The 128,420-nt window shown below is 46.2% G+C and overlaps 1 protein-coding gene across 1 annotated transcript; it reads left to right on the top strand.

The window, feature by feature from the left end:
• Positions 1-21,987: 21,987 nt before the first annotated feature.
• On the top strand, positions 21,988-117,519 carry dok7b (docking protein 7b). Its single transcript, XM_041185358.1, has 15 exons — positions 21,988-22,041; positions 22,227-22,272; positions 26,765-26,995; positions 33,786-33,986; positions 47,372-47,491; positions 58,436-58,543; positions 59,404-60,263; positions 74,596-74,644; positions 89,978-90,940; positions 98,352-98,446; positions 100,213-100,282; positions 104,451-104,524; positions 106,811-106,868; positions 108,458-108,613; positions 117,380-117,519. The coding sequence occupies exons 1-15, from the start codon at positions 21,988-21,990 to the stop codon at positions 117,517-117,519; spliced, it is 3,225 nt and encodes a 1,074-aa protein (XP_041041292.1).
• The last annotated feature ends 10,901 nt before the right edge of the window (positions 117,520-128,420 follow it).

The following is a 128,420-nucleotide window of genomic DNA, read 5'->3' as shown; positions in this document are numbered from 1 at the left end:
TGGCAACCCTGCGATGGAGGTACATGGTGTGGTAGTGGTAGTGGTGGTGGTGGTGGTCGGGGGGGAAGAGTGGGGGTGCAGATTAACAAATGGTCCTGAAAGGAGTGTGTCCTGAGGGGTCCCAGCCAAATATGAGGCCTTTGTCAGTGTTAGAGGCTTAATGCAGATGTACAATCACAGTATAAAATCATAGAAAAGTACAACATGAAAGAAAGCCAGATGGTCCATTTTGAAAAACAATCCAATTATATTTCACCCCCCTTTCCCATTTCTACTTAGTTCTGTTGAAGGGTCATGAGAACTCGAAAAGTCAACTTTGCTCTTCTCCGCCGATGCTGCCAGACCTGCTGAGTTTTTCCAGGTATTTCTGTTTCTGTTTTGGATTTCCAGCATCCGCAGTTTTTTTGTTTTTAATCCAATTAGTAACACTTTCTGCTCTTTCCTCGTGTCACTGCAATTTTTTCGAAAGCGACTTTGAATATATCTCCACCACCCTATCAGGCAGTGCATTCCAAATCCTAACCACTTATTGCGCAAAATGTTTTTTCCTCACATCACCTCCTTACCAACCACCTTAAGTCTATTCTACTCTGGTTATCAGCCATTGGTAACTGTTTTGAGAAGTGGCTTTGTAATGTGGCTTGCCATTGGCTCACTTTAGTCATGTGACCTGTGGCAGGTTATCCTTGGTGCATAAAGGCTTGAGGAACCTGGCGTTAAGAGTGTGCAGCTGGAAGCGAGTGGATTTTGATAACTGTGAGAAACAGCAGAGAATAATTAAAACTTCAGTCTGCATCTTTGTACAGGACCGTGGCTGCTGGGTGAGTCAGTATGGCTTTGATTATTCAAGAACCTGCTGCTATGGCGATGAAGGCGGATTTGAAAATAAATTGGAGATTCTTCAAGTCTCAATGGCAAAACTGTGAAATTACCACAGAGTTAAACAAGAAACTTGAACAAATAAGAGTAGCAACTCTGTAATCAGTGCTGGGAAAAGAGTGCTACACGCTCTATTGACCCCACTAAGGAGCAGAAAAGCCAGTCCTGTGAAATTTTGGAGGCCTTAAGGATTCACTTTGAGCTGTCTCCTAATGTTAATTATGAATGATATGTGTTCAACACCAGGGGCAGGATTTCCCCCTCATCGGGTGGGTGGGCCTGGGAGTGGCTGCAAAACACTAGTTGGCCAATGAACGGGCGCTGAGAGCCTCAGCATTGCTGGGGTGGGGGACAGGAGGGGTGTGAGCACAGAGCTGCCTCAGGAAGCGGAAGGATTTAAAAATGGAAAAATGAAGATTTGAAAAATAGGGAAACACTTCCCCACTCAGTCACACGAAGAGGGATGTGTTAGAAATGAGCTTAAATTTTTTGTTTTGTTTTTCTTATTCGCTGCTGGAAACCTCACCCCACCCGTGGATGAGGTTTGGCAAAAATGCAGAGGCCGCGTTGGCCTGTTTGCCCGCCCGCCAATCGTAAGTTTGGACAGACAGTGAAAATTTCAACTTAATTACCTGCTTAAGGGCTTTACTAGGCCTTTTAATTGTTGGCAGGCTCACTGCCGACTCTAGTGCGCGCCTGCCGCCCAAATATCATGGGAGTGCGTGATGATGTTGGGATGCTCGTCCGACGTTATCGCGCGCTATTTCACGCGCAGGTGCGTCGGACGTGCGCCCCCACGCCAAGCTGAAAATCCTGCCCCAGGTCTCAGGAAGAAGGGGAGAATATTGATCTGCACTGAGACATCTAGCTGAACCTTTTGAGTTTGAGCAACCGCAGGATGATCTGATCAGAGATACAATTGTCTTAGGGACAAGAGATCACTCAGTGAGAGCAAGGCTGCTGCGAGAAGAGAACCTCACACTCAAGAAAGCTATGGACATGCGCAGAAGATCTGAAGTGGTGAATCATCAGCTGCAGAGTATTGATGGGAGAACTGACGAGGCTTTGCACTATACATTCTGAGGGGGCAGTTCACCAAACAATGCAGAGTAGGAAGGACTATTTGCAGAAGGGCCAGCAGAAAGATTAAGGCCGGAGTACTGGATGTAAATATTGCGGAAGGCACCACACAAAGGAAAGGAAGCATGACTGGCATGGGGAAAGCAGTGCTCTAACTGCAGGAGCCTGGGTCACTTTGCACACGAGTGTTTATCTGGGAAGAAGAAAAGCAAGTCGATGAAGATGGTTGTTGGAGAGCTGTCAGTTGACGATCCTGACGAATTACTCTACACCCTAGAACAGGTGAGCACCCACATGTCTGAAGGAAAGAAAAATCATTTGTGATGTTGGAATGATGACAGCAGAAGGAGAGCATCAAGTTAATGTGAAGTGTCAGGTAGATAGCGGCGCCACATGCAACATCATGAGCTTCGCAGACCTGTGTGAAGTTGCTCAAGGTGGTGACCCAAAAATGGAGCCATTGAAAGTAGAGTTGAAGGCAATCTGATGGAACAATTCTCACCCCAAGAGGACAAACCAAGCTGAGAGCCCAATGCAATAAAAAGAGATAGGAAGATCTGCAGTTCCAAATAGTAGACACTAAACAAAATCCACTCATCTCAGCTGAAACAAGTCAAAGTCTTGGACTGATAACCCTCAGTGTATCAGAAGAGGTTTGCAGTGTATCACACGGCACAAAGCCATTAACGGCTGAACAGATCCACAAAACTTACATAGACATTTTCATGGGTCTTGGATGTTTTCCTATCATCTTTAAGCAGATGAGAGTGTGAGACTTCCAGCTGCCCTCAAGTCCAGCATGAACGACAAGATGGAGGAGCTTGAAAAGAGCGGAGTAGTCAAGGGAGTGGCACCTCCTACAGGCTGGATTAGCAGCTTGGTAGCAAAGAAACAACCTGGAAAGCTGAGAGTATGCTTAGATTCAAAGGACCTTAATAAAGCTTTGAAGAGCTCTCACTACTCCATGCCCACCACTCAAGAAACTTGCCAAGGCAAAGATCTTTACCACCCGAGATGCAAAGGATGGATACTGGCAAGTGAAGTTGGATGAAAGCAGCATTTTTCTGATTATATTCTGGACACTGTTTGGAGGTTCAGATGGTTATGCATTTCTACTGTTCCAGGAGATTATCACCGTATTCAACATGTGATGGTCAACAATCTTCTAGGAGGGGAAGTGAATGTGAATGATCTGCTAGTCTACGGATATGGAGATAAGATGGAAGAAGATATCACAGACCATGATCAGAATCAAGGGAGAGAGCTCGCAAGATGTACCTGAAGCTGAATAAGAAGAAACTGCAATGAAAGGTGAGTTTAACACAGAGAGGAGAAAGCAGAGAGTTTCAGTACTTAAAACAGCGAGGAGAGAGCTGTGAGTTTCAGTGTTTATAACAGTGAGGAGAGAGCCGGGAGTTTCAGTATTTAAAACAGTGAGGAGAGAGCTGGGAGTTCAGTTTAAAACAGCGAGGAGAGAGCCGGGACATTCAGTGTTTAAAACAGTGAGGAGAGAGCTTGGAGTTTCAGTATTTAAAACAGTGAGGAGAGACCTTGGAGTTTCAGTATTTAAAACAGCGAGCAGAGAGCTGGGAATTCAGTTTAAAACAGCGAGGAGAGAGCCAGGAGTTCAGTTTAAAACAGCGAGGAGAGAGCCGGGACATTCAGTGTTTAAAACAGCGAGGAGAGAGCTTGGAGTTTCAGTATTCAAAACAGTGAGGAGAGAGCTGGGAGTTTCAGTGTTTAAAACAGAGAGGAGAGTTCTGGGAGTTTCAGTGTTTAAAACAGAGAGGAGAGAGCCGGGACATTCAGTGTTTAAAACAGTGAGGAGAGAGCTTGGAGTTTCAGTATTTAACACAATGAGGAGAGAGCGGGAGTTTCAGTGTTTAAAACAGCGAGGAGAGTGCTGGGAGTTTCAGTATTTAAAACAGTGAGGAGAGAGCTGGGAGTTTCAGTATTTAAAACAGCGAGCAGAGAGCTGGGAATTCAGTTTAAAACAGCGAGGAGAGAGCCAGGAGTTCAGTTTAAAACAGCGAGGAGAGAGCCGGGACATTCAGTGTTTAAAACAGTGAGGAGAGAGCTTGGAGTTTCAGTATTCAAAACAGTGAGGAGAGAGCTGGGAGTTTCAGTATTTTAGACATTGAGGAGAGAGCTGGGAGTTTCAGTATTTAAAACAGTGAGGAGAGAGCCGGAACATTCGGTGTTTAAAACAGTGAGGAGAGAGCTTGGAGTTTCAGTATTTAAAACAGCGAGGAGAGAGCTTAGAGTTTCAGTATTTAACACAATGAGGAGACAGCGGGAGTTTCAGTGTTTAAAACAGCGAGGAGAGTGCTGGGAGTTCAGTTTAAAACAGCGAGGAGAAAGCCAGGACATTCAGTGTTTAAAACAGTGAGGAGAGAGCTTGGAGTTTCAGTATTTAAAACAGTGAGGAGAGACCTTGGAGTTTCAGTATTTAAAACAGTGAGCAGAGAGCTGGGAATTCAGTTTAAAACAGTGAGGAGAGAGCCAGGAGTTCAGTTTAAAACAGCGAGGAGAGAGCCGGGACATTCAGTGTTTAAAACAGTGAGGAGAGAGCTTGGAGTTTCAGTATTCAAAACAGTGAGGAGAGAGCTGGGAGTTTCAGTATTTTAGACATTGAGGAGAGAGCTGGGAGTTTCAGTATTTAAAACAGTGAGGAGAGAGCCGGAACATTCGGTGTTTAAAACAGTGAGGAGAGAGCTTGGAGTTTCAGTATTTAAAACAGCGAGGAGAGAGCTTAGAGTTTCAGTATTTAACACAATGAGGAGACAGCGGGAGTTTCAGTGTTTAAAACAGCGAGGAGAGTGCTGGGAGTTCAGTTTAAAACAGCGAGGAGAAAGCCAGGACATTCAGTGTTTAAAACAGTGAGGAGAGAGCTTGGAGTTTCAGTATTTAAAACAGTGAGGAGAGAGCTGGGAGTTCAGTTTAAAACAGCGAGGAGAGAGCCGGGACATTCAGTGTTTAAAACAGTGAGGAGAGAGCTTGGAGTTTCAGTATTTAAAACAGTGAGGAGAGACCTTGGAGTTTCAGTATTTAAAACAGCGAGCAGAGAGCTGGGAATTCAGTTTAAAACAGCGAGGAGAGAGCCAGGAGTTCAGTTTAAAACAGAGAGGAGAGAGCTGGGACATTCAGTATTTAAAACAACGAGGAGAGAGCGGGAGTTTCAGTATTTAAAACAGCGAGGAAAGAGCGGGAGTTTCAGTATTTAAAACAGTGAGGAGAGAGCTGGGAGTTTCAGTATTTTAGACAGTGAGGAGAGAGCTTGGAGTTTCAATATTTAAGACAGTGAGGAGAGAGCTTGGAGTTTCAATATTTAAAACATTGAGGAGAGAGCTGGGAGTTTCAGTATTTAAAACAGCGAGGAGAGAGCTGGGAGATTCAGTGTTTAAAACAGAGAGGAGAGTTCTGGGAGTTTCAGTGTTTAAAACAGAGAGGAGAGAGCCGGGACATTCAGTGTTTAAAACAGCGAGGAGAGTGCTGGGAGTTTCAGTATTTAAAACAGTGAGGAGAGAGCTGGGAGTTTCAGTATTTAAAACAGAGAGGAGAGAGCTTGGAGCTTCATTATTTAAAGCAGCGAGGAGAGAGCTTGGAGTTTCAGTATTTAAAACAGCAAGGAGAGTGCTGGGAGTTTCAGTATTTAAAACAGCGAGGAGAGAGCTTGGAGTTTCAGTATTTAAAACAGCGAGGAGAGAGCTTGGAGTTTCAGTATTTAAAACAGCGAGGAGAGAGCTTGGAGTTTCAGTATTTAAAACAGCGAGGAGAGTTCTGGGAGTTTGAGCATTTAAAATAGTGAGGAGACAGCTGGGGGTTCAGTTTAAAACAATGAGGAGAGAGCCGGGAGTTTCAGCATTTATAACCTTGAGGAGAGAGCCAGGACATTCAGTGTTTAAAACAGCAATGAGAGAGCTGGGACTTTGAGCGTTTAAAACAGTGAGTGGGGAGCTGGGAGTTCAGTTTAAAACAGTGAGGAGAGAACCACAAGTTTGAGCATTTAAAACAGCGAGGAGAGAGCCGGGTGTTTCAGTGTTTAAAATAGCAAGGAAAGAGCCAGAAGTTCCAATGTAAAACAGTGAGGAGAGAGCCCGGAGTTTCAGTGCAAAACAGCAAGGAGAGTGCTGGGAGTTTCAGTGCAAAACAGTGATGAGAGAGCCGGGAGTTTCAGTGTTTAAAACATTGAGGAGAGAGCTAGGAGCTTCAGTGTTTAAAACAGCGAGGAGAGAGCCAAAAGTTTCAGTGTTTAAAACAGTGAGGAGAGAGCCGGGAGTTTCAGTGTTTAAAACAGTGAGGAGAGAGCCGGGAGTTTCAGTGTTTAAAACAGCGAGGAGAAAGCCGGGAGTTTCAGTGTTTAAAACAGTGAGGAGAGAGCCGGGAGTTTCAGTGTTTATAACAGTGATGAGAGAGCTGGGAGTTTCAATGTTTATAACAGTGAGGAGAGAGCTGAAAGTTTCAGTGTTTAAAAGAGCGAGGAGAGTGCCAGAAGTTTCAATGTAAAAGAGTGAGGAGAGAGCCCGGAGTTTCAGTGCAAAACAGGGAGGAGAGAGCTGGAAATTTGTGTTTAAAACAGCGAGGAGAGACCCAGGTGTTCAGCTTTTAATACAATGAGGAGAGAGCCGGGAGTTTCAGTGTTTATAACTGTGATGAGAGAGCTGGGAGTTTCATTGTTTATAACAGTGAGGAGAGAGCTGAAAGTTTCAGTGTTTAAAACAGCGAGGAGAGACCCAGGAGTTCAGCTTTTAATACAATGTGGAGAGAGCTGGGAGTTTCAGTGTTTAAAACAATGAGGAGAAAGCCAAGAGTTTCAGTGTTTATAACAGTGATGAGAAAGCCGGTAGTTTCAGTGTTTTAAACAATGAGGAGAGAGCTGTGAGTTTGAGCGATTAAAACAGTGAGTAGAGAGCTGAGAGTTCAGTTTAAAACAGCGAGGAGAGAGCTGGGAGTTCAGTTTGAAACAGTGAAGAGATGGCCGGGAGTTTCAGTGTTTACAACAGCGAGGAGAGAGCTGGGAATTTCTGCGTTTAAAACAGTGAGGAGAGAACGGGAGTTTCAGTGTTTAAAACAGTGAGGAGAGAGCCAGGAGTTTCAGTGTTTAACACAACAAAGAGAGAGCGGGAGTTTCAGTGTTTTAAACAGCGAGAAGAGAGCTGTTTGGACCATAGTCAGGGCAGAAGGGTGTGTCTGTGAGTGAGGCAGGTATGGGGATCCAGAATTTAGCTCTGGAGGAGCCTCAGCCAGTCCCCTTGTCCAATAGGTACAAGGTGAGAATGAGAGCACAGAGTGCAGGGAGGATGAGTGAACTGACCATAGCACCGTGGTACAGAGAGCCATTGAAGTGGGGGGAGAATAGAGAAATGTAGTAGTAATAGGGATAGCATAGTTAGAGGAATAGATACTGTTCAATGCAGCAAAGACAGAGAGTCCCGAAGGCTCTGTTTCCCACCTGGTACCGAGGTTAATGACATCTCTTTTGGGCTGGAGAGTGGGAGTGGAAGGATCCAGTTGTTGTGGTCTACGTAGGTACCAATGACATAGATAGGACTAGGAAAGATGTTCTGCCGAGGGACTACAAGCAGCTAAATTAAAAAGCAGAACCACAAAGGTAATAATCTCTGGATTACTACCTGAGCTACGTGCAAATTGGCATAGGGTAAATAAGATTAGAGAGGTAAATGCGTGGCTCAAAGTTTGGTGCGGGAGAATGTGGGACAATTCATGGGTCACTGGCACCAGTACTGGGGAAGGACAGAGCTGTACTGTTGGGACAAGCTCCACTTGAACCATGCTAGGACCAGTGTCTTGGCGAATTGTATAATTAGGGTTGTAGATAGGACTTTAAACTAATTAGTGGGGGGAGGGTTCAATTGAAGAGAAGTTTAAAAAATCAAAAAGAAACGAGAGAGCAGAGGTGCAGGGTAGTGAAGAGGTGAATGATAATCAAAGTGTGACAGGAAGGGGCAGAAAATATAAGCAGAAGAGTGCAGCAGAAATTAGAACCAGAATGAATAATAATGGTAAAAAATCAAAGCTTAAGGCTCTTTATCTGAATACACATAGCATTTGTAACAAGATAGATGAGGCATAAACAGAAATACATGGATATGACTTGATAGCTATTAGAGAGACGTGGTTACAGGGTGACCAAGACTGGGAACTCAATATTCAAGGGTATTCAACGTTCCGGAAAAATAGGCAAAAAAGGAAAAGGAGGTGGGGTAGCTTTGTTAATAAAGGAAGGTATCAGTCCAGCGGTGAGTAGCTGCATAGGTGCAATAGATAGAGATGTGGAATCAGTTTGGGCGGAATTAAGGAATAGCAAGGGAAAGAAGTCATGGGTGGGAGTTGTTTGTAGGCCCCTGAAGAGTTACCACACTGTAAGGCAAAGTATAAATCGGCAAATAATGGAGGTGTGTAAGAAGGGTGCTACAATTGTCATGAGTGATTTTAATCTGCATATTGACTTGTCAAATCAGATTGGCAGGGATAATATGGAAAAGAAATTTGTAGAGTGCATCAGGGATTGTTTCTTAGAGCAATACATGGCAGAACCTACCTGGGAACAGGCTATTTTAGATCTAGTAATGTGTAATGAGGTGGGATTAATAAGACTTTTTGTAATTAAGGATCTTCTAGGGGGGTAGCAATCACAACATGGTAGAATTTCAAATTCAGTTTGGGGGTGAGCAACTCGGGTCTCAAACCAGTGTCCTCAACTTAAATAGGGCAATTACAGAAGTATGAAGAAAGAGTTTGCTAAAGCGGGCTGGGAAAACAGACTAGGGGGAAGGTCAATGGATCAGCAGCGGCAGACATATATTTCATGACACTCAGCAAAAATTTATCCCGGTCAAAAAGAAGGAGTCGAGGAGAAGGATGAACCACCCGTGGTTAACAAAGGTGGCCAACGAGAGTATCCGATCAAAAACTAAGGCATACAAAGCAGCGAAAACTAATGGTAGGCCAGAGGATTGGGAATGTTTTAGGAACCAGCAGGGGATGACGAAGAAGCTAATAATAACGAGGGAGAAAATTGATTGTGAAAGAAAATTGGCAAGAAATATAAAAACAAACAGCAAGAGCTTCTACGGGAATATAAAAAGAGAATGGTTAAAGTGAGCATGGGACCCTTGGAGGATGTGATAGCGGGGAACAGGGAAATGGAAGATAATTTAAACCAATATTTTGCATCAGTTTTCATGGTGGTGGACACTATAAACATCCCAAAGATATCAGATAAGCAAGGAGCTAATGGGAGGAAAGATCATGTGACAGTCTCCATTAGGTGGGAAAAGTATTTGATAAACTAATGGGTCTAAAGGCATCCAAGTCGCCAGGACCTGATGGCCTGCATCCAAGGGTTTTAAAGGAAGTGGCTGCAGAGATAATGGATGCATTGATCGAAATATCCCAGAACTCACTGGATTCCGGGAGGGTCCCAGTGGATTAGAAAACTACTAATGTGACACCCCTTTTCAAGAAGGAGCAGGAAACTATAGGCCAGTCAGCTTAACATCTGTCATTGGGAAAATTCTAGAGTCCATTATTAAGGAAGAAATAGCAGGACATTTAGAAAAGCTTAACACAATCAAACTGAGTCAACATGGTTTTGTGAAAGGGAAATCATGTTTGACAAATTTGCTAGAGTTCTTTGAGGATACAACAAGCAGAGTTGATAAAGGTAGATGTAGTGTATTTGGATTTCCAGCAGGCATTTGAAAAGGTACCACATAAAAGGTTATTGCGCAAGATAGGAGCTCACAGTATTGGGGGTAATGTATTAGCATGGATTGAGGATTGGTTAACACACAGAAGACTAGAGAGTTGGGATTAATAGGTCTTTTTCAGGTTGGAAAGATGTAACTAGTGGAGTGCTACAAGGATCAATCCTAGGGCCTCAATCATTTACTATCTATATTAATGACTTGGAGGAGGGGGTAGAGTGTAATAATTGCTAATTTTTGACAATACAAAAAGAGATGGGACACATGTTGTGATGAGGACATAAGGAATCTGCAGGAGGATATAGACAGGTTGAGTGAGTGAGCAAAAACTTGGCAGATAGAGTTTAATGTAGGAAAGTGTGAGGTCATGCACTTTGGTAGGAAGAATCAAAAGGCAGACTATTACTTAAATGGAGAGAGACTCCAAAAAAGTGCAGCGCAGTGCAATCTGTGTGTTCTTGTGCATGAAACACAAAACATTAGCATGCAGGTGCAGCAAGTAGTTAAGAAGTCAAATGGAATTTTGGCCTGTGTTGCTAGGGGGTTGGAGTTTAAAAATAGGAAAGTCTTGTTATAACTGTACAGGGTGTTGGTGAGGACGCATCTGGAGTACTGTGTACAGTTTTGGTTCCCGTATTTAAGAAAGGATATACTGGCATTGGAGGCAGTTCAAAAGAGATTCACTAGGCTGATTCCTGGGATAAAGGGGTTGACTTATCAAGAATGGCTAAACAGGTTACACCTTTATTCATTAGAGTTTAGAAGAATGAGGGGTGATCTTATTGAAGTGTACAAGATTCTGAGGGGGCTTGACAGGGCAGATGTTGAGAAGATGTTTCCACCAGTGGGGGAATCTCAAACTAAGGGACACAGTTACAGAATAAAGGGACGCTCATTTAAAACTGAGATGTGAAGGAATTTCTTCTCTCAGAGGGTAGTGAATGTCTGGAATTCTCTACCTCAGAGACTTGTGGAGGCTAGATCACTGAAAGTATTTAAAGAGGAGGTAGAAAGATTTTTGAAACATCGGGGAGTTGAGGATTATGAGGGGCTGGCACGAAAAGAGGAGTTGAGGTCTGGGGCAGATCAGCCAAGATCTTATTGATTGGCAGAGCAGGCTTGAGGGGCCGAGTGGCCTACTCCTGCTCCTATTTCTTATGTTCTTTTGATTGAAGTCAAGTACAGAGGTCATGTGCTGCTGGTGAAAAGAGTTCACCCTGATCCTGCTAAGGTGTGAGCTCTAGCACAAATGCAGCACCAATAGATGTGAAGGCGGTGCAATGATTTGCTGGACTTGTGAACAGCAAAGTTCTTTCCCAATTTGTCATCAGAGTGTGAGCCTCTATGCAAGCTCATGAGAAAGGATATTCAGCGGTGTTAGGGCACAGAGCATGAATCAGCTTTCACTCACATCAAACAACTAGTGACAACTACGCCAGTACTGAGGTACTACGATGTTAACCGATGAGGTCACCCTGCAGTCTGATGCCAATGAGTCAGGACTTAGAGCAACCCTCACACAGCAAGCACAACCAGTTGTGTTTACATCCAGAGCATTTACACAAACCAAATAATGCTACGCACAGATTGAGAAAGAGTGTCTGACTATTTCCTATGTTTGTGAGCATTTTAATCAGGATCTGTTTAGGAGAGACAAAGTAACAGTAGAGTCTGACCACGAGGCACTTCAAAGCATCTTTCTCAAACCGCTTCCATCTGCTCCAAAGGATGTTACTTTGTTTGCAGAGATATCGTTTGGAAGTGAAGTACAAGCAGGGGGAGTGGATGTACATGGCTGACATGCTGTGGGGGACTGCATTCCCTTTGAAGAAAGTTGATGATACTAGTACAGAGTGTGAAACCTTCCAGATTCAATGAGAAACAACAGCACCTCATGCGCTGGAAGTCATCCAACCAGCAGAAACTTTGTATCTGACAGACAAGTGCCTTACTCAGATCAAGCAAACTATGCAATGAGATGCAGTTCTCCAAATGCTACAGGAAATAGTGATGAAAGGATGGTTGGAAACCGTTAAGGACACATATTGCTATAAGAAAGTATTGGGCAAACAGGGATGAAGTCATAGCCCAAGGTTGCATCTTGTACAAAGGAACCGGTGTCATCATCCCTAAGGACATGAGGAAAGAGATGCTGAAACACCTCTGTACAAGCCATCAAGGAATCGAGTCTAGTCTAAGGAGGCAAGAGAGGTGCTCTACCAACCAAACATGAGCAATGAGATCAAGGATCATATCAGTAAGTGCAGTGCTTGTAATGAACATCAAGCTAAGGATCATGACATCCCAGACAGAACATGGTTAGAGTTTGGAGCAGACCTCTTTACACTCACTGGAACTGAGTCACTGTTGATCACTATTGAGACTAATGGGAGTTAGGAAAACTGACATCAATGACTGCTAGTGAGATTATAGAATGCCTGAAAGCACACTTCAGTCAAAATGGCATTCCTGACATTGTTATGAGTGATCATGGCCTCTCAGTTCAAGAGTGAAGAATTCAGGCACTTCATGAATGATTGGGAAATTCAGCACTACATATTGTCCCCACACTATTCCCCGTCAAATGGGAAGGCTGAGGCAGCAGTGAAAATTGCCAAAGGGGTCATCAAAAAATTGAGTAGATCCAGTACAGCTGGCCACAAGGCAATCCCAGAGTAGAGAAACACATCTATTGAAAGTATGGACAGTAGTCTGGTTCAGCAACGTAATACCCAAGCTATCCTTCCAATGGCCAAGAACTTACTGAAGCCAGAAGTACTAACAAGAGTGAGTGACAACAGGAGTGAGTGACAACAGGAGTGAGTGACAAAACTGAAGTGAAATAACAAAGCCAAACTAAATCAGAATTTAAGCCATTCATAGGCATGTTTTTTCATGTATTTTACTACATGTTTATAAATAAATGGGTCAAGGTAGAGGTTTGGGTTATGAGGTCGGGGAGGAGGTCTGGTGGAAATCGATTCTTCTGAAAAAAAAGACATGTCCAAGCTTTTGATCTTGCACTCATCAGGACACTCACAAGACTACCAAGGAAAACAACAATTTATACTGTATGTGAAAATAGTGCTGATTGGTTGGTAAGTGGCATCGCCATGGAGAATGCACCACTGAAGGTGACTGACAGTTAACTGCTAAGCATTGTTTAAAATTTAAACCAGGCAACTTGACCCTGATTGGTCAAGGCATTGCCCTGAGGAATGAGTCAGCGAATGGCAGTCACTTATTTTGTTTAGCTGAAACAGGTGCAACGTATGTACATGTTCTGTCTGCAAAAAACAGGGGCCTGTGTATTAACATATGTAGCTTCCAATATGCACAAGCACAGTACACTGACAGCCTGACTGACAATCTTAAATTGGTTGTCCGTGTAATTATGAGCACACTGAGGATTATTTAGCCAATGTTGTCCAATCATGGATTCACATCTAATGTTGGAGACTATGTTTTGAGTTTTGAAAGCACGGGCTGGTTGGGTACAGTCTGTACCCTGCCCATTGCGAACAGCGGAAAGGACATGCGGTTTGATATGATCCGCCAGTCTTTGGGACTTACAGCCTACATACCTAGCATCACACTGGCACTGAAATTCACATACCACATTATTCAATTGTGTGATAGGCAAAACATTTTTTTGGCTTGATGGCAGCATCCTGTTAGTGGTGAATACCACTCGTGTTGCTCCTGCTCAGTAACAGCGTGAAACAGCTAGCTTCACCTGTTGCTCAAATTTTTGAGATACCTTGCCCTTCCAGGGTAATCTGAGGTAGACTGGGCACTTTTCAGGGCTGAGTGTGACGGCCTTAGGCCCATTCATGAGTTTGCATGATTAACAGGGCGAAGTGATCTGGTCAGCGTAACCACTATGCCGCAGGACGCCACCATCAATATCCTTCCATCCAAAAAAACAGCTGGAAGGTGTTCGAAAGGCTTTGACAATCCCTCCAATCTACATAAACGTCGACTTCAGCATCAAGCTTGCATGGTGAGCAAATGGCTTGGGCCCTATTTATGAGGTTGCTGGTAAGACCAATCTTACAGCATATGGAACTAAAAGAATCCCAACACGTATATTGACCAGCCAAAAAGTTGTTCTGCCTATCACACAAATGAGTAATGTGGCGTTTGAATTTCAGTGCCAGTGTGATGTGAGGTATGTTTTTTTTAATCATTCATGAGTTATGGGCTTTGCTGGTTGGATCAACATTTATTGTCCATCCCAAATTGTCCTTGAGAAGGTGGTGGTGAGCTGCCTTCTTGAACTGCTGCAGTCCATGTGGTGTAGATACACCCACAGTGCTGTTAGGGAGGGAGTTCCAGGGTTTTGACCCAGCCACACTAAAGGAACAGCGATATATTTCCAAACCAGGATGGTGAGTGACTTGGAGAGGAACTTCCAGGTGGTGGTGTTCCCATCTATCTCCTGCCCTTGTCGTTCTAAGTGGCAGTGGTTGTGGGTTTGGAAGGTACTGTCTAAGGAGCCTTGGTGAATTCCTGCAGTGCATCTTGTAGACACACTGCTGCTACTGTGCATCGGTGGTAGAGGGATTGAATGTTTGTGGATGGGGTGCCAATCAAGCGGGCTGCTTTGTCCTGGACAGTGTCAAGCTCCTTGAGTGTTGTGGGAGCTGCACACATCCAGACAAGTGGAGAGTATTCCATCACACTCCTGACTTGTGCCTTGTAGACGGTGGACAGACTTTGGGGAATCAAGAGGTGAATTACTTGTCAAAGGATTCCTAGCCCCTGACCTGCTCTTGTAGCCACAGTATTTGTATGGCTAGTCTAGATCAGTTTATTGTCAATAGTAACTCCCAGGATGTTGATAGTGGGGGATTCAGTGATGGTAATGCCATTAAACATCAAGGGGCGATGGTTGGATTTTCTCTTGTTGGAGATGGTCATTGCTTGACACTTGTGTGGTGCGAATGTTACTTGCCACTTGTCAGTCCAAGCCTGGATATTGTCCAGGTCTTGCATTTGGAGATGGACTGCTTCAGTATCTGAGGAGTCACGAATCATTGTTCAATCATCAGTGAACATCCCCACTTCTGACCCAATGTTGGAAGGAAGGTCATTTATGAAGCAGTTGAACATGGTTGGGCCGAGGACACTACCCTGAGGAACTCCTGCAGTGATGTCCTGGAGCTGAGATGACTGACCTCCAACAACTATAATCATCTTCCTTTGTGCTGGGTATGATTCTAACCAGTGGAGAGTTTTCCCCTGATTCCCACTGACTTCAGTTTTGCTCGGGCTCCTTGATGCCCCACTCGGTCAAATTCTGCATTGACGTCAAGGACAGTCACTCTCACTTTTAATTGGCCGGGTTGGATTGTCCTGCTTTTTATGTATGTTACATACTAATGCAATCTTCCACATAGCCGGGTAGATGCCAATGTTGTAGCTGTACTGGTACAGGTTAACTAGGAACGTGGCAAGTTTTGGAGCACAAATCTTCAGTACTATTGCTGGAATATTTTCAAGGCCCATAGCCTTTGCAGTATCCAGTGCCTTCAGCCATTTCTTGATATCATGTGGAGTGAATCGAATTGGCTGGAGACTGGCATCACTGATGCTGAGAGCCTCAGGAGGAGGCCGAGATGGGTCACCCACTTGGCATTTCTGGCTGAAGATTGTAACAATGCTTCAGCCTTATCTTTTGCACTGATGTGCTGGGCTCCCCCATCATTGAGGATGTGGATATTTGTGGAGACTCCTCCTCCAGTGAGTTGTTTAATTGTCCGCCACCATTCATGACTGGGTGTGGCAAGACTGCAGAGCTTGGATCTGATCTGTTGGTTGTGGAATTGCTTATCTCTGACTATCACTTGCTGCTTATGCTGTTTGGCATGCATGGTGTTTTAGTTTCACCAGGTTGACACCTCATTTTTAGGTATGCCTGGTGCTGCTCTTGACATGCCCTCCTGCACTCTTCATTGAAGCAGGATTGATCCTGTGGCTTGATGGTAATGGTAGAGTGGGGGACATGCTGGGCCATGAGGTGACAGATTGTGTTTGAGTACAATTCTGCTGCTGCTGATGGCCCACAGTGCCTCATGGATGCCCAGTCTTGAGTTGTTGGATCTGGTCAAAATCCATCCCATTTAGCACGGTGATAGTGCCACACAGCACGATGGCGGGTATCCTCAATGTGAAGGCAGGACTTCATCTCTGCAATGACTGTGCGGTGGTCACTCCTACCAATACCGTCATGGACAGATGCATCTGTGGCAGCCAGGTTGGTGAGGATGAGGTCAAGTATGGTTTCCTTCTTGTTGGTTCCGTCGCCACCTGCCACAGACCCAGTCTAGCAGCTGTGTCCTTTAGGACTCGGCCAGCTTGGTCAGTAGTGGTGCTAACGAGCCACTCTTGGTGATGGACGTTGAAGTCCCCCACCCAGAGTACATTCTGTACCCTTGCTGCCCTCAGTGCTTCCTCCAAGTGGTTTTCAACATGGAGGAGCACTAATTCATCAGCTGAGGGAGGGCGGTACTTGATAATCAGCAGGAGGTTTCCTTGTCCATGTTTGACCTGGTTCCATGAGACTTCTTGGGGTCCAGAGTTGATGTTGAGGACTCCCTCCCTCCCAATTGTACACAACTGTGCAGCTACCCCTGCTGGGTCTGTCCTGCTGGTGAGGCAGGATATACCCAGGGATAGTGAGGGTGGAGTCTGGGACACTATCTGTAAGATATGATTCCATGAGGATGACTATGTTAGGCTGTTGCTTGACTAGTCTGTGAGACAGCTCTCCCAATTTTGGCACTAGCCCCCAGATGTTGGTAAGGAGGACTTTGCAGGGATGATAGTGCTGAGATTGCCGTTGTCATTTCTGGTGTCTAGGTCGATGCCGGTTTCATTCCTTTTTTGTGACTTTGTAGCTGTTTGATACAAATGAATGGTTTGCTAGGCCATTCAAGAGGGTATTTAAGAGTCAAAGGCATTGCATTGTGGGTCTGGAGTCACATGTCAGCCGGACCAGGTAAGGATGACAGATTTCCTTCCCTAAAGGGCATTAGTGAACCAGATGAGTTTTTACAACAATCAACAATGGCTTCACGGTCATCATTAGACTTTTAATTCCAGGTTTTTATTGAATTCAAATACCACCATCACCCTGGGACTCTGGATTACTAGTCCAGCAACAATACCAGTACACCATCACCTCCCGTATCTCTCAAAGACTGGGGGTTGTATCAGATAGCATGTTCCAGCTGCTGTTCACAATGGGCAGGGTACAGACCGTACCCAACCAGCTGGTGCTTGCAAAACTCAAAACACGGTGTCCAACATTAGATGTGATACCATGATTGGACAACATTTGCTAAATAATCCTCAATGTGCTAAAAATTATGCTGCCAACCAATTTAAGATAGTCAGTCAACTCGCAGTCTGGCACATTTGTGTGTACTGGAAGCTACATATATTAATACATGGGGCCCTGTTCTTTGCAGGCAGAAAGAACATGTACACACATTGCACCTGTTTCAGCTAAACAAAAATAAGTGACAGCCATTCGCTGACTCATTCCTCAGAGCAATATCTTGACCAATAAGGGGCAAACTTCCTGGTTTAAATTTCAAACAATTCTTGGCAGTTAACTGTCAGTCACCATCAGTGGTGCATTCCCCATGGCAATGTCACTTACCAACCAATCAGCACTCTCTTCATATAAAGTATAAATTGGTGTTCCCCCCTTATATTGGTATTCTTGTGAATGTCCTGATGAGTTCAAAATGAAAAGCTTAGATATGTCTCTTTTTCAGCAATACTCAAGTTTCTTGGAATCCAGGATCTAAAAATTCTTGGAACATAGGACTTAGGAGCAGGAGTAGGCCATTCAGCCTACTCAAGCCTGCTCCACCATTCAATAAGATCATAGCTGACCTGGTTGTGCTCTCAACTCCACTTTCCTGCCTCCCATTACCCATGACACTCTTGACTATCAAAAGTCTAACTCTGCCTTATAAATAAACTCAATGACCCAGCCTCCACTGCTTTCTGGGGAAGAGAATTCCACAGACTAACAACCCCCTGAGAGAAAAAAATTCTCTTCATCTCCATCCTTTTTTCTTAAACTGTGTCCCTAGTTCTTGTCTTTCCCACAAGTGGAAACATCGTCCTGGTATCTACCCCATCAAGTCCCTTCTGAATCTTATATGTTTCTATTTCATCACCTCTCATTCTTCTAAACTCCAATGGGTATGGGCCCAACCTGCTCAACATTTCATCATAAGATAAGCCTTTCATCCCAGAATCAGTCTAGTGAACCTTCTCTGAACTGCTTCTAACACAATTATGTCCTTTTTCAAATAAGGAGGCTGTTTTGATGCAGCAGATAATGTATGCCAGGCAGAACAAATCCACGACCGAAACTTGATCACGCTATCACAACAGTTTTGCAATTTGTATTTATTTTGAGATGTGTGCGCTGAAGTCAGAAATAATAAGTCGACCAAGATTTTTTTTAGAGATTTTTAAAAAGCTAAATTAAAGCATTTATTAACAAAAGAAAAAATTCAAACACATACATAAAACTACAAATTACTACCATAATAACTCCTAAAATTCCTAATTACCATGACTCCTTGTTACACTCCCTTTAAGGCAATGGTCCAAAAATAGATTTTAGATTTTAAACAGATCCAACAAATTAACATAATACCCTGGACAATGGATTTTCAAAAGACTTTTCTCCAGCTTCAGTTTCGGTAGACAGTAGACTTATGCACCAACACTGGGGACTTCATTAAAGCTATTTCACACACTTCTATTAGATCTCATGATGCCTTCTCCTGACACATAGCCTCATTTTCCTTTATATATGTTTTTCTCTTTTTTAATATGTAACTTCTATTGTTTCATATGTCTTTGAAACTGTATCTTCCTCACAATATAAAAACTTTCACATTGCTATTATTTATTATCAGTAACCTTTGGGAAAAAATAAACACATTCCTTAGCCTTGCTTATCTGGCCAATTGTAAACAGACTGAGATCCCTTTGAAATCAAAATCTCCCTTCATCTGTCTGACAATGCAAATTCCCTTCACACCTTACACAGTATTCCAGATGTGGTCTCACCAAGGTCCTGTACAGCTACAGTAAAACTTCCTGACTTTTATATTCTATTCCCCTTACAATAAACACCTACGAAACATTTGCCTCCCTAATCACTTGCTTTACCTGCATAGTAACTTTTTGTGATTCATGTACCTGGACACCCAGATCCCTCTGTACCACCGAGTTCTTCAACCTCTCTCCATTTACATAGTATACTGCTTTTCTATTCTTCCTGCAAAGTGGATACGTTCACATTTTCCAACATTATACTCCATCTGCCAAATTTTTGCCCACTCACTTAACCTGCCTATATCCCTCTGCAGACTCTCCACTTCTTCCTCTTGACAATTTACTTTTCTACCTATCCTGGTGTCATCAGCAAATTTAGCTACCATAAATTCAAATCCTTCATCCAAGTCATTGATGTAGATTGTAAATAGTTGAGCACTGATCCCTGTGGCAATCCACTCATGACAACTTGCCAACCTGAAAATGATCCATTTATCCCTACTCTTTGTTTTCTGTTAGCTACCCAATCCTTTATCCATGCCAATATGTTATCCCCTGCACCATGAGCTCTTATTTTGTGTAGTAGCATTATCAAATTCTGGAGAAACTTTTCTAATGGGCACGAAAACTACCGACCAGTATTGGTAAAGAGCTGTTTGACTGGTTTGTGTGTGAAGATCCTTTGGCTAGTTTAACAGGAGCACACATCTCATTAATATCAAGGACAGAGGTACCTTTCTGCAGGGATCCAATTTCAGTCTACTCATACACCCTAAATTAAGCAGGCGCTGTCTGTCTCCATGACAGAGCCAGGGGAGTGGGTGGTGGTGGGCATTAGATTTAGGCCAATAGTGCTGGTAGCCAGTTTTACACCTCTCCCCAGACTTTTATTTTCCATTGAAATCAAGATCTACGTCAGAGGGTTGGGAAAGACTTGATTGTAAACACAGGACGCCTTGATGTGATCCGCTTTGAAGCCCATCTCGCCATCACTTTCAGGTTCTGTCAATGTGACAAGATTGAGAGAAAGCCATCTTGACCCCTTTTTCTGGAACAGGAGAAGAAGAGTTTGCCAAAGGCCTCTTTGGCAGGGGTGGGTGGGGGGTTTGCGTGGGGGGCCCTGGGGGTGGGAGGGGGAAGGGGAGGGGGGAGGTGGGGGGGACGATGCAATCAGCTTCACTGTCCTTGTAGTGATATCTGGCTGCTGTTCACTGGCTTCTGTTGGAAGTGCACGTGTGGTCTTAAGGTGTTGACAGCACCAGGCTGAGATTCACTAACCACCCCATTCCCACCCACCACCCACCCCCGACCCTCCCTGCCCCCTCCCCCTCCCCCTCCCAGTTATCGAGGCTGTCAATACTCGCTGACCGATTCACCCATGAAAACTCTCCTGAGTATCGGGTGAATCCTGAATGGTCAGAGCACATGGGTAAGAACTGAAGTAAAAACCATTGTAATAGCAGCAATTCTCTCTCTACAGGACATTGCAGACCTCCCGACCCCACCACCCCCCTCCCGCCCATAACCCTACCAGCAGCACACAACCCGGGAACCAGTGGCTGGGAGCAGGAGGAGCTCAGGGCTCAGTCAATCTCTCCATCTGAGAGCCGAACAGAAACGCGACATCTCAGAGAATCAGCTCATGAGCAACTTACAGAAATTATTCACCTCCTGTGGAGTTGCCAAGCTCCAGAAATAGACCTCTGTTTATGTGTGTGTGTGTTTTTTACATATGTGTGAGAGTACATTTCTGTTAAGTGCATGTTTGTATGTGGATACATGCAAATCTGTGTGTATGTGTTGGGGTGAGAGTATGTTCCTCACGAGGGGTGAGTGTGGGTGGGGGTGAGACTGCCTGGGTGGGGGGATGGGTGTGTTCCTCACGAGGGGTGGGTGAGTGTGGGTGGGGTGAGAGTGCCTGGGTGGGGGGATGGGTGTGTTCCTCAGAAGGGGTGGGTGAGTGTGGGTGGGGTGAGAGTGGGTGGAGGTGGGTGTGTTTCTCAGTAGGGGTGTGTCTAGGTGGGTGTGGGGGTGAGACTGCCTGGGTGGGGTTGGGTGTGTTCCTCACGAGGGGTGGGTGAGTGTGGGTGGGGTGAGAGTGCCTGGGTGGGGGTGGGTGTGTTCCTCAGAAGGGGTGGGTGAGTGTGGGTGGGGTGAGAGTGGGTGGAGGTGGGTGTGTTTCTCACTAGGGGTGTGTCTAGGTGGGTGTGGGGGTGAGACTGCCTGGGTGGGGGGTGGGTGTGTTCCTCACGAGGGGTGGGTGAGTGTGGGTGGGGTGAGAGTGCCTGGGTGGGGGTGGGTGTGTTCCTCACGAGGGGTGTGTGGGTGGGGGTGGGTGTGTGTGTGGGGGGGGGGTGGGGGGGGTGGGGGTGGGGGTGTTTCCCACGAGGGGTGGGTGAGTGTGGGTGGGGTGAGAGTGCCTGGGTGAGGTTGGGGGTGGGTGAGTGTGGGAGTGGGGGTGAGTGTGTGGGTGGGGTGGGTGTGGGTGTATTTCTCACGAGGGGTGCGTGAGTGTGGGTGGGGGGGTGAGAGTTTGATTGCACTTGTGCTTCAGTCGAGTTTTTATTCATTCAGGGGATGTGGGTGTCGCTGGCTAGACCAGCACTTGCTGCCCATCCCTAATTGCCCTTGGGAAGGCGGTGGTGAGCTGCAGGTACGCAGTTCAACAGTGAAGGAACCCCCTCCCTAACAGCTCTGTGGGTGTACCTACCCCACAGGGACTGCAGCGGTCCAAGAAGGCAGCTCACCACCACCTTCTCAAGGGGAATTAGGGATGGGCAATACATGCTGGTCTAACCAGCGAATGCCCACATCCAGTGAATGAATGAAATAAAAGCAGGGAAGATGGCAGCCAATCTGCCCCACACCAAAATCCCACAAGCTGCAACCTCCTGGCGTAATTCCACAATAGACACCCCCCACCACCCCCCATGCCCAAATTAAAGCGGGTGGCAGAGGGAGGAGCGTTTTACATTGTGTGTGTGTGTGTGTGTGTCCGGGGGAGAGGCCCTGTCCCTTTAAAAAGGAGCGGTTCTGTTGCCACACTTCGTGGGGGGGGGGGTCTGGTGGGAGGTGTCAGTGAGCACTCGCTCCTGCCTCCCTCCCTTTGCCCGAGGCGCTGGGATCGCTCGGCTCGGCTCACGCTCACCAAGTTATTTTGAAAGTGACCCTGAGAGTTTGCAGCTGTTTAGAACCATGACTGAAGATGACGGATTCGGTTGTCGCGGAAGGGCAAGTAAAACTGAGAGACGGGAAAAAGGTCTCTGCTTCTGCGGGGGAGGGAGGAGGGGAGGAGGAGGAGGAGTGGGGTAAATGTTCGAGACGAGCGGTTTGTGGGTTTAAACTTGTCTGTGTGTGTGTGTGTCTGTGTGTCTGTGCCCGGGGCCGGTTTGTTAACTGTTGTTTCTTTTTGTTTTGACACACACGCACATGTACCCCGTCCAGTGGAAAAGTAGGTGGCTGGTACTTCGGAAGCCCTCTCCTGTAGCAGGTACTTCTTTACTCACTTGTCTATCTATATTTGACTGGGTTAGGGTGGAGGGTGGGGGCTGGGGGCTGGAATCAGCCGAGAGGGGAATGTAAGAGGTCGAGCAGCAGCAGCGCTCCCTGAACATGTAGTTTGTGGCTATATCTCGGCTCTGTTCCTCTGACCTGCAGCTCACCCCAGTGCCCCCCCCCCCCCCCTGTTCTGGTTAACTTCTTTTGTTGGTGGGGGAGTCAATTTCTCACTTTTATTTTTTTTTTCCCCTGAGCGTAGATGAATTTTCAGAGAGAAGGTGGGTGGTTTTTGTGAAATGAGCTGAAACGTCTTGGCTTTCATTGAAATAGCACTGAGAGCACACAGTCAGGCGCTTGGTATTTGAGGGGTGATAATGGGTTGGGGGTGGTGTGTGTGTGTGTGTGTGGGTGGGTGAGCTCTCGCTTCCTCACACCTCTCAGTACTGTGGGCTCGATCTTCAGTATTTCTTTCAGTCGAAACTTCTACCAGATTCTGACCAGTGTGTTTTCACTATAACCCAGAGAGTGGGTTAAAGTCTGGAACTGTCTTTTACCGTATGAAGCAGTTGAGGTCAATAGCACAGATTCATTTAAATGGGAGTCTCGATGGACACGTGAGTGGGAAAGGAATGGCGGGGTATTTCGGTTGGGCGAGGTGAGGTGAAGAGGGGTGGGATGAGGCTCATGCGGAGGTAGGTGGTGGCATAGTGGTCTTGTTGCTGCACTGGTAATCCAGAGGCCCAGGGTAATGCTCTGCAGATATGGGTTTGAATCCCACCACGGCAGAATCCAATTTAAAAAAAAAATCAGGAATTAAAAGTCTAATGATGACCATGAATCACTTGGTTCACTAACCTGCTTTTGGGAAGGAAATCTGCCATTCTTGCCTGGTCTGGCCTACATGTCAAAAACAAAAACAGAATTACCTGGAAAAACTCAGCAGGTCTGGCAGCATCGGCGGAGAAGAAAAGAGTTGACGTTTCGAGTCCTCATGACCCTTCGACAGAACTTGAGTTCGAGTCCAAGAAAGAGCCTACATGTGACTGGTTGACCATAACATAAAATGTAGGACTTTCCAAACCCACGACCACTACCGTCTAGAAGGGCAAGGGCAGCAGATAGATGGGAATGCCACCACCTGGAAGTTCCCTTCCAAGCCACTCACCATCCTGACTTTGGAAATATATCGCTGTTCCTTCTCAATTGGTGGGTCAAAACCCTGGAGTGCCTTTCCTAACCTACACCACATGGGCTGCAGCGGTTCAAGAAGGCAGCTCACCACCACCTTCTCAAAATAAGTACTGGCCCAGCCAGCGAAGCCCACATCCCATGAATGAACAATACATTTTTTAAAAAAAGGACAAAAGCCATTCGGCCCATCGAGTCTGCTCTGCCATTCGGTGAGATCGTGGCTGATCTGATAATCCTCAGCTCCAGTTTCCTGCCTTTTCCCCACGACCCTTGATTCCCTTGCTGACTCTTAACTGCCCTCTGAACAAGGGTAATTTGGGCAATAAATGCTGTCCTAGCCAGTATCACCCATATCCTATGGGTGAGTAAAAAAAGAAAGTAAGCGCCAGCGTGAAGCAGTTGGGCTGATTGTTCTGTGTCGATGGGCTGCAGCGGTTCAAGAAGGCGGCTCACCACCAATCCCGCGAACGAATGGAAAAAAAAAAGATGCGATTTTTGTTTGATTTATTTCCCATGGCCATATTTTTACCAGTATTTTAAAGGCTACACCTGCCCCTAAAGTTTTGCTTTGTGTGGCCGGAGTTGTGAATTGCTACGTGGTTTCTTTTTAAAAGCCTGTGAAAGAGAATGAGGCACGGCTAATGCTGTTGAAGGGGCTGGGAGGGTGCATTTTGATGGGTGACAGCCAGTGCCCCAAATAGCGAACAAGACTCAGCACAAATGCCCCTTTAAGGGCGGCACTGATCAAATTAGTGAATACGCGTCTCAACCCTGTCAACCGTGGCTCACTCTGAGGCCCAAGGCTGTGGGTTAAAATCCCACCACAAGAGACTTGAGCCCAAAATCTAGGCTGACGATTCCAGTGCAATAAAATGGGAGGGAATGGTGAACCCTTCGTCTCCCATTTGCCCTCTCAGGCTGATGTAAGAGATCGTGAGGGCAGTATTCCAAGGGGGCTTTCCTGGTGTCCCTGCCAATACCAACTCGCATCACTTAAGAAACATTTAATGCTGGGATCTTGCTGTGCGCAAATTGGTGACACTTTCCTGCCATGCAGCAGTGACTACATTTCAAAAGGTACTTAATTGACCATAAGGCATTTTGTAACGTCCTGAGGTTGTGCAAGTTGCTTATATAAATGCAAGCTCTTTCTGTGGTGGCATAGTGGTAATGCCACTGGACTGGTAATCCTAGAGGTCCTGCTCCCCTCTGGGGATGTGGGTTCGAATCCCACCACGGCAGCTGGTGGAATTTAAATTCAATGAATAAATCCAGAATAGAAAGCTAGTCTCAGTAACGGTGACCATGACAACTATCATCGATTGTTGTAAAGACCCATCTGGTTCACTAATGCCCTTTAGGGAAGGAAATCTGCCATCCTTACCCGGTCTGGCCTACATGTGACTCCAGACCCACAGCAACGTGGTTGACTCTTAACTTGCTTCTGCAATGTTCAGTTCGAGGGCAATTGGGGAATGGGCAACAATTGCTAGCTGTCAGCGAAGTCCATAAAAGAAATAGGTGGCTAAAATGAGCAAAAAAGGCCCCAACCGGACCAAAATGAGCCTTGCCAACTAAGTAATATTCCCCATGTCTGGCAGACTCTTCATTCCCTGCGGGGAGACCTTGATTGCAGTGGTAGACGGTGCACAGACGGCGGGGTGGGTGGGGGGTGGTTTAATCTCTTACCTTGGACGGATTTATTTATTCCAAGCCTTGCGAGGGAGCAGGTGAAATCAAGTGGCAGAGTGAGTGAATCTTGTGAATGGATTAGGAATCTTTGAAGTTGTTGGTTTTGCAGCTGTTTGTGCTGGCAGCTGTTGGGCTCGCTCGTCAACTGACAGGAAAATACAACTGCTCTCACGCAGCCAGGAGCATATAGATAGGCGAGCCAGTGAGAAGAAGGCTTTGATTGAGCTGGGGGGGGGGAGGGGGGCGGTGACTATGTGGGAGCTGGGTGGGCTGGAGAGGGGAGGGGAAATGGGCAGGGAGCTTTCCCAATGTGGGGGGCACTGGGCAGAGTGTGGCGGAGGCAGGTTCGATTGTGACTTTCCAAAGAGAATTGGACCATTATCCGAAGAGGAAAATTTTGCAGGGCTAGGGGAGGGGAAAAGGCAGGGGAGTGGGATTGGTGAATCACTCTTGCAGAGAGCCGGCACAGACGCAACAGGCTGAATGGCCTCCTTTTGTGCTGTAACCATTCTGTGGTTCAGTGACAGAAAAAACAGATGTGGATAAATCTCTCAGAGCCTGGTGGCATGTATGTGGGGAGGGTGGATATTGAGACAAAGGAGGGTGCACTGGCGAGCGTTGTGAGACAGATGAGGGTGTGTGTGTGTGCCCGTGTTTGTGCGTGCGATGGTGAGATATCCCAAGATTGGAAGTAGACAAATATAATTCCAATATATTTTAAGCTCCTGCCTATTACATGCACGTTCTATAAGTGTTGTACTCCCTGTAAGAGGTGCACAACCTCCCCATCACACTTTGATATTGTCAACTTAATCAGAGGAAGACCATGGGAGATCTGCTAGGGTTCATAAAATACGAGGTGAAACTGGATCCATGTTTCTACAACAGTTGTGCACTGAGGTGGTGCTCGCATACCTCGTTGGTTTGAGATATTAATTCAGAAAAAGTAATTTTATCTTCGCCTTTAGTTGCACTCTTTCTGAGCCAAAAGGTCATGTGGGTTCAAGAACTGTTCCTGGGATTTGAGCACCTGATTGAAGCTGACGCTCCCAGGGCAGTGCTAGGGAGTGCTGCGCTGTCGGAAGTGTTGTTTTTTTGGATGAGATGTTAAACTGAGGCTTTGGCTGCTCTCCCAGGTGGACATAAAAGATCTCATGGCACGATTATTTTACATAGAGCAGCAGGAGTTCATGTCTGTGCCAAATCTCTGCTGGAGTAATTCACCAGTCCTACTCCCCTGCCTCTTCCCCTAGCAAATTTTCCCCTTCAGACAATGATCCAATTCTCATTTGCAAGTCACGTTTGAATCTGCTTCCACTAATATTTATCCCTCGAGCATCATGACGAAAATGCTGTTTGAGAGCTTCCTGTGTGCAAATTAGCTGCTGTGTTTTCTATGTTACAGCCATGACAGCACTTCAAAAGTATTTTGTTGACTGTATAACACTTTGGGCATCCTGAAGTCATGAACGGCAGCTATATAAATGGAAGTCTGTCTTTCTAGGATTTTGCTTGTGTGTGCTGCACAAGAGTCAGCAGTGTTGCGATGGAGAGTTTATACGAAAGCTTTTAATTCCATTGATTTTGATTCCTGTTTTCAGACTGTTTGCTAATGCTGGTGTTTAAAGACAAGTCTGAGAAGAGCAAAGGCCACAAGGAGAGGAGCAGTGTGACTCTGGAGGACATATGTGGCTTGGAACCTGGCCTGTCATTGGAGGGTGTGAATCACATCCTTGCAATAATCTGCCTGGGACAGACTGTGCTGCTGGCTTTCGAGAACAAGGAAACCATGTCTGTGTGGGATATGAGGACCCGCTACAGCCTCGGTGAAGGTAACTGAGACTGCCCAAAATTCCTGGGGTGATCTAACTGAGGTGCTTAAGGTGATGAAAGGATTCAATAGGATAGATAGGAAGAAACGATTTCCTCTGGTTGGGGGAGATGGGGGGAAGGTGTGGTGGAGTCCACGGTAGGAGGTCTGAACGTTAAAATTGGAGCTACGCTATCCAGGGGTGAACACTAGAAACAATAAGGGTATTAGAAATCTGGAACACCCTCTGGCCAAAATACTCTTGCGCTCCCCCAGTTTCGAATTGAAAATTTTAATACTAGGATTTGCCAAATTTTCATTAGGGCGAGGGTATTGAAGGTTGTGGAGCCAAGGCGGGTGTCTGGACTTAACAGATCATCTGTGCTCTAACTGAAAGGCTTAAAGGGCTCAGTGGTCTGTTCCAGTTCCTATGTGCCACCTTTGGTATTTCCACTGAGAGTTTGATAACTCCAAACCTTTTTCACATTCTGGTTTTCAGCTCTCTCTTGCTAATGTTGCAATGGATGCTGATTAATGCTAGGGTTAGGGGTGTGCAATCTGGATACCTAACTGGTTATCCCAGCAAATAATCAGAACACACGGCAGGCCCCTCGGCCCCTTGAGCCTGCTCTGCCATTCAATAAGATCGTGGCTGATCGGGTTGTAACCTCAGCCCCACATTCCTGCCTTCACCTGATAACCTTTCACCTCCTTGTTAATCAAGAGCCTATCTGGCTGTGCCTTGAAAATATTCAAAGACCTTGCTTCCACTGCCTTTTGAGGAAGAGAAATCCAAAGACTCATGACCCTCAGAAAAAAATTCCCCTCATCTGTCTTAAATGAGTGACCCCTTAGTTTTAAACAGTGACCCCTAGTTCTAGATTCTCCCACAAGAGGAAACATCCTCTCTACATCCACCCTGTCGAGACCCCTCAGGATCTTATATGTTTCAATCAAGTCACCTCTTACTCCTCTAAACTCCAGTGGATACAAGCCCAACCTGTCCAAACTTTATCATAAGACAAATCGCCTATTCCTGGTATTAATCTAGTAAACCTTCTCTGAACTGCTTCTAATGCATTTACATCTTTCTTTAAATAAGGGAGACCAATGCTGTACTCCAGATATAGTCGTCTATAGTGAAGACTGAAGCAAAACACCTGTTTAATTCATCCGTCGTCTCCCTACTTTCTGTTAACAATCCCCCAGATGCAATTTCTATCGGACCAGTGTTGTTATGAATAAAAACAGAAAATGCTGGAAAAACTCAGCAGTTCTGGCAGCATCTATGGAGAGAAACAGAGTTAACGTTTTGAGTCCATATGACTTCAGAGCACTTTAATAACTCTTTTTTCTTATTTAAACATATGTAAAAACTCTTACTATCTGTCTTTATGTTACTGACTAGCTTTCCCTCATACTCTAATTTTTCTCTCATCAGTCTTTTGTCATTCTTAGCTGTTAATATTCTTTCCAATCTTCTGACCTGCCACCCGTCGTTGCGTAATTATATGCTTTTTCTTTGTTTGATACTGCCTTTAACTTTTTTAGTTAGCCACGGATGGTGGGCCTCCCCTTGGAATTTTTCTTTCTCTTTGGAATGTATATATTCTGTGTACTCTGAAATATCCCTTTAAATGTCTGCCACTGAACCTCTATTGACCTACCCCTTAACCTCATTTGCCAGCTCCGCTTTCATGTCCTCATAACTGTCCTTATTTAAATTTAAAATATTAGTCTTGGATCCACTCGTCTCTCCCTCAATATGAATGTAAAATTCAGTCATAATATGATCGCTGCTACCTAGGAGTTCCTTCACTGAGGTTGCCAATTAATCCTATCTCGTTGCACAATACCAGGGCTAGTATTGCCTGCTGAGTGGCTGTCCCATGAGCCAGAACTCCAGAGAGCAGTGGAGGCTGGGTCATTGAATGTATCCGAGGCTGAGTTAGAGGGCTATGAGGGATAGGTAGAGCCACACCAGTCATTGAGCCAGGCATTCATTTTGCTAATCTTATTTGTCCTATGCCAATTTGCATGTAGGTCAGGTAATAATCCAGAAATATATTACCTTTTTGAGGTTCAGCTGCTTAGTTTGGTGCCTAGCTCCTCATACCGACTATGCAGAACTTCCTCCCTCCTCCTGCCTATGTCTTTGGTACCTACTTGGACCACAACCACTTGGATCCACCCCCTCCCACTGCCAGTTCCTCTCCAGCCCTGAGAAAATGTCCCGATCACTGGCACCGGGCAGGCAACAGCCGTCTGGACTCTCACTCCTTGCTACGGTCCCCCCTACGACAACTACATTGTTTTGCGCTCCACCCACCTGGTTGGCATCCTGTATCACGGTGCCATTGTCAATTTGCTGATCCATTCTGCAGCCCCCACTCTCATCAAAACAAGCTGAGAGAGCCTCAAACCTGTTGGACAATTGCAGAGGCTCAACACTCCTGCCCTCTGGGCCCGCTGACCGGCCTCAGCTGCAGTCACGCCCTCCTGTCCCTGACCACCTTCCAAATCAGAAGGCCCTATCCTAAGGGCTGCGAGTGCCTCCCCGGTACAAAGCGTTCAGATAACTCTCGCCCTAACCTGATGTGTCGTAGTGTCCGCAGCTCAGCTGCCAGCTCAATGACCCTGAGCCGAAGCTCCTCAAGCCTGTAGACACTTACTGCAGACATGTTTGCCCTGGATCACACTGGCATCCAGGAGCCCCCACATGCTGCAGCTGTGACACATCACCTGTCCTGCCATACCTATGTGCTTTAATTAATTACTTAATTATTTTATTCAATTATATATTTTCTTTTATAAATTTATTAATCATCACAAATTCATGTACTATTTTAAACCTTAGGAATAGAATAGACCTTGACCACTTACCAGATGCTCACCAAAAAGCTATCTTCTTCCCCTGTAGTGGACAAGAACCGGTTACTACAGGATGAAAAAGTAAAGGAGCACCTCTATCCCCTCCTCACTGAACTTCCTCAGCTCACCAAACTCTCACTCCGTTGAGATCACACCCCAACAAAAACCTCTGCCCACACCACATCCCAGGCCATGGGTTTAAAAATAATATTTATGAGTATGGGAATAAGGCCAGGCTATTCAGCCGCTTGTACCTGTTCCACCATTATTACTATCCCTGTAGAGACCGATATCTTTTTAAAAGGAAAGAAATCCCCATGAAGCCAAAGAAAAGAGAGCTGCTGGACAAGATTTCACCTTCTAAAATTCTTTACTGAAAAAACAAACTCAAATCAACATCGTTCAAACACTAACAGGCGAGGGATGTTTCAAATAAAAAGTAAGTCAGTAAGAAAGTACAGGCTCTTCCTAGCACATGGATGATCACACCATTTAATTTGATCATAGTTGATCTGAATCTTAATTCCATCTACCTGCTTTGTTTTCATAACCCTTAATACCCTGACCTAACAATCTCTCAAATTTAGTTTTGAAATATTCAATTGATGCCCCCAATGTTTTTTTTTGCGAAGGAGATTTCCAGATATCATCCCTGAAAACTATTGCTTGGGCTTGTTAGATACCTGGAGACATGATGGGCTGCAACTATTCTTTTTCAATTAAATAAGAAGCACTGCCTTTTGATCGCTGGAACTGGCCTCCTTTGGAGTTGGGTTGACTCCAAGATAATGTGGCTGGTGATCCGCGATTGGAGCTGAGCCAATCCTCCATGGCAAATCCAGTATCTGACCCAGGCGAGGTCTACATCATTCCAGGTTTCAGGAACAGGCCATTCAGCCCCTTGAGTTTGCTCTGTCATTCGATGCACGTGGACATGCATTTGTGCCTCAACTCCTCAAAAAGCACTAAAATCCGGACCCTGAAACCTGGGATGCAAGGCTAAGTTTATTTTATACCCATTAGGTGCCGTTTAGCACTTAACCCCATCTCCACACTAGTTCAGCATCACGTTTTAATATTCATTAAGGAAATTGTGATATTACAAGTAGCAGTTTAAGACCCGGACCTGATGGACAAACAGAGCCAGTGAACTTGAGTTATTTGATTCATATCCATTGCTTCTCTTACCAACAGGATTTAATTGACTTCTGTTGCCGAATGAGTGACTTACCTGAGGGTACCTGTAGGGTCTGATCTGATTGCTGGGATTTCCATCACTAAACACCTGAAAAAGGCTTGCAGGGTTAAAAACATTGTTGGGGAAGGGTGACAGAATTTTGCCAGACCCTGGGTGGTGAGCTAGGGGGGTGGGGGGCTGGTAAGATGCTGGGGAACCATGTCGGGTTGGCTTCCAGATGCAGTCCTACTGCTGGAGAAACTTCCCAGTGATGGGAACGATGGAGATTCGGCAGACGGCTGACTGGAGGCGAGCGGCCAGTCTAGACAATTGGAGGCCCAATTTAGGGCCATTTTTCTCAGAGGCTCAGCTAAACCCCCCACCCTGCGCCGCATACGGAGGCTATTGGTTGTAAGGAGGCGGCCTCCCTCTAGCTTCTTGGGGTGGGGGCAGCCAATGGAGCTGGAGGTTCCATTGCCCACAGAGAAGGCAGCCATGGGCACTAAGGCCACCCCCACCGTCCCAACTCAGCCTGCTCCACAGATGGACAACATCCCTCCGACCCTGGCTCTTGCCGAATTACGTTCAAAGTACCCATTACTTTGATTTTGATGCTAGTCATTTCAAGTTCAGCCCCAACCCTGCCACTCTGTACAATGAATGGCTCCTTGAGGGACTTTGACTTCCATGAATCGCTTTTCATTAGCCAGCCACAGAGCAGTGATGGTCACAATGTAGAATTTAACTTTACTTTGGCCCTCCTTAGGCCGTGCTTTCAGCTGGCCAGGCTCTAAGCTCTGGAATTCCATCACCCCCCACCCCCTACCCCCCAAAAACACTCCACCTTGCCATCTCTTTAAGATGCTCCTTTAAAACCTATCTCTTTGACCAAGCGTTTGCTTACCTGCCCTAATTACTTGTGTCTAGGTGTCAAATTTTGCCTGAGACTCTCCTGTGAGGAGCCTTGAGACATTTTACTAGGTTAAAGGTGCTATATAAATGCAATTTGTTGTTGACTTCCACAGACCTCCTATTTTTCCATTTTTTTCTTTCTGGCCTCTTGTTTTCTTTTCTCTTCTTGCTTGGCCTTGCGTTCCTTTCAATGATCTTCTCTCCCCCCTTCCTGTCCTTCCTTCCCTCCTTCCTTACATTTGCGAGTCGAGGAATCTGCAAGGTGTAGGGCGGCATTGAATGTTGGATAGACTGCATGTGAATACAGGGGCACAGCGCTTTGCCAACGAATGCCTCAGTTTCTGCAAAGCCCCTGTTGTGCCCACTAAATCCAGAAAGCCACTCGGTGATGACAGAAAGCTGGTTGCCAGTTGATTGTTTCACAAGCGATGCCCTTCATCAATCAGTACAACTTCATTTCATCAGAATGCGTGGCACTTGGATTCGATTCCAGCAACAAGAGACTAACTGGTTACAATAGGCATTCAGTTTTGCTGCGCTGTGAGACCTTCTTTCAGTTGTTAGTTCTGCTTCTCCTCCCTTGCTTTAGTTTTGAACTCTAAGCTGAGATTCTGAGGGGTCTTGACAGGGTGGATGCGGGGTGGATGTTTCTGCTCTGTGGGGGAATCTAGAACTAGGGGGGCACAGTTTCAAAATAAGGGCTAACCCATTCAAGACTGAGATGAGGAGGAATTTCTTCCCTGAGGGTTATTAGTCTTTAGAGTTCTCTTCCCCAGAGAGCAGTGGAAGCTGGGTCATTGAATATATCCGAGGCTGAGTTAGAGGGCTATGAGGGATAGGCAGGCAAGTGGAGTTAAGATCACATTCAAAACAACCATGGTCTTTTGACTGGTGGAACAGGCTCGAGGGGCTGAATGGCCTGCTCCTGCTCCTAATTCTTATGTTCTTATGTTCTTAGTGGAGGGTAGCTGGCAATGATCTTCTCCATTGCTGTAGCTACCAGTTAGGCAGCATGAAGACTGCTGTGTTGCTGTGCTTTGCGAGAGTAGTAGGGTGGGGTTAGAGGTGTTGGGGTCTTAGTGATAGCCTCTTGGGCTGTGGGGGTGGGGAGGAGGATCAGCTGTAAATGATGTGATCCATGTTCTGTCTGAATGATTTCCAAAGGAAATTGGTGGGCAGTGGAGGGAAATAAACTTGCAGGGCTATGGCGATAGAGCAGGGGAAGGGTATGGACTGGACTGCTCTAAAGAGAGGCAGCATGGACTTGATGGGCCAATGGACTCCTTCTGTGGGATTAGTGACTCTCTGACTCTGTCTTTTGTGCCTGATACACAGGATTGCCATCCACCCTGAGCCCTCCATCCTGAACTTCGAAAAGTGCCTCTGGAGATTGGCTCAATGTCCATGTGTTTTATTGCCTACCCTGTGGCACTGAATGTAAAATCATCTGGGCCACAATTGCTTCCCAAAAATCTTTTACTATGCAAGCTGTCGTGGACAGTCTTTAGTGACTTGTGCCTTTAACACAGTAACGCACCCCAAGGTGCTTCACAGGAGGGTGTTCAGACAAATATTAACACTGAAACAAAGGAGGGGATATTATGGGACAGGTGGTTCGAAGGAGTAAAGAGAGGCCGAGAGGGTTGGAGTATGGAATTTCAGAGTGTGGCTGAATTAAGTGCCAATGTTGGGGTGATGGAGATGCACAGAAACTCAGTGATGAAGGAGCAGAGAGTTCTCAAAGGGTGGTAAAGGTTGTCTTGTGGAGGGTGAGAGTCAGTGGCTGGCATTTTTGCTGAGGCATTTTTCAAGAATCTGCGATGGTTTCCATAGCGTAGTCTTGTGTTCTCAGTTCACAGGTTCCATGTGTCTGTGCTACCCGGTACCAAGCTGGAGAGCGGACCCGCTGCACTCCATTTTTGCAACAATATCTTTGTGTTGGTCCGGGATGTTCCTCCAACCATCATTGGTCAGTGGAAGCTCTCCGACATGAGACGCTACGGAGCTATTCCTAATGGGTTTGTCTTCGAAGGAGGCTCACGGTGTGGCCTTTGTAAGTATCTATGTCTTTTCATATTCCACTTCTGGGGGTCATTTTCTGATGTGGACACTCTTACCTGTCAGCCAAGCTTATTGGCTGAAAGCGAGGCCTCCTACTGGCTGCCAGGGTGTGAAAGCATTCTCACGGGCTATGAGCTGGTAGAAAAACGTTCTTGCAGGTCTCGTCTTGGTACCGTGCATTTGTGTCGGAGGGTGCTGTTTTTCAGGGTGATATGTTAAAGCCAACCCCTGTCTGTCCTCTAGGATGAATATAAAAGATCCCGCAATGCCTTTCCATTCCTTTTAATGTGCCAAAGATTTGGTGGCCAGGCTAAGAGTCAATATACCAAGAACTGAGACAAGAACACATTGAATTACACTAGGGTCACCGTAATCCAGTCACAAGTGGGGTGGGGTACTCTTCTGAAATTATTCGAGCGTAGGCAACGAGGGCCTATACCTATGTCATTTTAATTGCTTGATTGTTGGTGGCTGTGCCTTCAACAGCCTTGGCCCTGAGCTCTGGAATTCTCTCCCTAAACCCCTTGACCTCTCTCCCTCTCTCTCCTTCCTCCTTTAAAACACTCCCAAAGCCAAGCTGTTGATCACACTTGTCCTACTATCTCCAGGCTTGGCTTGGCATCAAATTTTGTTTGCTAACTCTTCTGTGAAGCATCTTGGAATGTTTTATGTCATTGCAGGTGATACATAAATGCAAATTGCTGTTAACCGTGCAAGGATGGTTGTAAAGGAATCTCGGTTTATTTGTCTGTTTAATCCATTATGAGCTAGCTTCAAGCATTGGCAGTGGTCTTGTGTCAGTAGTGTTGATTACTGTTATAAATAATTCGACTTGAGTAAACCTGCTTAATAGTTAGCCTATTAGCAGAAGTATCAGGTGTGGCTGATTTATTTATATATAATGTATTTTGGAGTAATGTGAGGGTCAAGTAGAAGCTTGAGGTTAATGTTCACCCAGGTCACATTATCCCAGTGCGTTTTCCCTACATGAAGAGACTGAAATTCATTGGGAGTGAGGGTTTGCACCCAGAAGTTAATTTTGGAATTGGGAATGGGAAGCTGTGGACTGAGCTTGATTGACTCCACTTGAAAGGTAGTTGGGATTCCTTTAGTCACAGTGTAACAATGTCATAAATCTATTCATGATGGCTGTTTCTGGTTTTTTTTAAGATGTTGTTTCTGATTTTGCTTTGTGATCATCCACCTCTGTGCTGGGGTTTTACCGCGGCTGTCAGGGCCCCGATGTCAGGACCCAAATGGGGGTCCTGAGCCTGCACTGGCCGGGAACCAGTGGAGCTATTTTCCTGGAGGCAGCCTCCACGTTGGCTGCCCTCAGGTTGGCTGCCCAATCAGAGGGGGCCAATGGCTCTGGCGCCTCTGCAGCCCCTCCAGGACAGGTGGACGCTGCAGATCGAGGCAGGCTCTGGGTGCCCTCAGACGCAGGAATGGCAGGAGGCCCTGCAAAAAATAGAGGGGCAACATCTCGAGGGGATTCGTCCTCTCCTGCGGTGGGTGTGATCTTTCCTGCCTGTGGCCCTGTCTTTGGGACACGGAGGCTTTGACTCTGACAGCCCCTTTCCAGTCTGTCACACAGAGGCCACCTCCACTTGAGCCGGCCTGAAAAATGTCCCTCAACTGGGGAATGCGTTGAGGAGCTGTCCCAACAAAGCGCTCTCTCTCTTTTCCAATGCACCCGCACCACCCCCCCCCACCCCACCCCCAAACCTGGCACCATTCCCCCCTCTCCCACCTTTTTCACGAGGTAGGGAAAATTTTATTCCTTGTATCCATTATTCGTGTACCAGCCCTGACCATGTCATCAGGCTGTTTGATCTCTGGGACACGGTAGCTGAGACCGATCTTGTTCTTAACCAATGTCTTCACTCACTGGAGTAGTGTAGCCTCCGTGTTTCTGCATTAACGATCCAGAGAACCCGAGTACAACATTTTTGGATTCAGTTTTAAAAACCCTGAAGTAAGAAGCTGGTACCTGGGAAAGTGACCCTGAAGCTGTCGGATTGTCGTAAAACCCCCCCCCCCCCCCACCAAGTGGATCATCCCTTATGGAAGGAAATCTGCTGTCCTCATCCGCTCTGGCCTACACGTGACTCCAGTCCCGCACCTAATGGCTTTTAAGCGCTCTCTGAAGTGGCCATGGAAGTCACTCATGGTGAACCTTCGGGGGGGGGGGGGGGGGGGGAATCTAGAGATGAACGGTAAATTTCTGCCTCATGACTGACACCCACGTCCCAAGAATTGAACTTTAGTTGAAAAACTGACGGGTGACAGGGTTGGGGGTGGGGGGGGGGGGCGGCGGCGGGCAAGAACTTTGGCTAAATTTCCTCATCTCGGCTGAACCTGTGGAAACTGCTGGGCTTGGAAAGCAGTCAGTAAGTATCACACACACACACACACACACAGACCAGCAAGGCATCAGCTTTCATCGCTTCCTTTTGCTTTGTAAGGCCACCCGGACTTACGGCCACTTGCAGAAGCTGCCGTGAAGGAGTGGACTGGGTCTGTTGGGGGGTGGTGGTGAGGGAGTTTGGTTTCTATTCTGCCCCTGTGGTGCCATGACCCCCCCTCCCCCACCCCCCCGCCCCAACACCTGCCTTGGCCCCGGTCGTGTGGGGGTGGGGGAGTCCTCTCTGGGCAGTGACAGCTGCACACAGTATGCAGTGTGTGCTCGGTCACCTAAGGAATTTGGTCCTGGGGAGTTAGAAGCATGGCGCTGAGGGTCAGAGGGCAGAGGCACAGTCAGGGAAGGCATCTGCATCCTGCAAGCCTGGAGCTGAAAGGTCATGGGAGGGACGTTCAGGGTGGTCTCGTGGAGGAGGTGGGGGGGAAGAGGAGAGGGGCGGGGATGGGAGGACAGTCCTGAAAAATCAGGGTGCCTATGCTCTTAAGAAGGGGAAGGGTCAAGCAAGGGGATAGCAACAGTAAAGGGTTCAGGGGGGAGAACAGGAATATCCACATGGATAATGATGGGGTCAAGGGTATTGGGGAGGCTGGATAGTGATAGGAGGAAAAGAGATCAGGCAGCAGCGAGGATGGAGGAGGATGGAAGGGACTTGGTGGTGTTAGAGGGAGGTTGGAAGCAGATCTCCCAGATGAAGGTCAGCAGCATTATTTTCAATCTCCCCTAACAATGGCGCAGTTCAAAAAACGAGCTAGCGAAACATTGATTAGGAAGGGGTCTCGGGATTTGTGGGAGGAGTTTAGCACAGCAAATCTTGGCCGATTTGAAAGGATGAAGCGCATGGCTCAGCTGAGTGCTGAATTCAAGGGTCTAATGCACAACGAATGAGCTTGATTCCTTTATCAATGCTGTATGTTCAGGCAAGAATCCATGAAGTTTAGGTGCTGTGGTGCATGTGGTCTCAATTGGCATCTGATCCTTACAGAGTCATGTCAGAATGAATGTAGGGTCAAAACATTAAGGGCCATATCTGCTGCACAGAGGTAGCGTGGGCCCTGCCAGTACTCTAGTCATGGCACCATGATTGCAACCAGGACAGAAGTGCACGGTTTGGGTATCGCTGGTTATGGTCAGGCCATTGGAGGACAAAGCTGACTGTGGCTTCTAGCACTTGGGTCTTTTGATCTGAATTCAGACCCTTGTGAATGCGCATCACTTCTGAGGGGAGACCTCAGCCATGTGTGGTCCTCCAGGATGATATCAGCCTGCAAGGGGTGGCCTTGGTAATGTGCAGACTGAGGGTGATCAAGGGCTAGAGCTGGTATTCCTGCCTTGTATATGGAGGGAGATCATTCCACAGGGACTAACATTGACTTTTTAATAATTAATTCGTGGGATGTGGGCTTTGCTGGCTGGGCCAGCATTTATTGCCCATCCCTAGTTGCCCTTGAGAAAGGTGGTGGTGAGCTGCCTTCTTGAACCGCTGCAGTCCATGTGGTGTAGGTACATCCACAGTGTTGTTAGGAAAGGAGTTCCAGGATTTTGACCCAGTGACTGAAGGAACGGTGATATATTCCCAAATCAGGATGCTGAGTGACTTGGAGGGGAACTTCTAGGTGGTGTTGTTCCCATCTATCTGCTGCCCTTGTCCTTCTAGATGGTAGCGGTCATGGGTTTGGAAGGTGATATCGAAGGAGCCCTGGTGAATTCCTGCAATGCATCTTGCATATGGTACACACTGCTGCTACTGTGCATCAGTGGTGGAGGGAATGAATGGCACCATATTCACAAATAATCAAGTGGACTGCTTTGTCTTGGACAGTGTCAAGCTTTTTGTGTGTGGGAACTGCACTCATCCAGGCAAGTGGGGAGTATTCCATCACACTCCTGACTTGTGCCTTGTAGATGGTGGACAGGCTTTGGGGAGTCAGAGGTGAGTTACTCTCCACAGGATTCCTAACCTCTGACCTGCTCTTGTAGACACAGTATTTATATGACTAGTCCAGTTCAGTTTCTGGTCAATGGTAACCCCCAGGATGTTGATGGTGAGGGATTCAGCGATGGTAATGCCATTGGATGTCAAGGGGTGATGGTTAGATTCTCACGTGTCAGAGATGGTCATTGCCTGACACTTGTGTGGCACGAATGTTACTTGCCACTTGTCAGCCCAAGCTGGATATTGTCCAGGTCTAGCTGCATTTGGACATGGACTGCTTCAGTATCTGAGGAGTCGCGAATGGTGCTGAACATTGTGCAATCATCAGCGAACATCCCCACTTCTGACCTTATGATGGGAGAAAGGTCATTGATGAAGCAGCTGAAGGTGGTTGGGCCCAGGACACTACCCTGAGGAACTCCTGCAGTGATGTCCTGGAGCTGAGATGACTGACCTCCAACAACCACAACCATCATCCTTTGTGCTAGGTATGACTCCAACCAGTGGAGAGTTTTCTCCCTGATTTCCATTGATGCCAGTTTTACTAGGGCTCCTTGATGCCACACTCGATCTAATGCAGCCTTGATGTCAAGGCCAGTCAATTTCACCTCACCTCGGCAGTTCAGCTCTTCTGTCCATGTTTGAACCTAGGCTGTAATGAGGTCAGGAGCTGCGTGGCCCTGGCGGAATCCAAACAGGGTGTCAGTGAGCAGGTTATTGTCAAGCAGGTGTTGCTTGATAGCATTGTAGATAACCCCTTCCACTTCTTTACTGATGATCGAGAGTAGGCTGATGGGGTGGTAATTGGCTGGGTTGGATTTGTCCTGCTTTTTGTGTGCAGGACATATCTGGGCAATTTTCCACATTGCTGGATAGATGCCAGTGTTGCAGCTGTACTGGAACAGCTTGGCTAGGGGCGCAGCAAGTTCTGGAGCACAAGTCTTCAGTACTATTGCCAGAATAATGTCAGGGCCCATGGTGTTTGCACTATCCAGTGCCTTCAGCTGTTTCTTGATATCATGTGGAGTGAATTGAATTGGCTGGAGACAGGGATCTGTGATGCTGGGGACCTCCGGAGGAGGCTGAGATGGGTCATCCACTCAGCACTTCTGGCTGAAGATTATAGCTAATACTTCAGCCTAATCTTTTGCATTGATGTGCTGGGCTCCTATATCATTGAGGATGGGGATATTTGTGGATCCTCCTCCTCCAGTGAGTTGTTTAATTGTCCACCATCATTCATGACTGGATGTGGCAGGACTGCAGAGCTTAGACCTGATCTGTTGGTTGTGGGATCTCTTAGCTCGTATTCCTCACATTCTAGGTGAGGAACTCACACCCCACAGACTTGGAGGGAATTCCATACTAGTTGCTTTGAAGGTTACCATGCATTGAACTTCTTTGCCTGTGATCCTTCCAAGGGTCCATGAGGGACCTGTGCAGAATCTGACAATCAGTGACACACAAATGCATAAGGGAGGTGATGGATGATCTTTTCACTAAAGCTCACTACTCCATGCAGTTTCACGTGGATGAAGAGCTGTGGGATTCGCTTCGGTTATCAGGCTTCCTGCAAGTGCAGGGCGCCATCGACTGCACACATGCTCCCTGACAGCAGCCTGAGCGATTCATAAACAGAAAAGAGTTTAACTCTCTCCTGAACTTTCAGCTAATTTGTGGTCGCAAAGCTGACCCAGCAGGTTTGTGGCAGGGAGCTCACACGACTCCTACGTTTTGAGTCATTCCCAGGTCTCTCAGATCGTTGAGGGACCTTGGTGCTTAGAGCGCTTGACCTTCTGATAAGGGATACGCCCAAAAGACACCCGTTCATCATCCACAGAGTGCATCTGAAGAGAGATCTAATGCTGCACATTGAGCCACAAGGTCCTTAATGTTTATTATTACTTTGTACCTGCAGTTGTGTAACTCTTTCGAGTACAAACATGTTTCCATCTGTTCCTATTCAGATGAAGTTACATTGCTTCATAGTTTGCCATTGTGAGATTTGAACTCTTGATCTTGGGGTTAAGGTCCTTAATTGTGCAGACTAGTAGCCTGATTAAAGACGTGTTTCAGATGTTTGGACCAGTCAGGTGGGACTCTCCAATACTTGCTGCAGAGTGTATCCCGCATCATCGCTGTTTGTAGCTCTGCACAACCTAGTGCTGCAGAGGGGGGGATGTGTTGCCAGAGGGAGACATTGAGGAGCTAGATGTCTTCTCTGAAGAAGAGGGCTTAGAAGGGGATGAGTCTAAGAGGGTGAAGATTCAGATGAGTCACATGAGGATACCATTGTATGGGCACGATGTGGCAGATGTGCCAGTAGCTATAAGGTTGTTACAAGATTTCAAGAGGAATAAGGTCAAGACAAGCTGTTACAAATGCAATTTTCCTGTGCTTTGATGCAGGGTACACAACACCACCCACAAAATGTCATCAATCTCAGTGGTCAAGGAGGAAGCATAAGTCCACCTTCAACCCTAACGATGGGGTCATCCTTGGATGGCACAATAGCTCGGACCACGTGACTGCTGTGGAATGGGATAAACACTCCACCGGTGCACATCGTTGAGCAGCTATGCATTGTATGGTCCTTTCCACCATGGTGGCAATAAGTCAGTGGCCATGGCATCCTTCAGGAGGCTATTGCACACATCGATGCACTCATTGCAGTGTGACAGCAGGTTACAGCCGACTTGCTAATAGGAAAAACAATCCTCACTGCTCAGCTGTTGACCATCTCGGGAGGGAGCTACATCTGGACAGCACCATCTCTCCAGACACCAGCCCTCGTGCACGATTAATGCACAGGCTGCATCCTGATGCCAAGCCCCACGATGCTATTGGACGTTGGGGGCGCAGTGATCTGTCACACAACAGCATGGACGCAAAGTTGCGAGTTATGTCATCGTTGTCCACACACACACTGGCTCAGCAGGACCATCGTTTGATTATTGACAAATACCCATTACCCTGCGTTCGTCAGAAGCCTGCCAAGTTTACATCCTGCATTGCCTTGGCACCTGGGAGAGACGTGGCCCAGTCGGTTTTGACACAGCAGTCAATGATAACTTAACTTAACCCTTTCGTAGGTCCTGCAGAGCACTCGGGAGATGTGCCGGAGCATCACTCTCATAGACCGTGTCAGGACTGCAGCACCACCTCAGAAAGACCAATCCTTTCTATCAACCCAAAGTCAATGAGTTCACAGTCATAAAATTAATTCCACATCAATTTTTGTTCTGTGACTCCACAGAGGGAACCGGTGAAGTGCCTCTAGGCAGCCGTTCAGGAGCAAAGTACAATCCTCCGCAGGTAACTAGACAGCTTCATCAGGATGAGCGCACACCTTTGACATCGCCCACTCATTCCCCTCGCAGGCATTTCAAATGTCACCAAGTGGAACAAACTTCTGTCACTCAGTGTTATGGACAGGAGAGAGTGGGAACTAAGAAAGGAATAACATTCATCCTTCAACGCGGAGACAGAGAACCACTGCATGGAGGCACAAAAGGCTACGGTGGTCGATGTTGAAAACCACTTTTCCCAAAAAGTCAGTCATAAAATAAATGCCATTGCAAAGTGCACTTGGGTGAAAAGGCTCCAACATTGGTCATGACAGATGCCTGTAACATCCACAAACTACAGACTTCAGTGCGCCATCGTTAGGAGAATCGCTAACCTCGATGACCAATTCTCCTGAGGTCACATAATGTCTGCCTGAGATGCAGGGGTTACATCTGCTTTGTCCAGCCATCATTTTCATTTAGGATATGCCTTTGCTCGCATCGCTGATGTGGAACGAAAGGTGATTCACTGCGATGAGACTGAGTGAGACTTAATGGAATGGAAGAACCAGGTGGGAGATAATTAGAGGGGGTTCATGTGTCACACCGATGAACTATTTGATACCTGAGACTTGGAGAGGAATAAATACGAAATATATTTACAATAGTGCAGATTATATACAGTGAATGAACAACTGTGCCACCATTGTGCTTTCAGAACTTCTTAATTTTTCTAACTCTACCGCTACGTCTAGGTGCAGCCCTGACATCCGCAGCAGAGGTGGAGGTAGCCTTTGTCTGCTGTGTCCTGTTGTCTAGGATGACTGACGGGTGGCCTCTGGAGGCCCTAAGGCATGGATAGCCCCGGTTTGCTAAGGGTCTCCCGCGCTAGGGCAGGTGCACCCTCCTTGGCCTGATCTCCTGGAGTTGATGGGGGTCACAGGCAGAGGGGATTTGGAGGGGTAGGTTACTCTTGGAATGTCCTGGGCGGATGCTCCTCCTCCCCCATTTCGGTGCCCGAGGACCCCTCCCTGACACCTTGTGGAGAAGGGGCACCTGGAGGGAAGTCGAGCTGTCCCATCCCTTCCTTGCCGAGCCCCTGCCATGGCTGGAGTCACGTTGTGCAGTTCTGAGCACAAACCGGGCCGAGACTGCTGGACCTGGGACTCCATGGTGGCCGCCACCCTCCCCACGGAGAGATCAATGCGTTCGCTTGCTGGAGCCATGACATCAGACGGACCGTGGACAGACTCCGCCATCCTTCTGTTCTAGTCCGGTGACGAGCTCTGACAACCCTGCTTGATGACCCCCTGCCTGTCTTTGCATCTCCCAACATCTTTCTCAGGGCTCCAATTGCAGAGGGTCATTATCAGACTCGGACTCTGCGGGGGCCTCGGCTCCGGAGTGTCAGAGACCTCGGCTGCCTCTACCTCCGCCTGTTGTTGGACGCGTGTCCGTGAGGCGATCACCAGATTGTGATCCTGAGCTTACTCTGGAGTCAGGAGCCACCGACAGAGTGTGTGGAGGGTGTGGGTGAACGCAGTGATGCATCTTCCTCTGCCTCTTCATCTGGGGTGCTCTGGGGGGCTGATGCTGAGGTGCTTGCTGATGGTCTCCGTCTGCATTTTCTTGCTGGTTGTTGATAGAGAAAAGAGATAATTAGCGATCGACTAGGCTGCTCCAACATTGATAAGTCACTCACATCAACATGAGGACAACGAGTGGACTGGATGGACCCTTACAGGCTCATTGAAGGAGACCGATCTCGCCTTCTGCGCAGTAATGACCTCCTGTCTTTGCCAGTGAGCTCCCTTCCCACGAGAGGAGCGTGCCCTAAGCTCGGGGGTACCCTCTCCGGACTTTGCTCTCTCTCGTTGGTTGTGAGAGATCTTGTCCTGCACAGAGCGCGCGCTGGATTGACTGTGAGCACTATGGATGAAAGAGCAGCTCAGACGCTTGCAGGCCTGTTGTGTCGACAAAGCCCTCCCAACTCCCATCCCTTTGGAAAGAGGACCTCCTCCGCCTTTTCCGGGAGAATCCCCCACGGAGGCCTCGCTGCGCCGAGGGTTTTGCACGTTTGGGCGCCAACGGTGAAGCAGGAGTTGACACCACGCACGGGCCTGCAACGAGTCAACGGCTGTCTGGGTGCCGTTTAAATATGGCACCAGGACCTTCGATTTCTCCCCCCCACCCCCGCCAAATGAGGTAATGGCGGGGCGAGCGAATCCCTGCCGCAAGATTCGACCAGCTGCTCGTTGCTGCATAATTAATGAGCCGAAAAGCGGAGAAAATCAGCCGGGAAAAATCTGGCCGGCTGTCCAAGGGGAATCTCTCAGATTTCCCCACGCTTAGTTTCCAGAATAGAAAATTCGGCTTAATTGTGTGTGGGGAGGCGGGGTTGGAAAACCTGGGAATTTATCTCAAAAAGCCCGTGTCGCTTTCATTTGGGAGAACGGTCATTAACGATAAGACTATATTTATGACTGGCCGACATTGCATACCTCACTCCCTGCTCCCCCCACCACCCCTCCTCCCCCTGTCGCCACAGACTTTGACTCCCAGCCGATTAAACAGCTGCTTGGCGTTGCAGATCTGCATTCCTGTCATGCCAAAGACTTGCTGAGTGACCAGTGTTGTAGCCGCTCGCCGGGAGGCGATGCTGATCCCTGTAACCTGAACACGTGGGCCCTGCTGGGCACTTCCAGCTTTCCACTTTTAAACCTGTTTTCTAGGAAAATGTACAGGAGGCAGGCGCGGGCCGAGGCGAGCCACCCCACGTTCTTGTTGACGGCGTTGGGCACCTGACCTTCCCTTCCACCCCACTCCTCCTCCCCCCCGCACCCCCCTCAGTCTGGTGTAGTGTGGGCCTGCACAGCTGGCAAAAGCCCTCAGTAAGTAAGAAAGAAAGAAAGAAAGAGACTTGCATTTATATAGCGCCTTTTCACCCACCCCACCCCAGGGTGCGCCCAAGCGAAGTGCTTTCGAAGCGTCGCCGTGTAGGAGATGTGCCGGGTGAGCTGACCTGACCTGGTTTGGCCAGGATTTTCCGCTCGGCGTTCCGGTGTCTCGACTGTTTGTTTTTATTTGTTCAGATGTCCGGGTTTTCAGCCCCACTCGGGGGCCCCTAACCAGCACCCCCCCCCACCCACCCCCCCGCCGCCCCTCCGTGTTCAATTTCATGTCCAACGTTAGAGTAGCGTACCCAGGAGATTCGAGAGTAACTTTTTTTTTTGTTTGGAGGAAGAGTTAGATTCCTTTTTTTAAAATTGTAAATCGTTAAAGGGTCCCAGCCGACGTCAGGAAATGGACCAATTCAAGGGGCTGTAGCAAAAGTCTTTGGCTGCTGGCTGATGTGAGGGAGCTTCATCCGGTCAGAGGAGCGGGCGCCGATTGGTGCGGACGAGCTGCGGCAGTCTCAAAGCTAGGGGGGGGCGGCGGGCGATCAGGAGCCGCTGCAGACACCAGTTCAACTGCACAAACACCGTCCCCCTGAACTGGGCCCGGCTGCCAGAGAGACAGAGAGAGAGAGAGAGAGAGAGAACAGAAGCCGCTGCTCAAGGGGCAACGCTTAGTGCCGGTGCCAGTGGACAGCAGCTCCAGCCAGTCAGTGAGTGAGTGAGAGAGGGAGAGAGAGAGGGCAGCCGGCACGGGGAGTGGTGGCCAGTCCCGGGGGCACAGGGGCTGCAGCACAGGCCATGGCAAGGCTGCACTGCCAATACCCCCCTCACTTTAAATGCAGTTACATTAACACCATTAACACAACTGTCCCCTCAGAAATGATATGCCCGTTTGGTCACAAGTTTCTCTCTCATGTCCTCTCTTTTCTCTCTCTCTCGTGTCCTCTCTTTTCTCTCTCCTCTCGTGTCCTCTCTTTTCTCTCTCCTCTCGTGTCCTCTCTTTTCTCTCTCCTCTCGTGTCCTCTCTTTTCTCTCTCCTCTCGTGTCCTCTCTTTTCTCTCTCCTCTCGTGTCCTCTCTTTTCTCTCTCCTCTCGTGTCCTCTCTTTTCTCTCTCCTCTCGTGTCCTCTCTTTTCTCTCTCCTCTCGTGTCCTCTCTTTTCTCTCTCCTCTCGTGTCCTCTCTTTTCTCTCTCCTCTCGTGTCCTCTCTTTTCTCTCTCCTCTCGTGTCCTCTCTTTTCTCTCTCTCTCGTGTCCTCTCTTTTCTCTCTCTCTCGCGTCCTCTCTTTTCTCTCTCTCTCTCGTGTCCTCTCTTTTCTCTCTCTCTCTCGTGTCCTCTCTTTTCTCTCTCTCTCTCGTGTCCTCTCTTTTCTCTCTCTCTCTCGTGTCCTCTCTTTTCTCTCTCTCTCTCGTGTCCTCTCTTTTCTCTCTCTCTCTCGTGTCCTCTCTTTTCTCTCTCGTCTTCTCTTGATTTATTTCATGACCGTTTAGTGTTTATGTCAATTTAAGATGTCATCACTTGACCACCTACCTTCAACTGCCCCTCCCCTATACTCCTCTCACTGGTCACCCAGCATGCCTGTCATCAGATGCCTTCCCAAGGCTTTGGAATGTGCCCCAGTTTGATGTTTGAAAATCCTGTCACCCCACAAACGTGGCGATCAAACTGCAAACAGCCAGGCCCCTCGATCGGCATTGTGACAAAACCCAGATGTTTTCTTAGTGCTGATGGTTTGAAGGGGTAAATATTGGCTCAGCATACTGGGGACAACAGACTATCCTTGATTCACTGGAGATGGCAGCCGGAGTCCTCGGTTTGTTATCTCACCTGAAAGACAGTGCAGCACTCACTCAGCACTGCTCTGGAGTGTCAATCTGGATTATTAGACTCTGGAGTGGGGCTCGAGCTCAACCTTCTGACTGGCTGATTGCTTCCATCACCTCCCTGGGCTGTCTGCTTCATAACTCTTGGTAGATATAGGGGAAGGATATGGAGAGGAGGAAAGGAGCGTGAGGGCAGGGTTCATGGTGATGGGTGCACTATGTATATATTCTGGATTTATGGAAACAATACAAACAAGGAGCAGGAGAAGGTCATTCAGCCCCTCGAGCCTGCTCCGCCATAGCTGATCTGATAGAACCCTGAAATCTGCATCCCACCTACCGCTGATAACCTATCACCCCTTTGCTTATCAAGAATCTATCCACCTCTGCCCTGAAAATATTCAAAGACTCTGCTTCCACCACCTTTTCAGGAAGAGAGTTCCAAAGACTGAGTGAAAACATTTCGCCTCATCTCTGTTTTAAATGGACAACCCCTTTATTTTTAAACAGTGACCCCTAGTTCTAGATTCTCCTACAAGAGGAAACATCTTCTCCACACCCACCCTGTCAAGACCCCTCAGGATCTTATATGTTTCAATCAAGCTGCCTCTTACTCTTCTAAACTCCAGTGGATACAAGCCTAACCTGTCCAACCTTTCCTCATAAGACAAACCACCCATTCCTGGTATTAATCTAGTAAATCTTCTCTGAACTGCTTCCAACGTGTTTACATGCTTTATCATTTTAATTCTGCATCTTAGTTTATTAGATCTAATAGCGAATGAGAAGAAATATCTCTTCATTTGTCCACTGTTCTTTAATGATCAGTAAACCAAACCAGCTTGTTGATCGACGGTGACTGAGACATGAGTTTTCTCAGGCTGCATTGCATAACTTTGGGGGGAGGTTCGATGTAAACTTTGAAGGGATTCACCCTCCCACCCTTCATTTGCTTTTATCAATGTCCTTCCATGTGTGAGAGAATAAACAAGCTGCCTTCTCTGTTTTTCTGCCAGGGGCTGGTGTTTTCTGTCTGTCCTGCGCTGAGGGCGAACGGATCAGTTTCCTCTTTGACTGCATCGTCCGAGGGATCTCGACAACCAAAGGACCCTTTGGACTGCGACCAGCCCTGCCAGGTTAATATAGGAAGTATATAACAACAACACTGAGGCAACTGGCACGCTTATTGTTTCTATCTATGACTCGTGTGAGGGGAGGGGACTGAGTGTAGGGGCAGAGTAGGTGGAGGGGAAGGGACAGAAGGAGAGATGGTGGGGATTGAGTGGAGCAGGAGGGGGGAGAGGGGAAGTGAGCGCAGCAGGATGGTTGGAGAGAGGGGGGAAGAGAGGGAAGGAGATCCACTAGATTTTAGTTCTTAGACATGTTTTGCTTTTGTGTTTATAGTGTGTGTGTGTGTGTGTGGAATTAAGCTGATTTTTAGGAACAAAAGAGAATTTATTGTGTTTTAATTATCCTTGATTTCCATCCCAAAGTTTAAATGAAGCAAAACTGAATCCTGGGCCACCGTTGAATTATTTATTTATTTATTTATTCCCCTCTCCACTAGTGATCCATTCCCCTGTGTGCCAAATTTAGGCAGACGCTAGCCTATTTAAATTAAACCCTTTTTGCTTTTTAAAAACAGGGAGGATTGTTGGACCCCTGGGCAGGGTATAGAATTGAGACAGTGAGATCAGAAATTCTCCTTCCGTTGAGGTTATATGTAAATCATATGGTGAGCTTAGAGGTGGAATGACAAGGCCTTCACAGGTTGAGGGCAGGGCCAGTACTTGTAGCGTGGACAACTCTCTGCACCCAGAGTTATTTTCTACATGCTGCCTCCAACTGAAGAAATCACTGCTGCAATATTTTCGTCTGATATGTCTGTCTCTCTAAATATACCGTGAACTTTAACTTTTAAAGAAACTCATTTAAGGTGATTAGCTGCAATGGATAGAGTTCGACAATAGGGGATGGAATTAATGTGCACTAGTTTTCCAGGACTGCTCTCTGTCCCTCCCCCACCCCCACAACTACCTCTGTGACTTGAATGGAAGGGGGTGTGGGGGGAGGCTGCAGTGGAGCATAACCATCAGCATGAATCTGTTGGGCTGAATGGCCTGTTTATTTGCTATAAATTCTAGCTGTGGGCTCGATGAGTAATGGAGGAGAATCCTTTGTATTCCTTTTGCTTCTAGGAGATTGAAGGGCAATTTGAGCGAGGATTTTAAAACGTTCGAAGGATTTATTGAGGTGGATACAGAGAAACTATTTCAAAAAGTGATTTGGCAATAAAGAGCTTGAATATTGCTGAAAAGAGAGACACATCGCTGAAGCTTTTCATCTTGCACTCATCAGGACAAACGCAAGAGTGCCAAATTTCAAACGATCACAACAATTTATACTGCAGGAGAAAAGGCTGCTGACTGGTTGGCAAGTCGACTCTGGCCAAGGTGTTGCCATGGGGAAATAGAAAGGGAACTATAGGCTCCCCCAAGCTCCTGCGTAATTCTAAAAGTGCACACAGCTTGAACATATTCCTTTTGCTTGTGGAGAATGAGTCACTGTGTATGAATGTATGTTGCTTCTAGCAAGTGTAAATGAGCCACATTACTAGCTCGACTGATTAACTTACATTGGTTGCTGGCGTAGCTGTTAGCAACGATTTTCTCTGGGAGCATCAAGAAAGCCAGGACTTGATGTTAAAATTCCAGGCAGGTCATTTAGAGGTGAAATCACAAAGCACTTCTTCACAAAAAGGGGAGTGGAGATCTGGAAATCTGCCCCCCGCACCCCCCCCCCCCCACCCCTACCCAAAAGAGGCTGTGGATCCTGGGACAATGGAAGCTTTTGGACTGGGACAGATTTTTGGAGGCTAAGGGAGTCGAGGGACACGGAGCAGAGTGGTTAAATGGATTTGATGGGGCTCATGATCTAATTTAATGCTGGGGCAGGCTTGAGGGGTTGAATGGCCTGTTCCATTTTCTGTTTTCCCCTACAGATGGGGGATTGTACCCTGTACCCTCAGCCCCCATGCTTCCCTCCTCCCTATGCTGTCCCAGGAGTGGGGAGCAAGTACGTGAAAAGCTTGGAAGCAAGCCGTGGTAACTTTTGTACAAACCACGGCAGTAGCAGTGATTGCAGGCGCTGCCCTTGTTGTCTCCCTTTCTCCCCTGTTCCATCTCCGCTTGCTCGGCCTCAGATATCATCGCGCTCAAACCTGCTGACTCACCATCCAATTTTAATCTCACCCCCTTGTTGGGTCTGGGTTTGACATTTTAGTTAAACATCCACAGCTCCCCTGCCCTATTTTACTCTGCGTCGACCTTAATGGAGCCCAAGCACAGGTATGGGGTCTAAAATAGACAACAGACCGCCCCCCCCCCCCCCCACCCAAACACGTTTTTTCAGGGACCTGGACTAATGATCCAGAGGCAGGAGTCAAATCGCACCACAACAGTTAGGGGGATTCAAATTCATTTAATAAATAAACCTGGAATAAAAAGCTAGTATCAGTAATGGTAGCAATATTTGTAAAAGCTCATCTGATTAATTTATGTCCTTTAGGGAAGGAAATCTGCTGTCCTTACCTGGTCTGGCCTACATGTGACTCCAGACCCACAGCAACGTGGTTGACTCTTGACTGCCCTCTGAGATGGTCTAGTAAGCCACTCAGTTTTATTCAGGACGATGACTGCTCAGCACCACCCTCCCAAGGGCAATTAGGGATGGGGAGTAAATACTGAACTTGCCAAGGATGCTGTTTAAAATGGGGGCTTAAATCCACATCTCTTCCCCACCCCACCCCCCCACCCCCCCCCCCCACCCCCACCACCACTACCCACCCACAGCCACCATCCCCCACATCCAGGTCTTTGTACTAGATTGGTTTATCGCTGACCAATAGCCCATAAGTTTCTTACATGCAATAGGAGCAGGAGGAGACCACTCAGCCCCTCGAGCCTGCTCCACCACTCGAGGGTTGTTATGGGATGTGTTCAGAGGATGGCTGTGTGGGAACAATATTTGTTGAACGGGTCTCCATGTTGCTTTGTCAACATGTAAAATGAGTCGGCTCCTGAGTTAGCGGGTATTGGACAGAACACTGTGTAGCTTGGTAGGGTGAAGGTAAGGGCAGGTTTATTTGACCCTATTTAACACGGATTTGGGGTTACCTCGATGTTTAAACCCATTTCTAATCAAGGCTTCAGTGATGGAACGTATTAAAAACGAGCCCCTTTTCTTTCTCATTCCAGTGATGGTGAATGGTCAGGGCTGGACCTAGAAAGACTGAATTGCATTCAGTTAGTAGGGAGGAGATGAATCAGGAGCTTATCTTTATAAACAGCTAACTACCTTGATGACAATTGTGGAATTGGTCCTCATGTTAACTGTGGGGAGAGGTGGCTTTCTTAGTATTGAAGTGAATATATGTGCAAAGAAATAGACTTTTCACCTTTCTCTCATAACCCCAGGACATTCTAAAACACTTAACTCTCAATTAAATACTATCACTAAATATTCCGTGTCCATGAAAGTCTTAAGACTTTCACTTATTTGGCGCCTTTGACTGCCTGTGACGTACTTTCGAAGAGCAGTTACTGTTGTAATGTAACATAAACAATGTCCCAATCTCAAGATCAGCCAATCTGCACAGCAAGGTTCCACAACAGCACTGAGCTGAATGATCATGGAATCTGTTCTGCTGACGTTGATTGAGGGATAAATATTGGCAGGACACTGGGGAGAACTCTCCTGCTCTTTAAATAGCATCATGGCATCTTTTATGCCCACCTGAGAGGGCAGACGGGGCCTTGGATTAATGTCCCATCCATAAAGCAGGAACTTGGACAGTTGGCATCTCCTCGGCACTGCAGCCTTGGTTACGGGGTCAAATCTCTGGAGTGGGGCTTGAATTCACAACGTTCTGGTTCCGAGCTGAGCGTGCAGAGCATTGAGCCATTTAAGGGTGGGGAAACCTCTACAGTAGTCCTGCTGATGTGCTCACTAATTGTTGGGAAATGTGGCTCTATCCCGAGAGGGAAGAAGGATGTTCTCTTTCTCTGTGAGATGTTCTTGGCTGCTTATCTGTGGCGTTTTCTCACCCATTACAGAATCACAGAATCACACAGTGCAGAAGAGGCCCTTCGGCCTATCGAGTCTGCACTGACACGTGAGAAACACCTGACCTACCTACCTAATCCCATTTACCAGCACTTGCCCATTGCCTTACACGTTATGATGTGCCAAGTGCTCATCCAGGTATTTTTTAAAGGATGTGAGGCAACCCACCTCCACCATCCTCTCAGGCAGTGCATTCCAGACCATCACCACCCTCTGGGTAAAAAAGCTTTTCCTCACATCCCCCCTAAACCTCCTGCCCCTCAACTTGAACTTATGCCCCCTTGTGATTAACCCTTCAACTAAGGGGAACAGCTGCTCCCTATCCACCCTGTCCATGCCCCTCATAATCTTGTACACCTCCATCAGGTCACCCCTCAGTCTTCTCTGCTCCAACGAAAACAACCTAAGTCTATCCAACCTCTTTTCATAACTTAAATGTTTCATCCCAGGCAACATCCTGGTGAATCTCCTCTGCACCCCCTCCAGTGCAATCACGTCCTTCCTATAATGTGGTGACCAGAACTGCACACAGTGCTCCAGCTGTGGCCTCACCAAGGTTCTACACAACTCCAACATGACCTCCCTACTTTTGTAATCTGTGCCTCGACTGATAAAAGCAAGTGTCCCATATGACCTTTTCACCACCCCACTAACATGCCCCTCTGCCTTCAGAGATCTATGGACACACACACCAAGGTCCCTTTGTTCTTCAGAACTTCCTAGTGTCATGCCGTTCATTGAATACTTCCTTGTCAAATTACTCCTTCCAAAGTATATCACCTCACACTTTTCAGGGTTAAATTCCATCTGCCACTTATCTGCCCATTTGACCATCCTGTCACTCTTTTGAGTACAAACCCGTTTCCATCTGTTTCAGATGAAGTTACATAGTTTGCCATTGTGAGATTTGAACTCTTGATCTTGGGGTTACAAACCCAGTACCATAACCACTTAGCTATTTAGGCCAAGCCCTTATATCTTCCTGTAACTCTTTTGAGTACAAGCACAATTCCATCTGTTTCAGATGAAGTTACATTGTTTCATAGTTTGCCATTGTGAGATTTGAACTCTTGATTTTAGGGTTACAAACCCAGTACCGTAACCACTTGGCTATTTAGGCCAAGCCCTTATATCTTCCTGTAGCCCAAGACAATCAACCTCATTGTTAACTACCTGGCCAATCATTGTGTCATCCGCAAACTTGCTAATCCTACCCCCCACATAGTCATCTATGTCGTTTATAGAAATGACAAACAATAGGGGACCCAGCACAGATCCCTGTGGTACGCCACTGGACACTGGCTTCCAGTCACTAAAGCATCCTTCTGTCATCACCCTCCGTCTCCTACAATTCAGCCAATTTTGAATCCACCTTATCAAATTACCCTGTATCCCATGTGCATTTGCCTTCTTTACAAGTCTCCCATGTAGGACCTTGTCAAAGGCTTTGCTGAAATCCATATAAGTTACATTTGGGAAAATATATTGGCCCTTGTCCAGTGGACAGAAAGCAAAGGCAGGATTTCAGGTTGGGTTCAGGACCCCAGTGTCAGGGTTGCGTGGGGTTTCTGACCCCCATGCTGTGAGGGGGACAGCTGCCCGGCCATGATTTTCTTACCCCTGAATTGGCTAATTATTGGCCAGAGAGGGTGCCTACTGTCCAATTAAGGAAGGAGGGTGGGTCTCAAAAGCTGGAGGGCCAACAGGAGGCCATCCATCAGGGAAGGAGCTGCAGCCTGCTGTTCAGCTAAGAGGCAGAGAGGGTGCCTCCACCTTGAGACATCCTTTCAGCAAGTTTCTGAACTTTTAACTTAATAAAAAACAAAATGGGCACAGCAGCTGGGCCACCTTTTGTGGAGGGGCCCCTACACCGGACGGACTGTAGCTGTAGCTGTGGCCATGAAGAAGGGGAGGGCCTCAAAGCCTTGCTGGCTTGGGGGGTGGGTGGGCGTGGGGGGGGCGGGGGGGGGTGGAAGATGGGGGGTGGTGCTGCTCTGCTCCTGGTGCTGTATAGGCCAACTGGATAATTCCAGTTGGCCTCAGTTAATTGGCCTTGCATCTTTAACGTGGTTGTCTTTCTGCCCCCCCCGATCCCACTGTCAGGAAAATAGCCCGGGGGGCAGGGTGGTGCTGGCTGGCAGTGTGGATTTCTGCTGGATGGGAGGGCGATGGTTCTGTCCCCCCCCCACCCCCCGAGGACCCCAAAAGTGGGGTTCAAATTCACATTATGAAAATTGGAAAATTGTATAAAGAAAGGGCTGTAGGATTCAGGGTTTTGCATGTGGCATGTTGCATATTAGATCAAGGAAGTGGCATTTGACTGAGTGCCCACCTGCCCTGCCCTCCCGCCTGGCGTTTGCTGCTGCGTTGGACTCCGTCGTCTCGGTGGCAGACTGACCTCCTTCCCTGGCAGCCTTTCTGGGTCCGTCCGGGCAGCTCCATTGGACCTGGCGGCCGACAGGGCCCCGCCCCTCTCGGCCCTTCCCGGCCGGTGACGAGCCGAGATTCACGCTGGGGTGGGCGGGCCTTAATTGGCCTGCCGGCGTGAAATCGCGGTGGGGCCCCAATCGCGGGCGGGGGTCGGATTCTCAATCAACCCCCGCCAAGCCTGCCCAGCGAGGGCAAAATTCTGCCCATGGTGAAGATAAACTCCTGGCGTGGTTACACAGCCTCACCTCTCACCCGTGGGCAAAGGTGCATGCAGGAGATCTCTGAGGATAGCCTTAGATCACAGGAGGATGATCAGTGGCAAATGGAATTTAATCTGGATAAGTGTGAGGTGATGCACTTGGGCAGGACAAACAAGGCACGGGAATACACTATGAATGGTAGGAACCTGGGAAGTACCAAGGATCAGAGGGACCTTGGTGTGCATGCCCACCGGTCCCTTAAGGTAGCGGGACAGGTAGATAAGGTGGTTAAGAAGGCATGTGGGATACTTGCCTTTATTAGCTGAAGCATAGAATATAAGAGCAGGGAGGTTATGCTGGAACTGTATAAAACGCTGGTTAGACCACAGCTGGAGTATTGCGTGCAGTTCTGGAATCCGCATTATAGGAAGTATGTGATTGCACTAGACAGTGCGCAGAGCAGATTTACCAGGATGTTGCCTGGGCTGGAGAGTTTTAGTTATGAGGAGAGATTGGATAGACGGGGGTTATTTTCCTTGGAGCAGAGGAGATTGAGGGGGGACATGACTGAGGTGTATAAAATTATGAGGGGCATAGATAGGGTAGACAGGAAGGAACTTTTCCCCTTGGTGGACGGATCAATAACTAGGGGGCATAGATTTAAGGTAAGGGGCAGGAGGTTTAGAGGGGATGTGAGGAAGAATTTTTTCACCCAGAGGGTGGTGGGAATCTGGAACTCACTGCCTGAAAGGGTGATAGAGGCAGAAACCCTCATAACATTTAAGAAATATTTGGATGTGCACTTGTGATGCCATTGCATACAAGGCTGTGGGCCTAGTGCTGGAAAATGGGATTAGAATAGTTAGGTAGTTGTTTGACCGGCGCAGACTTGATGGGCCGAAGGGCCTTTTCCTGTGCTGTAGACCTCTCTGACTCTATGACTAAATGCAAGTCTTTATTGTTCAATGCCAACTGCACCATCAGGCGGGTGCACGGAGACCAGGGACCTTTCTCTGTGGGACAGAATGGAAAGTGGAGCATGAGGTTACTGCTGTAGTCCTTGAGGTGAGTTCACGGATAGCACCGGCAGAGGGGGCAGGCGATGGTAAGAAGTAGTGGATTGGATGGTTCAGAGTTGAAAGGCACTGAACCCTTCCTGTTGAATGAAGCGCTTGATTGATGAATTTGTCCGCATCAAGATCACGTATCCTTAGGTGTTCCGAGTGTAACTTTGTAAGTTGGATTAAATCCCTTTTTTCAAGTGCGTGGGATGAAATAAAATCGGGCGCTTGGAATGTGAGCTGTAGGCAGTGGGTCAGCCTCCAGTGCCTGGTATTGTGATAGCAACAGCTGGGACACTCTGTCCCCGTTTTCCCGTGCCAAAGCCTATTCCCTAGTTACCGACTCCATCCCTCTCCTTGAAAACAGCCCGAGATTAAGCCAGTCTGCTCACAGCCTTGATGTCACATTTGTTCCTGAGACGAGTTTCTGATTTCATGTTCGCACCTTCATTAAGACTGCCCATTTCCACCTTTTTTAAACGTGGCCCGACTTCTTCGTCCCTGTCCCTGTCTCGGCTCATCCACTGCTGAAGCCCTCGCTCGTGACTTTTTTTTTTTAACCTCTAGACTCGCCTATTCCAATGCACAGCTGCCTGGTCTCCCACATACCACCCTTTTATAAACTTGAGGTTATCCACAATCTCTGCTGCCCCTGTCTTAATCCACAGCAAGTCCTGTTCCCCTATCTCCACGGCGCTGGTTGATCTACATCGGCCCCCTGCCGATTTTGTTTTGATTTTGAAATGCCCGCCCTTGCTTTTGGATCCCTCCAGGGCCTTACCCCTCCTATCTCTGTCATCTCCTCCAGCCTCACAACCCTCGGATATCTGTGCCCTTTTGACTCTGCCCTGCTTGTGCATCCCTGATTTTAATCACACCTCCACCTTTGGTGACTGTGCCTTCAGTTGCCTAGGCCCTAAGCCCAGGAATTCCCTCCTACGCCCCTCCATCTCACCTCGTTTTCCTCCTTTTAAGGCACTCCTTCTTTAAAACTCTTCAATCTTTTGGTCATCTGACTTTAGTAACTCCTTATGCAGCACACTTTGTCCTACTTTGTTTTATAATGTTCCTGTGAAGTCTTGGGGGTATTTTCATGATTTAAAAAAATGTTTTCATGGGATGTGGGTGTCACTGGCAAGGCCAGCATTTGTTGCTCATCCCTAATTGCCCCTTGAACTGAACATTTCAGAGGGCGGTTAAGAGTCAACCACTTTGGCTGTGAGTCTGGAGTCACATGTAGGCCAGACCAGGTCAGGAGGGCAGATTTCCTTCCCTAAAGGGCATTAGTGAACCAGATGGGTTTTTACAACAAACAATGACCGTTTCATGGTAGCCATTACTGAGATTAGCTTTATGTTCCAGATATATTAATTGAAATTAAATTCCACCAGCTGCCATGGGAGTGGGTGGGATTTGAACCTGTGTCCCCAGAGCATTAGCTTGGGCCTCCTGGATTACTGATTCAGTGACCTTACCACAGCTGGTGAAGATGCTATGAAGATGCTAGTTCCAAGTAGGCAACAATGAAAACATCCCAATCTTGTGAGCCATACAGGGTCGTTCATTTTTCAAGTGGGGGCTGATAGACATAGCTGCTGATGGCCTTGAAACTAGCCCAGAATCCAGGCTGTATAATTACTGCAGGTACTGATACTGCCTGCATAGGATGAACTGTTTTTTACCGGCCAAAATAAAGTGGCAAAACCTTTGCAACCGTTACATTGAATACTGTGCATTTCCTATGCTCCAGCAGTGACTGCCCTTCAAAAGTAACTGAGCACTTTTTGTGTTGGCACTATGGCCTCTGGCTCAGCAGGTTGTGGGCTCAAGTTCCTTCTGTGGAGACCCGCTGCGTTTCCTACATTGCTGTCAGCTGGGGATTTCCAGGATTGGCGGGGAAGTTAACCAGTCATCTCCATCCTAGTTCTGACTTGTGATGCCACTGTGTGCAGCGCTGGTAAGGTAGTGGGAGAGGGTGGAGGTAAGGGAATGAGAGAGGGGTGAGTAACTCATCCATCAGGAGAGAGCTAGTGAGAGAGAGAGAATCATAGAACGGTTACAGCTTGGAAGGAGGCCATTTAGCTTGTCATGTCTGTGCTGGCTCCTGCAAGGGCAACTCACCTAGTCCTGCTGCACTTGCCTTTTCCTCTTAGCCCTGCAAATCTTCTCTCTTCAGAAAATCATCCAATTCCCTTTTGAAAGCCACGATTAACTCTGCCTCCACTACACACTCAGGCAGTGCATTCTAGATCCAAACCGCTTGCTGCTTAAAAAGAAAAAGTTTTCCCTCCTGTTGCTTCTTTTCTCATTCACCGGATGTCACTTGGAGGGGACCTTGCAGGCGGTGGTGTTCCTGTGTACCCCTGCTGCCCTTGTCCTGCCAGGTGGTGGAGGTCATGGGTTTGGAAGGTGCAGTCGAAGGAGCCTTGGTGAGTTGCTGCAGCGCATCTTGTAGATGATACATGCTATAGCCATGAATGATGGTTACACACACACATTATGTGCAATTCCAGTCATTTTTTAAAAATTCTTTCATGGGATGTAGGTGTCACTGGCAATGTCAGCATTTGTTGCCCATCCCTAATCGTCCTTGAACTGCCTGGCCTTTGGGTCATTTCAGAGGGCATTTAAGAGCCAACCCCATTGCTGCGCATCTGGAATTACATGTAGGCCAAACCAGGTAAAGGTGGCAGATTTCCTCCCCTAAAGGATATCAGTGAGCCAGACGGGTTTTAACAACAATTGATAGTTTCATGGTCACCATTACTGAGACTAGCTTTCAATTCCAGAATTTCCACCCCCCGCCAGCCTTTTTCATTAATTGAATTTAAATTCCACAGCTACCATGGTGGGATTCGAACCTGTGCCCCCACAGGCATTAGCCTGGGCTGATTTTAAATTGCTGGCCCAGTGACGTTTCCAATAAGCTACGATCTCCCCCCTCAGCTGTGCACTCTCCAGGTGTCACTTACCAAGTGAATTGCTGAGTCAAATCCATTCTGGTTGGGAGTAGTGATGTTGCCATGTTACAAACAAAGAATTACATTTCTCTTGGGGACGCTCTTCCTTTCTCGTCTCTGGCCAAACTGAGTTGTGGGAAATTGGCACGGTGCCTCATTATGCCTAGAGGGTAACCAAGACTGCTCGGCTTTGAAGAAAGAAATGTTGGAGACTGTGTGTCCAGGATAATTACGATGCCTGGCTGATTCTCACAATCAAACCACCTTTGTGGGAAAATTTTTAATTGTTCTCCATTGAATCATAGATCCCAGTATGAGTCCAGCCTACATGGAGGAGAAGATCAGTCACGAAGCACTAGAGTTGGAGAAACGGCTGAGCCTTCTGTCACAGTCCAGTCGGCAAAGCAGTGGAGGTCAGTACAAAGTGTTTGAACCTCTTGGCTTAATTTTTAATTTCTATTCCCCCCCCCCACCGCCACCACCCCCTCATGTCAAACTTAACGACCATGAGTCGCCTCTGTTAGCACGCTTACCTCTGAATCAGGTATTGTCAAATCAAGCCCTGTTCCAGAGACTGAAAGACTACATTTCAGACTGATATACCCAGTGAGGGAGTGCTGCACTGTCAGAGGTGCTGTCCTTGTGACAAGACTTTAAAACCGAGGCCCCCGTCTGCCCCCCCTTGGGTATTTATACAAGATCCCATGGCACTATATTTCAAAGATGAGCAGAACTCCAGGACAATGTTTATCCCTCAACTTCACAAAAACTGATTACTTCGTCACTGCCTCCTGTTGGCGGTGAGCTTGCTGTGCACAGGGTTGGCCTCGGTTTCCCTACATTACAACAGTGGTTCCACTCCATTGTAAGGCATTTTCATCCTGAGATCATGACAGGCACTGTAAAAGTGTCAGTCTTTCTCCTTCTCCTCCTCCTCCTCCCTTTACCTGAGCGTTATCCAGTGATCCTGCCGGAAAGCCGGCACGTGTAGACGCTAGGTAAATGTGGGATTGGTCAGGTGATGCACCTGTAGTCAAATAGCCTCCTTATGCACACTGTTGGGGCTTGGAAGAATTGGATGCACGGCAGGAGGCCATGGACCCGTTCAGGAGGAAGTGGTTGGGGGGGGGGTGGTGGGGGGAGATTTCGCTCAGCTCCCGGAGCTCATTGATCATCTAGTGTTGCTGTTGACGCCATCTCAGCTCGTGCGTAGAGTTTGCAGAGGATGTTTTTATTTACCTTTTTTTTTGTTTTGTTTTTGTTTCTGATCCAGGGGATGACCGGAGTCTGTCCAGCTCGACCGAGTCCTCGGACGCCAGCCAGTCGGACAGCGCCAGCATGGGAAGCCGGCTCACGCTGTGGCCGGAGCAGCTGGTGGCCGGTGGCCTGCAGGAGGGCCACCCGCTGGGTGCCCCAGCCAGGGGGCTGGGCCCGGCCGAGGAGAAGCTCTACGCGGAGGTCATGCGGGGGTCCAAGCCCCCGCCCAAGCCACCCCGGTCGCGGAAGCTGCAGGAGGTGGGCCGCCAGAGCTCCTCGGACAGTGGGATTGCCACGGCCAGCCACTCCTCCTATTCGGGGAGCTTCTCTTCCTACGCGGGGAGCCTGGACGTTTGCCAGAGCGATGAGTTTGGTTCCCTGCTTAGCCTCCCGTCGAACTTGCCCGGGGAGCGGGCCCTGTGCACCTGTGAGCCTCCGGCCACTCCCGGCTCCGGGTATCAGGTTCCCAGCTCCCTCCGGCATCACTACGACACGCCTAGGAGCGTCTTACAGGCTGCTGCGCTGAAGGAGGTACCGCCCGTCGCTCCGCCTCCCTCCGCCTTAAAGGACCAGGCCCCTGCGCCTCCGGGGGTGGCCGAGAGCCGGCTGTTGGGCACGGAGAGGGGCCAAAGCTTTCCTTCTGTCCTGGAAGGCGCCGGGGACCCGGCTGCCGAACTGTACGCCGACGTTTTGCCGAGGTGGACTCCGTTAAAGCCGCAGGGGCAGCTGCCGGAAGCCGGGGGGAGCGAGGCGGCTTCGATCGCCGGAGCGCCGATGCCGGGAGTGGGATTGACGGACCCTTGCGAGATGTGCGGCCCTTACCCAGGGGTGGGACGGGCCCTCTTCACTGCCTGCCTGACATGTGGAGGCCTCAAGGTAACCCTCGAATGCTCAGTAATTCTCAATAATGGCAGCAATTACCGTAAGGTGCGTGACACAGAAGCAAGCTAGTCCACCCCACCAGCCCACTTCGGTGAGAGTGTTCTGCTCGAGTAACGTCCCTGGTCTGTAAATTTTTGACATCCGGTTGTGGGTTTAAGCCTTCCAGGTACTTAAAATGTATTATCTAGGCTGGCTGGCACTCTTGCCGCAGTGCTGGGGGAGCGCAGCACTGTCAGAGGTGCCACCTGTCAGATGAGACATCAAACCGAGTCCCCCATCTGTCCCCTCAGGTGGATGTGAAAGATTTCATGGCCACCGTTTTGAAGAAGAGCAGGGGAGTTATTCCCCCCTCCCCACCCCCTCCACCCCCCTGCGTGACTAAGCCGATATTTATCCGTCAACCAAAGGGACTCAAACAAATTTTCTGGTCATTATCGTACTGCTGTTTGTGGGAGCTTGCTGTGTGTAAATCGGCTGCTGTGTTTCCTTCATTACAATAGTGACGACATTCAAAATGTACCAAATTGGCTGCTATGTCCTTTGAGATATCCTGAGGTTGTGAAAGATGCTGTAGAAATGGAAGACCTTTTTCGAAATACGTAGCAGATATAGAATATGCCCAGCCAGTTCTTTCATTTTCATGATAGGCAAGATATCTCTAGGCGCTTTCACCTTTTATTTTGGAAGAGCAGGGACTGTTCTATAGACCAATGTTGATGAGAAATTGGACAGAAAATCATCTCCTATCCTGATCCAAGTCACTATGCAGCTAGCTAGCTTTTTGCCTCATCCAATTGTCCAAAACATTCTGTTGCTTAGTATTTTCAGCTTGGAGGCAGATCACTTGGCCATACTTGCTCTGTAAGCTTTGAGCTTCAGCAGTCCTTTTTGGATGGAGAGGCTTTAACCTGGAACCAGTTCCTGCTGATCCCCCCTCTCCCTGATCCTGGAACTAAACCTTCTCCTGTTTGCGTTGGGTCAGAATGGGCCTCCCGGGTTGCGAGTCCCAGTCAGCCAAAGACGTTGCGCTGGGCACATCCTGTTGGCCGCTTGGCTTCGGAGAGAGGGCTCAGGACAGGAGGAGCTCCGGCCAGCTGGCTTTGTGTTTGGAACAATAGCAGATTTTTCTTTGTTTGCACTTGGGCAATAGGTGATCACCTGGGCAGAGCTCATAGCGGAAACCCAAGCAGGGAGGGTTGTGTGCACACGAGCGTGAAAGCAAACCCCCTGGCACTGCAGGAACTCACCAAGGCTCCTTAAGCAGCACCTTCCAAACCCAAGACTTGCTACCATCTGGAAGGACAAGGGCAGCAGATAGATGGGAACACCACCGCCTGGAAGTTCCCTTCCAAGCCACTCCCCACCCTGACTTGGAAATATATCGCCGTTCCTTCACTGTCGCTTGGTCAAAACCCCAGAACTCCCTCCCTAACAGCACTGTGGGTGTACCTACGCCACAGGGACTGCAGCGGTTCAAGAAGGCAGCTCACCACCACCTTCTCAAGGGCAATTAGAGATGGGCAATAAACACTGGCCCAGCCAGTGATGCCCACATCCCATGAATGAAGCCAAAAAAAAACCCTTTGCACGTCCACTCACTTACACTTAACACGCGTGCAGTTATGTCTATCTGTGCAAACTTGCACCCACTTGAGCAGGCACACGTGCACCTCCTTAGCGCAGAGGCTGCGAGATTATTCGTTTGTTTGTTTACAACATCAGAATTTGCTTGACCTTGGCCACCAGTTTACCCTCTGCCTGCCTGATCTCTTTCCTGTATGATTTCCACTGCCAGTTGCCCATTTATCATCGAGAAGCAGGGGGAGGGCAGTGGGGGGAACAGCTGAATATCCCCACCCCCCCCAGAGGGACAAGATCACTTTAGAAAGGGACAGGGCAATGAATCTTGGGCTCAGGAGCAAAACCACACGGTGGATGCTCGCCTGCTGTCTGGCAGGCTGTACAAGGCTGAGCACACATGGGTGGAGGGGGGGTCTCTTTGCAATGCAGCCTGGCCTTGGTGCTGAGCAGAGCCGCGCGCACACAGTACATCGGAGAGTGTTGTAATGAGGCTCCTGTGTTGTGCTTTCATGACTTGCCAAGTTTGATTCTAAGTGAAGGCACCAGTGTAAACAGTGGCACACTTAGACAATGGGGTTTAGGATTACATGCCACACTATAAATACAGTGGCACCAGCAAGCGCATTGTCATATTAAAAGTCCTATATGAGCAGGAACTGAACTCTGTGTTAAAAAGGGGCCATCATCCCATCGAAGCTCCTCTTCCAGCACATTTTGAGAGAATGGTTTGCATTTGAATAGCGCCCTTTACCACCACAGGACATCCCAAAGTGCCTTACACCCACTTTTCCAACTGTGACTACACTTCAAAAGTGGGTGTAAAGCGCTTTGGGATATCCTGAGGTGGTGAAAGGTGCTATATAAATGCAAGCCTTTATTTACAAATAGAGGGACAAGGGACTTCAGTTATGAGGAGAGGTTGGAAAACTCCCCTCGGAACAGAGGAGGTTAAGTGGTGGCTTTAATAGAGGTTTTCAAGATGAGAGGTTTTGACAGACTAGATAAAGATTGACTCCTTTGTCATGTGCTTCTATAATCGAAGGTCACCGATTTTAAAATAATTGGCCAAAAAAAAAATCTAGAGGGGAGATGGGAAATTTTTCTTATCACTCCTGGAGTTGTTGGGATCTGGAATCTGGAATGCTTAATCTGAAAAGGTGGTGGAAGCTGATCCCATGGATGATTCTAGAAAGGATTTGGACGAGGAACTTACAGGGGTTACGGGGGGAGGTGGGGCTGTGACTGCTCTTTCAAAGAGCCAGCACAGGCACAAATGGCCAAGTGTTGCCTGCCTGCGCTGTAACTTCCTGCGATTCCACGATCCTGCCTTTCTTTGCTTAAAAGCCTGCTGGTTCTCACCGCCCGCCCCATCCCCCAAACCCCATCTGACTCACTGGCGAGTCTGAGCCAAGCTGAGACTATCATCACAGGCCCTGTGGGAGTGATTGTGCGTCTCGCTCTCTCTCCTGGTAACACCTGGGTCACATCATCAGGTAACAGCAGCCAGCAAAGGGCTGCTGCCTGCCTTTTGTCACAACCAGTGTCCTGCGTACAAGGTGGGGGGGGGGGGGGGGTTGGGGGGGGGGGGGGGGGTGGAATGAAGAGACCTGCAGCACTGGGGGAGTACGGTATGGGGTAGAGGGGGCAGTGGAACAAATAAGACATTGGAGCTAGAGGGTGATGGTTATGGAGTTAGAGCAGGAATGTACAAGTTTGTTTTACTGTGGCTGTCTCCCCTCCACTCCTCTTTCAAACAGGTGCTGCGCTTATTATTTGACGGGACCCTCAGTTAAATTGAACTTGTGTTGGGGGTTGCCTTATATACTGTCATGAAAATATAATAATTTTCATCATAATATTATTGTGATTTATTGTAAAAGTAGGTTAATAATGGGGGCTGGATTAGTTTCTCTGTGTGGATGTGTGTATATGTATGTTGGGGGGGGTGGGGGATTTAATTGAATTGAGGACAGCTGGTCTGAAGCTTTTGAATTGTCAAAAGAGAAGCTAGGTTTGAAATGCTAAATATGTAAACATGGCTGAAGGTTTAGAAATGTGAGGTGTGAGGAACATTCGCATCTTTAGATAAATTAGGTTGGTTTGAATTTCAAAGGGATGTTAAGGTGTTACACCTATCCGTAAGAAGTTAAGCCAAACAGTGTGTTTATTTTTCCCCAAAGGTTACTGATAATATGAGCACTATGAAAAATGTATATTGTGAGAAAAGTGAACTTGCAAAGATACATTGGAACAATGTAATTTATGTTAAGGAGAAATATGTATAAAGGAGATGAGGTTATTGGTAAGGAGAGGATTTAAGATGTAACAAGATTTAACAAGTATGAAAAGCCTCCAGCCTCTGTGCATTAAGCTGCTGTCTCCAGGAACCGAAGCTAAGGAAACTCGCTGTGAATATCACTGTCCGGGGTATTGTGTGCTTTGCCTGGGCCTGTTGAAATCTATTTTGTTTTCCTGTTGCTTTAGTGGAGGTGTAATTGGGAGTCAGATTAATTAGGGGAGTTAGGAGTTATTTTAGTCGTAATTTGTAGGCCCACATATGTGCTTAAAATCTTTCCTTTTATTAATAAATGCTTAATTTAGTTGTTTAAGAAGCTTCTAAGCCTCGGTGAACTTATTACGACTGAATTCAAGCCACGTATCTCGAAATAAAATACAAATTGCAAAACAGTTGGGGCAGCTGTTTCAGGTTTCCCTCTGGGATTTGAGCAGCTCAGCATTTACCATTCACTGTGCCACAACAATACCTCCGGACTGTTTTGTGGGGGAGCCAGTGGCCTAGTGGTATTGTCACTGGACTAGTACTCCAGAGACCCAGGGTAATGCTCTGGGGACCTGGGTTTGAATCCCATCACGGCAGATGGTGAAATTTGAATTCAATAAATCAATCTGGCATTAAAAGTCTAGTGATGACTATGAAACCTTTGTTGACAGTTGCAAATACCCATCTGGTTCATTAATATCCTCCCTTTAGGGAAGGAAATCTGCCATCCTTACCAGGTCTGGCCTACATGTGACTCCAGACCCATAGCAACGTGGTTGACTCTTAACTGTCCTCTGAAATGGCCTAACGAGCCACTCAGTTCTCAAGGGCAGTTAGGGTTGGGCAATAAATGCTGGCCTAGCCAGTGACGCCTCCTTCCCATGAATGAATAAAAAAAATAATTCCCAGTTTCCTTTTACGCTTGCTGTACTGGCGATGTTCAGTGCCTTGGGTGTGATGTGTACATCCACCATTAGCTGTGACTGTGATGCATACCTGGCTTGAAGGAGGGGGTGATAATAAATCTGTACATCATGGGTTATGTCAAAGCTGGAGGACTGTACAGTTTTGTTGCGCATCCTAACTTTCTCGACCCTGTGCTCGCTGACCTGTATTGGCCCCTAGTGCAGCAGCGTCTCAGATTTAAAATTCTTATCCTAGCTCATCACTCCCTTTCTCTACAGCCTCCCTACAGCCCTAAACCATCCGAGAACTCTGCACTGAATAACGCCGGCTTCTTGAGCATCCCTGATTTTAATTGCTCCGCGATTAGCAGCCGTGCTTTCGATTGCTGAGGTTCTGTGCTCTAGAATTCCCTCCCTAAGCTGTGGAAATTGGTCGATGTAGATTTAATAGGGTTACAGGGAGGCAGGGGAGTTGGTTTTATGTGAGTAGCTTAAAATACCAGGACTGTATTTAAATTGCCGTGAAGCTTGAAGGGAGACCTAATAGAGGTTTCAAAAATTATCAAGAGGACACCACAGGCAGACATTTGGCCCATTGCGTGTTTACTAGCTCTCCGAAAGCAGCACAAACCTATAGCATGCCCGTTCCCTATACCCTTTTAAAAATGTCCTTTCTTCAAATATTTATCTATTGCCCTTTTTTTAAAACCTTTTTATTCTCACCACTCTAACTAGCAGGCACCCCACATCCTACAACCCTGAACTGTCCCTTCGCTCTTTGAGCTATGATTTTCTACCTACCCACTAATTATTTCATCGACACTCAGCAGAAGTTTGAGCACTGCTATCGGACTTCCTCATCACCTTCCTTCTTTGTTGTAGTGAAGTGGCTCCCCGCCGCCCCCCTCCACTTCCACAATTTCCCCAATCTCTTCTCACAACTGAACACGAACACTGGTGTGGAGGGAACAGCCTGTGCTGCGCTGATGTGCTGTGAGTCCTGATGATGTGTCTGAATGATGTGCTACCTGGAGGGAAGTTTGAAGGGCGATGGTGTCCCCACAGCAGAGCGCCCAGCGCTGTTGTGTGGAGCAGCCTTGGCGCGTTGCTGCAGTGCGTTCTGTAGACCGAACTTCTGCAGCCGCCGTCTCCCCATGGAGCGGCTGGATATTTGTGCCCAATGGCTGGGGGTGGGGGGGTTTACTGAAGCAAGTTTGTTGCAACAGGGCTGTTAAAACCGGCTTTGGAAGGCGCTGCTCCTTAATTTTCAACCTCCAGTTGTGGGCCCGGTGGCATATGTCGACCAGCCTGAGTCTCAGCCACCTCCCTTGGGTAAGGGTATCAAGAAAGAAAGGGCTTTGCATTTACACAGCGCCTTTCACAACTTTAGGATGCCTCAAATTGCCGTACAGCCAATGAAGTGCTTTTTGAAACATCACATTGCAGCAAGTGCGACAACCAGCTTATGCACAGAAAGATCCCACAGACTGCAATGTGATAATGACTTTGCTTCAGTGGTTTTGAGGAATTTTAATGCCCTCCTGAGGGGGCAGATGGAGCTCTAATTTAACACCTCATTCTGAAACATGGCAGCACCAACAGTGGGTTAGTTTTAGTCTTTGATTTTTATTCTTTCATGGGATTTGGGCCAGTGTTTGTTGCCTGTCCCTGTTTGCTACCACGGAGTGGCTTGTTTGGCCAATGAAGGCTCAGGTCCAGCCTACATGCAACTCCGGAGTCTTTATTGGCCAAACAAGCCACTCCGTTGTTTCACCTCACCCAGCGCAGCAGAACCACAGGGCACAACCTGGGTAAGAAGGGAGGAGTAAACTCAAAAGGGAATCTGCGGGGAAACAATGTTTGTAAGATCGAATAAATCTGTTTCCCCCCTCATCTCACGTTGAATTATAACAAGATCTTACAGAGGACACTGAATGGATTGTGCGTCTCTCAGACAGACTTGGGATCCCTGGCTGATGCTAGCGAGGAAGGGAAGCGTGGTTCCAGTTAGCTTGGGGGCAGATTTCCTTCCCTAATGGACATTGATGAGCCAAATCAGTTTCTATAACAGTTGATAGTTTCATGGTCACCATTCAGAATTTTATTAGTTAATTGAATTTAAGTTCCACTAGCTGCCGTGGTGGGATTTGAACCCGTGTCCCCAGTGCATAAACCTGGGTCTCTGGATTACCACCATCCCCCCTCCCCCTATTGGTGCAGTGTCTTAGTGCTGCACTGGTAGAGTGAGCCTAGATTATTTGCCCATTTTTATTTCTGGGCCTTGAACGCATGGCCTTTTGACTCAGCCAGGAGTGCGACACACTGAACCCTGGCAGACGCACAAGGTGCTAAAGTTTCACTCTGAGCCTGTAAACCAGGTTGATATTCCAGTGCAGTACTGAGGGAGTGCTGCACTGTAGGAGGTGCTATCAAATTGAGCAGGGAGCTCAGCGGGGCAAAGGGGATTCTGCCCTCTGGGGTTTTTGTTTATTCATTCCTGGGATGTGTATGTCGCTGGCTAGGCCAGCATTTATTGCCCATCGCCAGCATTTATTGCCCATCCCTAATTGCTGTTGTTCAGAGAACAGTTAAGAGTCAACCACATTGCTATAGGTCTGGAGTCACATGTAGACCAGATGAGGACAGCAGATTTACTTCCCTGAAGGTCATTATTGAACCAGATGGGTTTTTACAACAATCAGCAATGGTTTCCTGGTCATCATTAGACTTTCAATTCCAGATTTTTATTGGATTCAAATTCCAACCTCTGCCATGGTTGGATTTGAACCCCGGGTCCCTGGAACAATACCCTGCGTCTCTGGATGACTAGTCTAGTGACAATACCATTACGCCATCGCCTCCCCTGGACACAACAACAATCCCATGATACCGTTTTGAGAAGAGCAAGAGAGTTGGCCCTGGAGTCCTGATCAACATTTATCCTTCCAACAACAACAATTTAAAAAAAAAAATAATCCTTAATACTTTTTGTGGGAGCTCGCTGTGCACAATGGGCTGCTGCATTTCCTACATTACAACAGGGACTGCACTTCCGACCTCACTGGTCTGTAAGGCGCTTTTGGGTATCGGTGTTGTAAAAGGTGGTATGTCGATGCAAATGTACTTCCTTTAGTTCGTGCTGGCTGCACTCGCGAGAGAGATCTGGGCAGCTGCCTGCTCTGTGGCGTGGTGTGAGTCAGTGAAAAATCAGGCAGCTGAGAATCTTGTCCAGGTGCCACAGGAGTCCCTCGGGATTCAGTTATGTAACTGTGCGGATCCCATCCGACCTCTGGAGAGGAGACAGGAACGGAGGAATGCATTTCCACACTTGTCGGTCACGACCCCAAGCTAACTGGAACCACGCTTCCCTTCCTCGCTAGCCTCAGCCAGGACTCCCCAGTCTGTCCGAGAGGCGTACAGTCCAATCAGTGTCCTCTCTTAGAGCTTGCTGTAACTCAACGTGGGATGAGGGGGCGACAGATTTCTTGGATATTTACAAACGTCGTTTCCCCGCGGATCCCTTTTTGAATTTACTCCTCTCTTCGAGCACGGGCTGTGTCCTGTGGTTCTCTGTGCTCAGCAGGGTGGAATACCTTGCTGTGGGGGTTTACAGTACGTAGCCCTTTCAGAACCATAAAACAGCAATCCTATCAAAATCCAACGGCCAGTTCAAAAGCCTCCCAAATGATGAGAAACCCAGAGGACTAGAGTTTCTGTTTGATATGGGCGTGTGTTCTCTGATGAGACACAAACGACACTCACCTACCACCAGGAATAGCTCAGTAACAGTTAGAACTTAGGAACGCTATAATGTGCAGAGAAGCTACTGCATTTGTTAAGTTATGTAAAGCAAACACTAATTTGTACGGTTGGAATTGATTTGCTCATTCTCGTTTACTGCTTTGCCCTTCAACTCTCAGGGTTATTAAATTCCACGTTTCCAAATTTTCCCCCAACTCCCTAAACCTCTCCTACCTCTCTGTCCGCCCCCTGAGACTCTCCTTCAAACCTCCACTTTTGACCAATCTTTTGGACACCTGTCCTAACATCTTGCTAAGTGTCTCAGCGTCAATGATAATAAAACTCTTCTGCGATACCCCTCGGGACCTTTCACTGTGTCAGAGACGCGGTAGAAATACAACCTGTTCTGGGTCGCTCCTGCTGGTGACCGTGTGCAGCTGAAGCCCTCGCTGCTCTCAGTGGCACCACCCAATGGAAGTCAAAGGTACAGCAGCCTTTAATCTCTGTATCCTGGAACTGCCACTCGCCCATCACCTCTTGAGACACACGCGCTCACATAATTTTATCTGTCGACCTTCCCTAAAGATGGGAGCGGGCGGGGAAGTGGAGTTGAAGCCCAAGATTGGCCACGATCGTATTGAATGGCAGAACAGGCTCGATGGGCCGTGTGGTGGTCTCCTGCTTCTATTTATGTTCCTATATGTTGGTGCCACGCTTATTTTTGTGGGTACAGTAGTGTGTACTGACTGTGCTACCAACCGATCTTCTACTCTACTCACACTCAAGCTCATTTAGAACTCTGCTGCCTGTGTCCAAACTTGCACTAAGTCCAGTTCAGCCTTCCCCTCCTGTGCTCACTACCCAGTCCCAGTGACATCTCGGTTTTAAAATCCTCATCCTTTGTTTTTAAAAGCTTCCGTGGCCTTGCTCTCTCTCCCTATCTCTGTGTAAGCTTTTCCAGCTCTATCATCTCCCGAATCGCACGCTCTCCTCGAATTTTGGCCCCTTGAGCATCTCCAGCTTTAATCACTCTGCCATTGGCTTTTAGCTATCTGGACCCTAGGTTCTGCAATTCCTTCATTTAACTTCTCCGCTTGTCTCTCCTTTTAAGATGCTGCTTCAAACCTACCTCTTTGACCAAACTTTTAGTGACCTGTCTCTTTGTGGCTCGGTGCCAACTTTTGATTGATAAATCGCCTGTAAACTACTTTAGCGCCTTTTTAATGTAGTAAAGTGTTCCGTGTAAATGAAAGCTGGTTTATTTATTCTTTCGTGGGATGTGGGCGTCGCTGACACAGCCAGCGTTTGTCGCCCATTCTTAGTTGGCCTTGAACTTAGTGGCTTGCCCGGCCTTTTCAGAGGGCAGTTAAGAGTCAACCACGTTGCTGTGGGTCTGGAGTCACATGTAGGCCAGACTGGGTAAGGACAGCAGATTTCCTTCCCTAAAGGGCATTAGTGACCCAGATGGGGGTTTTTAACAACAATTGACGGGAGAGGTCTGGAGGGTTATGGACTGGGTGCAGGTCAATGGGACTAGCAGAATAATATTTTGGCATAGAGTAGAAGGGCCGAATGGCCTGTTTTCTGTGCTGTGGTGTTCTATGGTTCTATGATGATAGATATCATGGTCACCATTACTGAGTCTAGCTTTATAACTGCAGATTTTATTAATTGAATTGAAATCCCACCAGTGGCCCTGGTGCGATTTTGAATCTGTGCCCCCAAGGGAATTAAGATGAAAGCAAAATACTGCAGATGCTGGAATTCTGAAATAAAAACAAAAAGTGCTGGAAAAACTCAGTAGGTCTGGCAGCATCTATGGCGAGAGAGACAGAGTTAACGTTTCCAGCCCGTATCACTCTTCTTCAGAGCTAAAGAGTAGTAGAATCCATTACATTTTTGTTTCTCTTTAGCTGTGAAGAAGGGTCATAAGGACTTGAAACATTAACTTGGTTTCTCTCGCCACAGATGTTGCCAGACCTCCTAGGTTTTCCAACATCTTCCGTTTTTATTTTACCCCAAGGGAATTAGCTTGGCTTTCTGGATCGCTAGCCCAGTGACAGGAGCACTACCCCTCCCTCCCTCCCTCCACCACACCCTCCAACAAAAGGGAATCCAACCATTGCCCCTTGATTTTCAATAGCATTATCATTACTGAATCCCCCACTATCAACGTCCTGGGGGTTAGCATTGACCAGACACTGAACTGGACTAGCCACATAAATACTGTGGCTACAAGAGCAGGTCAGAAGCTGGGAATTCTGTGGAGAGTAACTCACCTCCTGATTCCCCAAAGCCTGTTCACCATCTACAAGGCACAAGTCAGGAGTGTGATGGAATACTCTCCACTTGCCTGGATGAGTGCAGCTCCAACAACACAAGAAGCTTGACACCATCCAGGACAAAGCAGCCCGCTTGATTGGCACCACATCCACAACCATTCACTCCCTCCACCACTGACGCACAGCAGCAGCAGTGTGCACCATCTACAAGATGCACTGCAGGAAGTCACCAAGGATCCTTAGACAGCACCTTCCAAACCCACGACCACTACCATCTGGAAGGACAAGGGCAGCAGACACATGGTTCCCTTCCAAGTCACTCACTACCCTGAGTTGGAAATATATTGATGTTCCTTCACTGTCACTGGGTCAAGATGCTGGAACTCCCTCCCTAACAGCACTGTGGGTGTACCTGCACCACATGGACTGCAGCGGTTCAAGAAGGCAACTCACCACCTCCTTCTCAAGGGCAACTAGGAATGGGTAATAAATGCTGGCCCAGCCAGCGACACCCACATCCCATGAAAGAATAAAACAAACCCTCCTCCAGCCCAGCCTGTCCCACTGGTTGATGACTAATAATAAGAACATAAGAACTAGGAGCAGGAGTAGGCAATTCAGCCCCTCGAGCCTGCCCCGCCATTCAATACGATCATGGGCTGATCTCATTTTGGCCTCAACTCCAATTTCCCGCCCTCTCCTCATAACCTTTTAACCCGTTACTAATTAAAAATCTGTCTATCTCCTCAAATTTATTCAGTGTCCCGGCATCCACTGCACTCTGAGGTAGTGAATTCCACAGATTCACGACCCTTTGAGAAAAGTAATTCCTCCTCATCCCTGATTTAAATCTACCACCCCTTAGCCTTAAACTATGGCCTCTCATTCTAGAATGCCCCACAAGGTGAAACATCCACTCCACATCTACTTTGTCTATCCCCTTTAGCATCTTATATACCTCAATTAGATTTCCTCTCATCCTTCTAAACTCTCGCGAGTTTCGGCCTAAACTGCTCAATCTCTCCTCATAGGACAAGCCCCGCATCTCTGGAATCAATCTAGTGAACCTCCTCTGAACCGCTTCAGAGCAACTACATCCTTCCTCAAGTAAGGGGACCAAAACTGTGCATAGTACTCCAGGTATGGTCTCACCAATGCCTTGTACAGTTGCAACAACACTTCCCTATTTTTATACTCTATTCCTTTAGCAATAAGTGCCAAAATTCCATTTGCCTTCCTTATTACCTGCTGTACCTGCATATTAGCTTTCAGCGATTCATGCACGAAGACACCCAGATCCCTCTGCACTGAAGCATTCTGTAGTTTCTCTCCATTTAAATAGTAGGTCACCTTTTTATTTTTCCGACCAAAATGGATAACCTCACACTTATCCACATTAAACTCCATCTGCCAAATTTTGGCCCATTCACCTAACCTGTTCATATCCATTTGTAAATTTCTTATTTCTTCATTGCAACTTACTTTCCCACCTATTTTGGTGTCATCTGCAAATTTAGTTATAGTACCTTCTATCCCTGAGTCCAAGTCATTAATATAGATTGTAAATAGTTGGGGCCCAAGGACCGAACCCTGTGGCACTAGTTACAGCTTGCCATCCAGAAAAAGATCCCTTTATCCTGACTCTCTGCTTTCTGTTCGTTAGCCAATCCTCTATCCAAGCTAATATATTACCCCTAACTCTGTGTGATCTTATCTTGTGTATCAATCTTTTGTGTGGCACCTTGTGAAAGGCCTTCTGGAAGTCCAGATATACTACATCTACAGGATCCCCATTATCCACTTTGCTTGTCACATCTTCAAAGAACTCTAACAAATTAGTCAAACACGATTTACTCTTCATAAAACCATGCTGGCTCTGATGGATTGCATTTTGACTTTCCAAATGCCCCATTACTACTTCCCTAATAAAGAATTCCAACAATTTCCCAACTTCAGAGGATTAATCTAATAACCCAACAAACCTGACTTTTAATTCCACCAGGCAGTGAGAGATTTTGAATTTAGATTTTTTAAATTTGGAAATAAATTAGGGGGTATCAGTAAAGGTGACTATGAAAATGTTGGATTATCAGATTTATTGATCTGAATTTCATTATTTGCGTGGCGTGAATTAGGCCAATAAACCATTGGGTTTTCAGGCCAACAACAATAACATTTTGCAATAATATAGCGCCTTTTAAGACAGTGAAACATCCCAAAGTGATTCACAGGAATGTAATCAGACAGAATTAGACACTCAGCCATATAAGGTGATGTTAAGGAAGGCGACTGAAAGTTTGTTCAAGAAGATAGGATTTAAGGGATGATTTAGAGGAGAGAGAGGTAGACAGGCAGAGAGACTTAAGGATGAAATTCCTGAACTTCAGGCCTAGGCAGCTGGAGGCACGACAGCCAATGGTGGAGTGATCAAAATCAGGGATGCTCAAGAGGTCAGAATTGGAAAAGATTACAGAGATGGGAGGAGATCAGACCTTGGAGGGATTTCAATATAGGGTATATCCCTTTTCTTGGCAGTACAGAACTTGTATATTGCTGTGAAGAGAGACATGTTGCTGAAGCATTGTGTTTTGCATTCATCAGGACAAACGCAAGAATGGCAAATTTCAAACGCTGTCAACAATTTGCACCACAGTTGAAAAGGAGTGCTGATTGATTGGCAAATTAACTCTGATTGGCCAAAGCTTTGCCATGGAGAAAGCAACGTGGAACTACAGGCTCCCCAAACTCCCAGGCAATTCAAAGAAAGGTGCAAGGCTTGAAAATATTCTGATAGTTTGCATCCCTGCATATGAATGTATATTGTTTCTAGCAAGTATAAATGAGCCACGTTATGAACTCAACTGATTATCTAAAATTGGTTGTTAGTGTAACTATTAACGCACTCAGGATTGTTCAACAAGTGCTGCCCAATCGCAGAATCATATCTAACAATGTACGTTGTGTGGACTGATGGGCCATGGGCAATCGAGGTTCATTTGCCAACCAATCAGCACCCTTTTCTCCTGTAGTATAGTTTGTTGCGATTTTTTGAAATTTGACATTCTTGCATTTGTCCCGATGAGTGCAGGATGAAAAGCTTCGACAACATGTCTCCCTTTTCAGCATAAATTGATGCCTTTTTAAAAAAAATTGAGGCATTTGTAGGTGTAGAGCCAATGCAGTTGGGCAAATACAGGAGCGATAGGTGAAAGGAAATTGGTGGGTTAGGCCAGTATCATAAATGCTTGCCAAATGTACATCATCCAAACGAACAGTGTGTTTCACCACCATTTTATAAGCATCTAACTAGCTCCAGATGATCCCACTCCATTCTGGAACCTGAATTGATTCTGTAGCCGTGCTGAAGGAGAAGATTGTCTGTCTGTCTGTCTGTTTGCCTTGTGGTGGAGCACAGATTACGACTTGTGCTATGAGTAGCAAACAGGCAAATTCATCTCCCTCCCTCCGTCATGATTGGTGAGATGCTCTTTATCAACAGGTGATTATTTTTCTTTTTTCTTCTTGTCACTGTACAGGGAACAACAGCAACGCAATCAGGCAGCTTGTCTATCTCTGCGGATCCAGGTAAGAATGGTGAACTCTTCTCTCTGTTACATCGCTGGTATCTGCTGCAGTGTTATATCAGGGGGCGAAGCTGGAACCTGCCGATTGGCTGAGCGGAACATATCAATAAGCTCTTGTAAGATAACATCTATACTACAGACGTGCATGTGTGGGATTTGGTTTAAGCACGTATGATTTAAGGTGTTTGTTTTTTTTTTCACATGAAGGTGGCTTGCAGATTTTCACTGTGGCTAGATGGACTGTGTTGCTCATTCGCTGCTGAGGTGCAGGGTGTGTGGTTTGTGCCTGTTGAGCTCTTTGCACCATCACCGCGTGATGAACCGAGATAGCCCAAGGTAGTCTTGGGATAAGGAGACGGGATGTTTGGGCTCAAGATGGTCGGTTGCATGCTGGAGGGTTCACAGGCTGGTGTTTTGTAGGGACTGCTTCATTTTTTTGGGGAGGGCGCTCTTGTTCAGGATTAATAATGAATCGGCGAAGGACAGTAAAGATCTTTGAGCTTTCCTTTGCCATTCATGTAGAGAGCGAGAGAGACAAGGATCAACGAGGTTATTCCTCTATCCAGAGGGCAAACGGGGCAATTGCATTTATTCATCATTATGCCTACTGCTCAGAGACATTGCGTGTGTCAAGGACTTGGGGCAGCTCAGTAAAAGGATTAAGCTGTAAACCGTGTTTGGTCCAGATTTGAGTGCTCTTGGCGCCCTCACTAGAGGAGGGTTTGATTTTCTTGATGAAGTGTAGCCATTATGTACTTGAAGGTAAGTGACGGTTCTCCAAAAGGGATGAAGGATTTTGATAGAATAGATGGGAAGAAATTGTCCCCACTGGCAGGAAGGTCAGTGACCAGAGGATGTGGAGTGAAGACAATTAGCAAAAGAACCAGAGGTGGGGGGGGGGGGAAGATGAGGAGGCGTTTTTTAATTCGGTGAGTTGTTGTGATCTGCTGCCTGAAAAGGGTGGTGGAAGCAGATTCAATAGTAACTCTCAAAATAGAACTGCATCCATAATGGAGAAGAAAGAGACTGTGGGGCTATGGGGAAAGAGCAGGGAGGGTGGGGTTAATTGGATAGCTTCCCCCAAAGAGTTGACACAGACACAATGGCCCAATGGTTTCCGTTTGGTGCGGCGTGAATTGGTGGATATTTTATTCCGTGCCAGATTTGCAAGTTCGAGGTCAAATAAATTGGAGAATTCCCCCAAGTTACCGTGAGGAAAACAAAACCTGAGGAAAAAGAGAGAACAGAATGTACCGAACAGAATTGAATTTGGGGCTGTGCTGCTGGATACAGAAATGGAGCAGCACGAGTGAAAAGCAGGGTCAGAATTGAGAGGGCAGGCTTAGGAGAGATGTGAGGAATTATTTCTTTTAAAAAAAAAAGAGGGTGATGAACAACTTGAGTGTGTTGACCAGAAGACCAGCAGATTGTAAGATGCGCGGGCTCGCTCGAGAATCAACCGGAAGCTGCGTGAGGACGGCATTTAAAAAGGAGCAGGAGTGGGTGTAGACCATGTGGTCCCTTGAGCCTTCCCCACTACTTCAGTATGATCACGGCTGATCTTTTACCTCAACTACGCTTCCCACTCGCTCTCTATACTTTAGAGCACAAAAGCCTATCGATCTCAGTCTTTATTATATTCACTGACCTGAGCATCCACAGCTCAGAGCCCGAGTGAAGACCAGTTCCCTTTTCTGAGACCAGGCTTAAATTCTCCAGTTAGGGGGAACTGCCTCTCAGCTTTTGCCTTGTTTAAGCCCTTTTTTACGTGTTTCAACGAGATCACCATCTTGCATCCTCCTAAACTTCAGAGAATTTAGGCCAATGTTACTTAATCTCCTTATGGAATCAGAGAATCACAGAATTGTGGCAGCATGGAAGGAGGCCATTCGGCCCATCGTATCTGCACCGGCTGTCCAATTGAGCAATTCCCTTAGTGCCATTCCCACAGCTCCTCCCTGTAACCCTGCACGTTCTTCCTGTTCTGATGACAATCAAATTCCCCTATGAATGCTTCGATTGAACCTGCCTCCACCACACCCTTGGGCAGTGCATTCCAGACCTTAACAGCTCGCTGCGTGAAAATGGGTTTTCTTATATCGCTTTTGCTTCCTGTACCAATTATTTTGAACCTGTGCTCCCTCGGTCTTGATCCTTTCCTGATTGGGAACAGTTTCCCCCTATCTACTCTGTTTAGACCCCTCATGATTTTGAACACTTCTATCAAATCTCCTGTTTGTTTTCCTTGGAGAAAATAAATCTATCGTAACTTCTCCAATCTGTCTTCATATCTGAAGTTCCTCATCGCTGGAACCATTCTCGTTAATCTTTTCTGCACTCTCCCCAATGCCTTCACATCCTTCCTAAAGTGCGGCACCCAGAACTGGACACACTACTCCAGCTGAGGCTGAACTGATGTCTTCTTTTAAGTTCAACATAACCTCCTTGCTCTTGCACTCTGTGCCATTATTAATAAAATCCATGATACTCTATGCTTTATTAACTGCTCTCTCAATCTATCCTGCCATCTTCAATGAACTTACGCACATAAACACCCAGGTTTTTGTTTTTGTGCCAAAATCCTGGAACTCCCTCCCTAACAGCACTGTGGATGTACCTACACCACATGGACTGCAGCAGTTCAAGAAGGCAGCTCACCCCCACCTTCTCAAGGGCAACTAGGGATGGGCAATAAATGCTGGCCAGCGCCACCCTCACCCTGCGAATGAATAAAAGGAGGAGGCCATTCAGCCCCTCAGTCTTCTTGTACCATTCAATTGGACCTTGGCCACCTAACCCTCAATACCTTCACCTAACAAAAATTCTCTACCAGTCTTAGTTTTGGAAATATTTCATTGACCCCCAATCTCAACAGCTTTTAAGAGGGAGAGATTCCCAGGTTTCTCCAACCCTTTGTGTGGAAAAAGCGCTCCCTGGTATAACCCTGAACAGCCGAGTTCTGATTTTAAGGGGGCAGGACTCTCCCTTTGTCGGGCAGGCGGGTCCGGGAGCGGCCGGGAGATGGACTGCCGCCGGCGTTCGAGCTCTGACCCCGGTATCACGCTGGGTGGAAGCGGGAGGAGCGCGAGCGCTGAAGTCTGCGCCTGTGCTGGGGAGCCTGCACCGAGAGCTCCCTGAAGGCACAGAGCTGCCTCAGGGACCTGAAGAATTTAAAAATGGAAAAATAAAGATCTTACAAATGGCTCGGCCACATGAAGAGGGACATGTTAAAAATGATTAAAAAATTTTTTTCATTGTTTTTTAAAATTCACTGTCGGAAACCTCATCCCGCCCGTGGATGAGGTCTCGTCCTGGCCGATTCTCCTGCCCGCCAGCTGTAAGGTTGGACGGGCAGCGAAAACTAGCTTTCACTTACTTGCTTAACGGCCTTAATAAGCCTCTTAACTGTCGGCGGGAGCACTTCCGACTCTCGCGCGCGCCCGCCGACCGAAATATTGCTCAAGCGCGCGACCATGTCGGGACCCTCGCCTGACATCATCGCGCAGTATTTTACTCCCGATCGGGTCGGTCGTGTGCCCGCCCAGCCACAGGACAGAAAGTTCTGCCCTGTGGTTATACTCCCTGGCTCTGGACTGGAATAAGAGAGGTAACATTTTCTCTCCATCTAGCCTATTAACTCCTTTCATCGTCGTAAGCACCCCAATTAATTCACCTTTTTAATATTCTACAACTCGAGGGAATACAAACCTATGCAACTTGTTCTCATGATTTAACCCTCTAAGCCCTGATTATCATTCTGGTGAATCAATGCTGCACCCTCTCCTAGGCTTGATCTGTCCTCCCTGAGGTGCAGTGATCAGGGCTGAATGAAGTACACTACATGGCCGTCTAAGCAGAACGCTTAACAGCTGTAGCGTCACTTCTGCCCCTTTACATTCCAATACTTTTGACATAAAGGCCAACATTCGATTCGGGCAATTAGGGATGGGCAATAAATGCTGTCCCAGCCAGCGACACCACATCCTACACCATGTATTAAAAAAAAATTCCATTTGTATTTTAATTATTTTTTTTGTACCTGTCCACTAGCATTTCGTGACTTCTAGACTTGGACCTTCACAGTTCCTAGATCCTCACCATTTAGAAAGATAAATAGATCCAAGCATTTTCTTTGGTCCGAAGTTAGATGACATTATACTTTTCCCACAATATGCTTGGTCTGCCACAGTTCTGTTCACTTGCTTAACCAACTAATGTCCCTTAACTTTCTGATTCTGCCTACACTGCTTGACACTGAACTTCGTGTCATATTAAAACTTAGATTATATGACCCTCTATTCATTAACACTGTGAAAAGCTGATGCTCCTGGACAGATCCTTGAGGGACCTGCTGCCACTTGGAGTGTCGCAGTGTCTCTAGTCTCTGTCTCCTACCTCCTAACAACTCCTTACTCCAGCTGAGGTGGAGAAGATGAGGGCACTCAACTGGTGTGTGGTTGGATAGTTAGAATCGTAGAATGGTTACAGCATAGCAAGAGACCATTCAGCCTGTGAAGAGGCTATGCCATTGGCTGAGCCCCACATGGCCCATTGGGCAGTCTGCAGTTGCAGTCAAGCTGGTTAAGTCGGTGCCTGAAATTATGGGTGGGATTTAACCCGCCCTTTGGAGACAGGCTAGGAGCTGGAAAGCCTCGTAAAATAATGGTGGAAGGCTTCGGGAGGAGAACCTGAAGTCTTTCCGTTACTGTGGGATATTACCAGCGCCGGGAATCCCAACAGCGCAGTGGCCTGCCGGCTGGAAGTGGGCGGTCAGTTAATCCCACTAAGACCCGCCTCCCTGTGCACCTCCAGCATCGGGGGAGTCACTGCTGCTGCAGGGGGGAGACTGCCAGGCACAACATGGAGGGCCCCAGTGGGTCCTCGGAGGTGGGGGCGGTGATTAGGGTGGCGGAGGGGGATGCTCTCCTTAAAAGGCATCTCAGTGAAGCACAGAGAGGGGTTGTGGGGGCAATGGCCATCCAGGCAGTAACAGCAATCCCTGCAGTTATGGCAATGCAGCAGTGCATCCCCCCCCCGCCCCCCACACCAGGTCGCTGGGACCTGCCTGTCTGTTCTTGGTGTGGTCAATGAGAAAACATGTGTTGCCTTTGAGGGCACCTCAGCACGGAGATTGTTATAATATGCCTTTTAAAGGGATATCACATGCCATCACCAGAAAGGGAGTGATCCAGCCTCAGTTTCACTTTGGCCTATGAGCAGAACACTGCCCCCACAGCCCTGCTGCTGATGTCTTCAGGCTTTTCTATCCATGTGTTTATACCGCCAAGTGCTGAGTTGAAATAAATGAACCCGCACATGTTTACCTCATCCCTTATGAGTGATTGGTGCCTTTATATCACTATAAGAACATGACCTGTAGCTTCTAATGGTGAAGCTGCTGAGCTGCCTGCCCTCTGACTGGGTTGGGTTGGCAGCTCTGGGGGGTGTGCGGCTGTCCTCGAACTTATTGTATCGTCGGAGATGGCTGTTAGTGTTGAAAAGTTAGCGTATTTGCCTGACCTTATCTTAAACGGGGTGACGCTTGGCTTAAGTAAAGCAGCAGACCAAAGAATGGGGTTATGGACGTTATGGCTATTGGACATGGAGTTCCAGGATAGAGCATTGGTGCTCACTTAGAGGAACTTGTTGTCATGGGAACGGCCATGAAGGTCCACCCTAAAGGGGAAGCTGTGGGCGGGTGAGAGGGTGCGGTGGGCTGGTGTTGCGGTGGGGGTGGGGGTGGGGGTGGGGGGGGGTGGGGTGGGTAGAATGCTTTAAGTGCACCTCCATTTGATAGTGGAAAGTTCACGAGCTTGTTTTATAAAATGCCAGTTTTCCTACCTGTAATAAAAACAGAAAACACTTAGCAGATTTTGGCAGTAGCTGTGGAGAAAGAGTCAACGGTTCACACCCTCTCACCTTCCCTGTCCTTTTTTCCCATCCACCCCTTGCTCAAAACCTATCACATTTTGCACTTGTCCAGTTCTGATGAAAGATCATCGACCTGAAATGTTAACGCTGTTTTTCTCTCTCCAGACGCTGCCATAACGTGCTGAGTGCTTCCAGCGTTTTCTGTTTTTATTTTGGATTTCCGTTATCCGCAAGTTTTTCTTCCCTGTAATAGTGGGGGTGGGGGTAAGGGGAGGCAGGTTGCCCACCTCTGCCATTGACTGGGAGAGGTTCTGCTCCACAACTTGGATGCCCTGGCTTCAGATCGGCTAAAAGTCATACCTGGGCATTACTGTCGGGAGGGCGCATTTGCACCAGAAATTTCCTTGGGGAGTGGAATGGTTGCTCCCGAAGGTAACGCGGGGTTAACCTTGGGAAAAAGGCCCGAGGATATTCATTATTTGTAAATCCAGCTTGGATTTGTCGGGTTGCACACCTCCTTGGTTCACGTTTGAACCACCCAGAGGCCGTAGATTCCCACTGCCCCCTGTTGGTGAACCCTGGAGCAGCAATGCAGAAATGGGGAATCTCACCTGGCGGGAGTCTCTGAAAGGTTAGAAAGTGGTTGCAGCTGTCAGAAGGTGTCAGCTGCGGCTCAGCTGGTTTGGAGTCCGCAGGTTGTGTGATTTGAGTTCCACTGCGCTCAAAATCCAGGCTGATCCCACTCTGTGCAGTACAGAGGGAGTGATGCACTGTCAGAAGTGCCATCTTTCAGATGCAGCTCAGTCTTCCCTCTAAGGTGGACAGAGAAAGATCCAAAGGCATGATTCATAGAAGAGCAGAGGAGTTATCCTCAGTGTTTTGGCCAATATTTATCCTTTAATCAATATTAATATTAATATTACTGCATTTCCTACAACAGCGGCTACTCTTCTGTTGGATCCCGTGAATCCTTGTCACCAATTTGTTGTGAGTGGTAGCCAAGTTGGTACTATAGATAGAGTTGATCTGTAAACACTTCTTGGATGGAAACAATAAGTTTATTAACAATATACTAAGCAGCAACTACGTGTGTACTTTCAACATCCACACCATCTCTGCACTAACTGCTGATGTAGCCCAAGCTACTCTCCTATTGGTTACTACAGATCATGTGACCTTCTTTAACAAGTATTATTCTTAAAGGTATATTACACACAAAACTTTTATTACCAGATTCCTCCCCCTTTAACTCGGCTATACATACTATACTTACATATTTTTCAAGACAACATAATGGGTAAGGAATTTACAAGTTCAGTCTTTCAGGTGGTTTCCTGGTACGTGTGGAACGTCACAGCTCCACAACTTCAGATTCTTTGTCAGGAACCTCCTTTTCCGGAGTTGCCTGAACATCAGGTGCTTCAGTGGGCAATCGCAGTTCTGTATCCTCAACTTTTACAGGAACGTCAGACATGTCAGTCCTGGGTTGAGTGTCCTCAACAGGAAACGCAAACCCGGTCATGATCACTGGTGGACCCACATCTTGGTGATTTGTCTCCCCTCCTTAAATGGTCCACATGTTTATGAATGATCCAGTCTTCCACATCCATGTGGTAAGATAGAGGTCCAGCCACTGCACCAATTCCACCCGGTAATTACTTTGGTCCTTCCCCTTTTCACGTATACCCGCTCTTCCACGATTAAATTTCTTCTCATGACTATGCCAGTCGTGTCTGGTTTTCTGGCTTCCCTGACTCCTTTCTACTTTCCCCTCTAAATTCGGCATTATTAAGCTCAGTCTCATCAACAATAACTCTGGAGGTGGTGATGCTTGTTGTGTGAGGGGTAGTCCTGTAATGAAAAAGAAAGCGTATTAGCTCGGTTGCCAAGGAATCACCAGTTAGCTTTCCTTTGCCTGCCTTGAATGCTTGAACTGCCCTTTCGGCCAGTCTGCTTGAGGGAGGGTGGTAAGGTGCAGTTTTCACTTGAGTGATACCGTTAAGGCTGATAGACCGTTGAAACTCAGCACTTATAAATACCATGCCGTTTTCTGAAATGACTACTTCTGGTATTCCGTGAATGGTAAAGCTCTGATGTCGCTTCTCAATTGTAGCGGCCGATGGTGACTTTACCTCATGTACGTCTAACCATTTTGAATGAGCAGAAACGCTGACTACGTTGGACCCTTCCTGGGAACAATGTGTAACTGCACCCAGGGTCTATCTGGCCACTCCCATGGGTGTAATGGAGCTGTCACTGGCAACCTTTGCAGTTGCTGACATTGTACACAGTGCTTTACTAAACTCTCTATTTCACCATCCACACAAGGCCACCATAGGTAGCGTGTGCTATGATCTTCATTCGGGAAATTCCTGGATGGGCACTGTGTAGTTCAATCAAAATTGGCTCCCTTCCCTTTGGAGGAACTATCACTTGTGATCCCCACAATAAGATGCTATCCTGACTGGTTATTTCATGTCTTCTGTTGAAGTACGGTTTCATTCAGATACAGATTCCTGTGACCAAACATGAAGCATTTGTTCTCGTAGCACTTGAGATAGGACCGGGTCCTGATTTGTCCAGCCTCTGATCTGTCGAACACATACTGGCAAGAAATCTAAGAAATTTAACAGTAAAACAAGTTCTTCCACAGGAATTTGCTCATCATTTTCTTGTAAAGGCAAATTTCCGAGTGCTTCGGCATTTGCAATGTTACATCCAGGCCGGTGCACGAAAGTGTATTTGTTTGCCGCTAGAACTAAAGCCCATTGTTGTATTCTTGCTGAGGCTGTGGGTGGTGTAGCCTTGTCCTCACTAAACAATCCTAGCGATGGTTTGTGGTCTGAAACAATTGTAAAATGGTGATTGTGTATGTACTGGTAAAATTTCTTGACACCAAAGATGATGGACCGGCTTCTGTGAATTCTATCCCTTTTCCACTATGGAGAGCGTTCTTGATACATAACTGTTGTCCATCTGATGAGAGAGCACTGTGCCCACTCCGTAGGGAGATACGTCACATGTCAGCACCAATTCTTTGGTCTGGCCATAAAGCACTAATAGCTTGGACGAGTGCAACAATTGTTTCACCTTTATGAAAGCTTCTTTCTGGGGTGCCTTCCAAGACCAACATTGGTCCTTTTTGAGTAGAGAATGCAGGGGGGCCAGCAATGTAGACAAATTAGGTAAGAACTGCCCATAGCAGTTGATCATTCCAAGGAACGTTTTGAGCTGTGAGATGCCTGTCTTATGGCTCTCACTTTCTCCTCAACCGGGTGGAGGCCCTGTGAAATATACTTGGTGACCCAAATAGATTACCTCCTTCGCTTGGAACGTGCGCTTTTCTTCTTTCTAGCACAGGCTTTAATCTTGGCCTTCATTTTGACTTCACTATTGGCCAGACTTCTGTCAGATGTGAGCTCAACTTGAGTGAGCTCAGTGGTTGGGTCTCCCAAAATTTTATCATCTGCTTCTTAGAAAATTCAGAGACTTTTGCCTCCAAAGCCTCTTTGGCTTCCTGTAGCTGATTCTTCAGCTCTTCCATCTCTTTTTTTGTGTTTGTTTGCTGCCTCCTTGAAAATTGAACATTGTTGTGTCTTCTCTGCCAACTGATTCTTCAGTTTATTCAGAGAAATGCTGAATTCTTTCTGTTCCTCTTCATACTTTTCCAGAGGTACAAACTTAGGCCTGAGGGAATCTTGGAGTGTGTGGTTTTCTTTTTCCTTTCAAAGGTTGCTCACCTTGTCTCGAACCCTGTCTTTAAGCAGGGTCTCTTCGAGTTCCTTCTGCTGTTCTTCTAGGTTTGGCTTAAGACAGTCTGAATATCTTCAGGTTGTTGATTCCTTGCACCCTCCTTTCCCAAAGCAGGAACGCTTCCTGCTTCCTTTTGAAATCTGTGGCCAATCAAAGCTGATTTCCCTTAGCCAATTTCGTCCTGTGAGGTTTGGTCCTCAGCCTCTCAATACCAACACTGGTAGCTTACCGATTGGCTTCCATGATGGACAGTCCCTGCTTATGCCTTTGACTTGAATGTCTTTACCCGTGTATGTTTTTAATTTAGCAGCAGTTTCTTCTAAATTTTATTTATGTTGACCATTATTCAGATATCTGACAGTATGTTCCCCAGTTACTGTAGTGGAGGCTCCAGTGTCCACTTCCATTCTAACAGGCCTGATATTTACTTTCACTGTGACAAGTATTGGTTCAGTCTTTCCAACTTTCCGATTAAACAACAATAAATATCTGAATTTGTTGTTTCAGGCTCTTCTGCATTGTAAATCTCACTGGGTTTTTTTCTTCTGTTTAAAAGCCTGCTTGAATCTTTCCTTGCACTGTCTCATTATGTGTCCATTTCTGTGACAATAATAACATTTGATTATTTTTTTTTAAAAACGCCAATTGTCACAAGACTGCTTGTTTCCACCACTATTGAAATGATTCTATTGTTTTCGCTGCTGAGTCATTTTTAAAAGTTTTCCTGCTTGTGGGACTGCTTCCCACTTCTTGGCAGAGTCTTGCATGTTTGCGCCCTTTTTGGCTGGAGTTTCCCGCCCAAAGTGGGGGACGGCGCCATTTCGCTCACCCTGTATGGCTTTTGAATCTCTTACTGCGCTTTCCATGGTCAGTGTTGTCTTTAGCACCTTCTTAAAATCCAAATTTGCTTCGGACAATAATCTCTTCTGAAGTGTGTCCTTGTTCACGTCGCACACTAAACGATCTCTGAGCGTGTTAGTTAGGGATGCACCAAACTCTCAATGTTCTGTTAACTGCCTCAAACTCACCACATAACAAGCAACCGTCTCCCCCGGGTCTCTATTTCTCAAGTTAAACCTGGACTGTTGCATCATTACCAAGGGCTTTGGCTGGTACTCACCCTTCACGAGGTCCACCAATTCGCCAAAATGTTTTGAATCTGGGGCACTGGGTGCTGTCAAACTACGAATCAAGCTGTAGGCTTTATTCCCACATGTAGTTAAGAGGGATCGCTCGCCTCTTCTCTTCCCCTGTAATCTTGTTCACTTGGAAAAAGTACACGAGGCGTTCAATGTATGAGACTATTCGTCCATGGCTGGATTGAAAGGATCAATTTTTCTAAATTTCAGCATTCTGAGAGGGAATAACTTCTTCCATTCGAACGGAACTTCTAGTTGCAATTACTGGGTGAGGTACAGTGCCGATTTCCTTTCAACTTGATTCCTTCTGCTAAATCTTGTTTTATCCTCGTCGGCAATTTATTGGATCCTGTGGATCCTCGTCGCCAATTTGTGGAGTGGTGGCTGAGTTGGCATTATCGATAGAGTTGATCCGCAAACACTTCTTGGGTGGAAACAAGTTTATTAACAACATACTCAACAGCAACTACAGGTGTGCTTTCAACTTTAGCACTATCTCTGCACTGACTGCTGAGATAGCCTGAGCTCCTTTTGGTTACTACAAATCATGTGATCTTCCTTAACAAGTATTATCTTTAAAGGTACATGATACATCAAACAAAACTATAATTACTACAACTTCAAAAACAAAGTGACAGAGAGAGGGCAGACAACGGTTATGCAGTAGATGTAATTTATCAAGATTTCCAAAAGTAAATTTATAAGGTGCTATATAATAATGAATAAAATTAGAGTTTGAGGAGTTAGGGGACAAAGAGCAGAATGGATAACTAGTTGGCTGGAAGAAGAGAATGGGGGTAAAGGGTATCTACTCAATGGCAGAAGGTGAAAAGCGTGGTCTCACAAGAATTAGTTCTGGGATTAGTGTTGTTCACAATATTGATGATTTAGGCTTTGGAAGCAAAACAGTTTCTAAATTTGCAGACCACAGAAAATTGGGAGGGATAGCCAACACTGAGGAGGACTACCAAAAATTGCAAGACGACATATTGGCCTGGATTTTGCTGTAGTAATGAGGGCATAACTGTCAGGGTCCATCATCATTACTCCAGTGTAACTGGCAGAAACTTCTGGAATCTGCACCTCTGGACTGCAATCAATGGAAATCGATGAATTGATGAGAACTTCCACTTTTATGATAGTCTCACTAAAAACCCTTGAAAAAGTTGCACCTTGTTGAATGAGATGTAACTGGTATTTTAAAGGCATACTAGGTTCATAATTAATGCTAAGCATCCTCACTAGCCCTGAGAAGCTAATTTTATATTTATGGAGTGTCAAATTTCTCCATTATTATGTTTGTTTAGTTTGTTTGGATTGATATTTTGGATTCTACCTAAATCTAGTCATAACCATTTATTCTGCTACACGGAAATTTAATTTAGAAGTAAAGGATAAGAGCTTTAATTTCCTGCGACTGTGAGAATGCTTCAATCTGATTGGCTGCTTGCTGACATCACTGCTGCTGCACACCCGGAGACCCCCTTTGCTTGGCACCAGATTTAAACTGTCAGCAGGAAAAGGGGAAAACCACCAAGATCACTCGATCTTTACGGGCAGCTTCGTCCAAGGTCAGTGGAGTTGCTTCACTGCTGACAGCAAAATCCCAGCCAATGACAGCGTGCAAAATTGTCACATGACTGACAAATGACTCGCAACACTTAAGTGTGAAATATTACACTTTGGTAAGGAAAATAAGGAGGTCTCATATTACTTCGGATAATAGAATCTAAATGAGCTACAGGAACATGTGGAAATACAAGTACACAAAACACTAAAAGTAGCGACTCGGTTTAATGCAACCATTTGGAGAATCAAGCTCTTAGGTTTATTTCTAGAAGGGTGGAATTGAAATGTAGAGAAGTGATGGTAAGCTTGTATCGAACCTTGGTTAGACCACATTTGATTCAATTGTGTACAATTCTGGTTGCCGTATGTTAAAAAGGACATGGAGGCACCAGAGAGGGTGTAAAAGAGATGCCAGAAATGAGAGGTAAGATCTATCAGGAAAGGATCAGCAGACTTGCTTGAAAAGACAAGACTGAGGGAGTGACCTGATAGAGCGGCTCTTTTAAACGAAGAAAGCTTTTGATAGCATAGACACTAAGAGAACATCCCCACTTGTTGGGGGAGAGTAAAGCTAGAGGCTGCCAATATAAGATGGTCACCACGAAATCCGATTGGGAGATTGGAAGAAACTTCTTTAGCCAAAGAGTGGTAAGATTGTGGAAATCGCCTCCACAGGGAGTGGCTGAGATGAATAGTATAGAGGCATTTAAGAAGAGACTAGATAAGCATATGAGGGAGAAGGGAATCGAGGGTTCTGTTGATAGAGGTAGATGATGAAAGACGGGGGTGGGGTGGGAGGTTTGAAGGGAACATGGACTGATTGAGCTGAGTAACCTGTCCATTCTATGAAGTCTATATAAAAGCAGTTTATTAGCTGGAAAACACATAACGATATGTTAAGACCATAACAGACATTCGAGAAATGAAAGTCTTTATTGTTCTTTGAATTTCTTCCTCCTGCTAATTGCCTCACAACATTTTGTGATGTTTATGTCTAAGTTGGTTTCTGAACGCTCTCCAGGGCAGTATGATAATATGTTGTGACACGCACGTTATCAAGTATCAAAGCTGCACGTTGTCGTGGACACCCTGGATGCATTCCCTCAGCAATTATAGAAGGGTGATGATGATTAAACAGAGTAACCTAATCTGATACATTAACTCACGGCCCTGTTTTGTCACCTTGTGTTGAAAGTTTGCTGCACATGGCAGGACTTTTAAATAGATCAAAGGGAATTTGATACAGATTTTGGGGTCGTTTGACAAACAACAAAAGCTATGTGAAATAATATCGGGGGAGGGGAGGGGGCAGAATATCGGACTTTAAGGTTCACCGGAGTGCTTCTTTGCCACAGTCTCTTAATATGTCGGATGTAGCTACCCCACCCCCTGTCCTGTGTCCTCACCAACCCCGCCCTCCCCCCCCCCCCACCATGGCCAAATGAGCTCAGTGAGCGATTGGCTGAGTCGGTGCAGACCAGAACAGTCCAAAGTTTGATCCTTGATAACAACAAAAGAAAAAGGAGTAGGAGTAGGCCCTATGACTACATGAGTCTGCTCCACCATTCGGGAAGATCATGGCTACCTCACTCCACTTTCATGTCCTGTCCCCATACCCTTTGATACTCTTCATGCCCAAAACCCTGTCAGCCTCAGTCTTGAATACACTTCTTGACTGAGCATTCACAGCCCCCGGGGGTCAAGGCTACAGAATTCCAAAGATTTTGAATCTTCTGAGTGACGAACCTTCTCATCTCATCCAAAATGGATGATCCTTTATCCATTGACTATGACCCCTGGTTCTAGACTCCCTAGCCAGGGGAAATTACTCCTCTCTAACTATCCTCTTGGAACTCCCTCTACATTTTAAGGAGATCAGCTCTGAGAGTATTAAGCTTATTCTACCCGATCTAACCTCATTAGGACAGTGCCTCTCATCCCAGGAATCAATCTAGCAAACGTTTGTTGCAGATCTCTCTAAGCTAAGTGTATCCATCTATGGGAAAGGTGACCAAAACTCTACATGCAGTACTCCAGGCGTAGTCTCACCAAGGCCCTATACAATTGCAGCAAGGCTTTCTTACTCTTTTATAGTCAAACATTCTGTGCTGCTCACTGCGGGACACCCTGCAGTTCTCTGTTTACTAGGTTAGGGAAGGAGAAAACAAACATTCAGGTTTCCCACAGCAAATCACTGTTATTGATCTCTTCCTCGAAGTGAGCGTTCATGGATATTGGGTGAGGGCACGATATAACTAGGTCAAACAGCCTCACAACACCCTTCTGTCAAGGCTCAACTGTGATGTCTCGAAGTATGTTTTGTTTTATGTCCATTCGTGGGGTTTGGGTGTTGCTGGGAAGGCCGGCGTTTATTGTCCACCTCTAATCGCCATTGAGAACGTGAGCTGCGGTCTTGAACCGTTGCAGTCCGATTGGATGAAGTTACTCCCACTATCCTCAAGAGTTAGGGAGTTCAAGAATTGTGACCCAGTAACGATGACACGTTTGCAAAGTTCGACGGCGTTCGACTCGGAGTGGAGCTTTGAGGTAATGGTTTTCCCTCTCCCCCCCACCCCCCCCACCCCATGTGGCTGCTGCCTTCGCTGGGCGGTAGAGTTTGTGGGTTTAGGAGGTGCTGTCGGAGGATCTTTGGTGGGCCACTGCAGCTTGGGGAGGTGGGGAGGGGGGTGGGGGGGTGGGGGAGAAATGCTGCAGCCGTGGAGGGGGGGGTGGATCTTTAAGATGGTGAATGTGTTGCCCATTAAATGGGCGGCTTTGTTCTGGATGGCATTGCCCTTCTCGAGTGGGAATTGCGAGCTCCACTCATCCAGGCAAACGCCGAGAGTTCCATCACACTCCTGATTGTGCTCAGGGTTTAACTGTGGGCGCTTGCATTTATTGGCCACGTGCATTCAGAGATCCTTGACCTAAAGGTGAAGGTCATCCATTGAGTTCAGTATTCTATAAAATGTATATCTGGTTATTTATGTATCACGGAGCAGGGTCTGGTAGTGAAAGCAAAGAGACGGCATGTATCAATAAGCTGTATGGTCTGACTGAACCACGCAATAGCCAATACAAGGAACTCCAGCGGACGGTCAGGAACACCGGCTGGACTAAGGCTAAACCACAAGGTGGAAACTGGCACAAGAGCGACGGGGACATATATGATACTCTTTGGGAGACCAGTAGCAGGCGCCCCAAAGGCACGGGCGCCTGTCAGCTTGGCGTGACAGGGACGAGATGGCCTGCGCCCCGCGGCGATTTCAGTGCCGAGGGGAACCCCTTTGGCCGCAGCCGTTCCATGGACGATAGACTGCACGCGGTGTCGGGGCGCAGGCCAGTGATTTCTGATGAGCTCGGGGCTCACCGCGGAACGTTTGCGAGGCCCCAGCGGTCAGGAGGACGGCTGAGCCACACCGAGGGCCACCGAGGCGGTAACGACGGCACGGCACCGGCAGAGAGAGACGCGTATGAAACAATGGCTGCGACCCAGCATTCTAAATCGGGGCGGAGAGACGCCGCGAACTCGAGCCGCGGTCACCGCCCGATCCAAGACCTTTGGAGAAAACTGGAAAGTTTAAGAGACGCTTACAATGCCGGCAACGCTCCAAGAAAGCTGCTCGCTGCTATGGGAAAGGCACGGACGTTCCCAGGGACCGGGGCTGCCCAGCCGAGCAGCCCAACCTTGGTGGCACAGCCGTACGTGTTTCTACAGGCCCCAGTGCGAGAACTTTGTGTACCGGAGGGCTGCAGAGCTGATGGAGATTTCTGGCGGTGCAAAGCGAAGGATGTAGGGAGCGGTAAGTCAAGCACCTGGTCACCGGGACGACCGCAAGCAAACACTGAACGGAGCTGGAAAGTCCACCAACTTTCACACTGGACGGGAGGAATCAAGGAGCTCGCTCCAGGCAATGGCAGTGGTTTGAAGGCAGAGGTGTGTGAACGCGCTGAAGTGGATGAAGGTAACTTGGCTACTTTAACAGTTTTTAGTTACTCTTCTTAACAAACTTCTATCCTTCACCCTTCCCCACAGTCATTACCATCCAGAGCTACTTTCATTCTAACCAGAGTTTTACTATTCTCATTGCGGACCAGAATCTCTGCTATTTCCATTACGAACCAGAGTCTCTACCAGTTCCATTACTAACCAGAGTCTCTATCAGTTCCATTACTAACCAGAGTCTTTGCTAAAATAATAATAATAAAAACAAAAAACTGCGGATGCTGGAAATCCAAAACAAAAACAGAATTACCTGGAAAAACTCAGCAGGTCTGGCAGCATCGGCGGAGAAGAAAAGAGACAAACGTAAACTGGGCGACCGCTTTGCAGAATACCTGCAGTCTGTCCGCAAGAATGACCCAGACCTCCCTGTCGCTTGCCATTTTAACACTTCACCCTGCTCTCTTACCCACATGTCTGTCCTTGGCTTGCTGCATTGTTCCAGTGAAACCCAACGCAAACTGGAGGAACAGCACCTCATCTTCCAACTAGGCACTTTACAGCCTTCCGGACTGAATATTGAATTCAACAACTTTAGGTCTTGAACTCCCTCCTCCATCCCCACCCTCTTTCTGTTTCTTCCCACTTCCTTTTGTTTTTTCCAATAAATTATATAGATTTTTCTTTTCCCACCTATTTCCATTATTTTTAAATATTTTAAAATCTTTTATGCCCCCCCACCCCCACTAGAGCTATACCTTGAGTGCCCTACCATCCATTCTTAATTAGCACATTTGTTTAGATAATATCACCAACTCCAGCACCTCTGTGTTCTTTTGTTCTTTTGTCTGTGACATCTTTTGATGATCTGCTTCTATCACTGCTTGTTTGTCCCTACAACCACCCCACCCCCCTCCACTTGTCTCCCCCCACCCAACGCCCCCCCACACACACACCTTAAACCAGCTTATATTTCACCCCTTTCCTTGGATTCACCCAGTTCTGTTGAAGGGTCACGAGGACTCGAAATATCAACTCTTTTCTTCTCCGCCGATGCTGCCAGACCTGCTGAGTTTTTCCAGGTAATTCTGTTTTTGTTTCAGAGTCTTTGCTATTCCGATTATAAACCAGAATCTCCGGTATGCTCATTCTAACCAGAATCTGCACAATTCCCATTCTAAACCGTCTCTACTATTCCCATTACTAACCAGACTTCTTGCTCTTTCCACTAACCAGAATCTCTGGTATTCTATTCATAACCAGATTATCTGCTATTCCCATTATAAACCAGACTCTCTCATTGCCTTTACTAACCAGTCTCCGCTATACCCGTTACTATCCAGAGCCTCTACCATTCCCAATCCGAATCTCCACCAACCCCTTCACCTTCTAGAATCTCCATTATTCACAATACTAACTAGTTTCCTCATTGTCGCTATCACAGCTTGCATTTATGTATTAGAGTGTCCGAGATGCATTACCGAAGCATAATCAGAGACAAAAAGGAGAGGTTAGTACGTTGCTAAGAAGGAACTCAAGGAAGGAGAAAAAAGGAGTTGGAGGGGATGGAGGGATGGATGGAGTATAGTGTGGGGATTAGCAGACTGAAGACAGTCATCGGTATTGATGCAAAGGGATGGGAGTGTTCAAAAGGAGCAGATCCGAAACCACAAACTTCTGGGGGTATATAGAGATGAAGGAGTTTTATAGAGATTGGAAGGGATGAGGACCTTAAGCGGTTTAAACGCAAGATTGAGAATTTTAAATTTGAGGTGTTGAGGAACCCATTACTTGTTTTGTGCCTCCATTGATCCTCACTACCTGCTGCTCTCTCCACTCATCTCACTACCTGCTGCTTGCTCTGCTCACCCCACTAGCTGCTGCTCTCTTTGCTGTTTCTCCTCCTCCTCCTCTAGGTTTCTTGCCTCTTCTGTACCTCCTTAGGAAGCATTCACCTTGACACAATCTTTTTTCCTGGTTTGTGTTGTTTTATAATATCCTCTTTTTCTCAACAATAAAGAGAATCTCCCAACACTCGTGTCTTGTGTCTGTATTTTCCTTGTGTTCCTCTATTTTAAGTACTCTCTTCTGCATGGTTCTTTGCTGTAATTACCTTTAATTTTAATCCTATCCAATCTCTCTGGCATGCACGTGGGATTAGGATTGACCTTTTAGTAAAGCTTTAAAAAAAAAATTAATTTTACTCACAAAACCTTGAATAAAAACACGTGTTTATTTTTCCTGTCGGTTTTCAACCCTCCCCGTCTCCTGTTGTTGACTCCCTGTGGGGGAAACAGTGACAAAGGCGCTAACCAGTTAGCTTTTGATACCTTCTCCAAATAATTATTCTCCGTCTTGACTACAAATGCTGGCAGGACACTTGACTGAAAATGGGAAGCCAAGCGGAGCGCGGGAACAAGGCCTACAGACGGGATTAGAGTTATTTGCTGCTGTGAAGGGAATGCTGACATGGACCGATTGGGCCCGTTTCTGCACCATAACCTTTGTGTTATGTTGTAACCTACAGCCGAATCCCATTCTCCTCATTCGTTCACTGTCCCGTGCACGCGTCCAATAGGAGTCATCAGATAATGATCAGGGATGATGATTTACCCCCCCCCACCCAACCCTATCCTTAATAAAGGCTGCTGAGGCCCCTCACAACAGCTCATGTTTTTAAACATGTGTAGAACCTTCGTTTGGTGACTGTGCACAGTTATAGGGTCATAAGGTTATACAGCACAGAAACAGGCCCTTCGGCCCATTGTGTCCATGCCGGCCATCAGGCACTTATCTATTCTAATCCCATTTTCCAGCACTTGGCCTGTAGCCCTGTAGGCTATGGCGTTTCAAGTGCTCATCTAAATACTTCTTAAATGTTGTGACGCTCCCTGCCTCTACCACCCCCTCAGGCGGTGTGTTCCAGATCCCAACCACCCTCTGGGTGAAAACATCTTTCTTCAAATCCCCTCTAAACTTTTTGCCCCTTACCTTAAATCTTTGCCCCCTGGTTATTGACGCCTTCACTAAGCGGAAAAGCTTCTTCCTATCTACCCTATCTATGCCCCTCTTAATTTTGTATACCCCCCTCAGCCTTGTCTTCTAAGGAAAACAACCCTAGCCTACCCAGTCTCTCCTCATAGCTGAAACGTTCCAGCCCAGGCAACATCCTGGTGAATCTCCTCTGCACTCCCTCCAGTGCAATCACATCCTTCCTATAATGTGGCGACCAGAACTGCACCCAGTACTCCAGCTGTGGCCTAACTAGCACTTTGTACAGTTCTGGTCTCCATATTCCATAAGGGATATAGATGCACTGGAGAAGGTGCGAAGAAGATTCACAAGGATGATACCAGAGCTGAGAGGTCATATCCATCAGGAAAGGTTGATGAACAGGGCTCCTCTTTAGAACAGAGAAGGTTGAGGGGTGACATGAGAAATAGGAGCAGGAGTAGGCCATTCAGCCCTTCAAGCCCACTCTGCAGACTGTACTATTCTATGATTTTATGAGATTGGAATCTCATGTAGGCCTCAGGGTATCTGATAGAGGCCTTGAAAATTATGAGGGGTTTTCGACAGGGTAGAGGTAGATGAGATGTTTCTATTTGTGGGAGCTCCCAAAACTAGGAGGCCATAAATATAAGCTATCCTCCCGGGTGCTGGAGATTGCAGGTTCGAGGGGTCCTGTTGAAGACACTTGAGCAGTCACCACTTACCCTGGGACGATGCTGATTTGCCCAAACCCCTTCCGATGGTATTGAAGAGTAAAGTACCTCGTGTGGGACCACAGTGACGTTTCAGACAGAAGGCAGACGCTTAAGGGGACTGGCAAAAAGAACCAGAGGAGGCACCGGCTAACGAGTAGTTTGGATTTGGAGTGCAAGGCCTGACTGGGTTGTGGATACAGATCCAATATCGCCTTTCAGGAAGGAATTGGATAAATACTTGAAGGAGAAAAGCTTTATGGAGGAGAGCAGTCAAGTGGGACTCACTGGATTGTTCTTTGATGGGCTGAAAAGCCTCCTCCTGGGCTGCGCTGTTCTTTGATTCCATGAGATTGGAATCTCATGAAGGCCTGAAGTTCCCTCCTCTGAAGGACATTAACAAACTAGATGATATTTTACCGCAATCTGATAAATTCCATGGCTCTTTTTCTATTTCTGGCGCTCGCCTATTTTGCCAAAGGTGTTGAACTCAGTTGCCACAATAGGAACAGGGTGACCAAATCTAAGGGGAAATAATAAGGGACACTTCACCAGCGGAGGTGGGGGAGGGGAGGGGAGGGGAGTTGTGTTGGGGAAGGGTTGCTGATGTGAGCAGAAGAGCCTAGATACCAGCTCCCTTCCAACCTAGTTGGCCTTGAACCCCTCAGTCCTCCATGGCCCATTCCTCCCCCTCGTGCCCTCCCAGGCCTCCCAGAACCCTCTGGACCTGTACCAGCCCCAGCCCAGCACTTGGGCCTCAGAGCACTGTTGCCGACTTCGGAATGGGATGCACGCACCCCCTCCCCCATCCGTGTCAGGCCTGCTCTGGACCCCCTCTTGCCACCGGAACTGCACCGCCCGCTCCCACAACCACACCTGCCCCTGATGAAGTGACCCTGATTTTGCCACCACCACCACCCCGCCTCCCCCACCTCCCCCCCCCCACCCCGGCCCCCAAAACCCTGTCCCCATTGTGGCAAGTTTTTTATATTCATTCACGGGATGCGGGTGTCACTGGCTGTGCCAGCATGTATTGCCCATCCCTAATTGCCCTTGAGAAGGTGGTGGTGAGCTGCCTCCTTGAACCGGTGCAGTCCATGTGGTGTAGGTACACCCGCAGTGCTGTTAGGGAGGGAGTTCCTGGATTTTGACCCAGCGACAGTGAAGGAATGGCAATATATTTCCAAATCAGGGTGGCGAGTGGCTTGGAGGGCAACTTCCAGGTGGTGGTTTTCCTATCTACCCGCTGCCCTTGTCATTCTAGATGGTAGGGGTTGTGGGCTTGGAAGGTGCTGTCTAAGGAGCCTTGGTGAATTCCTGCAGTGCATCTTGTAGATTGTGCACACTGCTGCCACTGTGCGTCGGTGGTGGAGGGAGTGAATGGCACCGCATCCACAAACAATCCAGTGAACTGCTTTGTCCTGGATGGTGTCAATCTTCTTGAGTGTTGTGGGAGCTGCTACTCATCCAGGCAAGTGGGGAGAATTCCATCACACTCCTGACATGTGCTTTGTAGCTGGTGAACAGGCTCTGGGGAGTCTGGAGGTGAGTGGAACTGAATTCAATTGGCAAAATGGACTCGCGACAGAAACAGTAAGGAGCCATGGAAGTTATTGGATTGCTGCAAAATTTCATCTAGTTTATTGAATATCTTCAGGGAAGGGAACTTCAGGGATAGGTGAGAGCCCAGCCTCGTAGAATTGTGGACTAGTCTCTCCTCCCCAACAGACAGGAGAGTGCCAAACAGTGCTGCTGCTGCTCCCTCATGGCTGTGTGTCTGTACACGCACACTCTGCTGGCTCTGGACTGCGTATGTGCAGGAGCACAGTGTGCATGCACAGACACCAAAGATGCTCAGGCAGGGGGAAGAGGAGACCTCGAGCAGTTTCCTCGCTCGCTGCCGGAGGAATCCAGGACAGATGGTATTCTGGGAAGCCCACGCCGAGGATATGGGATGGGGAGCCAAATTCTGGGACAACCTCAGAAAACCCAGGATTGTTGGTCATCCTGCAATTCTGCTAGTTACCTGTGAGTGTGATTGTGCGCGCACACTTGGCATGTGCGTGTGTGTTTCCCCACCTTGAGATCTGGGCTCAATTCAACTCAGAATTTTGCTCCAATTTTACTTCCTTCATTCTGAAGAAAGTAAATAGGAACAGCAGGCCACTCAGCCCCTCACACCTGTTTCAACTTTGTCATATCGCTGAATCCCACCTCAATTCCATGTATCTGCCTTTGATCCATATCTCTTGATATCTTTACTCAACCAAAATCTATCAAACCCTGTCTCGAAAATTTCAGTCGATTCCCCAGCCTTTTGGGAGACAGAGTTCCAAATTTCCACCACCCTTTGCACCCTGAATTGGTGTCTGAAAGGCCGAACTTTAATAATATTGGTTTTAAGATTATAGCTCCTTGCTCTGGGTTCTCCCACGAGAGGAGATAAGTTTTCCATAACTAGCCCATTGAAACCCTTGGTCATTTTAAGCCCCTCAATCAGAACACCACCCAGTGTTCTGAGCTCAAGGGAATGCAAACCAATTTTATGCAACCTGTCTTCACAACTTAACCCAGTAAACTCTGGTGCATTTTGTAAGAAGTTATTGTTGCAGGATTTAGTAGACATCGCCACACAGGGTGATAGAATCCACTGCAAAGAAGGTGGCCATTTGATACATCATGGCTATTTTGGCTCATTGAATAAGCTGTTCAATCAGGCATAGCCCTACAACATTCTCTCCTTCAAGTAATTATCCAATTCCCTGCTTTATTATCCGTTCATGGCATATGGACCTTGCTAGCTAGGCCAGCATTTATTGCCCATCCCAAACTGCCCTTGATGAGAGGGCAGTAAAGAGTCAACCACATTGCTGTGGGTCTGGTGTCACATGTAGGCCAGACTAGGTCAGGATGGCAGACATTAGTGAACCAGATGCGTGTTTATGACGATTGGTGATGGTTATGTGGTCATCTTTAGTCTTTCATTTCCAAAATTTTTTTTATTGAATTCAAATTTTACCATTTGCCATGGTAGGATTTGAACCTGGGTCTCCAGAGCATTACCCTGGGTCTCTAGATTACTAGTCCAGTGACAATACCACCATGCCACCACTATTTGAATTTGAACTATTTGAATCTTCTTCCACCACCCTTTCAGGCAATAAATTCTGTATCATTATGACTCGCTGTGTGTATTTAAAAAAAAATTCTCCTTGCCTCTGATTCGTTCTTCTGTCGATTATATTAAATCTGTGTCCTCTGGTTACTGACGTACCTGCCAGAAACATTTCCTTGTTCAATATTTTGAACATCTCTATTAAATCTCCCCTTTAATCTTCTCTGCTCTAAGGAGATCAATCCTAGGTGTCTCTAGTCTCTCCACGTAGCTGATGATCCATTGGGGTAGATTTTAAAGTGTAATAGAAAATCGTCTGACTTTCATTGGAATGAATGGAAATGGAAATTGGCAGTTTTACATCTTTTACAAGCAGCTGTCTTGCTAGTTTAACGTCAAGCTGAATATCAGCCCTTTGTATCTGTGAAGATGAACATGAGTTGTCGAGGTTGATTGTGAGTTATCCTGAGGTTACATTAGGTAAGGAATGGGGGTTTGGAGGAGGTAGAGGTGAACATTGAAAACAAAATAGATGAGCCCCTAACTATAAGAGTACAAAGAAACCTGCCTTCAAAGGTACCTCATGTACGTGTGCTCATGCACTCTTACTGCAGATAAGAAGCCAAGTAAAAAGGAGGAGAAGCTGAAGATGGTGACAGGACAGATGTACGAGTTCATGGAAGCTCTCCCAACAGAGAAACAGTCTGAGGTGAGACATAAAGAAAGATTTTGTACCCATACTGGTCAAAGAATGGGGCTTCTACTATTAAATTAAATTAAATATTGCTGAAAAGAGAGACATGTTGTCAAAGCTTTGCATCTTGCACTCACCAGGACAAACACAAGAATGCCAAATTTCAAACAATCACAATTTATACTACAGGAGAAAAGGGTTCTGATTGATTGGTTGGCCGAGGTGTTGCTAACCAATCAGCACCCTTTTCACCTGAAGTATAGATTGTTGAGATTGTTTGAAATTTAGCATTCTTTTGTTGTCCTGATGAGTGCAAGTCAAAAAACTTCAGCAACATGTCTCTTTTCAGCCATTTTTAAATTGTACTGTTAATTTGTGAAGTGTTAGTTGACAAATTTTGGGATCTTAAAACAATTAAAAAAAACTCAGCAGTAAAATGAACCTCATGTCTAATGCAACAGAACATGCTGGAAGTACACAGTACATCAGTGACAGAAAAGAGAAAAGATGGGCTAATTTTTGTTTTCAAATACAGTGAGTTTTTGTGGTCAGGAATGCAATATCTGAAAGGGAGATGGAAGCAAATTCAATAGTAACTTTCAAAAGGGAATTGGATAAATAGTTCAAAAGGAGAAATTTGCAGGGGCCATGGGGAAATGGACCGTGGAGTTCCCCAGGGGTCAGTATTGGGACCCTTTGCTTTTCTTGATATATATAAAATGATCTAGATCTTGGCGTGCAGGGGACAATTTCAAAGTTTTCAGATGATGCAAAACTTGGGAGAAATGTAAACTATGAGGAGGACAGTATAGAACTTCAAAAGAACATAGACACATTGGTGGAGGAGACAGATAGGTGGAGAATGAAGTTCAATGCAGAGAAGTGTGAGGTGATACACTTTGGTACAAAGACCATGGAGAGACAGTATAAAATAAAGGATATTATTCTAAAGGGTGTGCAGGAGCAGAGAGACCTGGCTGTATATGTACATAAGTCATTAAAGGTGGTAGGACAGGTAGAGAGAGCTGTTTCGAAAGCATACAGTATTCTAGGCTTCATTAGTAGGAGCATAGAGTACAATTGCAGGGAGGTTATGATGAACTTATATAAGACACTGGTTAGACCTCAGATCGAGTCCATCTCGGTTCTGGGTGCCACACTATAGGAAGGATGTGAATGCATTGGAGAGAGTGCAGAAAAGGTTTACGAGAATGGTTCCAGGGATGAGACGCTTCAGTTATGAGTAAAGATTGGAGAAGTTGGGACTGTTTTCCTTGGAGAGGAGAAGGCTAAGAGGAGACTTGATAGAAGTTTTCAAAATCATGAGGGGTCTGGACAGAGTAGATAAGGAGAAACTGTTCATGCTCATAAAATGGATCGAGAACCAGAGGGCACAGTTTTAAAGTGTTTTGCAAAGGAAGCAAATGTGAGGTGAGCAAAACCGTTTTCACACAGCGAGTAGTTAGGGTTTGGAATGCACCGCCTGGGAGTGTGGTGGAGGCAGGTTCAATTGAGGCATTCAAGAGGGCACTGGATGATTATTTAAATAGAAACAACGTGCAGGGTTACGGGGAAAAGGCAGGAAATTGGCACTAAGTTAAATGCTCAGAGAGCTGGTGCAGAGATGATGGGCCGAATGGCCTCCTTTTACACTGTAACAATTCTGTGATTCTGCAAAATAAAATGTTACTGTTATTAAGTTTGGCTAAACAGGAAACACCAGAACCATTGTCCATAAAGGTAATTTCCTTGGCTAATGGCTCCTATATTTTGCTTTGCAGCTGGAAAAAGGCAGTGGGTATGAATACATGGCCAGCTGTGGACAACAGAAACTACTCCCAGAGGGAGAAGGTACAAAACTTCATCATTACATTTGATTAATTGCAGTCCACCTCGCTTTCAGTGGGCACGTTTGAGCGAACACATTTTGCCCACTATTCATGATAGCCAGTGTAATGTGGTAACACTATTACAGTACTCCAGTACATAACAAGAATGTTCCTGTTTAGTGATGCTCAGCCCGGTTGTTTCCAGCTCCACTGTGACCTGCAGCGTTCCTTTTAAAGTCAGTACAAACAGTAACCCCACACCAATTAGAAGAGATTAGATGAGCTTTAAGTACATGTAATTGAACATTAGTGGTACCAGGGATAAGAGACTTCAGTTATATGAAGAGACTAGAAAGGCTGGAGCAGGTCTCCTTGGAGCAGAGCAGGTTAAATGGAGACTTCCTATAAGGATGTTCCAGTACTACTGGTACCACTGGGAACCAGCTCTGAACAGGGAAATGAGAGAGTTCAGAACTCATGTTCCAGTAGAAATTGCCAGCTAATATACACGATGGTACCAGTAAGCTGAATGATGGTGCCAGTAATACTGGCAGGCTAGTAGGAAATGCCAGTAATACTAGTGATATAGCTATTACTGGTCTGAACTGGTTTTCCAGTTTATTTGCTGTTCTTTATAATGCACTTATATTTTCTGTGTTACACTGAGATGGGAGGAGCGTGTGTATGATTTAGCCCCACAACTCTGCTGTGTACCATTTAATTTAAAATGTTAATTTTCCCACCAAAATAGCCAATCATCTTTCTCCAACTGGTGTCCAGAATAAAAGAGTCTTCCACCAGCCTTGTTTCGATAAACTCAGAATTATTGTTTATTATAAAGCAAAACTTTTTAACAAGTTGCAAGTACTGGTTAACACACTAGTGTCATCAGGAAGTATGACGATCTATCGCTTCCTAAAGAATTCCCCCAGCAGACACACACACACACACAAACACACACATACACATACACCCACAGACACAGACAAACAGAGTCTCTCTGCAGAGATAGGTTTTAGAGGATGGGCGTTTTAAAATAAAGTTTAGAGTTTGCAGTGTCTCGAGCCCGTCGACCTGGGCTTCCCTCGAGTGAAGCTGGTCCTGCTGGACGTCTTGGAAGTTCTCATCAACTGGTCTCAGCTTTGCAGGTCCAAATGCAGACCAGTTACACTCTGATGAGGGTTCTCTAGCTGCAGGTTGATGGCCACATGCAATTCAGGCAAGGTAGAGAGAGAGAGAGAGAGAGCCAGTTAGGGTATCCTTCCTTCCTCAGCTTGTTCCTCAACAAGACAGAAGGCAAAACCAGCAAGTTTTCAGTTGTTTTTCCCCATCAATTAAAATGTTTGCTGTTCAAAACAAACAACCAGATCTTCCTCGAGTTCCGTAAAGGTCTGGTGATTGTTACGACCGATGCAGTTGGTAAAGCAGAGTTATTAAAAAAATCCCAGAGGGAAACCTTAAACAACTGTCATAACCAATAATTTTAAAAGTTTTATGTTTGAGATGTGACTCTAAACTCAGGAATCAGAGGTTTTACATTAAACTTAAATGAAACATTTTTGTACACATGGTTACAAATTATTACTGTCATAACTTTTACCAAATTCCCAAACTAATCTCCATGAAGGCAACAGCGACTCAAAGACATAACCAGACACCAGGCAAAGTATTTTCACCTTACGAATTCAAAATGAGACTCCTTTCACTGTGGAGCCAGTTGGAGGCTTGCGGCTGCCTTTTGATCTTACGTTGCCTCTGCCCTGCACACCCGAAAACTACTGAAGTTACACCTACCACCGCTGATTGAATTCAAATCCTCATTGTCTCACCAGCCACTCTGAACTCCACCTTTTAACAATGAAATCCTTTTCATAGTACCGATTTTATTAGTAATATAAACATATTGCTTAGTAGCTGTTAGAAAGGCATCAATTTTTACCCCACTTGAATGCTATATTCAAAAAATGCAAATGCACGCTTATCTCTCTTACATATCAAAACTAGTACATATCAAAGCACCCAGACTAGCTGGCTTTAATCCAATTATGACACACCCACAGACTAAAACCTCTATTTTAAAAGAAAAATATTTTCCAAAATATTATATACATTAATAGCTTCATGACATGATTTCTTGGAAGAGGCCTGCTTGTTGATAGTTCCAAGGTGAACTTATGACCTTCGGTTTAAGAATAAAAAGTTCCCAGGTTAGCATCCAAGGGTTCAGGTAATGCCAAGTCCTTCCATTTTGTAAAAGAAAACTTCAGTCCTGAGAGATATGATTCTAACATGCCTTCGCCCTTAAGAGATGAGACACCATTTCCAAATGTGTTTCATGGCAAAGAATACAGAAAAAGATATGTACAACATGTAAAACAAAATTCAAATGTGCACTCACTCAGCCATTCACTCATTCTACAAAATCTATAGTTTTCTGACTGTTTTACTTCCCAGGTGCTTTTTGAAAAATTTACATTCTTGATAATGCATGAGCAATTATATTATTCTACCCAGCAATATGAACAATTTTTAAGTAATAAGGCTGTATTAGCAATCTTCATTGTAACAGTCTGTCATTCTGAGTCTTAAATTTTTCCACAAAGCTCAATGGATTATGGTCAGTATATACTAAAAGGTCAGGTGATTTCTTGGAAGAAGCCTGCTTCTCGACAGTTCCAAGGTGAAGTTATAACCTTTAAAAAAAAAAATCCCAGGTTGGCACCCAAATGTGCCGATAATGACGTGTCCTTCCATTTTGTAGAAGGAAAATTTGTTCTTGAGCGATATGATTCTAACGTTTGTCTATATGCATTTATTTATCACATTTATTGCTGGTGCAGACTCGAGCATCGACTTATATCAATAACTCCCCCTTCCAATGTGAATTTTTTTGGATGGAAGTGCTCAGGATTAATAAGTGTGATTCTGCATATTTGCAGGTCAGATTTTGATAACCCAGAAGGGAAAACCAGTTTGGCCCAGTACTCTTATTTCCCAGTTTTACTGGTGTTCCATTTTAAGGTACACAAGACCAGTTCAGACCAGCATTCTTATTTCCCAGTTTTCACAGCTTTTTTTGTTCTGGGAAAGTAAATGCTGTTTCCACTTGGTGCAGTGGCAGTAACAAGTTCAGGCAGATTTAAGGTAATTGGTAAAAGGACCAGGGAGGAGATGAGGAATTTGTTTCCTTGCACAGTGTGTCATCCTGATCTGGAATGCGCTGCCTGAAAGGATGGTGAAAGCAGGATCTGTAGTAACCTTCTGTAAGAGTAGGGGAATGTGGATAATTGGATAGCTCTTGCAAAGAGATGGTGCAGACGTAATGGGCCTAATTACCAGTTTCCGTGCTGCATAATCCTATGATTTTGTGAGCTGCTTTTTACTGTGGCTTGTCCGTGCATTCAGCACACCTTAACAATGTGTGAACTATTCTTTAAGCACCCCTGTTTCTGCCTGAAATGAATGGAGCACTTAAGACAAAATAATTGGCAACTTCTGACATGACCATTAGCAATTTGCATTAATGTTAATCCCATTTTAGTTAATGACTGTTTTAAACCTGGTCATTTTAAGTGGTAGAAGCCGTATTCTGTGGGTGTAGAGTATTCAAATGCAAACTGTTTCAGGTGCATTAGGCGAAGTATTTGTAACTGTAAAAGAAGAGATCTGATTTTTGGGTGGGCTGAATGGTCTTGAATTTCCTTAGAAATTCTCAGTTCTATTGCTGTAACTTTGTGCTGGGATTGCACTAAAGTCATAAAGGGTGAAAGGGGAAAGGTTTAGGGGGAACATTAGGGGGAACTTCTTCACTCAGAGAGTGGTGAGAGTGTGGAACGAGCTGCCATCTGACGTGGTAAATGCGGGCTCACTCTTAAGTTTTAAGAATAAATTGGATAGATACATGGATGGGAGAGGTCTGCAGGGTTATGGACTGGGTGCAGGTCAATGGGGCTAGCGGAATAATATTTCGGCACAGACTAGAAGGGCCGAATGGCCTGTTTTCTGGGCTGTAGTGTTCTATGGTTCTATGAGGTATACTGAGAAAATCTCTAAGCTGATTTCAACACCTCCACACACATTTTCTCCTCTTAACAGCCCACTCGAGATGGTTTGCAGATTAACAGCCCACTCGAGATGGTTTGCAGATTACAGTGACGGTTGATCTTCGTTTTGCATTTTCCTTTTCACAGGTGCACCTGGATCTTTAAAGCTTCACCGAGGACAAGGGGCACACCTGGAGACTGTGGGTCTTAAACATAAAAAGGTAGGTGCTACAGTGTGACCGAGGGTAAATGAGCAGTGACGCAGCTGACATTCCCTTGTGTCAAAATATAGTTTTTTTTTAATCAGTGATGGGTTTCTCTGTCCTAATGTCTTTTTTATTCTTTATTCTTTCATGGGATGTGGGTGTCACTGGGGCAAGACCAGCATTTTTTGCCCATCCCTAATTGCCCTTGAACTGAGTGGCTTGCTCGGCCATTTCAAAGTCTCAGTAATGGTGTTCATGACAACTATGATCGATTGGTGTAAAAACTCATTTAGTTCATTAATGTCCTTTTTAGGGAAGGAAATCTGCCATCCTTACCTGGTCTGGCCCACATGCAACGTGGTTGAATCTTAACTACCTTCAATTCCAGGGGCAGAATATTACACTCGGTGTGCGCTTGACAAGCCCAAGTGTAAAATGACGCGTGATGACGTTGGGCGTCTGTCCCGATGTCATCGCGCAGTCTCGCGATATTTCGTTCGGCGGGTACACGCCGGAGTTGGCTGTGCGCCCGCCAATAATTAAAAGGGCTATTGAGGCCATTAACAATCTAATTAAATTCAAATTTACGCTGCCTGTCCAACCTAATGCCGAAGGCCGAGTGGCCTTTATATTTTTTTATTTTAGGAAAATAAACATTAAATAAAAACTTAATTTTTGAATTAAAAACATGTCCCAACTCATGTTTTATTAAATTTTTTATTCTCTTCATTTTTTTTTATACACAGCGCTTCAATCTCCCTGAGACAACCCTGTGCCTCAGAGAGACTAAAGCGCTCTTTCTCGTGCAAGGGTGAACAGTGCCCGGCTCTCCATCCTTCCCCCGCCCACACAGGCAGCGCTGAGCGTGCTGCCGCTCGCAGTCCACTCAGGGTGGGCCTTAATTGGCCCGCCCGTGTGAAATTGCAGCGCGGTGCCAATCGCGGGTGGCAGTCGGCTTCTTGAACGCCCCTGCCAAGGGTAAAATTCTGCCCCAAATTTATTAATGGAATTTAAAATTTTACCAGTTGCCATTTTGGGATTTGAACCCATGTCCCCAGAGTATTAGCCTGAGCCTCTGGATTACTAATCTAGTGACGTTACCGCCATCTGCTCGACTTTTTTTGACATAAAAATATTCTTTGGGGAGAGGAGGAATTTACATATGGTAAACATTGACCCTGGAATAGCACTTTGTGTCTATGAGTAGATCCAAGCACCATTGTAGAGGGTTTAGCACATAACAAAGGCAAACCTTTCTTTTGGTAAGTGGATAGATTAGTGTTCAGCAGAATCTGAGGCCGAGCTGTAAAAAGATAATAGTTTGGGATTTTAAAAATCCCTCTGCCCTCGCCACCCCACCCCCCCCCCCCCCCCCCCCCCCCCCACCCCACCCCACTACGTTAAATGCCTGTGTGCCTACAGATACAAAGAACACATTTCTAAGAGCTGCATTTTGCTTTAGCTTAGTTCACCAGGCGAGGATATTGATGGTGTCTAGCCAGAGGGCAGCCACTGCTTGGAAAATTGAAATATGGACTGAAGGGTTTTGGCAGAATAGTTGATACTTTGGTGCGGTGGGGATTTGGCTGGGATTTGGTTGAAGGCTTCACCAACCGATGTAGATGCCTTTGAGACATCCTCGCATCTAATCGCAGGAAGCAGCGATTTTACTTTCGTCATCCGTAACTACAGACACATGATAAACGGGGTTTCCCATTCTGCCAAGGAGGGTGCCCAATCTCGGAATCACCCTTGGAGATTGTATGACAATTTTAAAAAATGTATGTTAACTTTTTAACTTATTCATTCACGGGATGTTGCAAGGCTGGCATTAATCCCCCATTCCTATTTTCCATTTGAGAAGGTGCACTGCTGCCTTGAACCTGCTGCAGTCCATGCGGTGCTCCCACAGCACTATTAGTTGGATATTTCAAGGATTTAAGGGCATTTAAGGCCACCAAGACAATGGAGGATCTTACGGCAGGAGAGGGGGGAGTGGGGAGGCGTTTGAGAACTTTGTAAGAGCGTGTTTAATTCCTCCGTTGAAAAAGTGACTCAGGGTTGAGATGTTGCTGCTTAAGCGATGAGAAATTCTGTCTGAGCAAAGCCGAGTGATGTTCACCAATCTGATCGGTTCACCCCTCGAACAGAACTGTTAAACTGCTGCAATTGTTGGGCAATAATTTTTTGGCCTGCTGCCCAACTTGGTTCCGTGAATGGCATAAGCTCGGTGGGCCAGATTTGCCTCCCTCTGTGCTGTGATGATGATTCTAATGATTCCATAAACTTTTGTGTTTTCAGGAGAAAGGCTTTCCAGAAGATGAAAGTTCAGGCAGCTTTGACACAAAAAAATTATCCGGTAAACATTTCAAAATGTCTAAAAGGAAATCTACTTGTGGAGACAGAGGGAATGGCTGAGGTACTAAATAAGTGTCTTGCATCTGTCTTCACCAAAGAGGATGCAGCCCATATTTAGGGTAAAAGAGTTTGGGGGGGGGTGGTGTTGGTGGCAGTGACTAGAGAAATTGGATGGCATAAAAATAAAGGTTGGCAATCCTCCATGTAGAAAAACTACCTGGTCCGGATAGAATTCATCCCTGGTTGCCCAGGGAAGGGAGGATGCGAACTGCAGAGGCCTCTGTGGATATTGGGGTGGTGCCGGAGGACTTTGGGGAACTGCACAAAAAAGAGAAGTGATATAGACCAGGGGCTGAATCTTCTGGCTGACGTGTGGGTGGTGGAACGTGTCCGTCAGCGCTTAAAATGTCACGTCCCGATGTCAGCGTGCGGCATCGCGATATTTAGGTCGGCAGGCGAGCTAAGCAGCGGGACGCGCACCCGCCGTTAATTAAAGGCCTTGTTAAGGCCATTAACTCACCAATCGACCAGGATTTTGAGGGGCCCGTGCGAACTTCGGCTCGGCACACGGGCCCAATGGGCAGGTGGGTAGGTGATGTTTTTACAAACCTCATCCAGTGGTGAGACGAGGTTTGATATTGGATTTAAAAACTTTTAATAAAGGTTTTGTGTACTTCATTAACATGTCGCATCTCGTGTGACATTTTCACATGAGGAGGACATGTTAATGAATTTTTTATTGTTCTGTTTTTAATATTCGACAGCCTTTCAGCGATCTCCCTGAAGGCTGCACTTTGCCTCCTCTTCAGTGTGGTTTCTACTCCTCCAAGAACTCCCCAGTGCTCTTTCCACTTCTTCCTATGGCCTTGGCCTTTCATTAGTGTGATGGCTCTTCCTTATCAACCCGTATTTTTTCCACGTGACTACTAATTATCTACTATCCCGAATAATTGTTTCTAGAATCTTGTCCGCCACTGACGTTAAACTGTCTGGTTTGTAATTGCTGGGCTTATCCTTACAACCTTGTTTGAACAAGGGTATAATGTTTGTAATTCTCCAGTCCTCTGGCACCCCCCAACCCCCGCCCCCGCCCCCACCCCCCACCACCCCCCCCCCCCCGCCCCACCCCACCCCCCCCCACCCCACACCCCCACCCCCCCCTCCCCAGGTGTAGGGAAGGCTGAAAAATTGTGGCCAGTGCCTCTGCAATTTCTACTCACTCTCCCTTCAATATCCTGGGATGCATCTCATCCGATCTCGGATAGTGCCAACATAAAGCCGGTCATCAAGGCTTTCCTGGAGGTTGTACAGCCGGGCGGAAAACGTATTGAACTAGCATTGATGAAGCATGAATGACTCTGAAGGATCTTAAATCTCGAGGAAACTGAGAACTACATTTTTAGAAATTGAAAAACGGGAAGAAGAAACTGTAAAGAATACCTAAAGTGCCATTAATTATACGTAAGATATGGTTCTGTGACACCTGGTTTTATCATGTGCAAAATCATGCATTCCATATTTTACCGATTCCTAATCTACCTGAATAAGTAAAAGAAAAATCTCCGACCCTTGCTGTTCTGTCTTTATCAGGAGGGGCGTTTGCTTATCCACTGGAGCTTCCTGGGACCGAAAGATCTCGCCCCACAGAAGGGGCAACGTATGTCAACATCCCGGTGAGCCCCACATCGAAGATGCAGCTCCATTATATGGAACTCGAGCTCCAGGAGTCCAGTCCTGCCATTCGAGGTAACTTGGGATGACATTACTGCAGCTCAATTCTATACTGTAATGAGTGTGGCTTCTTTACGCTCCTCCTTAAGAAAATACAGCCGTAACTCCGGAGCTCCCAGGTAAGGATTGCACGGCAATTGCCTGGGAAGTGCAAATTTCCCCTGGGCAGTTGCCCTGTGCTGGGAACTATCCGAAAATTGCGATTGTAAATCACAAACTTCGGATCGTTCTGACTGTGTCTCAAATCAATAGTTATCCAGAAACAACTAGAATTAAAACAGTTCGACAGTTCTGTGGAAGGGTCATGAGGACTCGAAACGTCAACTCTTCTTCTCCACTGATGCTGCCAGACCTGCTGAGTTTTTCCAGGTAATTCTGTTTTTGTTTTAGAACTAATACCACTTGTAGCTTCTGGGCAACTATTGTACAGACCCACACTGACCACGCCCCACAGGACACCCTTCACAACCCCAACTCCCTCACCACGGGACTTTCCCCCACCCCTGACCACCCCCCCCCCCCCACCCCCCACCCCCCTCCCCAAAGGACCAGAGCAACCCGACCCCTCCTACCCGACCCAGCCCCCATCCTGAGGCCCCACCCGACCTGACCCTCCACCTCTCCTTGGCCCACTACCCCCCAAGGCCTGATCCAACCCAATCCCTTCCATCCCCCGACCAAGGGCTGACCTGACCCACCCCTCTTCCCCCAAAAGACCCTATCCACCTAGCTCATAGGCTTACCTTGTCAAAGACCTCTAAACTTGGCCGGTCCTTTAAACTTACCTGGTTTACGGCAGCTGGTGCTGCTTTAAAAGGAAGGGGAGTGGCTTACTTACCTTCGACTCTACAGCCCTCGACGCTAAACCCCAGTGGCCTGCTGCACTGCCTAGATCTTGCCCAACCTGAGTCAAAAGGTCGGGTGAGATAGGATCACCTGGATTTCAAGGTAAGTCATTTCGAGCGGAGTGGCAATCCGACTCAGTTGCCATTCCATCAGAAGTTATGGCCCATGAAGTTCAAAGGCAATAATAAGCTTTCATAGGAATTAAGTGTACATTGCTAATGATGCGTATACAATGATATGCATTATTAACAATAATTCCGCATATACTTAATATAATTATGATGCAAGCTACCGGGGATTCACGTGTTACGGGTTTGAGGCTCCATGGGTCCAAGCTGTGCCAAAATCTGAAGAATCTGCTGGAAAAAGAGACGTGTCGAAGCTTTTCATCTTGCACTCATCAGGACACTTTGCAAGAATACCAAAATAAGGGAAAACATCAATTTATTCTGGATGTGAAGAGAGTGCCAGTGTGATGCTTGATATGTTGGCCGTATGTCCCAGAGGCTGGCGGATCGTATCAAACAGCATGTGCCAGCCGCTGTTCACAACGGGCAAGGTGCAGACTGTGCCCAGCCAGCTCCTGCTTGCAAAACTCAAAACAAAATGTCCAACATTAGATGTGATTCCGTGACTGGACTGGACAACATTTGCAAAATAATACTGTTTGCTAAGAATTACACTGACAACCAACTTAAGATTGTCAGGCTCACATTGTGGCACATTTGCATGTGCTAGAAGCTACATATACTAATACACAGGGCCCTGTTCTTTGCTGACAGAAAGAACATGTACACACATTGTGCCTATTTCAGCTAAGCAAAATAAGTGACAGCCATTTGCAGACTCATTCCTCAGGGCAATGCCTTGACCAATCAGAGTCAAGCTCGCCTGGTTTAAATTTCAAACAATGCTTGGAAGTTAACTGTCAGTCACCATCATTGGTACATTCTCCATGGCAACACCTCTACCAATCAGAGCCCACTTGCCAATCAAACATCAGTTGGCTGTCAGTGTCATTCTTAGCAAACTGAAGATTATTTAGCCAATGTTGTCCAGTTGCGGAATCAAATCTAATGTTGGACACCATGTTTTGAGTTTTGCAAGCAGGGGCTGGTTGGGTACAGACTGCACCTTGCCCATTCTGAACAGCAGCTGGGACATGCTATTTTCGCATACAGAATAATTGTTGTTTTCCCCTTATATTGGTATTCTGGTGAAGTGTCCTGATGAGTGCAAGATGAAAAGCTTCAATATGTCTCTTTTTTTCAGCAATGCTTAAGTTCTGTGTGACCAAACAACTACCTAAAGAATCTATTCTAACAACCATCATTCAAAACATCCTTTCACTGAGGCTATGTGAGAATCCTGTTTCTACATCACCTTGTCCAGATAGCTGCAATTACTTCAGCTTCAGCAAGAATCACTCTCCTTTCCTAAACTGTCAATCACATTATTCAACCGGACACGCTTACAGTGAACAAAAGTGCTCAATGGGGATGTTACACAGCTGATCCTGGAGGAGTCACCCTCTGAAGCTATAGGTTCTCGACCTCTTGGTCATAATGTGTGCATAGACATCTTCCTGCTGAGGATTCAATGTTAGTTCTCAAAGCTGAGTGAACATAGAGCTCAGGGTAAGCAAAAACCGAAAACGCTGGAAAAACTCAGCAGGTCCGACAGCATCTGTGGAGAGAAAGACAGAGTTAACGTTTCGAGTCCGTACGATGAATCTTCTTCAGAGCTAAAGCAGCCTGCTCTGAAGAAGATTCATCATACGGACTCGAAACGTTAACTCTGTCTTTCTCTCCACAGATGCTGTCGGACCTGCTGAGTTTTTCTAACATTTTCTGTTTTTGTTTCAGGTTTCCAGCATCTGCAGTATTTTGCTTTTTAATCATAGAGTCCGGGGTGTCTGTCAACCTCCCTTATCAGCTAAAATACTGTCTAACTGGATTCACTTCTACTAACTGAGCATGATAGCAGAAACTCCGTCAAAAGCTGGAGTTAATACAAATAATTAACCCTATCCTTACTGTCAGGACAGTTCAGTGTATAAAATTCCATCACTCAACAAAATTTTCAATATCATTATGCCTGTTTCTACTCTTCTGTCATGTAAATTTATATCCGTTTGTTTTACATAAAGTTCCCTTACCTGGGCTTATCAGATCCTCCCAGTTCTGTAAGGGGCTGAGGTGCAGTTTATTGACGCTGGTTGCTCTCTGGCAATACCCACCTGTGTAGTACTACTTGGGGCCATGAGGGGGCCCCTGAGTTCAGTTTAGCCAGTTGTGGACAGGGACCTTCCGGTTTGGAATAGTCGCGCTTGACTTTTCACCAGATCACCTGGCTGGGCTGCTGTCAAAGCTGCTTGTTAAACTCAATGAAATTGGATGACCATCTTGCCCATTTATATTGCTATTATCCTAATAGGTAGGTGAATGGGCGCTTGTGGTTTTAAGTTTATAGGCTATGATGTAATACCGGATCCAGATATAAGCATGGACTGTCAAGTAAGGATTACCCAGCAATTTCCCAGGAAGTTCGAAATTCAAACAACTTAAATTTATTTACAGCACATAACAGCCCATTCAGTCCATCTGGTCCAAGCCTGTGTTTATGCTGTATGAGAACATCCTCTGACTTTACTTCATCTATCCTATCAATATAACCTTCTTGCTCCTGTGTCCTCCCCTTAAACTCCTCTATGCTATTTGCCTCAACTACTCTTTATGGTAGTAATCTCCACAAAGAAGCTCTGCATAGTTGTTTGATAGTACAGAACTTGAGTATTGCTGAAAAAAAGAGACTTTTTTGTTGAAGCTTTTCGTCATGCACTCATCAGGACAATTTGCCAGAAAATACCAATGTCAGGAGAAACAACATATTTCCGCTGTTCGAGAAGAGCGTGCTGGTTGGTTGGCAAGTGGACCTCTGGCTGGAAGAGGCATTGCCATGGAGATAACACCAGTTGATGCTGGCTGACAGTTAACTTCCAAGCATTGTTTGAAATTTAAACCAGGCAGCTTGACTTTGATTGATCAAGACATTGCCCTGGGGAATGAACCAGCACAGTGGCAGTGTGAGAACAGCTAGCTTCAGCTGTTGCTCAAATTTTTGAAATTCCTTGCCCTTCCAGGGTAATCTGAGGTAGACTGGGCACTTTTCAGGACCAAAAGTGATGGCCTTAGGCCTGTTCATGAGTTTGTGTGATATATAGCGTGAAAAGATCTGATGAGGGTATCCGTTATCCTGCAGGTGGTATTCACCAGTAACATGATGCTGCAGTCAACAAGCCAAAGAAATGTCTGCCTATCTCACAAATGAGTAATGTGGTATATGAATTTCAGTACTAGTGTGATGCTAGGTTTGCAGGCCGTATGTCCCAAAGACTGGTGGATCGTATCAAACATCAAGTCCCTTTCGCTGTTTGCAATGGGCAAGGTACAGACCGTACCCAACCAGCCCGTGCTTGAAAAACTCAAAACACAGTCTCCAACATTAGATGTGATTCCGCAATTGGACACCATTTGCTAAATAATCCTCAGAGTGCTGATAATTACACTGACAACCAATTTAAGATTGTCAGTTGGGCTCACAGTGTGGCATGTTTGTGCGTACTGGAAGCTACGTATATTAATACACAGAGCCCTGTTCTTTGCAGAGAGAACATATACACACACTGCACCTGTTTCAGCTAAACAAGTGACACCCATTTACTGGTTCATTTCCCCTGGTCAAGACATTGCCCTATCAGAGTTAAGCTGCCTGGTTTAAATTTCAAACAATGCTTGGAAGTTAACTGTCAGCCACCATCAACATGAGGCTATCTCCATGGCAATGCCTCTTCCAGCCAGGGTCCACTTGCTAACCAATCAGCATGCTCTTCTCAAACAGTAGAAATATGCTGTTTCTCCTGGCATTGGTATTTTCTTGCACATTGTCCTGATGAGTGCAAGATGAAAAGCTTCGACAAAAAAATGTCTCTCTTTTCCAGCAATACTAAAGAAGTTGTAATACAGTTCCAGGGTCCGTAGATAACTTAATGTTGTTCATCTTTGACTAATTAATCTGTGTACAATTATTTTTCCATGATTGTAGGGGAGTATTATGTTGACTATTGATGATCCCTACCCTCCTTAGTGGCAGTGTTTTGACTACAGCAGATGTTAATTGCTGCGCAAACCAAATCTTAGAGGGAAACTTGGCTTTTTTGTTTTATTCCTTCATGGGATGTGGGTGTCGCTGGCCAGGCCAGCATTTTTATTACCCATCCCTAGTTGCCCTAGTTCAGAGGGCATTTAAGAGTCAACCACATTGCTGTGGGGGTCTGGAGTCATGTGTAGTCCAGTGCAAGCCTACCAGGTAAGGACAGTAGATTTCCTTCCCTAAAAGACATTAGTGAACCAGATGGGTTTTTGCAACATTTGACAATGGTTTCATGGTCATTATTAGACTTTTAATTCCAGGTTTTTATTAGATTCAAATTCCACCATCTGCCGTGGCGGGATTCAAACCCAGGTGCCCTGGGCATTACCCTGGGTCTCTGGAATACTAGTCCAACGACAATACCACTGTGCCATCGCCTCCCCTTATGGGGAAAATATTACTTGAAAATGAGAATAAGACATACTGATCTCCGCAGCAGGAAGCCCAGTAACACCTTCGGAATTTAAAAAATTTAAAAGTTAATAAAAGTTTTATTAACAAGAATAAGCACATAAGATTACAGTTGCACAGTTAAAAATTAGTCTTACAAAACATTCTCCCTAAAAACGCCTTATTTAGTCAGACCCACGAATAAACACCTTCTAGGCAACACTCCTTTATAGATGTTTAACTATAAAAATCTAGTAATATTACCCAAGGCAGGCTGCTGTAGTTTCAACAAAGGCATACCACATGACCTCTAACTCTTTTCCACTCTGTTGTGGAAATGCAAGACTTCAGAATAAAACAACTTGTTTTATTACCCAAGACTTTTCTGGCTCGACAGGACAGCTAATTCAAACTGCAGCTTTCTCAGCTCAGACCTTTAGCTAACAGCTCCCAGATTAGCTCACAGATACATTGGCTACATCTCACAGTGCCAGCGACCTTAAGCTTTCCACAGTAACTCTGAAATACCTTTTCCCCCACCCCCTCCATCTCAGGTTCCATTATTCTCATTCCTCCTTGAAACTCAAATCCTTTCAAGTATAAAATATTTTATGTCTCTATTTTGTCTTTGATTTCAGGTCAATAAATATAATAACCCCTCTTCTATTTACCTATGGAACTCCTGCAAGATGCAAACATGTTTCTTGTTACCTCTGACTTCTCTTTGATATTCAAATTCTCAACTTATCTAAAAATGCAAATGTTAGATCTAACCTATTCACTTTACCTCAAACCTAACACCTCAATCCTTATAATGTTTTAAACCCCCCAGACCACCTGTCGCTTGTAACCTTTTCCCAGCTGAATTTAAGTATTTATATACACACATGCATGCACACACACACACACACACCCTTACAGAATAATATAATCTTCCCCAAAAGTATTAAAAAGAATAGCCTCTATTTCTCACAGTAGCCATAATGGTCAGGGAGTATGGAATACGAACATACAAATTAGGAGCAGGTATAGGCCACTCAGCCCCTTGAACCTGCTCCGCCATTCAACAAGATCATGGATGATCTGAAAGTAACCTCAACCCCACATTTCTGCCTACTCCCGGTAACCTTTCACCCACTTGTTAATCAGGAATCCATCTAGCTCTGCCTTAAAAATATTCAAGGACTCTGGAACTCTCTTCCTCAAAAGATGATGGAAGCAAAGACTCTCAACCCTCAGAAAAAATTTCTCCTCGTCTCTGTCTTAAATGAGTGACCCCTTATTTTTAAACAGTGACCCCTAGATCTAGATTCTCCCACAAAAGGAAACATCTTCTCCACATCCACCCTGTCAAGACTCCACAGGATCTTAAAGGTTTCAATTAAGTCGCCTCTTAACTCTTCCGAATTCCAGTGGATACAAGCCTAACCTGTCCAACCTTTCCTCATAAGATAACCCGCCCATTCCTGGTATTAGCACAGTAAACCTTCTCTGAACTGCTTCTAATGCATTTACATCTTTCTTTAAATGAGGGGACCAGTCCTGTACATAATACCCCAGATGCACCAATGCCCTGTAAAACTGAAGCATTACCTCCCTATTTTTGTACTCAATTCCTCTCTCAATAAATGATAACATTCTATTAGCTTTCCTAATTACCTGCTGTACCTGCATACTAACCTTTTGTAATTCATGCATTAGGACACCCAGATCCCTCTGAATCTTAGAGCTCCTCAATCTCTCACCATTTATATAATGAGCCTCTTTTTTATTCTAAAACAAAAACAGAATTACCTGGAAAAACTCAGCAGGTCTGGCAGCATTGGCGGAGAAGAAAAGAGTTGACATTTCGAGTCCTCATGACCCTTCGACAGAACTTGAGTGAGTCCAAGAAAAGGGTGAAATATAAGCTGGTTTAAGGTGTGTTGGCGGGGGGGGGGGGGGGGGGGGGGGGGGGGGTGGGGTTTGGGTGGGGTAGAGAGAGAGAAGTGGAGGGGGTTGGTGTGGTTGTAGGGACAAACAAGCAGTAATAGAAGCAGATCATCAAAAGATGTCACAAACAACAGAACAAAAGAACACATAGGTGTTAAAGTTAAAACCAACTTTAACACCTATGTGTTCTTTTGTTCTGTTGTTTGTGACATCTTTTGATGATCTGCTTCTATTACTGCTTGTTTGTCCCTACAACCACACCAACCCCCTCCACTTCTCTCTCTCTCTCCCCCCGCCCAAACCGCAACGCCCCCCCCCCACCCCAAACACACCTTAAACCAGCTTATATTTCACCCCTTTCTTGGACTCACTCAAATTCTGTCGAAGGGTCATGAGGACTCGAAACGTCAACTCTTTTCTTCTCCGCCCATGCTGCCAGACCTGCTGAGTTTTTCCAGGTAATTCTGTTTTTGTTTTGGATTTCCAGCATCCGCAGTTTTTTTGTTTTTACCTTTTTTATTCTTCCTGCCCAAATGAACGGTTTCACATTTTGCCCTTATTATACTTCATTTGCAGACGTTTGCCCACTCACTTAACCTATCTATGCTGCTTTGTAGCCTCCTTATATCCTCTTCACAATTTACTTTCCTACCTATCTTTGTAGCTTCAGCAAATTCAGCAACTGTTCCTTCTGGTTCTGTTTCTCACCCGAAGGAATTTTCTCGCTTCTTTCCTCCTTGATGTGGGACTTTGTCCTTGCTGGTTTGGGCTTGCCCAACACAGCTTCCTTTTCAATCTTACCTAGCAGGCTATTGGAATTGCAGGGGGGGTGGAAGCGCCTTCTCCCAAGCAGAAAACCTTTCATCTGAGGTCCTCGAGGAGGATGTTCGAGTCATCCATTCTGCACAGGAGTCTTAATGTTTTAGTAAGTTAGGCCAGTTAGTACCTGGTGGCCTGAGAAGTGAATTATGTAGAGTTCGTTTTCCATTTCTCAAAAAAAAACCCTTTTATATTCACTGTATCCATCGCACTTGGAAACCTGAAAACTTATAATAAAAAAAGGACAGCTATTGCCATTCACAAACAAACAAAAATGACAAGCCTTGGCTAATTTCCCTCATCATCAAGGAGAATTAACCCCTTTGTTGATGTTGGTATGCACCTCTTTCTGGTATTGGGTCTTTGAGACGTGAAAGGAACACACTTCATCTATGAAAACAGAATAATGCTTTGCATATTGCATGCGATAATTACCTAAACTATTATCGTGTACAGTGCTGTGGGAGATCTGCTAGCACTTCTTTTAAAAAAAAAAGAATTGATCTGAAGTTGGTATTCAGTAAGGGGGTTGGGTTTGAGAAGTTCTATCTCATTTGGCTGATGATCACTTGTCTCCTATAGGGGCGAGCTCTTCCAAGTACGCACAGATCGATATCACGGCTACAGAAACTGCGCACAAGGTGGGGACTCAACATGCCCAGCACCGGGAGGAGCGGTTACAGGAGTTGGAACAAAAGAGGAAAGGGGCAGCACCACAGTGATCCAGCGAGGCGGCGGGCTTCCGCAGGGAATTTTATCTTTTCTTTCATTCAGGACTCGAGCGGTTAAACGGGCTCAGTCCGGGGTCTTGGAGGACAGGTGACTGAACTTCCAACTTCCACTTTAAATGGTGCTTCCAAGACACTTTTTTTGAAATTGAGCAGGCTCGAAGGGCTAATCGGACTAGAGTATTTTCTGCAACGTATTGACTGCAAAGAATATATTTTTGTCCACTTTCTTCGAGTTTTTTTTTCCTCCTTCTGCCTTCACTCCTCTCTCTTGAATGTGTTGACTCCTTGCTTGGGGTACAGTGCCATGGGTGCTGGCTGCTCTTTGGCACCTTACCCATTCTTTAAAAGTGAACCTCGGCACTGAGTGTCAGCAAGCTTTTTGTTTGGAAGGAGTGGTGGCGGGGGGGCGGCGGCAGCATGAATGATCCTGATTCTTTATTCTCCCACCTTTTATTGGACAGCTGGATCACAATTGGGCGTTGATTTTCTGCTTGCCCACCGCCATCCCTAACTCGGAAATGCTGAGCCCAATTACAGTGCCCCCCACCCCCCCCCCCGCCCCCCACCGCTGCCACTGCCCCAGCTAACTCAATGCTGATGGGAGGCGAGGAGAATCAAACCAGGCACCTTCATGGTCTGTGTGGTTCTGTTGCTCATCAGGTAAACCCTTCACTAATTGGGGGATGAAAAGGACCCACAATTTTTTTTTTGTCTTTGTAATAAAGAGCAGTAAGGCTTCAGGAATCCATAAGCCACAGTTAGCACTGGAACCATTTAATGACAAGCACTTGCCCTTCCCTTTAGAAGCCCAGGTTGAACTTTCAACCCATTGGAATGTGACTCGAGTCGTTGTCTGCTTAATTACGCCCCCTGGCCACCAAATCTGGTTTGGGGCAACACTGGTCTGAGATTAGACTGCATGTGTGTACTGGTTCTGTGCTTCTTGTGTCTTGTTGATGCACTGCTTTTTGGCTGGGTCTGGGTATGAGTGGTGGGGGTGGGGAGATAGTATAAGTCACACCTGCACTTCAGTAGCTCTGAACGCAGCCCTGGGGAAGGGGATCCTTGTCCCCTTAAACCCTCAACAGAAATGTCTGCATTACATCTCTAAAGTATGCAATGATTGATTTATACTTAACTCTGTGCAGTGTGCATTGTTCCCAGAATCGTTGACATAGATTGCGAGCTATCAATTGACTGGCCCAATTTGTACGTATATTTTAGATATAAAATGTGTGTATATATTTTTTGGTTAGTTTATGGTGTAACATGGCCACAAAAGTTACATCTGTAGTGATGCAGATGCCACCTGTTGCTTGTGAACCTGTCACAAGCACTGTTGTCAGTTACTTTAACAACATGCAATGTGAGGAAATGGTTCCAGAGCCTTGACCTTACTGTGGGCGATATCAATGGATGGACAATGAATGAGTTTGCTCAGCATTCCTCTGTCTGCTGGAAACAACCCATTTATTTTAGCACAAGATGACAGGGCAAATATTGGGTAGGTCAAAGTCATTGCCTTCATTTCCCACCACCACCTCCTTACCCTAGTTACCAATTCCACCCTCATCCGTGGCCAATGCCTCAGGCTGAATCAGGCAGTTCACAGCCTTGATGTTCCTATTTGATCCTGAGCTGAGTGCCAGTCTCCATATCCTCTACTTCAGCAAGATCCCCTACCTTTCTCTGCCCTTGCTCAACTCATCTGTCAAAAACCTCAACCACGTTTTGTCACCTCCAGGCTCGACTATTCCTGTGCTGACCTGGCTACCCTCCCACCTTCCACCATCTGAAAGCTTGAGTTCATCCAAAACTCTGCTGCTCACATCTTAACCCCGCACCAATTCACCCATCACTCCTAATATAAATATTCTAAGATCGCAAAGTATTTGAGGATAAGGAAGGACATTCAGCCCAATTTAGTTGATCCAGCCAGAGGGAACTTTACAATTAACCTGGTTGCAGAACCAAACCGGCTCTTTGTTATTGTCAGCTGTGGCTAAGTAGATAGTGTCCTCGAGTCCCAGGTTGTGGGTTCAAGTCCCACTCCAGAACTTGATCACAAAAAGCAAGGCTGACACTCCAGTGCAGTATTGAGGGAGTTCTGCACTGTTGGAGGTGCCATTATGGTTAATATTTATCATTCAACCAATATCACTAACAACAGATTATTGGGTCATTGTTGTTCGTAGGAATTTGCTGTGCACAAGTCGGCTGCCACGTTTCCTACATCAAAACAGGTTGTGAAGTGTTCTAGTGTGTCTGATGTACATGAAATGCAAGTCTTTCCTTTTCAATCTGTCCTGAGGGATTTCACCTCTCTCGTCTATCTGACAGTCTGTTCCTGTTGTGAAAGACTTTTTAATATTATTTCTAAATTTACCTTATGCTGTTTTAAAACACAGTTTCCCATTGCCCTACTCTCTGAATGGAACAGCTCTATAAGTTCACCTTTCGGGCATCTCCATTCAAGGCTCATATCAAAGACTCCCTACCACTTGGGACTCTCTTCTCTGATTCCTCCAGTGCTGAATGTCCTCCCCTTGCGTCTGGTTCTGGTCACAGACACAGTACTCAAAATTGTGGGATGACCACAACGCTTTACAGTTTGATCAGGACGTTCTCTGACTTGTGTTCCAGTATTTTTGCTGCATAGTTCATTCTGTTGGATATTTTGATTGCTACGTTATATTGGTTGGACACACTGGACTGTTAAGCCCTCCTGAGATCTCTTTCAAATTCAAATTAATCTCGAACTGCTTCAGTCCCACTCTTGGTTCATAAGAACGTAAGAAATAGGACTAGAAATATGCATTGTAGCCCCTTGAGCCTGCTCTGCCTTTAATATCATGGGTGATCCTTGACTTCAATTACATTTTTTTTCCACGTTAGTCCCCATATCCTTCTGTGTTGTCCGTCTTTCCCCTCTTTCTACTATGCTTTATACTTGTAATGAAATTTCACCTGGCATTGTTGTGGCCCTTTACTTATCACGCCTGACTCATTCTGGAAATCCCTGCATTATCTCAGTAACTAACCCCAAGTTTAATTTAAGTCAATTTTTTTGAAAAAAAAGATAACTTGTTCTCTGGATTAGTTGCTGGCAAGGCTGGCATTCATTGCCCATACTCAGTTTCGCTCAGGAAGGTTGTGGTAAGCCTGGCACCTGCCCACTGCTAGTTTGGCACCTTCTGCAAATTGGCCAACCTTGGGTGAAGTGACAGACAGAGCAATGGATATGAGCATGGCAAGTGTCTGCCCACTGATGTCAAAATGGGAATTTCTGCAGCTGAAGGGACCTTTTTGAATCCACTGTCCATATTCCTGGTTGGAGTGCCTTACTTTTATAATGCAGCTCAGCCAGTTTCTTGTGTTACCACACATCTTTTTAACAATATTGCAAGTTAACTGTATGTTTTTTTTTGGTGGGGGGAGGGGGTAGGGAGGGGTTGGTGATTGCTGCTCTTTCTTTTTTGGAGTTTGAATATTTTGCATTATTGCACAGGCACTAACACAAATTACTGCCTATCAGGGTCTTAAGGTCAATTCCTTTTTTCCCCACTACGTCCTGCTGAAGAAATATTAAAGCAAAATGCAAAGTGTCTCTTTTGGCATCTTGCAACAAAAAGCATTTTGCGAATATAAACCAAAATGGAATGGATGAAGAGCAAAAATTAAGAGACTGTTTTTTGAGGAGGGATTTCACTGGAAGATTTTGCTTTTCTCTGGGTTAGTTATTGATCTGTGTAATTATGATTATTTAAAATGCATATATATATATATTTTATTCAACTTCTAATGATTTCGGGTTTACTGCTGTAATCTTAATGTATAGTTGTTAAGTTACTTTACTCCCAATGTTTGATGGATAGGAATTAATATATTGCCTCTTTGAGTATGGTACCAGTAGTTGGGGAGTGAAGATTATTTTTACTGTACGAAGTCACTGCCTAACTTCTATAGGTATTTTTTGAACTAACGTGTCACCCTCAAAGCTTTTTAATGCAGACTAAAGATAGATATAGGGGATGAGTTGGTACTGTTGCACTTGCCAAGTCAAATTCCACTGGATTCAAGAGACTACTAGACACACAGTTCAGTTGTTATGTTAAAGTATTAAACCCATTTATAGTAATGCTGTTTTATATAAATTCTTTTTGCCTTTCAGTGGGGGTGCTAGGGGTAGGGTGGTTGTTTCCACCAGTTTTACTGGACTGGGGATTACTAAGGGAGATATTAGCTGGAAAACACTTAAGCTGCTCGTACAATGGTCTCCTTCCCACTTTTTAAACAAAACGGACAAATCGACCTGTGTTTATATAGCACCTTTCATGTCCTCAGAACATCCCAAACATGAATTACTTTTGGAGTGTAGTCACTGTTGTAATGTAGAAGAAAGGTGCAGGTGGTTGAAAAGCTCTCCTAAACAGCACAAGATAGATGTTGAGATGAGGGTTAAGTACTGGCTGGGACAGGAGAACTTCCCAGCTCTTCAAATAGAGACCACATACCTGCCTAAACTGAGCCTCAGATTCAAAGTCTCATCAAAAGGCAGCACCTCTGACAGTACTGCAGTGCTGGACTGGAATGTCTATCCGGACCACCTGCTTGTTTGAACCACAACCTTCTGGCTCAAGAGGGGAGAGTGCTGCCACTGCTGCTTTAACATGAACATTGGCTCTTGATGGTTAGCCTCTTTGCTATACCATATAGGTTGTGTGCCCATGCTAAAAGTATCAGTCCACTGGTATCAGCAGTGTTAATTTCTAGCTTAATCTGTAGAGATCTTACTTGGTCGGTTGGTGTTTACAAAAAAGACATACCTGTATATTTTTTGACTGGTCCTCCCTCCTTCCAAAAGTCTGCAACACAGGAACTCCATAGTCTATCTGGCCAATCCTTGAAGTGAGTGCCTTATATTGCTCACTCCCTCAAGTAACTCTCCACTTTCCCTTACATTTAACCCAACTACTGCCTCCACTGCGTGTTTGGTCAATCCATTCCACGTGTCCACTGCCCTATGCATATAATAGTTCAACCTAAGCTGTTCATGTTCCTTCCCTCCTCTAAGTTTGAGCCTTAAGTTCTCCTGTTCTAGTGTTTGTGACAATTTTGGAATGTATTATCAATGTTCAACTTATCCATTCCGTTAATACTTGAATTATCTCTTCCTTGTGTGCCCTATTATTAGAGTAAAAAATCCCAAACTATCCAATAGCTCAAGTTCCTTAAGTTTGCAATCAGTTTTGCTGCCCATTTTCTGCACCAAACAAGACTTTAAATCTCTCGGGTGGATGTAAAAGTTCCCATAGCACAATTTTGAAGAAGAGCAGATAAGTTCCCCCTGGTGTCCTGAATATTCATCGCTTGACCAACATCACCAGCAACAGATTATCTGGTTTTGGCTGTTTGTGGGGGGGGTGTTGCTGTGTACAAATTGGCTGGGAAAATTTCCTACATTACAACACTGACTGCACTTCAAAAGTAATTGGCTGGCTGTAAAGTGCTTTGGGATTTGCTGAGGTTGTGAAAAGTGCTATATAAATGCAAGTTGCTTTTTCTATTTGATTAAGAAGTCACTACCACTACCCCCTCCGGCCCCTATGTAGAAACTGGAGGGAATCACGCTCACATTTTATACTGGTCAGACTGCTACTAATTTGTAGGAATGACTTTACATGCAGGTTCTAGTCAACCTTTGCTTGTTGCTTATAAGCTCAGAGGGTGTGTTGAAGAAGACTTATTATTTATTACTGAAATAGATCTTTTTGGAAATACTTGAGTTGCATTTTTTAACGTCTTGAAGGTTTCTGTTGCTGATGCGTTTTACGTGGTGCCGGTGAGATTATCTTAAAGTCAGTTTTTATTATTGTAAGAAAAAAATTCCACTGCTTGTGTCCTCACCTCAGTTGTTACCTCAAATTGCAGGGTAGTGCAGTGACACACACAGAAAATAAACCCTGTCGACTGCTGTAAATCTACTGCATTTTTTTCATACCAATGTAGTCCCTCCTGGCCTGGAGTTGTTGACTCCATGTGGTACCAAGTGTCAGTGCTCATCCTCTGATGTCTTGACCCACTGCCTTTTATTCCTCGGCAGCAGACTGTTGAGGAGGGGAACATCAGAACCAACCTTGGTCCTAGCCTCTCATGATGCCCACACGCATGTGCATCTTCGCCAAGGGCCCTTGAGTTTATGGACCCCTAGCTGATTGTTCTCTTTCCCCTTCCCCATCTGAACTAATGATACTGAGACCAATTAGCTTCTCAACCGCTGCTTCAGATGAGGCCAGTTAACACAACACAAGCCAGTGACTGAATCTGGGATGTTCTTGGTCTGTTATGGCCAAGTCACTCCCTAAATTAGCTGGCTAGGTCTGCAGCATCTGCAGAAAATGAATGTACAAAAATGCTGGAATTGGGAAGCGGTGTCTGTCAGCAGTGGGAGAGAAAGATCAGCATTGTGAGGTTGGAACTTTTGCACTGGAGTTCATTGAATGGTTTACTGTTCACTTTCGAATGCTGACTGCCCTGCTCCACGTTTCCAGGATGTTTTTTGTTATAAGTAGTGGTGTGTCCATCGTTAGACTGACTTCTCACTGCTGCCATTTAAATGGAGAGGGGTAGGCTCTGTTTGGGAGGCTAAATTGAAACCTGGACCCAGGCAGCTCAGTGAAGTCTGGAGAAGCCAGTTGACATTTCCTCAGTTGTTATTTTCTTTCCTCGTGCCTCTCTTCTGAAAGCGTTTTATCTTTCTGGAGACAGGAGTCCCATGGGCAGCTGCTGACCTCTGGTATAAAAAGAAAAAGCTAGAAAAACTCAGCAGGTCTGGCAGCATCTAAAGAAAGAGAGAGAGAACATTTTGAGTCCGTATGACTCTTTAGAGCTGCTGAGCTCTGGTGCCTTGTCAAATGTGCCGATGTTGATATCTGGTTTGTTTAATTGCTTGGGGGGGGGGGAAGGGCAGAGCAGCAGAGATCAATCCTGGCACCCACTAGCTTCCAGCAAGTATTATTTCAAAGAATTTACAGTACAGAAAAAGACCAATCAACCCAACAGGTCCATGTCAGGGTCCTGGATAATAAAAGGCGTGTGAGCCCTGGCTAATTTTCTTTCCCCATCCCTGGACATTAAGATCAGTTGCAGCACCCACACAACTGCTTTGGTAGATCAGTTAGTTTGACACAGACCAGGAATCAAAGCTGGGACCTTCTGGTCTGTGTGGCTCCGTATCTGCATTGCCTGAACTGACGGAGCTGTCAGGAAAGGGGAATTAGAGTGGGTTTTCATCAATTAATTGCTCGGACATGTTCATTACTCTGCAGCTGCAAGTGGTAACAATTAAGAATAAGCTGTTTTTTTTATTTATATAAACATAGACACACAGAGAGCACATGTTTACATCTATTTTTATTCTTAATGTGTTTTAAGATTAAACTTCCATAGCATGCACTGTTTATTAATTGCCATGCTATTTAATGTACCTGTTAGAATATTGTTTCTGCACTTGTTCTTTGGAGATGATGGGATGAGTTTCAAGTACATCAGAGATCTGATCTCTTCAATAAACAGTGGTCAAGTTTGATCTGTTGCCATCTCAGTTGTTTACTCTCTTCCCTGTCTTGTCAACCTTGCTTTTCCTTGCCTTGTGAAATCTTCCACACCATTTCATGTTACACAAGCCTTCAACATCAAGTTGTTGGCCTTTTGGAAAGTTCCTCAGCACAGTGGGAGAAGGATTTGATTATAGAACACAGTCTCTGCTTTGCACAAAGACAAAGTTGGATGAGAACTTTACAGCTTAAGCTTCTGGAAGGATGAAATCAAATGGACTGTTCACTATTGAAGTGTCTATATGGATTTCCAGAAGGCATTTGATAAGGTGCTTCATTAGAGATGAGCAAGAGTGCATTGAATTTAATGTACCTCTGTGATGTTGGTTGGGAAGTAAGAGGTAGAAAATAGGAATGAAGTTAATGACATGGTGTTCTTCAGGATCTATACCAGGGCCTCAACCTTTCACCATGTAAGAAATGGCTTGGGTAAAGGAATAGTTATGACGACGCTAAGTTAGACCCTGTAGATAGAAACAAAGTTATAGCGAGACACCAGCTGGGTACATAACCAATTCGATTCATTCCACGTTATCAAGAAACGGCTGAAGGTACCGGATACTGCAAAGGCTATGGGCCCTGACGATATTCCGGCAATAGTACTGAAGACTTGTGCTCCAGAACTAGCCGCACCCCTAGCCAAGCTGTTCCAGTACAACCACAACACTGGCATCTACCCGGCTATGTGAAAAATTGCCCAGGTAGTCATGTACACAAAAAGCAGAACAAATCCAAACCCGGTCAATTAGCGCCCCATCAGTCTACTCTCGGTCATCAGTAAAGTGATGGAAGGGCTATCAAGCGGCACTTGCTTAGCAATAACCTGCTCACTGATGGGCCAGTTTGAGTTCTGCCAGGGCCACTCAGCTCCTGACATCATTATAGCCCTGGTTTAAACATGGACAAAAGAGCTGAACTCCTAAGGTGAGAGTGACTGCCCTTGACATCAAGGCTGTATTTGACCGAGTGTGGCATCAAGGAGCCCTTGCAAAACTGGAATCACTTGGAATTGGGGAAAACTCAGCTGGATGGAGTCATACTGAGCACAAAGGAAAGTGGTTGTGGGAGGTCAATCATCTCAGCTCCAGGACATCACTGCAGGATCACCTCGGTGGTATCCTCAGCCCAACCATCTTCAGCTGCTTCATCAATGACCTTCCTTCCATCATAAGGTCAGAAGTGGGGATGTTCGCACAATGTTCAGCACCATTCGTGATGACTCAGATACTGAAGCAGTCCATGTACGAATGCAGCAAGACCTGGACAACATCCGGGCTTGGGCTGACAAGTAGCAAGTAACATTCACGGCACACAAGTGCCAGGCAATGACCATTTCCAACAATTGAGAATCCAACCATTGCTCCTTGATGTTCAATGGCATTACCATCACTGAATCCCTGACTATCAACATCCTGGGCATTACCATTGACCAGAAACTGAACTGGCCTAGCCATATAAATACCGTGGCTACAGGAGCAGGTCAGAGGCTAGGAATCATGAGCTGAGTAACTCACCGCCGGACTCCCCAAAGCCTGACCACCATCTACAAGGCACAAGTCAGGAGTATGATGGAATACTCCCCACTTGCCTAGATGAGTGCAGCTCCCACCATTCAAGAAGCTTGACAGCGTCCAGGGCAAAGCAGCCCGCTTGATTAGGACCACAGCCACATTCGTTCCCTCCACCACTGACATACAGTAGCAGCAGTGTGTACCATCGACAAGATGCATTGCAGGAATTCACCAAGGCTCCTTAGACAGCACCACCCACCCCATAACCACCGAGAAGGCCAACAGCAGTAGATAGATGGGAACACCACCGCCTGGAAATTCCCCTCCAAGTCACTCACCATTCTGACTTTGAAATATATTGCCGTTGCTTCACTTGTCGCTGGGTCAAAATCCTGGAACTCCCTTCCTAACAGCACTGCGGGTGTACCTACGGTTCAAGAAGGCAGCTCACCACCACCTTCTCAAGGGCAACTTGGGATGGGCAATAGAAGCTGGCCCAGCCAGCGAAGCCCACATCCCGTGGATGAATAAAAATAAATAATTAGGAACAGGAATAGACCATATGTCTAGCTTGCACCACCACTCTCAACATTCATGGCTGATCTTGGGCTTCAACTTAATTTTCCTGCCCGTTCCCCTGTCCCTTAATTCCCTGCGAGACCAAAAAAATGTCTATTCCAGCCTTAAATGTATTCAACTATGGAGCATCCACAGCCCTCTGGGGTAGAGAATTCCAAAGATTCATAACCCTTTGAATTAAATTTGCAGGAAAAACTATTCCAGGTATAAAATTCAATGTGGGCTCGATGAAAGGAAATCAGAATGTTAAAACTTCAAGGCGATAGACTTGGACCTGTGGAGGAGGAAAGGGATTTGGTTGTCCATGCGCATGAATCACTAAAAGTTAGTGCACAGGCACAAAAAGGGCCAACAGAATGTTAGTCTTTGTCTAAAGGGTTGGAATACAAGAAGTGAGAAGGTTGTACTGTGCATTGTCAGGCTCCATCTGGATTGCAGTGTCAATTTTATTTTGGGGAGAGGAAGAGGTGGGTGGCACAGTGCGGATACACCAGAGTTCAGACCACTAAGTTATGGGGAACATGTTTTGTATTCCCTTGGCTTTAGCTGGAGAGTTAAGATATTCAAAATGAAAACAGGATTTGATTGAACGCACAGAAATTTCCTATGCTACGGGAATGCAGAACAAGGGCATAATTTTAGATTAGAGCTAGGCTGTTTAGGACCAAAAGCCGAAAATACTTTATCGAAGTGTGGTGGAAATCAAAATTTATCACCCCGCAAGTCTGTGGATGCTGAGTCAGTGAAATTTTCAAATAGGGTTCGACAGTCTTGGTTGAGTTTCAAGAGATATGGAACAAGGCAGGTAAATGGAGCCAAGGCAGAACAGTGAAACAGGAGTACGCCATTCAACAAGATCATGGTGAACCTCAACTCCATTGATCCCGAACAGATAGTCTGGGCTGGAACTCCAGTGAGGTACTGAGGTAGTGCTGCACCATTGGGGATGCTGGCTGATCAGCCACTGAACCAAGGCTCTCAGATGAACGTAAAACAACTGTGCATTTGAACAGCAGCAGCATTCTCCCAGTGTCCTTTTTCTTCCTTGTTTGTGGGATGTGAACCTCACTGGGACATGGTGACATTTAATTCTTAATTGCACTTGAAAACCAGCATTGTCCAAGTGGTATTGGTATGACCACAATTTTTTGGATAGTGAAGCTCCAGATTTTGACCAAGTGATGGT

This window comes from Carcharodon carcharias, chromosome 4 (assembly GCF_017639515.1).
Source record: "Carcharodon carcharias isolate sCarCar2 chromosome 4, sCarCar2.pri, whole genome shotgun sequence".
Lineage (NCBI taxonomy): Eukaryota > Metazoa > Chordata > Chondrichthyes > Lamniformes > Lamnidae > Carcharodon > Carcharodon carcharias.
This window is presented reverse-complemented; position numbering and strand designations above follow the sequence as displayed.

Excerpts from the sequence above, each read along its gene's own strand:
- dok7b (XM_041185358.1), top strand. The coding sequence starts at position 21,988 with ATGACGGATTCGGTTGTCGCGGAAGGGCAAGTAAAACTGAGAGACGGG. Across the intron at positions 26,996-33,785 it reads CCGCTACAGCCTCGGTGAAG|TTCACAGGTTCCATGTGTCT; the intron begins GTAACTGAGACT and ends TTGTGTTCTCAG. Across the intron at positions 100,283-104,450 it reads ACTACTCCCAGAGGGAGAAG|GTGCACCTGGATCTTTAAAG; the intron begins GTACAAAACTTC and ends TCCTTTTCACAG.